The following is a 141,788-nucleotide window of genomic DNA, read 5'->3' on the forward strand; positions in this document are numbered from 1 at the left end:
TGTGAGTAAAAACCCGCCGCCCCTCCTGGGTTTATTTACTGCACATTTCGCATCAGCGTGGAGACAAACAGATACTGATGGAGCAGCAGAGTAAAAGTAGGAGGCCTGACATTACACCATGCACCATCCAGGGACAGATTGACAGTTTGCTGGCTTATTTTTTCAGCGTAAACAGGGAGTGATGGTGTGGTGCAACAGCCGTGGTTGTGTGCACACATTAATTTACGCAGTGTCTACCTCTCTCTTTCTCTCTCTCCCTCCCTCTCTCTCTCTGTCTCTGTCTCATGCGTGTCTTCCAACAGCTCCATAAACGACAGACCGCTAGTTGGTCATTTTCCAGCTCTGAGTTACGTTTCATTTCGTCATGGTGCAGGTTTGACACTACCTTTCTCTCCTCTCTCTCTCCTCTCTCTCTCTCTCTCTCTCTCTCTCTCTCTCTCTCTCTCTTTCCGTCCAGGCTCCTCTCCGGTGTGTGGGCGTGGACATGCGCGTGTTTGTATGTGTGTGTGTGCTGTCACATTTTGTTCTGCATGTTCAGCCTAGTCCCAGCACTGCTCAGGAAGACGGTTTCAGCACTTTAGTGAGCGTTATTGCGCAATCTTGCACACGTTCAGCAGTGTCCCACTTTGTGTCCCCAGCATGGAGAGCGAAGACAGGTTCTGGTTACTGAAAACATCATGTTTCTCTGTCACAAAGGGGGGTGTGTGTGTGTGTGTGGCACCTGTTTCACAACAAATCTGCCCTTAAATTCACAGTCACGTGTTCAATACTTCCTCTCCCACCTGCTCTGTCCTCAGAGGAAAGACTTATCTTACACATCTTCCTTTTTTTCTTCCTTATTTTACTCCAAATTCCTCTCTCCATCTCTCCTCTGTGTCCCAGGAGAGGCCTCAACCCTCCTCACAGAGTCAAGTCTATCTCCATGACAACCTTCTCCCAACAGGAAGTGGAATTCCTCCAGAACCATGGCAACGAGGTGAGTGACGTCCCACCTGGGGCTCCAGGTGGAGGTGGGACTTTGCAAAGACTTCTGTGGCTATTCACACTTGTGAGGTCATCCAAGGTCACGAAGCGAACGCAGCAGCTCATGAGTTTTGTGTTTTTTTGGTCCGAGTTCAGTTTTAAAAACCAAAACTTTGTGGTTGTGATATGGAATATGAAACGTCCCTTGTGGCGAGCAGTTGAACCAGCCTTTGTGGTCGAGCTTTTTTCTTGGGAAGAATGCTACTGCTGGGCTCACACAGTGCCAAGAAACAAAAGGACCAGCAGTTTGTCCCACCCAAACCACGATCTATTTCCTTTCTGTCTGTGTTTGTGAGTGTTTGTGTGTGTTTGCGTGTGTGTGTGTGTGTGTGTGTCTGTGTTTAGACCAGTGGTTCCCAAATTTTGTTTTTAAACCAGGGCACCCCTTCATAGAGATTTTTTCTCACTCACTTCATATTTTGGCAAAACTTCTTTAGCAAAAAATATAATTTAAAGGATTGTTATCAAAAATGTTGATGCCCAGAGTGACGTCTTCAGATCCCTTTTTTTTGTCAATAAACATAACATTCAGTTTACTGCCACAAAAAACCCTCACAACTAAGAAGCCAAAATCAATAAATGAATGATATTGATCAAAATCAATATCAGAATTTTTTTCAGCTCTATGGCAGATATATCACAGACACATTTTTTTAATGGCCGAATATCGATATCAGCCTCACTAAAATCCTGTATCAATCAAGCTAACCATGCGTTACTATGACAACCAGCAACCTTGAGCTGTCATGTGACCATGTGGTATATTCAACGGCCTTTGTACTATGCAAATTTTTGATATTTATTGCGTATCTCTTCTGTTTGAAAACTTAAATGTGGAGCGTAGTGTAAGTGTAAATCTAACTTCCTGTTTTAAGGTGGTGAAATTATATATATGTAAACATGTGCAATAAAAGAAATGAAAATGAGGCGGCCCGTAGCCCCCACCCTGGGAACAACTGGTGTGGGCAGCACTCACGCCTAGGCTTATATCACACAGGTAAAAGGTGAAGCGTTTCAGGCTGTCGAGATGAGTGCTGTCTGTTTTTATCTGCTCGCTGTTGGCCAGGATGTGTGTGCGCGTGTTTTTGTGTGTGTGTGTGCGTGTGTGTGCGTGTGTGTGTGTGTGTGTCAAATATAATGTGAGGAGAGGCAGAGGTGTGCATCATCCAGCTTTGACTCCTCATCGTCCTCTGATGAGTGATCATCACAGGCAGTAATATTTGCCGCACTCTGAGATGAATCACTGATGAGAGCCTGTTTGTGTTTGTGAGAGACTCGCTGAGACTAAATGTCAAACAAAAACAGCAATTGTGGTTTGATTTTTATGCTCCAGCAATTAGACACAGAACCCCCCCCCCTCCCTTTCTGATGCTGCATAACTCTCCAAGGCCACATGATTTTTAAGTGTTTTCCTGCAAAATGTGTGTGTTCAGGTCGGGAGGAGGACTTGGCTGTGTGTGTTTGACCCAAAGACGGACGGCTGCTCCGACATGAAGGACTCTCAGAAGTTCAAAGAGTTCCTCCAGGACAAATACGAGAAGAAGAAATGGTGAGGATTTTTCATCTGCAGTAATGACATGCTGATGTAACCAGGCAGGAGCGCTGGCTCAGAGGTGAATAGGCAACTGCAACTGGTGGTTATTTTAAAATATTGATCAATCTGCTGATTATTTTCTACATGAACCGATTCAAAAACTTTCCTAAAAAATATTCAGTTTACTGAAATATAAGATGAAGAAAAACAGCAACATATTTTCAAGGATAGCAGCTTTAATCCAGAGTGAAATATTTACTACAGACATTTACGGTGAATGAATCCTCAGGACTTTTTCCTCCTGTGCCGCCATGAGATTGACGTTTTTGTGTGAAATGTGTTGACAGGTGTTGGATGAATTACCACGAAAGAGAAAAACTGTTCACGTCAGCCTCTGACTTGTAATACCGAGTCAGAGATATCTGGAATTTAAATAATCTCTCCCACTTGGTGAAAATGTCAACAAACTGTCAGGCAGAATGTCTGCGAATGCTCCACCGCTGGCAGTTAACGCCGCATCAAAATAAAATCCAATATTAACACTATTACAGTTCAGCTGATTTTATAGGAGCTGTGCACTGTTTACTTGTATCTGGACTCACTTGGTAACAAGCTGCTACAAATATGTGTCGCATCAAAAGTAACTAATTTAGGCTGCACAAAGTTAGCATCAAAGCTAAAGTGCGAACACTCCAAAGGTGGAATAAGAGCTGTTTTTCCTCTTCTTTCCATTATGCTGACTTTGCATGAACACAACATTATACGTGCTAAACATCAGCGTGTTAGCATTGTCACTGTTGCATCTAAAATGAAATCTAGCATTAATACTATTCTTGCTGTGAGCATGTTAGCATGCTTCAGTGTTACAGAACTGCTAGCATGGCTTTAGACTCTCAGTCTTGTTTTGGCATTTTTGCTTGGAAAAAAAAAAAGATGACTCAATTATAAAACATTTCATGGATTCATTCTTTGTCCATGGGCTAATCGATAAATAGACCACATGTAATTTTTTCAGCTGTAGAAGGGAAAGGGTGAAACAGGGCAAAATTAGATCCAAACAACCACCAATGATCTTTGTTCCAAAATTAGACATTCACAGTTTGAAATGGAGGCTCCTACTCAAGAAAATTAGCCCAAGGATAATAGCTGCTTTCAGTGTGTGAAAAAAACAGTTCCTGTTTTGGTTTAGCTTCGAGCCCTAGACATATTCTTAGTCGTGAAGTTTGATGAACAGAGCATTAATTGTGCTTTTTTTATGAGGTTTGTTAGTGACAAAGACTCACTTTATCTCCCAATCTTTTTGCAGGCATTTTTCCAAAAGTAAGAACCGGAGAGATGTTGAGGGTCCTTGGAGCCCCGGGGTCCAGGCTGTGCCCCCTTCCCATGGTCCCTTAGCGAGCCAGGCCCCGACTCATAACCTGCCCCCCAACGCCAGAGCCACAAGGCCACTGGTAAGAGGCGTAATGTGTCCTGATTGTGCATGTGATGGCCTGAGAGAGTGATGGAGATAAAGTGAGGGGGGTGAATGTACAAGGATGAGGATTCAAGAAAGAGAGTGAGCGGGAGGGTGTGGTAGAAAAAGAGGAAGTGAAAGAGACAAGTAGTTCAAAGAGAGCCAGAAAAGCAAACGAGAATAGAAGGTGAAGAAACGACCTGATTTCGCTTCCACGCTGCAGCAAAGAGACAGGGACTGATGGGTTGGACAGTAAGAGGGCCAGGTAACCTCGACATCAAAGCCCCTGCGTATGAATTATTGAGAAAGCATGAAACACGCTCATTTCTTCAGCCTTTGTGTCTCTCTTTCTACCTCCCATCTGCTTCTTTCTCTTTTTCCCTGTCTCTCCTCCTCTAGTCTCAGTCCCAGCTGCCATCATGGGATCGAGCGCCTGCGATCTCGCCTGCCGACATGCGGACCGACGTGTTCACCGCTAGGCCATCACGCTCCCAAAGCTTCAGAGACCCCCCTCTGAAAGGTCAGGGGTTGATCTTTAGTGGAGGGTTAGATATTTTTGGACTATATCTAATCGATTCCCTCACTTGTTTGTCCTCTTATTCTATCTGTTGTCTCTCTGCGATACAGATCCCACCCTGTGCGGGATAGAAAGACAGCGGCCAGGCTCCCTGTCGTCAGCGCTGGGAGCTCAGAGCCACGCCCCCTCCTTCCCTGCTCTCCCACGACCATCAGGTGTGTCCCCCCACTGGACGCTTTGTTTTCTTCCTTCTCTCAATATAACTGTAAAGTGTAATTTTGAAATATTCTTATTGTGTTTTCAGAATATACTCCTTCATGCATCCACACAAACCCGTAAATAACATTTAATGAATAATATAGTATGAATACACACTGATGGAAATTCATCCAGAAATCTGTCCAAAAATTGTTGCTAAATCTTATACAGCTCTGTGGTTTTTGGTTTGGGTGGTGTGCTTGATTTTCAAACAAGCATTTATGAGATGGTAATGTAGTCCCTTCCCATTTTAGGAGAATCAGTCACTGTGCAGGCAAAACATAGAGAAGGCTGCAGCCTCAGCCGTGATCGGGGTTTTGGATATGTTGTTTTGAAATATCAGAAATCAATAATCAGGACTGTTTTATTGCTATATTTGATTTAATATGATTTTTGCAGAGATGTGCCTTGATTGTCAGGTATTTAATTTGCTGGATTAGCCAAAACAGACATTCCTTTCTGGTTATTTTAACCTTAAAGCCACTCTCATGTCTGTAGAGTAAACATTAAGGCACAGCCAGCAGCTTGTTAGCTTAGCTTAGCATAAAGGCTGGAAACAGGGGGAAACAGCCAGCCTACAACACCGTTCTGTTGCTGTAAATTCTCATTAGAGCACCAAATGTGTATTATCCCGCCACTGAAAATAGTCCCCCAAAAATAGCACTGTTTCTTATTGTTAGAGTAATGACTGCTAAAAAAACCCAGTGCACAGCTGTTTAAGGAAATGAAAATGAAACCACAGATCAGTGGCCCGTTTTTAAAGATTTACATCTTCAGTAGGAACCAATGGGGTTGGTGCTGAGTGGCACAGACGTACTGAGACCAACACGTTGTTGGTATTGATTTTTCTATGGGATTTGTTAATGATAACAGAAATACAGAATGATGCCAGCCTTACCCTTTAAGCAGCTTTCATCTATTCATGGAAAGAGATTTGCCTGTTTACTACCAGTTCGATGAGGCCTAAACGGTAGTAGCCTGTGTCTGATGCATGTTAATGATGAATGCACTAAACCAACTGCTAACCTCCACGATGTTTGTTATATTTGTGAACCCAGTTCCTCTTTCCATTGCACCTTGATGTGATCTAAGAAAGGCGATGAGGCCGCATGGATTGTCTCATAAAAGTGGATGCTATTCTGTTCTGTGAGCCTCCAGCTTGGAAATTTGGCAGTGTATAGTGCCAGTGTATTGTGTCAGTTGAATATTTTCATTGATTCTCACTGATGATGCTGTCCACTCATGGCTGTTGGCTCCAAGTGTCACTTTGGGAAGGATAAAGAGAGGAGAGGGAGTCATCATTTTCAGCTTTTTCACCATTGTGTGGGTTTACAATGGGTCCATGTCATCATCTTAACATACTGGGTTGTCTTTCGTGAAAAGCAAAATTCAATAGACTGCTTAGCTGGCCCGCAGATGACAGCAGGGACGGCAGTTTCATATGACATTAAGTGACACTTTCTCCTCTCTTTTCTCCTCTCCTCCCTCTGTTTAACCCCTGTGTCTATCTTATGCCACTCTCCTCTCCTCCCCAACCTCGTAGCCAGTAGCTCTTTCAAAAACCACTTCACTTTAGGTAAGACACGGCACCAACCCATGCATCTGAGTGTGTGCTGAATGGCTGCGATCAATAAGCTTCTTCACGCTGTATCATTCATAATAGATGGCCAATCTGTGGGCCGTGGTGGTGCTGACCATGCCTCACATGCATGTGAATTTGACTTGATTTTCGAGCAGTTTGAGAGAAGACAAAGCACTCTACACTCTATATTAATTTAGCCACTCGAGTCAGGGCTGGCCAGTGTCACATGCTGCAACCGGAGTCGATATTTTTCTTCATCAGTCAGCTTTCCCACTTTAAAGCTCAGATCTGAGGGCTGAGCGGGTCAAGGAGACGCACACACACGCACTGTTCCCTCAGAGGAAGAAGAACAAGTTTAAAGTAATGTTATTTTTAGGCCATAGCTGCTCCTGCCCTCGTCTGCGGAGGGCTGCTGATATTTCCCTCCACGTTGGTCTTGAAGTACTTAAAAACTATGTAGGACACAGCTGTAATCCCACAACACACATTAACATCACAAACAAGTATTGTAGGAAGCTGAGGTGTGTTCGCAAAGTTAGGCTGTATCTCTAAACTCTCCTGGAATGTATGATCATATCCCAAAAACATGCAGCTTGACTCTTGCATGCTTTATATCTTCAGATAATCTGTATCAGGTCCAGTATAGTCTGGTCTGTGTCTCTGACTCGTCATCTGACAGAGGAAAACACGCTGTGTTTTTATTTGAATCCCCAAGCTAACATTATCCTAGCATGCTGTTTGTGGAAAGCTTGCTACATGGAAAGATGTTAATCGTAATTTCCTGCCTTTGTTACCGGCTAACAGTTTTTTTTTGTTTGGTGCTTTGAAAACTCTCCAAGAACTTGTTGGCTTGCTGCTCTGCCGCTTGACTTTTTGTTAATGCTTAACCATGATAGCGGTACATTCTACGTGATATGTCAAACTAACCCTGCCTTTGACAAGCCTCAGCATGGAAATGTTAATGTAGCATGAGATGAATTGCCTTATTCTAGGTTGTTTTATGTTGTCTGATGTCTGATTCACTTTTTATTGATTGTGCACATATAAATAATCATATATTTTTTATTTTAGTTTATAACAATAATTGCTAGCATAAAATCAAACTAATGTCCATGAACTGATCTGGATTTAACATGATAACAAACCAAATTTCTTCAGTAATATTCCTGAATTGATCTCTATTTTTTTGATGAAAAAAAAATCGACATTTAGTAGCTGCTCTATAGCTTTTGATCACATCACATGAACTTCCTCAGCACATGAAGTTTGCTCAGTGGATGGTCAAATTTACTTTTTTTCAGAGCACCTTCAGGACCTCTTGACCATGTTGGTGTAAAAGCTGAAGTGATCAGAGGCCCCAGGACAGTTACTAAATAAACCTTGTTGTGGGATTGTATTGTCAACTGTTGTTTCCAAGTCAAGAGTGAACGTTCAACCTCAGATTTTATGTTAAATGGACGAGTGTTCCAAAAAATGTAAAACTGAACCTCTACAAATTCAACAACTAGGAGCATTCGGGAAAAGTCCATATACTGATGGAGACTATGTGATTTAAGAGCTACTAAATGGACCTTGTAGGGAGATTTTCTTTCTCCTCACAAAGTCCTTTTGAGGTTCAAAGTTCATTCTTAACCTTGAAAGCAGCAACTGAGAAAACAATTACACTTGGGGTGAGATTGTAGGTCCATTTAGTATTTATTCTGGGGCTTTTGACCATACCGTATTTTTGACCATACCCATGATCATCTTCAGCAGATGGAGTTTCCCAGTACTCAGAAAAAATTTAGTTTAGCATATAGAAAACTCTATCTACTGATGATTGAACGTTACAGAAACAGTCACTATATGGGCTTTCATTTTATATTTGCCTCTGCATTGGTTTCAAAAGTAATGCAGTCAAAAGTGACATGATATTCTTAAATTTTTCACAATTTTATTAAACTATGAATATAATTAAATATTATTGAATTTTTGCTCAGCCCTTTAATCACTTTGAGGATTTGTAATCCTACTGTTTTTTTTTAACTTGTAGAATGTGAGAAAGAATAAGATGACTTTGGCTCTGCAGATTTAAGCTTCATATTGTGAATTACATCAGTAGAGCCTCTCAGCTTTTATCTGCTGCCTTTGCACTGAGTCTCAGTCTTGTTCTCTCGCTCTCAGGTCGTACAGTATCAGCCTCTGGGGCCACGGGGCCCTTTAGGGCCTTCCCCAAGTCTCTCAGCGTGGACTTTGGAGGTATGAGCCATCCTCAGCCACAGCCCCTGCCCCAGTCTCTGTCCCAGCAGCAGCAGCAGCAGCCTGCCAGTGTTGGCCAGACAACACCCCCGGTGGGCAGCTCGAACCCCCAGGACAGGTACGCTGCCGTGTCACAGCTGGACAGCGTCTTCTCTGAAACGACCACAGGTGGGAAAATGTCTGAATTTGTGACTTTTAATGTTCATGTTACCACTAGACTAAACTACCAAACTGTATGTTAAGTATTTAAAAGTACCTCCACCTCACCCGCCTACAACAGTAACATGCTACATACGCATTTGATGATCTGCATCAACAATTTAATAATGTATTAACTAGCATTAGATCAGTCACAAGGGCCATTGTTCTGCAGCTACTCTTACTTACTGTAAGTAGGATTTTGATTGCAGGGCTGTTACTTATAATATAATATAATAATTTTTACATTGTTTACATTGTTTTATTGCTACTTTTACTTAACTGAAGGAGCTGAGTATTCCTTCCACCACTGTGCAATAGATAGATACAGAGGCAGAGGGAGTGTTTAAGTGTGTGCATGTGATATAGATTGTCAAGGCTGGCTCAACTATGTTGCATAACATCCTTACTCCAAATACCAAGGCTTTTAGCAGTTGAATTATACTCGTTGTATTTGCTCCAGATCATGCACAGCCTGACTCAAGGCACCTTCTTGATTTGTTTTCAAAATCAGCTGTATTTGTCTAATGACCAAGATGCAAAGGATTCATTTGAGAAGCCCTCAAGCTTTTCTACAAGAAGCTTTGTTGTTTTCCACCTTCATCACATCCTCCCTTGCCTGGCAGAGTAAGGAGGTTATTGATTTTCTGCCCCAGCTCACTTTGATTCATATCAAGCTGAACACAGAGACCATATTTTATTCCGTGTATTTGTAATGCTTTTGTTCTTTGATGACTTACATGCTTAAGATCAACTGTTTGAGCTCATTGCGAGATTTTTACCAACAATTCAAAATAGTAGCAGCACTTGATTTCTTGAATTAGCGCTCATTAGAGCCCTGAGGTTATGATGTGGTCAGTGTGAAATGCTTGTTTGCAGCTCCACCTGGCGGTCCTCCGCAGTACAGCGCCATCTTTGGCAGCAGACTTTCATCCAGTTCGACTCCTGCCAGGTAGGAAAAAAATAAAAATAAAATAAAATCTTGTCAAATCAGCTTTTGTTTAACATGGCAGATCTTTAAATTTCCTGTGTGTGGAGCCCTTTAAAGGTCATACTCTGATTGATCCTCCGTTTTTCTACTTTTCCCCAGTTCCCCCGGTGTCGATACACACTCCAGCTCCCAAACCTTTGCGAGTAGGTACCGAGCACGAGCTGCATTGATCCTTCCTGCTAACCTGCACTGTATTTACACTCAGCTCCATCATCTTTGGAGCCACCCAACACCCCTAATTAGGATGCATCTGTGTGACTCAGAGCAGCGTTGGTTTGAATAGGCAGGAATGTACCCTGTTAACCCCACACACTGTGAATTATCTCCCCCCTGTGTGTCTCAGATTTCCCCAACCCATTCAGTTCCAGCTCCAGCTCTGCTTCCCAGCAGCCTGTTGCCCTCTCCCCCAGTAACCCCTTCAGCAATGCCTCAGGAGGTGAGACTCATGTCCATGGCCCTTCATTTATCTCTGTTTTCTGAAGGTTTTTAAGACGGTAAAACATCAATACTTGTTTTCTTTAAGGCTTTTAATCATGTTATACATACTCGTGGATGTGATGATTCATGTAGACCGGTGAGATTCAAACTCCAATTAACAGAGAGAATGCAAGATTGCTTAATGAGATACATCTGTGAGAAGAGGGAGGTGCCGGACAGTTAGACTAAAAGAACAAATACCGCTACTACAGAGATTCGTGTTAATACTTCATACTTTTCATGATGTATGCACCTTCGTATGCCCTCAATAGAGAAAAGGATTTTGACTTTGAGAATAATTAGACATGAACTGTCAATAAAGCGCTCATAGGGTTTGAATATTTTAACTGTATCATCAAAACCTGTGATCGTGTGTCATTATTTTGACAGTTTTCAGTTTTATTGACAAACTCCAGATGTTGTATGGAGAACGTCTTTCCTTGTTATTCTTAAAATACTGATTAATCTTTGCACAAAATACTTTATCTGTCCCACAAGGAGCAACTTAAGAGGCAAAAAAATAGGTTTGTATAAATATGGAAAGAGAGAAAAGATAGAAGATATAATGGCAGCTGATTGTTAGTGTCCTATCCAACCATTTGAATTATTCAACCATACTATGTGTTGATGTATTCAGTTTACATCCGACTGGTCAGATAGCTCATTACTGCTTCATGCGGCCTGCGGGCTCTGCAGTATATACAAGACACGCTTCTCCGTCGGTTGCCTTTTCATTTGATACCAGCTGACAACTGTTGAATTAATTATGTGTTGCCTGATCTCACGATATGTGGGCGTCTTTCTTCTCCCCAGGTGACTCCAGCGCGTTTGTCACCTCGCCCACCTCTGTGTTCCCTCCGTCTGCCTCTTTCCCAGCGCCTGCCACCCAGAATGCATTTCCTCATGAGTCAGCCAGTAACCAGGAAGCCAATGGTAACTTTTGTTACATTATTATTATATCTGTCATAGTCTGATATCTTATGTGGGTGTTGTTTTGTCACTTATGATGATTTAATTTCAATAGCACAGCTTTTGTGCGTACATACGTTCGTGTAAATTTTAACTCTATGTGATAAATCTCAGGGCAGAGAAGAATGTAGCACTGGTAGTAGTGGTGGTTTATTGTGTCACACAATTTCCCAGCAAATACGAGACACTAAAAACATTGTTGCGGCGCAGAACCGTTTGTCCAGCATGAACACAACTTCTTACATTTAACAGCGCATCGCTAACGAAGAGCTTTGTCCTCTTTCCCAAGCTCTGCAAATTAAGTCTGCCACAAAGACACTCCACTCCGAGAACACAGCTGTAATCATCCAACCGCAAGAAGTTACCAGAGATTTTCATTAAAAAAATATAAGCCTTAAATCATCATACGATCAGAAATAAACCCGTATCACATAACAAACAAAGCCTTTAATCTTCTAGGAGAACATTACAGTAAATCGAATGGTGTACCTGAACACAACACAGAGGTCTGATAGAGATCTTTTAATCCTTTTACACATTAAGTTCCACACTGTAATTATTTTTTAATGAGAAAACATGTTCATAATTTAGATGTGCACTATTAATCAACAAACCATCTTTCCTGACATTGTGCATAAGGAACAGGTTGAGCTGAGGCTCACAAACATTGCTCTGTAACCTGCTCAGGAAGATGAGAAATAAAAATCACAGCAAACATGAGTAAATGACAGGCTTACACCCTCTCATATACATTTAAGGTAAAAACGAGAACCTGCAAACACACTGCAGCACTGGCTGCCTGGGTGACACCTACTATATGTGCACCGCCTGCAGATCAAACACTGGGAAGCTGTGAAGCTGCAAATGTTTCATTATTTCAACAGTGACCCACAGCAACAGTCCAAGAATACCAATTCGCACATCCAGTACGGAGCTGCTGCTGCTGCTGCTTCACCTTCTTATCTGCGGTTTCTGGTTTCAGTGCTGTGTTCACACCACGTGTTATTTTCTGTCATGTTATGCGTGCATCATGTTGCAGGTTTTGCCTCCTTCCCTGCGTCAGACTCTCAGCCCAAAGTCCCTCGGCCGATGTCGGTGAACCCGTTTACTGTGAGTACGCGTTCACTGCCTGGCAAACAAGTGCACTTCAGGGGGATAAAAGAAAGTGTGTGTGTGTGTGTGTGTGTGTGTTGGGGGGGGGCTAATTGGTATTTTTTGCAAGTTCTTCTTTTCCTGCAAACTACAGGAAGTATAGTAAAGGCCTGCCTGCTCATTCTCACCATGCCTCTCTTGTCTCTTAGGGGAATGTTTACCCCAGTCGAGGGACGTCGCGAAATCCTTTCATCTGACCCCCCCACCACCCCACCCCCCCTCTCCTTACTTCACCCACCCATCCATCTCTGGGAACTGAGGGAGAAGTGAACTTGAGGAGTCGCTGCCATTTCAAAGCCTCTGGAGTATTTTCACCCTCTGAGGGAGGGTGTGACGTCCATGCAGACCACCCCCCCCCCCCCCCCCCCCCCCCCCCCCCCCCCTCCCCTTTCTGTCCGTGTTTACGTGTTTGTGGAGGAAAAAAAAAAAAAGTGTGTGAATGTAATTATGAAATTCGTGTGTGTGTGAGAGGGTTGGCTTGCTGTCTTTGTAACACAAGACAAACGTCAGAAGGTGTTTGTGTGCCAGTAGACGCCACCTCAGGGCTCTGTGGGAGTCACGAGTAAACGACGCCTCTATGATTTTTGCAGAAACACACTTTATATACACACACACACACACACACACACACACACACACATACATACATACATACATATATTACACACACACATGTCGCTGCTGCTGCTACTTTGCTTTCATCTCCTGCTAAAAAGTGCAAAAAAAACCCCCAGCCCGCCGGTGAACACCTCAGTGTTGTCTTCTGCTTTAAAAATGTTTGAGTCTCTCAGTCGTCCAAAGGAAAAGCCAGGTGAGACTCTGACCCTGCATCATGAGTTTCTACAGATGGTTACAACCGCCTTAACAGCCTCCTGATGCATGTGAATTAGCGTCGAAAGATAAGACGGGCTTTCCTCTGTAATGGGTGTATGGAACATGTCTGCATTCGTCACTGTTTTTTGTCAGGTTTCCTTTGAAGGATAATCTATGTTTTCCACTCTCAGGCTGCATGCGCTTAGAGGGCTAAAAGGAGATGCTACTGAATGTAAAAGCAATTTCAGAATAACTTGCGTAAATGTGTATGATGACTTCATCGCTTCATGTACCGGACCAAAATGTTCTCTGGCTGTTTTTTCGGTTGACATTGGAAATTTAATTTCCCCTATTTTGCCAAAAACAAAAAAAAAAAACAAAAAAAAAAAAACAAGAAAAGAGATTCATGTAACAACGTCTTTGTAATGACAAGTATTCATGTTCATAAAATCAGTTTGTTGCTTCTTAAGTCAGTTTGGCTGTGTGTTTCTTTTTGTGTGTTTTCTGGCTCATTTATATGTAAACGTGTTGAAATAATCGCATAAACAAAAATACAAGCATGAATATGAAACTGAGAATATTCTTCGTGTGACAGAAACTTGTCTTTAAAGGCTGTAATGTTCCCTTCAAACAGGAGGGGGCGCACGGTATCCACTTTTCTCTGACCTCATGCACAAGGTTACTTTTGGATGCATATTGCATAACAACATACATACTGCATAAGCATACAGTACAAAGATAGAAACCCTTAAGAGCTATCAGAGTGGCTATTATTAGACCCATTTGAATTATTTATTGTGTTTTTAAATTCAGAGTCAAAGAATGCGTGTTAGTAAGCTGCTTTATATGCATTTTTTTGAGCTTCATCACAGTGAGAGATCGAGGTTTCACTTCTCAGCCTGTCAGTCTAGACGGATAAAAACACTGTGCGCACAGACAGTCTGAGTGGCACCAATAACACGCCTATAAATTTCTCATTTATCCAATTACAGCAGCTTAATCTTCTGTTTGTCAGACACTTATATGAATCAATAATCATAGGAGCAGCACCGTGTTTCAATAGGACTCAGTGAGTTCACTGTGACCTTTGATTTTTTAATATTTTTATACAACATCTCACAGTATTAATCACTCATATCATGTAGTAAATGATTGTGTTGCATAATGTGCAGGGTGTTGCAAAAAAAAAAAAAAGTGTGTTTATATGAGCGTATTAATACAGGACAGAAGGGGATTTTTACAATAAATAGAACAGGATGGACTCATGGAAGTGCCAACACTGAAATCTTACTCCACACACTGGAACTGTCGCTGCGTTCAAGTGCTGTGGGAAATCCAGATTGCTGGTTGAGTGAACCTCAGATAAACTCTCTAGGTGCAATAAAAATGCAACGAATATGAAAAATGACGTTATGACAGCACAGGAAACAGAACAAAGAAGGAAAAACAATCGTTTAAAATGAAATAAATGAAACAAAAAATTAAAGGAATGAAACTGAAAACACTACTTAGTATACAGTACACTTTGCTTACACCACATTGTGTGCATGAATTGTACAAATAATGTGTGTAAAAATAATCTTTCTAGTAGTGTAACTCTAAAAGCTTTATTACTGTAAACATGAATAGAGCAGAAACAAGAAAAAGACAGAGTTTTATTTGGCACCAAAGCTGCTACAGGGAGTAATTAAATGATAACATTTATTATTGGATGCGACTGTTTGATATTCAGATTTATGATGTTAGCTTGATGTTAGCTTTAAAATCCACTGTATATAGAGACTATATTACACAAAGGTTTATTGTGTGTTATTACTCACAATAACTAAGAAGAAACAGAGACAGTTCAGTTGTTTTGGGAAGAGTTCCTGAAATTAAAACACCACTTACAAACATGTAAAGAGTTATTCCCAATAATCTATGCAATTAAAATGGCATATGTAATATTAATATAATACAGTACATTGCTAGAGTTGTAGTAATGTACAGATTATGACCAGGGGCTGTCGCTGTATATATTTGTGAGTAAAGCTTCTGGTTTTTAGTTTTAGTTCAGTTTCTGGTTAAGATTCTAGTGATTTAAGTTTCTATGATCTTATTTTCATGTTTTGTTTTATTTTGTTTTTTACTTGACTGCCGCAATGTTCCGCCCGTATCAATAAATTTCTCTATCACTACAAGCAAGCGGAGGAATGCACAAAAAAATGTTGACTCGCAGGCTGGGAGCTCTGCTGTCCGAGCTCGGGCTGTGTCAGTGAACGCGCCGTGTTCCAGAGTACTAGTACAGCGGTGAGTGACAGTCCTGCTCCACGGTAGCTGCTCCGCTGCTCTCCACACCACGGCAACAAGACCAGAGCCGAGCAGGGCAGGGGTGGGGGGACAGACAGCCTGAGAGACAGCGGCAGTGTGCGGCAGGACGGGCTCTGCACTCTGTGATGTGCAGTAAATGGGATTAAACCGCTCAGACAGCGCTTGGAAACACTGGCAGCAGCGGCGGCGGCAGTAGTAGTAGTAGTAGTGGAGAGTAGGGGGAGCTCCGCGCCGAGCTTCGCCGCATGTGCTCGTCCGTGTGCGCCTGGAAAACTTGCGCTGGGTCGGTCCGCAGGAGAGAAAGAAGAAAAACAACCGAAAGAAGAGGGACACCGACTATAGCTGCAGCCGCACATTAAACCCTGCTTCAGGTTTGACCTCCGGGGACTCGCAGTCGCAGCAACCCAAACCGACCTCTGCCTCCCCTCTCACATGCCTGCGTTGATGTGGGAGAGAGGGAGGGGAGCGGAGCCGGGGGATGTTTGAATTACCTCGCTAAACTTGCAGAAATACTACAAGAGAAATAAAAAGTTGCGTTTGTTTTTTGTTTTTTTTGTGGGAATTAAAGGACATAGTGGGTGTCATGGACAACCAAGCGGGCGAGCAGTTCAGCTGCGAGGACGTGCGGAAGAGCGGCTACCTCCGCAAGCAGAAGTCCATGCACCGGCGGTACTTCGTGCTCCGCGCCGCCTCGGAGCGCGGCCCGGCCCGCCTGGAGTACTACGAGAGCGAGAAGAAATTCCGCGGCAAGGCCCCCGTCCCGAAGAAAGCGGTGGCGCTGGAGACCTGCTTCAACATCAACAAGCGGGCCGACTCCAAGAACAAGCACATGATCGTGCTCTACACCCGGGCCGAGAGTTTCGCCATCGCCGCGGAGAACGAGGCGGACCAGGACGAGTGGTACCAGGCCATGGTGGACCTGCAGTGCAAAAGTAAGCAAAAGTCCAAACACACTCACACGAACACACACATGCACATGCTCGCTCTCATGCATGCATACACACACTCAAAAGTGCATGAGGCTCTGCTTGAGAGGAGAAACGTGGCAGCGTCTGCAGAGCAGCAGAAACGCACGGGACATGCTTCATTCCAGTGTTTCTGACAGTATGCAGGAATTACTGAAAAACCATCACAGCTTGCCAAGACAAGTTTACATAGTTTGTGTCTGTGGCGTGGTTGCACTTGGAAATGATGAGGACTTCAGGCGGGGTCGTGTCCATTTTTCTTTTTACACTTTTTAAAACGGGTTGGGATTGTTTACAAACGTCCTCTGACAGGAGTGTGTGTAAACATGCGCCTTTAAGCTGCACAGTGGAGCTCGTCCTCCCCAGCAGTCCTTATCATGCTGGTGTCAGGCTCGATATTTGCTCCCAGTTGCCCTCCAGACTCGTTGTGTTCTTCTGTGTGGGGGCCTCAAGCTGTTGTGTGCCTCTTCTTTCCCAAGTCAACTGCTCAAACACACCCTGCCCTCTTGTTTACTTTGCCTGCTCTGCTTTTCTGCTGACACTGCAATATTACATCAGGCGTTGATCCCAGAAGAGGAGGAAAACAAAAATGTCCCAAAACTAGTCAGAGGAGAATAGACGTTCATCTGCACCTGACCGCTCAGTCAAGCTTCTTCTGCAGAGGATTTGTCAGATGTTGCCTTCACGTGCAAATGGCCTCAACTCCCCCCCCCCCCCAAAAAAAAATCACCCTTGTAGATTTTTTTTTCTCAGATGGTGTCTATCAGCCTCTGTGTAAACACAGCTGTCAGAGCAATAGTGGTGAGCACAGCAACATCAAATCACCTGCTCAGGCCTTCTACCTCCCCACGACCACACACACACAAACACACACACACGCACACACACTGGGAGAGACCAGACAGGCCACAAGGGACACATGACGCAATCTTGGCAAACGAAGGCTCGAGTTCAAGGTGCTTCTCTTACACATGACCTGCTGCTCTGTTACATAAAGCAGCCTGGAGGGTGATGGTGGGGGGTGGGGGGTAAAACACCTGAGGAGAGAGAATGAGGCCAGCCCGCACTGATCCTGATATATCTTCTTTAATATTCCAGTTTTCACTTGGAACCACAGAGAGCAAGTTGTTTCAACAAATCAGTCTGGTTTATAAGCTCCAAAGAAGCTGCAGGCTGCCAGTAGGTGCATTAGGGGAATCTAGTGTAACCCCTGCAGATTTGAAGTTGGTGTCAACATCGTGCCCCCCCCTGTTGCTTTAGCACAACTGTGGCTGTGTGTTTGTGTGTGTACAAGCCCACTCTTCCCAAGTATTTGACGAGCTTCCGCGAGACGGGAAAGTGAATAGACAGATGTTGGAGCGGAGATGCGAGCCCGGGGAGTTGTGAGAGGCTGACTCTGCAACCTTTTTCTATGCACACTTTTTTTTTTTTGTTTTTTTTTGTTTTACATCTCCAAAGTGTGCAAATAGTCCGATCTACAGTTGCTAAGTGCTCGTGCTCAAAGGGCAGACGTACAGAAATCCTGGTTTTACAGGCAGCAGCTCAGCGGGTGAAGAGCCTCTGCCTTCCAAGGGGAACCAGACGAGCAGCCCGGCGTCCACCACCTTCATCAGGCCGTCGCTGTCATGAGTTGCCTTTTTGAAATTACAGATCCGGTGTGCAGAGCCGAGCGCACTTTGGGGCTTCTCGTCTCCTCTCCCTTTGTTGCCTCAAGTGTTGGGTTTCTCCTGTAAATCACTCGCTGACAATGACAAAAAAGGGCTGCGGCTGTGCTGCTGTGTAAACTCGCACGCTGGCAGGCATTTTCTTGTGGTATGTGCTGCAGCTCACACACACTTTCTGTTTGTACAAGAAGGAAAGAAAGAAAAAAAAAAAAAAAAAAAAAAAAAAAGAAGGCCACACAAACAGACTCAGACACACACACATGATCCAGCCTTGGATCATTGGGGGGGGTGCCTAAACCTGCATGTGTGAAAATAGCTTAAACACACACTCATGTTGGACACTGTCAGGATTCCTGCCTGTAATAACCCTCCTCTGGTATGTGCAGCTCGTACACAGTTTCAAGTCTTCAGTGCCTGTATGTTGATTGAACACCCCCCCACCCTCCACCCTCCACCCTCCACCCGCTGTCTTTCGTGCCTCATCTACACACAGTGCCACTCCTCTGCTACTGCCAGCACAGTGAAGTATGTGTCCTCCACTTGTCCCTGCGGACCGAGAACAGGGCAGAGCCTGAGGGGGCACAGAGCCAAGAGATGCTGCACTGTCTGTCTCACATAGTTTCCACAGGACCACTCCCTCCATTTGATACCTGTGTAGCCGCTCGCTTCGCCTCTCTCGGGCTCTGCCGGTTGCCGCGGGCGCTGAGGTTCTCAGCAGCGCGCCTCAGCTGGAGGTGGAATCAAAGTTTTTTCAGGATGAAGTTTGGAATAATTTGAGCGTGCACAGCCAGAGACTCCTCAGCTTGCAGGATGGTGCGCATGCATAAAGTGGAAGCATAATAATTACAGTGGATGCTATATAGTGAAGCTCCATCCATACTGTGCTCCATGCCTGGGAAACTCACCTAAAGCAGCCCAGGACCGGTCCGCTATCACACAGCCTCCCCCTGGAGCCGGCGGTAATTACACAAACACGAGCCAGCTGCCGTGCAGGGCGATATTAGGATCCCAGTTATTTATTCAGCTGAGTCCAGTAAGACCCTTTCGGGCAGCGAGTACAGTATCAGGCTTGAGGGCAGCTATTTGCTCAACTATTAGGAGTCAGTGGAGTGTGTAAAGGCTTAACCTCGACGAAACGGGCGGAGGTGCGGCCCACAATCGTTGTTTGCCAGGAAAACTGTCTCGCGGCTCAGGCACCACCTCAGGACTTGTTGTTGACCTCAATAAAACAACATGGCAGAGTCAAACTTTGGACAAAGCGGCACCAAACAAGAGAGACACACTATCTACAAACACACCCACCCACACACACACACACACACACACACACACACACACGCACACGCAGATAGGCTCGATGTAGCAAAATAAAGACACAATCAAGAACCAGATAAAGTCAGACAGACCAGTGGAGTGAAAATAATCAGCTGATTAAAAACGTTCATGTTTGTTTTAAAGGGACTGTTCATCCAAAAACATAATAACATAACACTTTTACTCTGACAGAACAAATCTTAACTCAAGGTCCACTTACTAGCTTTTTCTGAGCAAACTTCCGCCACTGATGAAGACCTTAAAATGTGGTTAAAAGCTCCAGGAAAAAAGCTGGTAAATGGACTTCGAGATAAGATTTTTTTTTTTTTTTGGCAAACTATTATTCCAAGGAGTAGAATGAATTTTCAGGCTCAAATTGTTTTTATTTTTCATCCAGCGTCGAGCTGAAAGAAGAAGTCAACCAATTGATAACTTCCAATTATTTTCTTGATTAATCGATTATCCGTTTAGTCAATGTCAAAGCAGATTCAAACTTCTCACAGCCCGGTGTGATTTGTCTGTCCATCAGTCCAAAACTGAAGCATCTTATTTGACAAAGACGGGCAGCAAATTCTCACATTTGAGAATTTTAAACCAGCAAATGTTTGATTTTAGCTTGAAAAGTGTCTGAAGCGATGAACGCTGCTTTGTTTCTCTCTCATTTATAATCACAGCTCAATGTCTTTGGGTTGTGGATAGTTGGTGGGACATATTGTAAGCCGCTGGGCTCTGGGATAAAGATAACAACAATGACTATTTCTATTTCTTGACTGTTTCGAGGAAGGTTGTGTTGTGATCTTTAGAGGGTTGCTGACTTCAGTGCAGTACAGTAAAGCTGCGTGGAATTCAGTTTTCTGTGTTCAAAAAAGAAAAGAAAAGAAAAGACATTTGAAACACTGAGAAGCAACATCTGTTTCAAGATTTAATGATATGGTTATTCATGCTAATCCACAGACCTCGATGTGAACAGATTTTCCTTCGAAGTAAATCTGTTTTCAGTTGGGTCTGTGGATTATCGTGATGTTAATTTTGACACTTAAAGTACCACAGAACAGAGTCATGATTGAGGGCGATGTGTCACAGTAAGCTGCTGCTAATATTTCCAGATCTCAGCAAATCGGTTTGAAGAGAAGTTATTGTTTTTTTTTGTTTTGTTTTTTGTTTTTTTTTGCGTGAACTGGTCCTTTAATGATGTGTGTCAGAGTATGAACTAGGACGACTCTGTCAGAGTGGCTGCTGCAGCCAATGAGATGTGGATCTCACCAGCAGCTCGCTGAGCTGGCCGATTAAACGCTAAGCTGTGCTTAAGCACTGCTCATCTCCCTAATTAGGCAGTAATTGTTGTCTCGAGGGTCAGCCGCCGGTGGCACAGTAGAGGCTGTGTGCTAATGAAGTGAAAGAGGAGAGGGTACAGGGGTGGACACTGTCGTCGTCTTGAAATGTAAAGTTTAAAAAGCTCGTGAGTGACTCCTTTGTTGTTGCCACTCTGTCCATCTCTTCTCCTGTTTTGTCCCCTGCAGTGGAGCAAGCGCAGAGCTCCAATCCAAACTGAAGAGCGGTGAGCTGCCACAGGGTATTTCCTCTGCATAAATAGTTTGCGCACGTTAACACCCTGTAATTTCATTTAACACGACAAGCTGGGCAGCCAGGCTTCAGCACGGCCAGCTCTGGCTTGTTGCGTCACAGTTACAGTAAAACACAGTGGGCAGGGCGCGAGTCAGAAATGGCCTCAGCTCCCTTCTTCATGTCTCTGCCGCCTGTGCACCGGGGTTCGGCCCCACCGCTGAGGCAGACTGTCAGTTAAGTGCACCGGGTTTGATCGACAGCAGAGGCAAGGCCAGGGGCAACATGATCCATTTAGTCAATGAGCAGCCATATGCTGAGCCCAATAGAGCTGCGGGGCTTTAAATGCAGAGTAACCTTTTATTGTGGGCTGTATTGATCACTGCTGGTTGATACTAGCACATTACCGCTGTCATAGTGGAGGTCAGGAAGTTCATGAGTTGGGATTTATCAGCCTTACAGTCAGCGCATTGGAAACGTGGCGAGAAATTAGCCAAAAACCTTCCACATTAACTGGTGTGCTGCTCCTCAGGGGGATGCAACACAGGAAGCTGCATTGATTGGATGTAGTATTGACATATATCCTATTTATACTGTTCAATCTTTCAAAAAAAAAAACAACAAATGTTAAAAGCATACTCATAAAGAATGTAAAAAGAACCTTCATCCGTCGCTTTTGGGAATGAAATAAAATCCAGGAGCTCTGGAGCAAAATTAGGTGAGAGAGGGATAAAATATCTGGTTGTTCTCTACATCTTGGCTCACACACGAGTAAACTGGAGGATCCTGGAGAATTAAAGAGTTTCCTATTTTCTTTGGACATCCTCTTCTTTCAGAAATGCACCTATACAGAACCTTTACATTAACAGTATGTTGTGAGTGTGGCGATCTGTAAAAGCCTCTTCTCCAGCATAAACGGCTTAAGTATATGGTTGTATACTGGTGCATGGGCATGAAGTATGTTTGTAGATGAATAGACACAGTAAACGCATCATATACTGTTTAACAGGTTTTCAAACATATTGCACACAAGTAAACATTAACTTTAACATCATGTGCTGCACTTTTTTAATGTGAATTCATTTGTTCAGCTACATGAATGTTGTTGATGTCAGTTAATCTTATTTGTTTTTTTTTTTTTTTTTTTTTTTTTTCTTTTTCCATTTCATGCTCTGTATTAGCGGTAAAACTACCTAAATGAATACTTACCGTAAAAACAAAAAACTTGGAGTGAGAACTTGCATGGTTGGCCAGAACGAATTCCTGAATGGTTCAATCCCAAAATTGAATTTATCCGCTTTGGAACATTTGCACAAGAAGTTCATATTGAGAAAGGTTTTATTTTGTTAAAAAACTCAGTATTTTGGACGTTAAAGCCTTGAAATGACGCTGAACTGTGATAATAATACGTAGTATTGTTCATATTTACAGTTAACTTTGGGTGACTCTCCAAATCCTTCCCGTCCGACTTGATATTACAGAGACCGTATGTTTACTAACTGCGAGCCAGACTAACCCGCAAAGTCCAAGATGGCTGCCAGTTTTTTGAGGGCGTCTGAGGTGGTTTTTGCGAGATCTTCAACTCACTTCTGCAGAGCCTTTTTTTGCGTGTCTTGTCAAGGGACAACAAGCCTTGGATGCGTCACCAGTAATTTCATGCGCTTATGTGTACGTGTGTGTGTCTGTGTGTGTGTGTGTGTGTCTGTGTGTGTGTGTGTGTGCTCTTCTGGCTAACACAAACCACATGTGAAATTAACCTTAGGCAGATGCTGGTGTTGGGGAAGCATTGTGTCCCTGAGTGTGGGCCCAGATAGGGGGATTTCAGAGGGTAGAGATGGATGAAGAGATAGGAAGCGGAGGAGTTGAAAAAGAGGAAAATGGGCACACATGGCAGCCAGAGATTAGACTAGAACTGTTTTCACTGCTGGGCGGCCCACTCTTCTGTCTCTCCCAGATACATGCTAGGACAAAAAGTACACAGCTGTCTCCTATCTGTCCACGCTGGTAACCTGGTACAGCGGAGGGGGTGGTATAGGGGCACAGTAGCTGGGGTAGTGTGTAGAAAATGGGGCTTAGCCCTCAGAAGTTTCTGTAGCAGTGTTTTGCGGTATTATGGCGCAGCACAGCATGCTGGGGCAATGAGGTCAGAAACTTGAAACAGAACCTAGTGAGAGCCAGCAGGTTCATTGCCAGAGTAGTTTTCCCTGATTTACAGGCTGCATTAGCTAACTAAGACAGGGGATTTTATTCTGATGTTGCTATAAATTTCAATCTTTTAGTTCTTTTTTTTATTTATTTATTTATTTTATTTTTTTGGTTTTCACAGAAAATGCATTACATAAAGGTTGCTGCTTGACTGACACTGAAAGGTGCCAAGGGGAGGGGAAGATTGCTGTATGTGTGTGTGTGTGTGTGTGTTGAATGTGAATACATTTTAAACAAACCAGAATCCCAGCCTGTGTCATCGTGCTTCAATAACAGCCCCCCCCCCATCTACCCTGTTCTGGCTCAAGACCCCTATGGAAGACCTACTTCCTGAGTAATGTAATAACCATAACAATAATCAGCCTGTCACTCAGGGAAGAGCTGTCAGTGTCCCAGCAGGCATCTGGCAGCCCTGGGGGTAAATATCGCACCCCTATACCCCTCCTTCCACCCCCACAGCCCCCCACCCCCCTAAACACACACTCCCTTATAGCACCAAGGCAATAAGACGGCAAAGGAGACGCAGCGCCGTCTCAACGCCGGTCACTCAACTCGTATTTAAAATCCCGGTTTGAGAAAATTGGGTTAGATTATGTCGTCCTTATGTACAGTCTATGATCTCGAGGGAGACAGCTCGAGCATAGCAAATAAATCGGCATGAATAGACGGCAGTGTTGCCCGCGTAGGTCGAGTTCTCCAGCCACACGTTAAGACTGTGAGTTTCATGTGTGGTCGTGGCAGAAATGAAGTAAACAGCCGAGGCGTCAATAAGCCAGTGTAGGTTGTTTTCGGGTTGCTGAAATACTACGCTGCTACTTAGAGATAAATCTGGTCACCTCGTGTGAACTCTTTTGACCCGATATACCCGCACACCCTGTCAAGGTTGCACCAAGGTTGGCTGAATGTTGCTTGGCACGCATTGCCCTTATTCAGCCAGCAAGCTTAATGCAGATGCTTCATTACCTCCAGGTGTATTTTGCTTTCATGTGCATCCGCCTTTAGTCCTGAGATTCATCTCCTGCTAAGGGCCATTCTGTGTGCATGTTTTTCTGAGGGTTCATTATGTGGTATAGGGGTGGCGTTGTGCTGCACGGAAGCTGACCGACTGATAACCTCTCTATGCAAAGTGGGGGGAAAAAAAAACCCCCCTCAGCCATCTCTGCTGAGCACCACACTACCGTGAAGGTTCCCCCAGAGGAAAGCCAGGGAGGATCTATAATTCATTCACCTCCGTTTAGAGTCAACCCCAACTTAATGTAACCACGGAGAAAGGTCCGTGATGTTGGATAGGAGTAGATCTCTCTGCGCCTCTGCAGGATTCTGACAAAGCCCCTTAAAGGTTTTCAGTGCTTTTAAAAGTTGTCGATAAGAGTACGCAGCTGGAGTGGCCCTGAGATCAAGGGTGTGTGTGTGTGTGTGAGTGTGTAAGTGCTGTTGAGGGCACAGCTGAGGTTTAAGGCTGCACTGTACTCAAAACAAACAACACACTTGTGCTCTCCTCAAGACACGTTTAAATGGGCTCTTGAAACGGGAACCGATACTCTTCGAGGAATATGCTGCACAGCAATGTGAGTCAAGCAGCAGCGGAATGAAAAGTTTAATTTTAGAATAAATAAAGCCTGTAATTAGATTTTTTTTTTAATCCAAGCAATCTGAAAATAACCCTTCTTTTCATCCTTAAAGACTCTTTTAAAAGGCCCTTATTTCCTTCCATAATGGCTCTCTGATATCTCTGTGCAATCTCTTGCCGTCCCTCATTCCCTCAGTCTCTGCTGAAAAATCCCCAAAACCACCCCTTCCTGTTGTAAATCTAAATCGAGGAGGCAAACAGGGCTTCTTGCGCACAGCTCCTCGCACACGGGGAGAAAAGCAGTACATGAAACAGCCATGCATGGCCTTGAATGAGTCATCTAATGCAGGGGGAGTGCCTCCACACACACACACAGCCACTAAGCCACAGCCTCCATAGCTTTCAACAAAACATCTATTCTAAGTCTCTTTCAAGTTCGGAGCGATCCTCCAATTTTAGGGGAGCGAACTGGAAGAGGACGCAGCAAGACACGTCAGACTTCTCCTTTTGCAATCACGAGTTTAAAAAAAAAAAAAAACTTTTTGGGGAAGAGGATCTGGGGAAATATTTGTCATAACGGGAGCTCGGTTAACATGGCGTCCACCGTGCATGCCGGGCCTTCGTGTCTACATATGGTTGTCATTGTAGGATTTGCAGGAGCAGGCATGGGAAGAGAAGAACAAACACATGCAGACATACAATCATATATCTGTGGTCGGGATGCACTGTGTTTAGCCGAAATCACTGCTTAAAGTAGAATACCACACAAGCTTAGGGGAAATTTGATCTTTCACTCAGTTTTTTACTTGTCAAAGAAATCACTTTTCACATCAATACTTCAGCGCGCCAGATGTGGACGGCTAATAAGGCAGGTGCTCGAGTTCGCCATTTCTGTACAAAGAACATCCTGTTCCTGTAAAGCGAACAGGGTGAGTGTCTTCGTGGAGGTTTGTTCCTTCGGTGTTGTCATGAAGTTGATTGACTCTGCGTCGTAGACCGGTAGCCGTCCCGCTCAGGTGTATCCCACCAGGCAGTTCAACAGAGAAAACGAAGAAATGTGGTACATGCGAGAAGGGGGGGGGGGTAGAACAAGAATCCACCCCCAAAACATGAGTCACATCGTGGTGTCCCTATAGTCCTGGGCTTCGTAGTCCACAGACGTGAGGTCTCTTGTGGCTGGAAGAAAATCTGTGATATATTCAGAGGCTGTCTTTAATACCTGCTGACAATGAATTGCACAGCATGATAGAATTAAGGTAATTTTCTGGGGTAATGGGCGCATTTCCCACTTCAGATCTGTGAACAATGCAGTGACTTCAACACCAAACAGGTGGCCAAATACTGTTAAGTGCTTAAGTAAGTCCCCTGTCTTTTGTATGGGCCCATACCAGCTCAAATCTCACCAAGAGCTTTCTCTCCTGCGTTTCATCGCCTCAGTAATTCCTCACTGTCTGAATACAAAACACTTAACACAAAGGGTGAATGGACTGCCTGTACTCCTGCTAAAAGACACTAGGTTTTATTAGTTTACAAAGCCACTTTATTGTCATGAAAGCAGCTCCAGAAAAAGGCTCTTGAGGCTCGAGTCTACTAGCATTGTTTGCTTTGGTTTTGGAGAAGATTCACTAGTTAAGCATTTTCCAGGTGGGTTCACTTATGTTTTTTCCACAACAGTTGCTTTCCTTTCATAGTCATCATTCTTGTGCAGGGCTTCAGTTGTCAACCGTTTCATTTTTTTTCCACTGGTGTGTGTGTGTGTGTGTGTGTGTGTGTGTGTGTGTCAGGATGTCTGTGTGTGCTTGACAAATGAGACCCCAGTGTATGGAGCCTGCAGGTACAGTGAGCCGGTCTCACGAGCTGCTGCATGCTCAGTTTGAACCCAGATCTGGTTTAAAAATCAGTAAAAAGTCCAATATCAGCACAGCTTGCATAATAAAGGCACCTTGCCCTCTGCTAACAGGTAAATAGTGGTACTTTCACCCGGTGTTCCCTTTGTTCACAGATGCATGAAGGTCATGGCAGTGCTTCATTGCAGCAGTTAGTGTTCTTCATAAATCCTCCTCTGTAACACTTTAATTACCTCTCCCAATTTTTCCAGTCGCAGCCTCCTCTGTTTTTCTTTTCTTTTTCACTCCAGCACCCCTTAAATCTTCTGTCTCTTTCCTGTCCCCGAAGGTAAGAACCCCACTGACAGCGGGGCTGCGGGGGACTACGGCGTTCCCAATCCAGGGCCGGCGTTCAAAGAGGTGTGGCAGGTGAAGGTGTGGCCCAAAGGCCTGGGTCAGGCCAAGAACTTGGTTGGCATCTACCGGCTTTGTCTGACTGACAAGACGGTCAACTTTGTCAAGCTCAACTCTGATGCCGCTGCCGTGGTGCTGCAGCTGATGAATGTCCGACGCTGCGGCCATTCAGAAAACTTCTTCTTCGTGGAGGTGGGACGCTCTGCCGTGACAGGCCCGGGCGAGTTCTGGATGCAGGTGAGCCTGTAATCTGCAACCCCCTTTATGTTGACAGTTTCACCCTCCAATCCCTCGTAAATGTAAAGAGCCTGTAATCAACAGAGTGAAAGAAACTGCAGTTTTCAAGTTACCCAATGTTAAGGTTGGTGTTCATGTAACCCTACATTATGGTCCAATTCAGGTTTTGCAAATGTATTTAAATTAATCCTAGAAGTCAGTCACTGATTTAAAGATACATCTTAAATACAAATTTAATTGAAAAATCAAAAATTGAACTGTCTAAAGAATAGCCAGTTAAATTCTCTTCATTCTCTCTTTGATTTTTAATTTTTTATCTTAGAATCAGAGTTTAGTGTTTGAGAGGGTTTTTGTGTCACATCTTAGGTGGATGATTCAGTGGTGGCCCAGAACATGCATGAAACCTTACTCGAGGCCATGAAGGCACTGAGCGAGGAGTTTCGCCAACGCAGCAAATCTCAGTCGAACTCCGGCCCTGGGGGAGGTGCTACTGCCTCTAATCCCATCAGCGTTCCCTCGCGCCGCCACCACCCAAACCCTCCTCCCAGCCAGGTGGGCTTCACCCGCCGTCCCCGAACTGAACCTCCTGGAGGCTCTAACGGTGCAGCAGGAGGCAGCAGTGCCAATGCTTCTCCCACCCCGCGGCATAGCTTCCCAAGGTCTCGCACTGCCAGTGATGGGGGGAAAGGTGACGATGGGATAGCAGGGACCACACCGCTCCAAGGGCCGAGCTCCAGCCCCTCCACCAATGGCTCCTGCTCCACCACCCCAATCCTCAGGTCAAAGTCAGTCCGTTCCGCCCCCACCACAGCTGCTAAAACTCCCCTTGGGTTGATGCGCTCCATCTCCACCCCAGCGCCTTCCCCAGCCCCAAGCCTCTCCTCTAGCTCTGGGCATGGCTCTGAGTTTGGAGGTGTAACATCTTCCACTGGTGCTGGTCCGGGGTCTGGTGCCTACAGTCGTGTCCCCGCGCATCGCGCCTCTGTCTCAGGCTCTCCCAGTGACTACGGCTCTTCAGACGAGTATGGCTCTAGTCCTGGGGATCACACGCTCCTTCCATCCCCAAGCCTCCCTGGAAGCTCTGTTGGTAGCGTCAGCAGCCAGTCTCTTGGCGATGAGGGGGCCAACTACATCCTGATGGGCCAGCGCAGTAGTAGTGGTGGTGGCAGTAATCAGGGAAGCTTGACGTCCAGCTCCCTGCCTGCACCAGGAACACCAGCCTGCGGCTCCCAGCCCCAGACCAGGAGAGTGCTGCGCCGCTCCTCCAGCCGTGAATGTGAAGCTGAACGTAGGCTGCTGAGCAAGCGGGCCTCTTTACCTCCTATGACCCTGGAGAGACTGGCCCCACGCCAGCGTAGAGCTGAGGAACCGGCAGATGAAGATTCAGCTGATTACGCGATCATGTCCAGGAGCACCAGCCGCGAGTCCTTTACTTCCATCTCCTCTTCCATGCAGAGGGAATCTGTCATGGGTGCTGGGTCAGCAGGAGGAGGAGGAGGATACTTGGATGTGGCAGGGGAGTTCAAAAGTGAAGGGAGTGGAGGGGCGGGTGGTAGTGTAGATTTAGGTGTGGACAATGGGTATATGTCCATGCTGCCTGGCGTCACTCAGCCTCCAGTATCCCTGTCCCAGTCATTGGCTGTCTCTGTCCCAGACTCAGATTCTAAACCTACTGATGATTACATGGCCATGACCCCCAACAACAGCGTGTCCCCTCCACAGCAGATCCGGCCACCGCCAACTTCTGACGGCTATATGATAATGTCCCCCAATAGCAGCTGCTCCCCTGACCAGCGTGGGGGTCTCTCTGGAGGGGCTTGGGTGGGCAGTGGCAGTGCAGACAGCAGGGCAGGAAGTGACTATATGAACATGTCCCCAATCAGCGCACGTTCTGTAAATGGCAGCCCCCCACCTCCTGACCACACCGGTCATTTGGAGACCAGCTCCCAACAGCAAGCCCCCAAGATGGTGTATTCTTACTACTCCCTTCCCCGGTCATACAAACATAACCCCTCTGCTGGACACTTTGACGATGGGCCCGGGCGAGGCAGAAGGCCCAATGGGAATTGTAGTAGGGGAATGGGTGGAGGTAGGACTATGGGAGGGCGTCAGGAGCAGCAAGCAGCAGGAAACTCAGTGGTTGGACGCCACCTGTCACTCTCCTCTTCCTCATACTCCTCCAGCTCGGCCAGCAGTGAGAGCCTTGGGGAGAGCGAGGAGCGGGCTACCCAGGCAGTGAGCACCACAGCTGGGGGAGCTAAGTCCAAAGATGGGAGTAAGCTCCAGCAGAGACGGGGCTCTGCAGGGTTGTCCAAGCAAGGTAGCCATAGTAGAAGCAGACCAGTGAGCCTGTTTGTTGATGTATCCAAGGCTAATACCCTTCCCAGAGTCCGTGAGAACCCGCTGCCCCCAGAACCTAAGAGTCCTGGGGAGTACGTAAGCATTGAGTTTAAAGGGGAGAAGTGCAGCCAGACTATGGTTGGAGGAGGGCGTGGCAGGGGTCTCAGGCATGGCTTATCACTGCCTCATTGCTCAAGCAGCCAGCATCCTCAACACAGGCCAACTTCTTGCTTAGGTAACTTTGTCCCTCTCTCCCGTAGCCCCTCTGCCCCCATCACTCCCCCAGCTGCCTCCGAGTATGTCAACATGGACCTGGGCCCTTCTCCTTCACCCTCACCACTCTCTCTTACCCCACTAGTTTTCCCATCTTTCCACACCCCTCCCACGCCTCCAACTCTTGCTCATGCCCCTAAAGCCTGTGATGAGGGTACTACTGGCCCTCGTGAAGAGGGGGCCGAAGTGGCTAATGCCCCACTTAGGAAAAGCAGAGAAAGTGCTCCATCGGTGACTGAGTCCGAGTCTCCTACGTCCTGTGGAGACTACACAGAGATGGCCTTCAGCTTGAATAACAACACCGTCCCTAGGTCATCATCCAGTGTCTCCCCCAAAGCCCCTTCCCCCACCAGGACTGATCCTTCTGTTCCAGTACTGTCACGAGGTCTAGACTTTCCCCTTGCCAAACCAGGACTCAACCCAGACCACGGGGCTAAAGTTATCCGGGCCGACCCTCAAGGACGCAGACGGCATTGCTCGGAAACCTTCCTGGCCTCGCCTTCCCTCCCCACCTCTAACTCTACTTCCTCTTCCTCCACTGCCTCCCTATTTCCAGAACATGCCCAAGCTGTGGCCCGCCGGCTGGGCTTTGAAAACATGTTGTGGGGGAATGGTGCTGTGACTGATACCCCCACTCAGTGCCCCCTCCCTGGACAGCAGTCCCTTCCCTCAAACACTCAGACTTCCTCCACAGAGCAAGGTCTTAACTACATTGACTTGGACTTGGTCAACAAAGAGAGTCCTCATTTGGGGCTGGATGGACCCTCAGGTAGCCAGGCCCCTTCTCGCCTCTTCTCCGTACTGGGTGGAGGTTCTGGGATTGGGGGAGTGGGCGCAGCAGTCAGCAGCAGCAGCAGCTCCAGCCTCAACACTTACGCCAGCATCGACTTCTACAAATCAGAGGAGCTGCGGACACATCAGAACGGAAGCAAGGAGGGAACAGGTAAGAGCTGTTCTTTTTTTTCTTTTAAAACAGAAACACACTCACACTGTGATCTGCCTATTCCCACTTTTTTTTGTGTGTGTGTCGTCCTTCCTCTTTCTCTTCCTACTTCTGCTCTGTCGCATTATCCAGGTAGAAAAAACGCACTTTCAAGATAATCCAATGGAGCACAACCTCGCTCTCCATCCATGTTGGTAATCAAACTTCACCTGGCGCCATATTAGGACGTAGACACTGGTCTGAATTATATACGACTGTCCACATAATCCATAATATGAGATGTAGATCAGCTGCAGCGACAATTTGGAAATTGATTTCAGTGCACAGTTTTTACATTGATGTGATTATGTAAGGTGTTGGAGGCCAGACAACCTATTGGAATATCAATGCATATCGATATTCTGGAAATGACTATTGATTCTCTTGAGGCATCTTGAATGCTGTGTCAGCATTCCCAGTGCTGCACCTCCTCAGTTCAGGTTTTCTTTCCAGTGTTTGGGTGCAGTTTGGTTTATGTATATGCCAAGAAGCAGAATCCCACTGCTCTCACTGGTTCACCTGTTGTTTTCCATCGCACTGCGGTGGTAACTCTCAGCAAACCAAGACGTTCTACTCCAAGTTCAATAAAGCTGAACTTTGACCCTGTTATTCGTTGACCTGTCAAATTGAGATCCTTCGGTGTGACATGAGCCAGAGAAACCAGCGGGGGAGAAAAATGATTCACATTAAATTTTTTATTTAATGTTACTTTAGGAGTTTTCCAGAACTTTAAGATTGTAATGATGTTATGAAGGAAAGTGTGCAAGCATTCAAATGGTGTTGCTAGGTTTGTTGATTTGTCTGTGCGAATATTGTTTACTATAAATTTTATAAATAATACATTATGAAATCCAAGCAATTTTTTAATGTTCCCCACCACAGTGTTATGATTATGTAGATTATATAGAAACTAGAATTTAGTTTAGGTGATGATATGCATAACCCTAGTGAGATGTATTTGCATGTACATATATACAGTACATATATAATTTACATAATACTATGTATCTGCAGTGCTGTAACTGCAGAGTTGTCAGACCTTTTTTTTTTTGTTAGTAAGAGAGGTCAGTGAGGGCAGATGATAAATTTTCATTGTATTTACATTTTTTCCTACTGTGGGGGGCAATTTTCTGGCTGTGGGGCACCACCACAGCTAAACAATGCCTCAACTAGGTCACTGTGAGACGTTTCCTCATAGAAAAACATTCTCTTTGAGCCACTGTCTGCACTAAATTGGCCCGTTAAGAAATAGACGCCTGCAGTTTAAGCAGATAGAGCAGCATTTAAATGGAGATGTGGATTTATATGCATCAGTAAAACACTCAGTAGTCTTACTTAACCTTCCACAGTGGGGTTGTTGTGATGAATGCATCCTGCCAAGCTTTGCTGTTAGCCTCCACATGATTTGTACTGCAGGTTGTGTTAAACTTAAAGCTCCTGGGTTTCTGTGGTAAACATTTCGTAGCTCTGCTCCACAGTTGGATTTAATGAAGAATTTAAGGCATTAACAAAAAATTCATCATGGGATCTTGCGGCGAGTGCGGCGCAGCTGAGCTCAACAGTCGGTTTTTTCATAGATTCCACAGATGGAAATGAACCATCAGGCTGCATCCATACGTCGCCGTGTTGGTTTTATTGGGAGGTTGGAGGGCGTGTTGGTGGAAGCAGGCGGCGTTGTCGGCTGTCTTTTAAATAGAAATGTTAGCAGGCTACCACAGTGGGACCATATGGGCTCTGGCTGCTGAGTACGTCAGCGGGGCAGCGTGGGGGAGAATGTTACACATTGGCTGTGAATGTTGAGATGGGGCCAGTGCTTCACTCACACAGCTCTCAAATGCCTCTGTACAGTGTTCCCCCTCCTTTCATCCCTCCATCCCGCCTCCCCCTCTTTCCTCCCTCAATAAATGATCCTTTTGTTTGAGAGTTTTTTACCGCGGTGGGCTGGCGGGCCTCAGCAGGGCCAGGCCCCAGGACTACTGGACTCTCCTGAAGCTGTTTTCCCTTGCAGTTTACAATTTGTGTATGTTGCTTTCTTTATTCTGTCGTACCTTATTCTCCTCTACACTGCCTGTCTTTGTATCCATGTTTTTCTATTTGAGTAAGTGTCCTCGCATTCATTCATTCTTCCCAATCTTTATCCTCATCCGACATCTAGGCAGATGGATATTTGAAATTCCTTCCCTCCCTTCTGTTCACGACACATACTATTGTTCAAGTTTTTTTTTTTTTTCACCAAAAACCTCTCTTGTCTTTACGCCTTTCGCCCTCCTCCCTTTGCACATTGTGTTTCCCTCTGTCCTTTAAATGCTTGCAGAGGCACGTAAAAATAGCTTTTAGTATTGCGCTGAGACGTTATGCTTTTGCTGTAGAGCAGTCAGAAACCAGGGAGAAAGGGACAGGCAAAAACCAAAATGGAAAGTGACTATACAAAGATGGTACATGACGACTAATCTACCCATTACTACGAACAAAAATACAGTTTGGAAACGATTAATTATCTTGTCTGCGTGGATCCTGTGTGCTTTTATTTTTTAAAGAGTTCTGATCTGTTAATTACAGGGGATTTTTTCCCCCAACAGGCTCCAGCTTGTATAAGAGGAGAGTGTGTGTATGTCTCAGGGGTATGTTCTTTTGGCACAGGGAGGGGGCAAAGGCTAAAACTGAACATCAGTAGTGGGACATGTGCCAAAAACAATCCTGTTGGACAGTGGTTATGTATTATGTAATGTGCAAAAATAACCTGTCATTATTTAGATAATGAGGGAAAGCGGGGTGAGCTGTTTCACTCTTTTAGAAGCAGAATCAAGTCAAAATGAATCGACTACAACAGATGTAACGCGTGTGTTTTTTGCCTTGCAGCACACACTTCAACACTGTGAGTGTTTATGTAGCAAATGCAAGTGCTTTTTATGAGCACCAAGTTCAAGCAAATCGTAAGAGACAGTGACCGAAATGTGTATATTTCAGTTTACTGTGCATATCTGTGTGTGTGTGTGTGTGTTTCCCTCATAGTGGAGGAGTGTCATGACCTTCAGCAGAACGGAGTGATTCTTTCCTTTATGAAGTGGAGAGGATTTTTAGGACAAAATGTTAATTTAAATTAAATCAGCCACCACTCCCACAATCTCCCCCCAAAGAAAACCACGTGAGAGAATTTTATTATCGCTCTTCCAGCTGTCCCTTCCCTGTCAATTATGTACTACTTTCCCCATAAGGAGATCCATGCATACGTGTCTGTCGTATAGAATTCAGCCTAGTCGCATGGTAAAATATAAAGTCGGTAAAAGAAACACTGACACAGAGCCGGACTTTGATTGAGTCTGTGATTATTATAGTCATGATGCAGTGAAATCTGAATGAGGCTGTGTTTTGTCGTCCTTCAATCCTGAATCACATGAACATTGTTGTTTTTGTTTTCGACAGTTCACAGAAGCGAGGCTGTTTACATTTGTTTACTGTTGCCTAATTGGGCAAAACTCATGCATAACTGACCAATTGGATCAGTATCTACTGTGTGTGTGTGTGTGTGTGCGTGTGCGTGTGCGTACTGTTGCCTTGTGTCTAGACTCTTATCACAGATAAATGTTACAGATTTTATGGATTCTCTCTTTCGTTTGTGCAGTTGTGAGGAAATAAGTGTCAATAAATTGGATATTGTTGAGCTATGTAGATAAAATCGTCTATCATGTGTAGTAATTTATATATGATAATAATTTCCTGTAACATTTATTTCGTTTAATGGCTAATAAAGCTGTCAAATCAAGATATTTAAGTTAATTGATGAAAAAATACAAAAAAAATTATGAATTTATAATATTCCAATAACAAAACATAAGAAAAACGTAAAATTTAGTTATCATTTTCTACCAAAAGTAAACTTAAACTGCATGAAAGTAAACCACATTTAAAAAAAAAACAACAAAACTCTCTTGACTCTGACGCTCCCAGCAGCGCGTCGTTTTATTGGTAACACTGTTGGGTTTCTCGGCCTCGTTGGCAGCTTGTTGGCACATTCCCACTTCCTCAGAGTTCCAGGTTATGTCGACCAGGAAGAGGTAAACATACTTAAAGTCAGCCAGCGAAGCGAGCAGGAACACACACACACACACACACACACACACATACACACACACACACACACACACACATGAATTCTTTTAGCAACCAAATGCATCGACATTCTCTCCCCGTCTTGTGTGCGAACATAGTTGGTAATGAGAGTCCCCGCCCTCGATCTGAGCTGGATTCCGGTTTATTGGGTCTTCGTTTTGCTTTGGTGATCGTTTCTTTCTCTCATGATAAGCGACGGGACGAGAAGCATGAGCTGTCAGCTGATCGGACAAACTGCAAAGAAGCCAACGCCTTATCTGTGCCTCTTTATTTGGAGGTAAAACAGAGAGCGCGTGCATTGCAGATATCATATCATTGCACAGGAAAGTTATGATAAGTGTGGTGGGCCAAAGTTAAAGCAGGAGGACGGACTGTAAACTGTGATGGATGTTTACAACAGACAGAATTTTATCCTTCACCGCAGTCTCTCTCTCTCTGCTCCAGATAAGTTTGGCTGAACTGGGAGTTTGTTTAAAACTGCTTGTGCTTGTGCTTCCAAGTTTTAATAAATCTGAATTATCCTTAAGTATTTCATCATTAACTCATTAAATTGACTGACGGTGAGCATTTAATGAGTCCCCCGTTGTAACAAACAGCCCATACACTCACTCACTCACTCTGCGCACTACGCACGGCCTTCCTGACGGCAGGCGCGACTTGCTGGGTGTGTAATCCAGGCCAGCGCTACGTGAGACTAACAGCACTAGTAGTGTTATGTAAAACACAACCACGTGGATGGGACATGACCCCCTCCCCCTCCCCCCCAAAGAGGGTGAGGCTCAGGGCACAGTGTGTGTGTGTGTGTGTGTGTGTGTGTGTTTGTGTGTGTTGTTTATCTGTTGTGCTTTTTTAACCTCGTTTGTGCGGCGTGCTGCAGACGGGCTGAGCTCCGTAGAGTCACAGTGACACACAGCTCCGCTCACATTTCTCTGCAGAGTGTAAACGCACACAGATGTGGAGCCAAAACAGCAGGAGCTGAACATGTGGCGCACAAAAGCAAGGTTGATATTTAACTTTTTAAAGGTCCTGCATTTCACGCGGTTATTAAGAAGCCGAGTCTTATTTTGATATTTTCAGCCGCTTTTAGCTTTTATTTATCTAGTGTGACCGTTTTAATATTGAGGGAGACGAAGCTAAAAGACCAACAGCGACGCGTTTAGCTCCAGCAATTTCACAATATCAGATTTTTATCTACTAATTTTCCTCCCGGACTTTTCGGCTCTTCTGCATCCGACTGCCGTATAATCAGCTGTATGAATATGAAAAACAGGACGAGGTGGGAGGTAAACCCCTGCATCTTATGATTGCGTAATATTAAGCTGGAAATTAGCTCAAATTTCTCTGCAGTGCAAACTCAACTTTCCTTCATTAGCCTAATTACAGCATTACACAACTGATTTGCCCCCATGGGAAGATGCGCAGCAACCGGAGGACAGGCAGAGAGGCCTGCATCCATTTCCTCTTCAGCTCGAATAAACAAAAGCCATATTTCTGCGTTTATCTAATATTTTCAAACACATTTTGATGTGTTTCTTTGTATAATATCAATATCGTAAAATGGAATGGAGGAGGTCAGAAAGCACAGCCATCAAGGATTTTTTTTTTCTTTGGGGTGGGTTTGTTTTGGTTAAAATCAAGGACGTTTAGTTCTGTGAAGTCCAGTTTGCTTTGTTTGGGTGGTCTGTTCAAGGAGTCACCGAGCTCACACCGCACATAGCAACAACTCTCCTCTGTTTGGGTTTTCTTGAAGGTTGTGTGTCCGTCCCACCACATGTGTGTACAATATATTAGAGGGCTCAAACACTGAGGCGTTCTTTCCCTCCGTTCGCTTCAAGCACAGACCGTGTGAGGAGGAGGAGGAGGTCATCTGCCTGCACCACGGCAGCAGCATCGTCTCATTACAGCCCCTCGCCTTTTGTCCAATTAGGCGAATCAGAGGGTTAGAGGAGTAATCCGAGTTGAACACACACACACACACACAGACACACACACACATTTACAGCTTTGTGACGGATGATCAAGCCGTCACACACACTGCTGCTCGCCATGCTGTGTGGCCAGCAGCAGTACGAGTTCAACAATACAAACCTCGACAAGTACAGAGCAGCTGTATTCTGCCATCAGCTGTACGTATAGTGAATGTCTGTCGTGTAAGAACAGAGGACAGTAACGGCCTGCACAGGCTTTGCAGCCGCATCACAAATCTCTTCTTTTTTCTTTTTTTTTTGGAGCTACATCTGGCGTCATCATGGAGATCCACTGAGTTTTGCAGCGTCCGAATAATGTGCTAAATATATAACAGCCACCGAACAACAGCGCTGACACCTGGAGAACAGGTGCTGCAGGGGGGTGGGGGTGGGGGTGAGGTGGGGGAGTTTGGGTCAGGCAGGGACGTTACAGGTCAAAATGTGACTGCAGAGCATTTGAGTTCAGAAGTTGGTTCGTTTGCTTCTAATATTTTGCAGGTGCCTCTCTGGAGCACAAAAGCCTTTTCTCCTGACTGTGATATTGTATCAGATGTCCGAGGGCGGTTTTTCATACGTTCTCACTTTGACCTGGTGTTACAGGCAGCTGTAAACTGATAAGTCAACTTAGTTAAAATGTAATTTTCACTCCCCTCTCTGGTTGAAAGTTTCAAGAGCACAGCCAGTATCACGGCTGGGTGTGGCCAGAAATGTTTGACTTTTTTCGAAGGACATGTACGAGGAATCGGTTGATACAACAGCACATAATTTAAATGATATAAGATGTAAGAAGATACATTTTTTTTTAAAGAAAAATAATAAAAAATAACACAGGGGTACATAAATAAATACACAAATAATGAATTATTCAGTCTCAGGTAACAGGGTGGTCAGAAATGTCACACCGGTAGCCACACCCACCGTGATGTCACGGCGTACTGCCGCACCCCGGAGTGCACTTCTACGTCGCTGCAGTAAAGCGAGAAGCGAAAAAAACCACAGGAAAAGATTTTCAGCTGGTGTTACGTTGCTCTTTAAACGGCTCATATGGAAAACACGCGACCGCTTGTAGCTGCGTTGCTGCTTCAGATGTCGGTGGAACGGTTCATGTAACACATCCGTGAATCTGAGGGCAGAAACCAGAACACTCTGTTTTTACAGCTCTGGAATTACGCCGCCAATCATTTTATCCCTTGTCTCAACGACCGGCAGGTGAAGAGAAGAAAATATGGCCCTCACCTCACAATGTGACCCACCTGGAATGAGCGTTTGTCACGAAATATGTCACTTAAATATGACATTCAGTGATGGATGATACAGCCTCAGCCTTCGGCACAAAATCAATCAGTTGTGTCTTTGGGGAATATCAGTTTCCCGACATAAGACGGACCAGCTTCGCGTTTAGTGACACAATGGGCAGCTCGCTGTGGCTGAGGTCCACCGCTGCACTTCTCTGCTCTGTTTAAAAAAAACAATCTAATTTATCTTCTTGATAGCTCATTGATTAGTGGGATTTAATGGTCTCATTTAAAGAAAAATGAGTTACAGACTTTTGCTTTCAGAGGAAAGCAGAGGATAGGACCTGCCATTTTGTGTGTGTGTGTGTGTGTGTGTGTGTGTGTGTTGTTTCAGATGTTGCCTGAGGTCGTCTCTGCCACAGACTAATCTTCCATTGACTACAGAGTCGGGGAGAAGAGGAAATGGGTGGATTTGGTTCTGCAGGATGAATAGAGACTAAATCTCTCCCGTGTGTGTGTGTGTGTGTGTGTGTGTGTGTGTGTGTGTGTGTGTGTGTGTGTGCGTGTGTTTGGATGTTGTGGGTGTCTGTCACCAAGCAGTCTCTCCGAGCACTTGTTGCACCTCCACACACCCTTCTCCTTCATCAGTATTATAACACTGATACGGTCTAAATCCTGTATTTGTCACAACCGCGAATTGGAATGGAAATTTTTCTGTGTCTGCCGATTGCACATGTGCCTTCGTGCTATTTACCATCACTCCGACATATTTGCTTTCACGCTATTACTATTTGCCCCATCTGACAGACATCAAAAGGCCTTTTCATTAAGCGCTGTTGACTCTCAGACATTGAAGCCGGACACGCCGGCAAGCGCGGAGAATGGATGAGGATGCTTTTCACAGCTCTTTCTCCAGCAGAGCGGGAGAGAGGGGAGATGGATGTTGAAGAAGAAAAGAGCAAAAAGAGGGTGTGGAAGGTGAAGAAAGTAAAGCATTAGGGCTGGAGGAAGAAAGAGAGAAGTGATGATTGATAGGACCGGAGCGAAGAGGTGATGCGCATTTACAGAAAGGAGATGAAATACTCATAGTTTGAGGAAATGTCCCTTTCATTTTCTGCATAGACAACTGCAGGTGACGTTTAACTCTCCCAGTTGTATCATTAGATCAAAAGCTTTAGAAAATACTCGCTCCTTTTTTAATGAAAAAGTGTTTTTGGTTGCAGCTTCTCCTGTGAGAATGTTTGCTGTTTTTCGTTCCCCTACGATTGTGAAATTGATCGAGAAAATAATGAAGGTTTAATACTGTCATAGATTCAGCTGCTGGAATCGCTTCGGCTTCGTATTCTGCTTCGGTTTTGGATGAATTCAACAACAGTATCACCAACAGAACCTTCTGAGAACTGCTGCAGTTCTGATTTCCGCCTCTGAACCGGCTTCCTCTTGGTGGCCGAGGCTCATGGGTATCGCAGCATTTAGAAGCGTCCACCGTACCAAACTAGGTTGGTAAGTTGCAACTGGTGACTTCGACATAAACCTGTTGTGTTATTCAACTATCCAGAGGACTCCCGTGTTTCTGTGTTAGGAAACATCGAGGAAGTCGTCGAAGGAAAACCTTAAAACGCACACGATGTGTTTTTCTGAGGTATGCAGGGGATTGAATGTCGAATGGTTTTTTCTGTTATGAAGTGATGATTGTTATGAAAAATCACTATTAAAAGAGTGAACAGAGGCAAGTGTGGTTCATGGGCTTGTTGCCTTGGTGATTACCAGTGAAGAAAACGCATTCATTCGTCGACTCTGACGTCTCTTCGCTCTTTTTCATTCCCTCTCTCTCCCCTCGCTGAGCTTCTCTCCCACCCTGATATCTCCCGCCTCGTTTTGTTTTCAGTCACTCATCTTCCCAAGACCTTGACCAGGCTCCGCTTCTCATCTCCCACCACATGCTATTTTTTAAAATACACACACACACACACACACGCACACACACATACTTGGATCTTTCTGCTCAATATGATCTTGCTGATAGTGGCAGCAAAGTTGTGTGTGTGTGTGTGTGTGTGTGTGTGTGTGTGTGTGACTTTAACAAAGTGTTTACGAGGTCAGGGCGAGAGCACCAGACCTGAGTGGCTTCATTCTTGTGCTCATCACAGGAACCCTGAAGGGGGACAGATCGGCTGATAGGACAAGGTGTGTGTGTGTGTGTGTGTGTGTGAGAGTGTGTGTGTGTGTGTGTGTGTGTGTGTGTGTGAGAAAGACAGAGACGTGTTTGTGTATAATTCCAGTAATTCCACACACCCGCGGGGGTCAGATCTCGTTTCCAGGCCTTAATGTTACAGACACATCCTTTGCTTTACTTCTCAGCAGCGGCGTGCCATCGAGACCAGCAAGGAAAACAGTGTTTCACCAGTTAAAGGTAAAAACAGACGTGAATTAGAACGATACCGAAGTGGAAACCGAATGTCCAGGGAGAGTGTGGCGAGATACGGGAGAGAGACTTTAAGCACGCTAACTTGCGTACACACACACACGCACACACACACACACACACGTACACACCTCGCTTATCGATTAATTCCTTCTCACTCGCTGTATCCAAGCTAAAAGTTAAACACACATGTACACAATACCTGTGAAGTTACAGCTCAACCTGCAAAGCAAATATAGGTTAATTCAATAAGGGTAACCCTTGACGATAAGGTGTTCAGGAAGTCTTCGCACTCAAAATAGAGAAAATGGAGTTACTCAGAAGGAATGTGGTGACCACGACTCTAAAGATACCATATCAGTATTAGCTGCACCGAGAACAATATCAGCGTTCGAGAGATTGATGTGGTGTTTTTTTTTTTTACACAGCGATATATTTTAAACGCTAGTCTTCACTGGAAAATGAATCAGTAGTGACAACTGTCAAAGCAGCACAAATACAAATCTGTCCTTTTCATTGTTGTGATGATTTGTTTGTAAATGAACACGAGGACAAACGGAGCAAACGCCCACCTCGTTGAGGGGATAGCGCTCTGTACCAGCAGCCGTTACAACAAGTTGTTCTCCCGTAACATTTTCTGTAGGAGAGTACATGCCCGTTACAGAACTTTGAATCTTATTGGTCCGACAGAAAAGAATGGAAAATACCTCTTTGAGTCTTTTCTTACAGGCATGTCGCAATATGACATATATGTGATTCTTATTGGGGGTTAAACACCTTGCTCAAGGGCTCCTCGACAGGAATTCAGTTGGAGTCCTTTCTCCTTTTTTTGGTGTGTGTGTGTGTGTGTGTGTGTGTGTGTGTGTGTGTGTGTGTGTGTGTGTGTGTTTTCTGGTGAGGTGCCCAGCTGGGCGAATGTTAATTAGGTAGTAAAACCTCGGCTAATGGTTCAGTACTCTAGTCATGTTTTGACTGACTAGTGCCTTATTCACATGCATTTGGAGCGCGCACACACACTCAAACACACAAACACACACACACACACACACACAAACACGGCGGCAGGGGAATGAATTGTATTGGCAGCTTGGTCAGTCAAAGAGGCGCCGCAGGACAGACTATGTGTGTGTGTGTGTGTGTGTGTGTGTGTGTGTGTGTGTGTGTGTGTGTGTGTGTGTGTGCATATTGTGGACTTGTCATTTGATGTGACAGAAAAGCTTTTGAAATGCCACACCTGTACATGCTTGCTTTTCAATTCACAGCTCTTTAGATACATTGCAAAGTCGTGATTTGTTTGGTTTACACACACACACACACGCACGCACACACACACACACACACACACACACACGAATTAGACTGAGACACACACATGTCTGAACTGAACTGTTGCTCTTAATAGGAAAAGCTGAGACAGATCATCCAAGCCAATCACCTCTCAGGAAGCAGGGATCAGCCAAAAGCTCCTCAGCTAATGGCCAAAGTAACCTTCACTGACCTGCCCCTGGTCTACCCCAACTCCAACCACACACACACACACACACACACAAACACGCACACACGCACACTCACACACTCACACACTCACACACACGCACACTCACACACACACCTCCTGTCTCTTTTGTCAATACTGTTTTGCTCATTCTGTTTTGAACAAAGCCTCTGTGCCCCACCATGCCTCCTTCCTCCACTCTCCAGACCTCCATTTCTTCCCCTCCTCTTCCTGTTTTTTCTTCTTTTTCCCTGTGGACTCTTTGTTTGCTCTCTTCTATTTTTTTTTTAAATTATTATTATTTTCACATCAGGCTTTTTTTTTTTTTCTTTCTCATAATCATGTTCCGCAGATTAAGGAGCTTTCAGCTGGGGCATGTGAGAGATGTTTGTGCTTGAATGAATGAATTAATGCACCTCTTGTACTGTGCATTTGGGAGCGTGGCCATCCATCAGATAGAATATACACTAGATGATTTGATTTACTTAGATCGGAGGAAAGATTGCAGAAACTTGCAGAGCATGTCTGCATTAAGAAGTCGCTGCCAAACAGCCTGTTTTTTTTTGTTGTTTTTTTTAAGTTGGCGCCTTCACTGGCCAAGTTAAGGTGAGGCACCTGCTGAAGCAGATTGTGTTTGTGTGAATGTCTGAATATAACTCTTATTAATATTACTGCAATATGTTACGTAATACGTACTTGATATGCATGGCTCATGTTTGCATGCTTGTTCAAGTGCATTTGGGTGCTGAAGCTGGAGCCAGCAACTAGTTAGCTTAGCTTAGCATAAAGACTGGAAACAGGTGGAAAGAGCTAGCCTGGCTCTGTCCAAATGAAACAGAATCTGCCTACCAGCACCTCTAAAGCTCACTGATTAACATATCTTCTTGTGTTTTCCATTAAAACAACAAAAAACAAACCTGGCTCCACTGGGTGTTACACCAGACAGTTCCCTTGGCTGGCTAGCTGTTGTCAGTCTTTATGCTAAGCTAAGCTAACTAGTTGCTGGCTCCAGCTTCATGTTGAGCAGACAAACGGAGGAGAAGTGATCTGCTCATCTATCTCTCGGCAGGAAAGCGAATTTACCAAAATGTTGCACTATTCTTTAAAGATCAGTCAATGAATTGATCATTTCAAAACAAATGTACAATTTTGTCAAGGGATTTCATCTTTTAATACATTTAAAAGGAAAGAAATGACAATTTCCGCTTCAATCTCTGCTGCTTTTCTCTAGTTTTTAGTTTCTAGTCTGTCGTTTCTTTTTTTTTTGCAAACAAAATCCCCTTTCCTGCACCCCTCGATATTTTGGGTTTGGGACTGGTGTAATAAAACAAGCCGCTTGAAAATGTTACACAGAGCTGTGGCAAATTCTTATAGATTCTTCTTCTTTATTTTTTTTTTTTACTATTTTCTGATATTATAGACTGGAGAATCAAACAAGCAACAGAAATACTTCTTAGTTGAAACCGGTCTTTGAGGTTTTTTAAGGTTACATTGACATGTGTGTTCCTTTACTCTGAGTGTCCTCTGTGTATGTACATGCCTTTGAGTGTGTATGTATGTGTGTGTGTGTGTGTCTGTGTCTGTGTTTGCTTGGCAGCGTGCCAGCTCCCTGTATGAGCGTGATCCTGGCTACAGAGCGCTGATTGTGCGCTGTGGTATGGGATGTATGCCGGGCCCAGAGAGCGTCGGGTGCTGCCTAAAAGAACGGAGCAGCCACCCACCAACCCACTGGGGTTACTGAGTGCACAGGAGGAGGAGGAGGAGGAGGAGAAGGAGGGAGTGTTTCCCTCCTTTCACACACACACACACACACACACACACACACACACACACACACACTCCTTATTATTTGTCTCCCTCCCTTCTCACACTCTCTCCCAGGAAAACGTTTGAGCTTCTCTTTCTGCCGAGTTTTCTGCGTTCTTCTCACTCTGAGTCTCTTTTTTTCCCTCTGTCTGTCTCCTCCTGCCATATAAATTTCTTTTTTTCCCTACACGCACAAACACACCAACACACACACACAGACACACACACACACACACACCAACACACACATACACACACATACACACACATACACACACGTCTCTCCTCTGTCTCAGGTGATTGTCTTGATGTCAGCACCGCCACAGTGTTTCTCCCCATGTCTCCACCATGATGTGTGTGTGTGTTGGTGTGTGTGTGTTGGTGTGTGTGTGTTGGTGTGTGTGTGTGTGTATGTGTGTGTGTGTGTGTGTGTGTATGTGTGTGTGTCTCATTGGATCCAGGGCCATGGCATCACTCGGCTCCTTCTCTAACTGGGTTCGTCTGTAAAGAGCTTAGTGCCGGTGGGCGTTGGAGAGCACTAAGCTGATTACCGACTACTAACGAGACACTTCTCACATGGAGTCCGTGTGTGTGTGTGTGTGTGTGTGTGTGTGTGTGTGTGTATATACTTCTGTCTGGCTGTATTATTGTTTGTTTATGTGGCCGTGTGTGGTTTTGGCACATGTGGGTGTGTGTGTGTGTGTGTGTGTGTTGCGTCCTGAGCTGTGCCGAGGCTGGGTGGATCAGGTGGAGGAGGCTCAGGGGATGAGAGGAGGTCAGAGTTGATCTCGGGGTCAGCTGAAGTGCTGACGGTGACAACAGGGTGAGAATCCAGTTAAGACTCCTGCAGCGGGGGTCAAGTTATTCTCAGAGGAGCCGCCGCTCGGGTTTTGCCGGTGAAGCCTTGATCTGACCAGACTGTTTGAATTGGGCCCAATTAAGCCACTTTTGACCAGACGACTGTTGAGAGTAACTGCTGACTGAGAGGTGGTCACATGCTGCTTGAATATTTTATTCAAATACTTTCATGTAACTGCCCATGAACTTTATTTAGTTATGTGCTGTTTTTATTATTATGGTATTATTAGTATGTTGTTCATGGCTTCTGGCCCATTACACTGCAGCTGTGTGCGCCTGCAGAGCTCCCCCACACTGATCTCCCTCAACAGCCAACTTTCACATTTGACCTAAAACACCCACATTTTGGTGTCATTTATAATCCTCTGTGATGTGGAAACATCAGATTTGCACACAGTCAAAGTTATCTGTCACAGGTTATAATTTAGTAATAAGATTTTAGCTGCGTTTTCAGTGTTGATTCATCTTTTGTAATTCTACTGCTCACAGTTATTCATTTACAAGGCTTTTATGTGCCAGTACATAAGGTTTATTTCTTAAAGATAAAGTTGTCAAGATGCCAGTTAACACTGGGCCTGCTGTGGGGGAAATTGTATGTAAGAGTATCTAAAGAAAATTGGACCAATTTAACCCACGATGAACAAGCCAAATACTGAAAGGACCTGCACACCACCACAGGTGTTTTCAATAACTCCCTGATTAGAATTGTGTAATGTCACCAAACTCTATAGACGAATAAGAATGATGAGAGTGAAAGTCGTCCCGCCCCTAACGAGTGTAACAAAACTGAAGGTGAGGGTGATGTCAGTCAAGCACAGTTTGCACCCGCCCACACTGTCCTGGGACGACGTCTCATCAGGCAACAGGTGAAAACACCTGAATGGGCGGAGCATGACTGCGTTTAAACATAATCACCTGTCAGTAATAACCGCACATTATTCAGTGATAACAGTGATAACTGCGCCCAGAAAGAGACTCTGTCCTTCAGCCGCTTGAGCCAAGGTTCGCATCGAGCATTTCAGAACATTAAAGGTTCGGGTTTCATTTTAAAAACAGTGATTTAAGATTTATTTTTTTTTAAAACTGCTCATATCTGCCATTTGTTGGTCATTAACACTCCAGAACCAGCTAGCTAGCCGCTAATAGCTTCTGAACACGATGCGTTTGCTGACACTGACGCGGCACTGAGTTGGTCTCTTTGAACCGTAAATACGCAGGATAATGTCTCATGTTGTTTCTCTCAAGTTTATCTTTGACTGCAACTAATGAATGCAGCTTGGAAGACAGCAGAGCTCCATTTTAACTTTACTGTTAATTAATGTTAACGAGCTACAGGTGATTACATTTGCTGCAAATTCAGCTCGCAAAATCCAGCTTAAACCTCAAGACCTTGTTAAGATGACAGTAAAAAAAAAAAAAAAAAAATATCCAGGTTTTCAAAACAGCTGACTTTTACTGAGAGTGAAACCAGAGGGGGTTTGCTTGCAGATGTTCATAATTACCTGTCATGGTGGTTGAAGGTCAGAGAGGTTGAAGGTTTTATGACGGCAATAACCTAGAGTCAAAATGCAGTTCCTTCATGCTTTAAAACAAATATCAAGTGCGAGGGGAAGATGCAAATTGTTTTTATTATTTGTAGCCTCATCCGGTCGATCCTGCAGTGTAGAGTCTGGGAGGTTTTGCAGAAACCGAGTTTGGAAATTGGGTGTTTCGAATTACTAACAAAGAGCGGAGGATCATGGGACCAGTCAGGCCATCTTTCAACTTCGTACAGATTGCTCAACTCCTTCTGCCCGGAGGGAAACTATAGGCTAAACACACACACACAGCCCGCATTTCAGTTACCTAATCCTGACGCACAGATCAGGGTTCACGTTCTCTGCAGGCCTGTTCACATTGGTGAAGAGTCAAAAATCAGATTTAATCTCAGAGAATCAAAAGAACATTTTCCAATCTGGACACATGGACAGAGAGCTTTTAGATTGTTCCCCTAACACACACACACACACACACACACACACACACACACACACACACACACACACACACACAAACACACACTTCCTCTGGCCATCTACATGCAACTATGAACCAAACTCAACATGCACCCACCGACCCAGCCCCCCCAACCCCGAACATTTTCCCCGCTCAAGATCATTGAAATCGTCTATAAGGTGATTGAGAGAAAGAACAAACAGTCCCTCAACCCGCCTTATGTAACTCATCAGTGCAGATCGAATGAAGGAGTGTTTGCTCACCGCTGCCATTATTGGCCGGAGAACGGTCGTTAACCTTTAGAGTGCTGCCTCACCTCCACGTCACCTCGGCGTCAGCACCGTAACCGGGACTCAGTGGTAGAACTAACAGCTTCCTGCGCTCTGCACAGTTTTATTTATTAAATTACACAAATTGCCGTGGGGACACACGTGTGCGTGTGTGTGTGTGTGTGTGTGTGTGTGTGTGCGCGTGTGTGTGTGTAAGCACATGGGTTTTCTGACTGGACATAGTGTTCTTGAGATGTTGAAGTTAAAATGATTTCCTGCACAGGGAGACAAGTCTGTGTTTTGCAGTGCAGAACCATGTAATCAGTAGTTACTTGATTAACATATTATCATAAGTTATTAAGAATTTAAGTAATATATCAAGAGCAAATTTAGTTTGCTGCTTCAAATATGAGATTATTGAGTATATCTTTTGTTTTTTGACTGTTGGTTGGAAAAAGCGAGAAATTCCTAACAAATCTGTGCTGATGTTTTTTAACAGCGCTGACTAAAGACTGAATAAATACTCCAAAAAATGACTGACTAATTCATTACAGTTGCTTTTCATTCTAACGTGGCATATTTGCAATTTACAGTAATGACAGTAGCAGGTTTATCAGGTAGGGTGTCTCATGCCGTGCACAGCGTTTACACCTCGTAATGATTGCTAAGGTAGGATTGGACAGGTTTCAGTTGGCAGTGAGAGCTTTTTCTTGGACTTGGATCGTGCATGAAATCCAATAATCATTTATTGGTGTAAATGCAGGAGTTGTGTCTCACCAGAATCTTCTCATCTGTTCTGACTTTGGCAGGAATTTCAGCAATTAAATTCAACAATACATCATCAGCATGTATGTCCATATAGAACAGACAAAACAAACAGAAACAAATTATAGCGTGAACCTGGGTCTCATGAGTTAATGGTGGGATGAGATGGATGCGCACGCTCCACTTGGTCTTGCTGCAAACATGAAGCAGGAACTGAGTGCCGCAGCAGAGATTAGCATTGCATCCTGATCAGCTGGTGATCAAACCCTTTGCAGGTAGTGCAGGTGAACCTGTGGTGACGCTCGTAGTGGAGGACGAGTTGTAGTAAAGACACACAGAACGGGTAAATACCAGTAAAGAGTAAAGCATATTTATGCTTTGTCACTGGTTATATTAAGTCATCATTAAGGCCCGGTTTGAATTCCATCTCAGGATAACTTTCAGGTGCTGGTGCCAAGAAAACACATTTTCATTTGCCAAAGTCATCATGTTTGCCAGAACTTGTTTTCTTGCCACTCTGCGGACATGTTCCATGTGCCTTCTCGTGTGCCAAATGTTAACGATTTGGAAACCACATCGGGAAACAAACGGCACCCCTAAGGTTCCTAAGGGTTACTGTCTGCACGTATGCTCATATTTGTCAGCCACGTGTTTACAGGTGTGTTTTGGAGAGTGCAGCGTAGTGTGCGTTCGTCTGCAGTGTGGACTCTTGTCGAAGTATGTGCTGCTGGCTGTGTTTGCCTATGTGGTGTTCGTGTGCATCTAAAACGTCTGTATCTTTTCATGCCTCACAGAAACTCGGTGTTCTGTTTCTGTTTCCCAGACAGACACCATCTCGGGAATCTACAATTAAACCCCCCCCCCCCCCCCACACACACACCCCCACACCCCCCGCCTCCTCCCACCCCACTACACCTCTTCACAGCTGCTAACACAATGTTCTTCTCCGCTTCAGGCGTCATGGCTCCAGCCGGTACATTAAAAGCCTCGAATCGGCAGCAGAGAGGAAATGACATGTGCTCAACTCGCCTGTTTACTCATTAGTCATACCTGGTCAAGAACAAACAAGTAGAAATTGCATGTGGATGAGACGGAGGGTCGGGAGGGTGTTAGGAAAGTGGATGAGCGAGGGATGATTGAGAGGTGGCACACGCTCTCTATGTTTACTGTTTATGTTCCTGCTGAATTTCATTTGCCATTAATGAAATTGTTTTTTATTCATGACCAGTTGTCATCCAGGGGGAGCTGAAAGAAACGTGACATGAGTTTTGTGCTTGCGCATGCACGACCGGGCGATTTGCGTCCGTAGTGTGTGTAAGCCCGGCCGTCATCAGCACGTGTGTCCGGGCGGCGTGGTGACAGCGTGTTCCTTTCCGCTGCGAGCTGGTGATGGTGGAGCTGAAGGCTGTTCGGAGTCCAGCAGAATCTGAATATGAATCATGAGCTCCTGTCGACAACAACACACTGACACAGACACAGACACACACACACACACACACACACACACACAGGGAGAGAGCTAGTGGTCGGGCGTGCGTCATCACGCTGCTCATTTATATGATGTGGGGACTTCATGTCCGCAGGGATATTATTGATACGTGTGTGTGTGAGAGAAAGAGGATGGTTATGGTTAAAAAAAATATCACCTTGCTGTACTTAAGGTGTCTTTTGTATAATGTGTGTGTTTGGACAAGAAACACACACACACACGCACACACACACACACACACTCACACACACACACACCCACACAGAGCAGATGAACAGTCATAAGCTGTAGTAATATGCTTGTGCAACCTTGGCCCAGCCAGCCACCATTGTCGCCTTGCTGCCCAGCTCTCACACACACACACACACACACACACACACACACACACACACAAATACTCATTTCCAAACTGCTTGCGGTTCATTGACTCATACATTACACACATGACCAGCGTGCCCTGCAGTACTGCCGTGTTACACAGGCATCCATGTCTCCATTTATGTTGCTTTAACTGCTGTTTCTTTTCTTTTCTTCTCTTGTTTCCAGTCGTCTCTATTCTCGTCCAGCTAAAACTAACCACATGAACAAAGGACCACACCAGTAGTTTGGCCTTTTTTTTTTTTTTTTTTTTTTTTGCCTATTTACTACAAATTTAACTTGCATCACTGCTAACCGACGGTGCGAACCATGCTTGTGTGTTTTAGGTATTTGGATCTTTCTTCACGCCATTCCAGGCATCCACTGATTTCCACTCATTTCCATACAAGAGGAAAATCTATTAGCCAACAATCCAATTTAATCCAATGTCCAAGTTACATAATCTTTGAACTCCAGATTGATTTGAAACATCTGCACTGCATTACTATGCTGCGATATCACAAGTTTGACTTTTGTACTGTCTGGGATTGAATGGAAACCAATGGCTACCTGAAACAGTAGGAAAATTGGCTCCATGCTCCACATTGGATCTGAAATGAAATGACTAAGAGGGTTTTGTGGGGACTTTCAGGTTTAATTTTAGGGTGTTTATATCCATTTTGGTTTAACAGTGTAGCAGTGTAGAAGCCCTGTCATTTTCTTGCTGCGATGTTCAAATATGGCACAAACAGTACCTACAGCGCACCGTCCATCTGAAGTGCTGCAGACGTGAACTCCCTCAAACAAGCATTAAGGTTGCACTAATTGATTTCTTTGGCTACCCGGGGGATTAGGGAATCCAAAGCAAGCTAATAAACGCACAGTACTGTCATATTATCACATTATAAATTTCTTTTAGGCAAACAGTTGCCTGTTTACACGTCCAGCAGACATAGTGTGTCGTGTTTCTGCACATCTAATGTATTAAAGTCCAACATTCACTCTCCTCTAAGCTCGTATTTGCTGGATGTAGAGTTTCTCTCTGACCCTGTCACATAACATCGAGTCTGTGTTGATACAAAAATATTGATTAACATAGTTTTAAAAGTCGAAGTCGTAGTTATTTCAATTCACATCCAATCTGCTGGAGCAGAAAATGTGTCATTGTCCAAATTCTTTTCGAATGGCATCGCTGGTTCAGAAAGTCCTGTATTAACAAGTGCAAAGCAAACATCAAACTAAAAGTGCTAAACGCTGTGGACAGAGGAGCGATAGAGCGGGGCGAGGAGCCTAAAAGCAGCAAGAAAAGAAAAGATTCTTTTACTTTTTTTTTTTTTCCTCCTGTGCAGACGAGGAGAAGGCGAGAAGCGTTGCTAGCGGAGCCTCTAGAAGGTCCGTAAATAAATATTTGCGGTGCATGCTGGCCAAGTCTGGCTGTCTACCCACAGTCAGACACACACCGACTCCTGTGCGCGCACATACAGACACTCATCCACACCTACACTGGCGTGTGTCGGTCACAGTGTTTGCACACATACACCTATACAATCATTCTGGTTATTCCCCCTATACGCAGACGAGCCCCGCTGCCCTTAATAAAATAGCATGTAGAAACTTAATTCCAGTGGGGTAGTTTTTTCTGTGTGTGTGTGTGTGTGTGTTTGCGCTGTTGCGGTGTGAAGGGGCAGGGGTATCTCTATTAATAATTACACAATTCATCATCATACTGGAGCAGAGGCCATGAGCTGGCACGTGGACACACACACACAGACGCTGTGAAACACAGATCGACATCGGTTTCCAAACACACAGGACAGGATCCACAACGCAATCCAGATTCCACTCTGTCAGCCCCCCGTCGTCGTTTTAATGATCCAAAGGTTTGTCAGTTGTTGTCGGTGCTGTCTGACGCTGCAGAACGCTGGGAGACAGTGAAACTCAGGCTGAATTTGGTTTAGTAGATGAGTGAGGTGAACAGCAGGAAAAGGAAGCTTTGAATTGGTCTTTTTTAATGAGTATTATTAACTGAGCTGATGTAAGCATGAAGCAGGTCTGACTGTGGCGGCTTCAATCTGTGTGGAGCTCTGTAATGTTGTAGATCAACTGTGGATGTGATAGTGGTTCATTTGTTCTAGTTTTTTTCCCCCATATCTAATTGGATTACATGGTTTGGTTCACTTTTGATTAAAAACTAACAAAATGAGTCATTAAACCTGCATTGACAGATCTCTACTCGGGACCAGTGCAAACACCACACTGACATATTATCATATTATAAGTCCAGACATAAAGCAACAGGAGCATTTGTTTGTATTCATTTATTGGCAGCCTGATGAATGTGAATGTTCAATGTTCACACTCCTTTTAGCTCTGGTTTGGTTTCCTCCAACTCTTCTGGGAAATATCTGGCCTGTCGGTACCTGTGTCTGTTTGCGGTTTGATGCTGGACAGGTAGCGCAAAGTGTGTTGTCGCCTGCAGGCTGGAAACCAGTTTGAGTAGAGCAGTGAGCTAAAGCATCAAAGCTGCGGCGTCGGAAAATCAAAACGATGAGCTGAAAATCAGCAGGTTTTGGCGACACCTTTCATGGTACGCGTACTAATCTGATTCATCCGTTGATATAAAAATATTGATTATTGAAGCTTTAAGGTTTTCTTTATGTGTGAAAACTTCTGTGTGATGTAATGTATAGCAGTTCATTTCCTCAAATATCAATTGCTGGTTTTATATGTAATTTTTCATGCATTTGCTCTATTGTAATATATATTAATGTCTAAAAAATATTGCATTCTAATAATAATTATTGCCAGACATATTTAGTATTAAACAAGGGGGGGGGGGGGGGTATCAGGAATTTTCCAAGAGGGAAACCATGCATCACATTTCAATCCCAGAAAACTGGGCAGCAGCTGAACCAACTGAGAATCATGTCAGTCTCACCTTCTGTTGGGAAACGTTTACCTTCCCCTTTAAAAGCTTCGACTTTCAGAAGGTCTGATAAGATACCTGACTGGAGTGATGCACACAAAACAAGGCAATTATCCTGCTGACTGCTATCTGAATTATGCCGGTCTGACACAGCGCCGAGTGAAGCAAGACGAGACACAAATGTCTCAACAGCAGCTCCGTCGCTGCCTTTTCTTAAAGATGGTGCAACAGCGTCTTGTGTTTCACTTCAGTTGTCGGCCCACGTCAGAGAGCCGGAGCAAGCTGGCCACTGACATGCTGGGAAAAGCCATACTAAGAAGTGAGGAGCCCACCTGCTTTTGCGATCACTCCATATATCACTCAAGATGCCGCCTCCAAGATTGTGTGTTTGTGTGTGTGTGTGTGTGTGTGTGTGTGTGTGTTTGGGGGGGGGGGCGTTCACATTGGCAGAAAGTGGCAGAACTGGTGGAGTGACACGACGCACACAGAGACGGAGAGAAACTGGTGGTCCGAGTCAGCAAACAGTGAAAATGTGAGCGAGTGTTGAGGGAGAGACGGAGAGTGAATGAGATAACACTCCCCAAAACCCTTTAGTCCCGTTGGCTTTCGCTCCGTGTGTTCTGTCCAGGGACAGGACGTCCCATGTCAGATTTCAGCTCAGATGCCAGTTTCTGTTACACAAGGACAACCACATTTTAAATGCTGCGTTTACAGCCACTGAAGGAAGTTTCTGCTCGAATAAGGTTCAACTTTTACAGGATTGAGTGTTTGCTCCAAAATGAAAATATCTCTTCTCTTCCATTGAAGTACATGTTTGAATTTTGGACTTAAGAGTTGAATCGTTTACACCGGATTTTTGCCGCAGGTTTTCTCAGCAGTTTAAAACAAATTTTAACTGACACAGTCTCTATTTTGGATTAAACTGTCACTGAAGAGACACACAAGGATATAAAAAGTAAAGCTGCAGCTAACAATGGTTTCCGTTACTGATTAATTTGCAGCTAACTTTTCATTAAGACTATAAAATGACAGAAAGCAGTTAAAAATAGACCGACATAGTTTCCCAGAACCCAAGCTGACATGTTCAAATGTCTTGTTTTGTCCAACCAACAGTCGGACCAGAGAAAAACAGCAAATACTCAAGCTTTGACAAGCTGAAACCTGAGAATGTTCTGTGTTTCTGCTTGATGAATAGTAAGCACTTAAATTTACGATGATCAACTTACCGACTGATGATAGAAACTGTTGGAACAATACATGCAGACGGCACAAATTTGCTCTGAACTTGACTGCACTCTGTAAACTGCCCATATTGCAAGAGTGGGAACATTTTCTAAAGCATTCAGGTGCGCGCGCACACACACACACACACACACACACACACACACACACACACACACACACTGTAGAGTTCAGCCAACTCAAGCAGAGCCACCAAGCTCAAGCTTCTTTTAATATTTTTCTAAATTGCAAAAGTCTTTGTCTTCTGTCAATTACAACCCGTTGACAGTCAAATATAAAGGCCAACATGGTTGCCCAGGGTCCTGGCAGGATAATGTCTGCAAAGTGGAAGTTCAGATATTGTTCAAGGATGATCTAAATAAGCTGCACATGGGGCAGCGAATGTGGTTCTCCCACCACAAATGTGCTCTCCCCCCCCTTTTTTTTTCCCCCACTCAGCACTGCTGCTCTGTCTCTGTCTGTCTCTTCCTGTCCCCACACATTCCAGCTCTTCTGTGTGCCATAACACACCCACTCAGTCTCTCCCACTGTGTCGCTGCATAATGAAAAACTCGCCTCGAGCCCTCATGCCTTGTTTTTTTTTTCATTTGAATCTTTACAGAATCGCGTCAAAAAAAAAAAAAAATCTAACACAACACATAGAAAATACAGCATTTAAAGAGTTAAAACCATTTAATATGTCATGTAAAAATTGCGTTTGGCCTTTCTCACTCACTTTCTCCACCTCTCTCTCTTCAGATTTCATAACACCTTATCAAAGGCATTTACATATACGTTACACACACACACACACACCTGGATAAATAGATTGTTACATAGCTACATAACTGTTGTTACTGCTGTGGGTGTGATTGTCAGCAGCAGAGTTAAAAGCAGTATCGTGTGTGTGTGTGTGTGTGTGTGTGTGTGTGTGTGTGTGTGTGTGAGAGTGAAAGTGCATTAACAGCACACACAGCACTCGTCTTTCAACACACACCCTGCTCTCTACTGCCAACTGCACAGTGTAACCTATGGAAATTTACAGCTGAACATAAGGGGAAAATGTGCTGCGTTCACTGTTCTCATAACAGGGTGTTTTAAAACAATCAAAAGCTTCCAGTGGGATTATTGATCGCTCATGTTTAGGTATTTTGTCGTGTGGTTAGCGCCTTCATTTCCAATAAAAGACAACATTATTAAAGTGGTCGTATTCATAAACTGCACACCTGTCAGTCAAGCGTGGGAGGCTTTACTGTAACGCCGTCTTCCTCGGGTTTCCTTGATGTGTGTTTAGCCTTGGTGGAGATCAATGCTGAGCTCTCCTTGTATTTATTACAAACAAAGCGCTGCTGGTGTTTCTGCAGACACAAAAGCCTTCCTGCGTCCCAGAAGACTTTTCCAGGGAAAGACGTGTCCGCTCTGCACCCGTGAAGGCAGCATATGTAGAAAATGTTAAAGCTTTCTTTAACTAATTATAGGTTGGGGCAACATTTGCATAGGCATTGGAGAAGCAAAAACACATGAGGAACGTTTTGCGAGTTTGTCTCTTATCATTACTCCTCCTTAGTCGTCCTCCTTCATGTATGCTCTAGGCTACTCAAACTGCAGCTCATGCATTCTCAATGTGAGAAACCCAAGTGTGAATTAAACTTCTTACCATGGCAGTATTTGTATCACTGTGTAAACACAGAGGGACACTCAAACCAAACTAGTTGAACGCTTTCTCTCAGTCGGTGTCCTTGACGGTCAAAATCGGTGTGAGCACTCGACCCAGATTCTATCATATTTTCCCCCACAGACTTAAAGTGGCTATTGTTTTCCCCGTCGCTCAACATGGTTCCTTGCCGGAAGCTGGTGGTGGTGATTGTCGGTCAACAAGAGCTTCGGCCTACGTCTTCAGGGCGGATTGGAGGCTAAAGTGAGTCGCTATCGGAAAGTGACCAGACGTGATCACACGTGATTCTCTTAATGGGTCGGTATGCCTTTAACCAAAGTGCTTGTTGAATGGTTGAACCGTGTATGAAACTCTCCTCTTGGAAGAGTTGGAAGGTCTATCCCACAATTTGCATAACTTTCCGAAGCCGACAATCCAGCAATTATGTCCATTTTACTCATCGGTTGGCACGGTATACAAAGGCGACAAAGTAAGAGTGGCTTAAACATCTTACTTGGGCTCTCATATTCATTTTTAATTCAATTACTTATTTCATTTTTGTGCGTATAACTCAGTGAAACACCATGAAAGCATTTGAGGAAAGACTCTGTGCCGCATTATCCCCATTTGAACGATTGTCATGTCTTGACCCTTCACGTGTGGCCTGTGAGCTCGGCTTGATACTTCCCACCAGTGGAACAGTCGTTGATTTTTGGGCAAATGAAAGCGCACGCTTGCTCACAAGCGTAAGGATGAATGCCACAGGACTCCCCTGCGTGGACTACAGCTGCAATTTCCACAGTCTTTACAATCACCTTTGAAGCCAACAGGACGAAAGTGTTTAATACTCACAGATAGGTTTTGGGTGGGGTACCACTCCAACCGAATTGTCATCCAAAGATGTGCCAGGTTCGTGACTAACAAATAAGAACTGTGAAATCGGACACAAACTCTGTGGTCAGACTGCGAACATTATATCTTCATAACTGGCAGACTTTCTGGCGTCATTGGAAGAAATTAAATGAGGTGACACAGGAGCTATCCTGCTGCCTCCATCTGCCAGTGTTCATTCCTTGTACTTGCAGCTGTCTTGACGCTGGATCCCGGCTCATGTTGCGCTGTTCTACCTCTTACCCACTTGCCCACTCGCAGGAAAGATGATTTAATGGAAGTATAATAACAGTACTGGGGGATTGCAAGAGCTAAGGTCGCTGGCACCAGAAATTGCTGCCATTGTGGAAAAACAGTTTGAGTGGGATTGTGGGGATTTTCACATCCTTATATTAATGTAATTCCTTAATGATTTCCAGGAGAAAGTTCTTTGCTTCCCTCAGGGTGTAGGTCAAAGGTCGGGGGTTGGCTACACTGTTGAGTTGGAAGGAATTTGGTATCTTGCACAAAGATATCTCCGCAGGTTGGATGCTTGCTGACATGGCGCTGGAACCTAAGTCCTGCATGTGGAGATAAATCCTGCAAACCACAGGATTTTTTTTATTTATTTATTTATTTTTTTGCCTGAATCCAGAGCACAGATTGACATATCCAAGGAGTCGCCCTGAGGCTTATGAGATGCTTGTAAAAAGATGAGATGCAGTGATAAACCCAATGGGGATTTCCAGTGATTCTCATTCATCTTTTCAAATGTGAAGTTCATAGAACCTACCATAGGCTCATGCTTGTTGCCCTCATGCTGTTTGGCATCCAATAAATCCAACATTGCTGGTGTTTTTCTGCTGTTTTGTACTCTTTTCTTTTCCTTTCTTCAACTTCTGTTTTCATTTATTGTAACCATATGATGGTCTCTAACAGCTCTAATGTAGATCCGAGCACTTTCCTTATATATAAAACGTGATTTAACCCAAACCGACTGAGTGACCAGTGAACTCAGTGACTCACATCACGTTGCATAGACCGGCTCCGTGTCTTGTGGGAGCTGGGGCAGCATGAAAATGACAGACTGACACACTCGATTTACGACCAGAGAACAGGGTGTCTTTCAATTTTAGGCAGCCCTCGATTGAGACATCACATAGACCCAGACTCTCCTAATTACACACACACACACACATGCACACACACATGCACACACACACACACACACACACACGCACACACGCACACACACACACAGGCGGCTAGAGAACAGTTATTGGCTAGACACGGACTGCGGAGGCAGATAGCCTTGTCTAACCTCTTGATTTAAACAGTCTGGGAGAGGAAGGGGAAGAGAAACACACATACACTCACACATTCGCTACCACAGTCATTATTAGATCGATTTTCCCACAGATGGAGAAACGATGCAGGGAAATGAATGAGATCAATAGACAAACCGCCAAGGGAGAGTCAAACCAATGGATGGGGAAGCTCAGGGAAAATAAGAAGGGGCAATATTTGATTTGTGTGACCAGAAGAGGAAACGTTTCCTGTGTAGCTGCATATAAGCGTGTGCATGTGAGTCTGTGTTTCAGGATGAGGCAGTGTACAGTTGTTAGGCATGTTTCTGTGTATAATTTTCCATGTCTGTGTTTGGAGAAAGGTCATCATTAAGTGAATGTCATCCACATTATTATGGTACCTTCCTCTGAATTGCTTCGTGCGCCCGGTTTCATGAGAGTTTGCATGTGTGTGTTCATGGCAGTGCACCAGTGCGTGTCCAGCCTGTCTCCTCCGGTCCCTTTGGTTGGCTGGTTTGATTGTTTGTGTTGCTGTTTTCGAGCTGGATGCCTGAATGAGGGGAGCTGCTCCTCTCCGCTCTTCTCCGCTCTGCTCTGCTTTAGGCCGCCATGGCTTGGCTGGCTGGCGGGCACCGTCTGTGCTGAGGGGGACTAAATATAGCTCACTGCACCAGGAAGAAGACAAACTAGAGAGAGAGGGAGGGGCGTAAATGTAGAGTACCCTCGTGCAATTAGAGAGTCAAGCACTGCTGGGAAATTTTAGGGAAAGAGACAGAGGGAACTCTCTCTGAGGCTGTTCTCTTTACGAGCTTTGTGGATTTGTTATTTTGGCTGACGGCTGCTTGAGTGCCTTTGTTGTGAGTCATCACATTTGACAGAAAGTAACCCAGTTTAAAGGGCACTGACTAATCTTTATAGTAGTTATGAGCCTGCTTTCATTGCGAACTCAACCACCCACTATTAAGCATTTTCCATTCACTCTTTAGTTAGAACATTGTTACATACGTGACCTCCACATGTGTGACAAAGCAATTATGCTGCACGCATTCAACAATACTCATTCAACAATACCTCAATCTGAACAGCAGCATAAGATCGTCATTGGTTTAACACACTATGTGATGACTGCAGTCTTGTAGGTTAATTGCATGCCACACTGGTTTAGACTGGTCTAATAAAATCTGTGTCAGACTGTAGGACAGCACTTTGAGGCATGTCAGATTTGCACAGTGTCAGATCAGCCCATGTTTTTATGCATCATTTCATTTCATATTCTGATGAGAATTTGTCCCGGATCAGATTAACTGATCATAGAGAACAAATTCTTGATTTTGACGAGAGACATGTCACACTACAGACAAAATTGTCCCTCCTTCTTCATTCATCTTATGTTTACTGTTGTGTGCAGGTAGATGGGCCTCATGGAGCACGTCATAGATGTTGTTAAACTATGTGAGAGAAGGAAAATAAAATGGTACACACTAGACATTTTGTTGAGACATTGTGTAGCTGCTGATATTAGCTTATGGCAGATATATCATTCATTACCAAAGAGCACTGCCATGTTTATTTTTCAACTGCAAAATATCCTGTTCAGGCACCAACATATAGGGGCCTTAAAACAAACAGATGGCTGCACGGCCGCCATGTGATTCCTCTCTACTCTGGAGCAGAGTTATCATCAAGTCTGCATTCCTGCTAATCCTTTCAACTGTGCAAACAAGGCCGGGACAGAGTCATATGTGTTGGTCAGATGTGACATTTTGAAGCATTACGGTAGTGACATTTTCCTGACGATGCGTACCTGTGTGCTCACGTGTCCAGTGTGATGCGAAGGGCTGAAATTGCCAGAAAAACCTGACATGTTTTCTGGATCTCTGGTTTTCCATCACGCTGGCGCACGCACACTCACACACGCGCACGCACACACACACACACACACACACACACACACACACACACACACATGATTCTGTGCCTGCAGCAATAGGTGTCCTCGCTTTCTCTTTCCCCACTGTTCTTTTCATCACTTTCATCCTGAAAGTCTTTCAGGCATGTTTGACTGTATTGTATATTCCTTTTGTTCGCTGTAGGGTCACTGTGTTCCAGGGCTGATAAGCAGACACTGATATCTTACATTAGATATTATAATTAACCTGATAAGCAACAGACACTGTACATACATGTCATAATATTTATTTCTTCTTCATATCTGAGTTATCATTTACTCTGTATCTAACCAAACCATTTCCCCTTTCTTTGTGTGTGTGTCTCTTTTTTTCTTCCAGAGTGCTGATGTCAGTGCGTCGTCCTTTGGGAAACTGAATCTGAATCTGGTACCGCTCAGAGCGCTTCAAAGCCCCGCCTGTTCCTTTTGTGACAACCAATCACATCAAGAGAGCAGCTGCATCGGACACGCCCCTGAAGCACTTTCACAGAGACTGATGGAAAATGGTTCTTTCCTTTTTTTTTTTTCTTTTTCTTTTTTTTTCTTCCACTTTCATCTTGTTGGTTGTGGAAACCAACGGGGATGTGTGCCAAATGACATTCTTGAAAAGATATTTGCTGCTCTCATTCCTTGAGTGAAAGCCAATCAGAGAAGGGTACAAAAAATGGAGAATGGTGTTTCTTTTTTGTTTTCTTCCAAGTGAAAAACTCTAATCATAAAGAGTACAATGGTGGCTGACTTTTAAGTGTATGAAAAAGAAAATATATAGAACTATATATCTGCTCAAAAAGTGCCTCATTTTCAGACTGTAGCTGTTTTACAAAGAACTTCAACTTAGCCTCGACTAACTGAAGCTTTGGGTTCTTTTTTTTCGTGCTTAATTTGATGTAGTTACAAAAAAAATGCAGCAGAGGATATTGATAAATGTGGGTAGCACTGGTGTGAGCTTTTGCCGCGTTCAGGTCATATCAGATGGACGGCAGAGATTGGACAGAGTGCTGTGCTAACGACTTGCAAGCGACGAGTTGGTCGTGCGAGGGTTATGCATGGTCAGTATAACACTAGCCATTAAATTTGGGTTTATTTAACTTGAATGAAGGACTTTGGCTGATGTGAGGTATCTCTTTTCTAGATTATAGGTACTTCTAAGTGCCTGTAAAATCTTAAATTTCCCCATTAACAATTGAAACTTACAAGTTGATGCAAATGATATCATGATAAACGATAAATCTGTTATGACATGAACGCGGCATTTTTGCTAACTTAAATGATGATAATGGTACTAGCAATCTGCTGGCCTTCTTGTCTACTGTGAGAAATATTAGCATAGCTGCTGTTGACTTACTGCTCGTTATAACTTGCGGATGTCGCTTTTATTCTGTCAATTTCCCTTTTCTTTCCCTCCTAACTTTTAAACAGAGCCATACACCGAAAGTATTAAACACACAAGCCTGAAACAAAAGGCACTTACAGCAGGGGATACAGTAGCTTGCTAGCTAGCTAAAGCCGGCTAGGTCAGATTAACATATTAGCATTATGCCAGGACGTAAATTCACTGTCCTGCTGACCACAGCTCAGGATGAGACCCCTGATATAGAGCCAAGCAATCCCATTAGTGCTATTAGCTCCAGACACTCACTTAATCCCCTTCATCTCAGGATGCTAAATAACATATGGTACATACAGCTAAGGATAGAGACCCTATCAATAGCCATGCTAATGCTAGCTTTGTAGCGGTCAGCACACTGCTTCTAGCGCTGGAAAGGGGGTCAGTTGTTATTTCAATTCTGTCAGTATGAAAACTGCTAATTTGTCCTCACTTATTTTATACATTAAGGTACCGAACATTTTAAGAGGAAAGTTTTTACACTTTTTGATTTTTAAACTGGTTGAATTGAAAGTGCTTTGACCCTAAATCCTTATTTAAGACTCTCTGTTTCTATCTCCTTCCCTCCCTCCTCTATCTCTTTTGCTTAGCTCTTACTTTAATCTCCGCTATGCATCAGCACTTAAGTGCCTGTCTGTCCTATTTGCCTGTCTGTCTCTCTGCCCCGTCTTAGCAGCTAGCACTAATAGGGCTGTCCTAGCAGAATATATCAAGTCTATTTTTGTCTCTATTTTTGTCTCTATTTTTGTCTCTTTTGGCTGTACAGTGAAATTACTTGTTCCTGTTTGTTCGGTGTGACAATGATCTATCAGATGACTTGACTGACAGCCATGGCCCTAATCGGAGGAGTTTTGGACTGTTTCACTTTGTCGGTAACAGAGGACTTTATCATTGCAGGGCCTTCAGTGCCAAATCACAACAACAAGAAAAAAAAAAAAAGGACTAAGCTGTTGTCCTCTCCGACAGCACCTCAAGAAGCAACCTTTTAGCTCTCAAGTCCGGACGTATTGCTTTGTTTTGTTTTAATTATGTAACCTTTTGTGTTCCGCCGTTGTTTTCTTTTGCAGCGGGGGGAGGAACTGTGACATATCTCGCCTCGCAGTCTGCTGATGTGACTCTTGGAGATAAAGGTCATTGTGAAGACTTGCGTATGCTTTAACCTTGAATTTTCCTCTGACTTTGATCCGAGCATTATGAAGAAATGCATGAAGAGAAAGAAAAGGCCACCATGAAAAACAGCAACAACAAAATGTCTAAATGTCTGAATACATGTGCATCTACGTAGCTCCAGATTGTACTCATGTGTTTGCCTGCCTGCCGGCCTGCTTTGGGAAGTTCATGAACTTTCTCACTCTGGTCACATGACTGTCGGGGGGCCTAGAGCATAACAATGCAGCTTTATTACGAGCAGATTGGGATCTGTGGTTGGAATTGCCCCTAATAGCAGTTAGAAATGCAGAAGTGGAAAAAAAACAACAATTGGACTTCAAACCATGTTCACCACATAAAGCCAAAACGTTTGCTTTCAAGCAGGCAAACACATGATGACGAGTTGAAATGTTTCTAATGTATTTTGGAGATGTTCTTGTATTGAGACTGAGCAGTTTTCCGCCAAAGCAGATATGCTTGAAGGTACTTGTAGTTTAGAAAGAAAGCGCACAGACTTGCTTTCAGTCCTGACTAGCAGACATTATTATCCTGCCATTTAGAGCTCCCTTCCAGCCCTGAGCGTCTCATGAACTTTTCAGTGAACCACGTTTTTACTGTCAAACTGCCTACAGTCTGGAAATTTTCTTTTTTGCATTGACTGCCCGTAGCGAGGTTCTCGATAGTCACAGCCACATATCGTGAATAAAGTTCCTTCGGGAGAGCTCAGACGAATGGGGGTTCAACAGTTTAAGTGGCTGCATGATTTCATTCATTGCGTTGTTGAGTGTAGAGATATTCATAAAATGTGCAGGAAAAGTGCTGCTGCTGATCTAAATTGTTTTATCCCTTCCTCCTGTTCCCCTGAGGGATGGTACTGAATGGGAATATTGTGAGATTTGCCATTGATGTAGGCAGTTTTACTTCTGTTGCTTGAGAAAAAAAAAAATCTGACTAAAAGGAAAAAAGTCAAACAACAAAAGGACTTGTGGTTTCTTTTGTTTCTGTGACCGGCTGCTAAGTTTCCTTTTGAGTGATGTAATAGGGACAATTGTTCAAAAGTGACAGGCCTAAGACACAAAAACAACAGTGCTACTGATCTACGGGGGGGAGAAGAAGAGTGGAAGACGCTACAATTTACTGGCTGAGGCAAGTGTGAACATCTGCATGAAATGCCACAGACACAGGCCGGCTCATGCCCCTCACACACTCCCCGCCTTTGACTCACACACAGTCGCTCGTAGAGGCTGCGACCACAGCGCAGATGTCACACTTTATTGTGGAAAAAAAACCAGCCTGATTGTTAATCCACAAAGCCTTTTTAGCCGTGTTAGTCACATTCACCATTCCCATTGATAAGATCATTTGCACTCAAGGTTGGCGGGTTGCCAGTGGACTTAATCACTCGTCTTACCGGTAATTTGACCAACATGGTGTTTAGTGGGTGAGCTCTCAGACCTCCTTCTCTCTCTTATTTGATACTGCCATCTCACTCAACACTCAGTTTAATTAAATAAGCTTTTTTTAGGCATGATAAATCTGTGCCTCTTTCTCTTGTTATTGTTAACATGCATGGGATCTCGTATCGTCCTTGTCCACAGATGGCCAAGTAATTCAACCCCAGCTGGGTGTAATTGTGCTCTGACTGAGGCTCTGCAGGAATTAATAGAAATGAGAACACACACACACACACACACACACACACACACACACAGATCAGGCTCGCACCTGCAAAATCTCTCACTTTCCTTACTGAGTAAAAATAAGGTTAGACAATAAGAAGCCAGGCAGCACCTTTTATGAGAGAAGAAGAAGCAGAAGCCCCTCGCACCCACGTCTAAAATATTCCTGACACTGACACTGTAGTCTGTCTGTCCCATTAGTTCTCTTTACAGCTCGTGTTCCCTCTTGTTCACTTATATCTTAAACAGTAAGTCCCAAAGTGGATGTCATCCCTACCTCAGATTTGTTAGTCTCAGCAGAGACATCTCCCTTTTCTCATGATATACTTGCACAAGCATTGCCTCTATATTCAGTATTCAGTTTTTACCATTAGCAAGAATGTTCCTCGTGATATTTTTTCTCAAGAAAAAGTCAAGGTTTTATGAATGAATGAACACTTTTCCTTGTGATGCGCCCTCAGGCAGTGGAAAGCCTAAGGGTGCATCAGTCTGAGAAAGCTTGCTCTCTCCCTTGGTTAACACTAAACTTTAATTCTCGGGTTGATAAGAGAAATCAGATAAGCTCAGATCTGACCCACATTCTTACTGGCAGTGACTGACAAACGGAGCAATACGGAAATGTAGAGCACTATCAGCACTGCTCTCAGATAAGAAGAGAATGGAGGAGCAGAGGCGGACAAATGGGCACAGCTGCCATCTGGTTGTCGTGGCGACAGCCAGTGTCAATGCCTCCCTCCACTATGGTGGCAACATCTCTGGTCAAGACAAGAGAGGAGGAGGAGGTGGAGGGATACTGGATGGGAGCCAAGTGAAGAGGACACCGAGTTCAATCACAGAGAGGTGCTCTGGCCAGAGGCCAGCAGGTAGACCTGTTGAGTCTGAGTGGGCGGTGTATCATCTCCTCATTGTGTGGGTGTGTGTGTGTGTGTGATGTTTGCGATAGTGTATCCTTGTGTTCCAGCTCAGCTTACAGTTACATTAGATGTACCTATGGGCACACAGCAGCAGAAATAGACTCAATAACCGCACTTGTTTACGCACTGCACGGTGGACAGAGGAATATTTGTACAGCGTCATGTGAACTCATCTCATACAAAAACCACAAGATCTGTTTAGTCGATGTTCTGGAGCTTTCAATCGTATCACATGGAAGAGGGCAAGCTATCTGTTGATGAAGGTTGTTTGATATGACTGAAAGCTCCAGGACGGCTGCTAAATGGATAAACTCATTTTTAAGACCCTCTCATTCAACTCAGTGAAAATGTTTGAAGCAATAATTAGCTGTGAAGTGGAGATGTAGTTAAGAAAGAAAATATATTTCTGTTATACATAATTATGTTTATGTTAACATCCATTTCTCAAATCTTTGCTTCTGTTCTTGTGAAATAGTCGACACTGATCCCTGCTGGCCTCTTAACACCCGTCAAACTACACAATCTGAGAAGTAACCTCAATAGTTGAACTGCTCAAAACTCATGTCCAGTCCATCCAGACTCAGGACATCCTACACGGTTCTCCTGAGGCTGTTTTAGCATAAGTGGCCCGCCGCCCCGATCCTGAGCAATAGTCACACTCATTAAAAATGTCCCAATTTCTATGTGAAGTAGGTCTTTGTGCTTTTTCTCAGACAGTGTTACATTTTATTTCAAGTGTATTAATTTTTAAAGACCGTACAGAAATGTAGTAGTAGTGTAGTGAGGGAGGGCTGGACGATTTGTTGTTATTGTCTTTTTGATGTAACCACATATGTAGCGATGAGCTACAGTATATTGCGAGAGCAGGCTGAAATATAAATTTAGGATGAGAAATTAAATAAGAAACCCTCCTTCCTCTTCTCTACAAAAAAGTCTGACCTCCTCTCCCCCTTAATGATTTTCCTGCAGTCCCTAAGTGGAGGTGGTCTGCTTCTGCTAAAAGTCACTCTGAGGAAACCCTGGCATAACCTGTGAAGACGAGGGGTCTCAAGTCATGATTGCTTCATTAAAAGGAGTCAGAAGCCAAAAAGTTTAGGACCAGCTGTCCTTCAATATTATACAACAGCTCCAACAACTTTTGCCCTCAAAACTGATAAAAATTGAGCAATAAAGAGGTGACGGGAGACACTGATCGGGATTGAAAATGTGTTTCTGTTTAGCCATTGTGTGTTTATTTAGTATTACAATACATGAGACAAAGCTGCATGAGGTTGCAGCATTCAAATTTGTGATTTCATAAAAACACCTCAGCTTCAGATCCACTTTAGAGCCTTTATACTTCTGCTCAGCCCGGTCTCAAAGCTGTGAAGAGCTCTGCTATAGAGGAGGGGTATAAATCTCCAGTCAGATGTATGTCTTGGCCTCTTTAATGGGGCTGAGATTGATATTTTTATGGTGTTTACATCATGGGTCCCTGGCCTCGCGGATCATGTACAGTCCATACTGCTGCAAGTTGGCAACAATACAGGAAGTCTTCCTGTCTTTATGACTTCCTCCACAGCGCAGTGCCACAGGAAGCTCGCTGGATGCAGGACACGGAAATAGCTTTTGCTCCCAAATGTGGGAATGTTCATGTCAGCGCTGCTCCATGCTCCCAAAGTGCTTCCTCCTTCCCATCATTCACACGAATTCAAAAATAAAGTAGAGGTGTTTCTGCAGATGTATGTAGTGCCAAATTATGCATTTTTGAAAACCATTTCCCTCATGCAAGTAGCCAAAATAAACCACATACAGTATGTAATGCTGCAGGTGTTTTATCTTAGGTAAACCTACTGTATATATGTTGACCCAGCCAATAAAGCCCTGGATTAGAGTCAGTATACTGCAAGCTGCTTCTGCTAATCCCCCCCGCCCCCCCTCCCCAACTTTCCTCTCCCCTCTTTCCTACATATAGTTTTCAGGGCAAAGTTAATCACTGTAGACTCAATAAAATTAGTTTACACACACAGCCATGGTCAAACTAAGTGGCTCCGACGGCCGGGTCCATCCGCTGCATGGCATGTGAGGTAATGTGATCCACAAATGCCACAGCCGACGCAACCATTTTCTAATGTATTTCCAGCTCTCTTTTCCTCACCGCCCCCTCTTTCACATAGTGTACTTAGCCAAACAAAAAGCCTTTCTCTGTCTTTCTCTCCCTCCCCTTCCCCTTCCTCCTCCCCACCACCAACTACCGCTCACCCTCACCCTCTCTCTCTCTCTCTCTCGCCTCATGAGAGAATGTTTGCCATGATTATGGATTTGTCTTTATTACAGGCTGCATAAGAAATTAGCTCTGTCACCCTGTCGCTGCTGGCTGGTCTGAGAAAAAGGGAGGTTGAATCTTTTAAAAAAAAAAAAAAAGAAAAGTGCACATGGAGCGAGAGGTGAGTGAGGGAAAACGGAAGGGGAAGAAAGAGGAGGCGTTTTGGGGGGGGGTGCTGCTGGTGGTAGGTGGTGGGGGGTGACTGTGAGGCTCTGTGCTATATTTTCCTTGAAAGCTCCTGAAAACACAAAGACACATGGTACAGAATTCCCCTCACAGTAGGAGGGGGGAGGAGGGGAGGGGGGGGAAGGAAGGGGAGGGGACGGGGGCAGCTTTTGCAAGAGAACACCACACTGTCTGTGATATCAACGCACACACACACACACACACACACACACACACACACACACACACACACACAGGGACTTTTATACGTGAGTACACACACTAGGAAGAGAAGGGAGTGTGTGAACCAGATCCACAAACACTCGGCTGCAACAAAAGGCAGCACAGAAAGAGGGGCGGACTTTGAAGATGCCGGCAGGCCAACGCCTTGACATGCCAGCACACGGAAACCTCCAAACATCATATCACCTTAATACCTCTCAGTGCTGTGGGAAAGTGGAAGGCCCCACTTTCCACGGGTATTGGTAGGGTGGTGGTGGTGGGTAGTGGGTGGTGAGTTGGAGGGGGGGGTGGGTGGTGGGGGATGGCGCGTTAATCCAATGTACAATGTGTTTAACTTTGACTGGCAGATCCCACCGGCCCCTCCACCCTCTCCTCACTGTGGGGCCCCCTCCTAGCTGCAGATTGAGGACAAGTGTAGAGCTGGTATTTAGGTGGAGCTGGCTGACTGGAAAAAGGTGAAGGGTCAGGTTGGTGTGAATGGACCTGTTAGGAGCTGTGATCTTGGCTTAGCGCGGACCCAGTGCCCTTGAAAACTGAACACCCGGTTGGTTGATTGATAAAGATGAAAGCAAAAACATCGATTTTGCTCTTAACTGTAAGTTTTTTTATTTTAAGCTTAGAAAAACCAGAATCCATAACAATAATTGTGCGATTTATCTCGTCCTCTGGAGCTTGTTTTGTAAATTCCTCTTGATTTAAAGTTGTGTTGGATCCCAACAGGGCACCACAGCATGAGGACTGCAACATCCTATACTTTAGGTCACAAGTGGGATGATAAAATGAGTGAGCGTCGCCATCTAGTGGAACATCTGAAACCTCCTTTTGCTGTAAAAACACAATCAGGTCACCATGGATGTGCTAATCCATAGCTTCAAGTCAATGCAGTTAGTGTTAACGATATAGATAAGATTACATAAACATGTTCTTGTAATAGCAGCCTAATCTATCTATCTAAATCTATAGGAACAAATAACATGATGACCTGTTTTCTTCACTCACTCTTTATATTAATGGCTTGGCAGAGTAAGAGAAAGACCCTCTCACTGAGGGGAGGATCAAGTTTTTCCATCTCGTAGCATGTTAAACAAGTTGTTAGAGACCAGCATGCTGAAACCCTTCCTCTGAGCTGAGATGGAAAATCTGTGTCAGCAGCACAGTGAGTAGCCGCTTGCCTGCCTGGGAATGAGGACACAGGGAATGGGAATACAATCAATTTATAAAAAGCCTCACGAATGACCTTCCTTCACTTTCCCTCTTCATACTTGACATCACATTATGCAAAACATTTGCCAAATGAGTCAAAAGTTACGCTCATGAAGCCACGTTTTGACCTCTGTGTTTTCAAATAATTCCCAGCATTCCTTGTAATCAGTTAGTCATGCCAGATGAGTGGTTTTTACCACAGTGATTGAAGCAGCGGGCTGGAGAGCTGAGGCAATATCAGGAAAGAATTTGAAAAGCCACTTCATTTTCACTAATAAGTAGGGGCCTTGGTGATTGGTGATGGTTAGCATGGACTACAGATCTGCAGCTAATAAGTATTTTCATCATCAAATCGATCGATTACTTAGTTTCTCCCCTGCTGAGCAACAGGACGTTGTGACTCAGGCTGTGTCATGCTGTTAATGGTGCTGTGCAGCAGTAGTTTTTGTAGGTACATTTCACCCATTAGGTAAACTTTACATCAACTTTTTTAATAAAACAAGGCACATCATCAAACTATGTTCTGTTGTTACCTTGTTTTATGTCTTTTTTTTTAAAATCGTGTTTGTTCTTATTGTAAAGAAACACAATGTTGTTCTCTTGTGTATCGTTTAAGGAGAGAATGACAGTAAATCCTACCTTGTATAAATATTAGAAAATAGTGATGAATAAATATAGTTGACAGTTGCCAGTGAACCAGTCCAAAATGTTGAACTATTCGAAATGATCTACTAATATAATGTATAATGTAGATTATAATGACACTAATTTGAACTTTGTCACAAAACATAGTAGCTCAGACTAAAGATAATTTTCCCCAAGAACAGAATCACAAGTGCTTTTATTGGGATTGTTCCTGTCACACATAATTCATCATCATTTCTCAGTATAAGACAGTTTCATTGACTTGAAGGAGATGTTCCCGGTTGATATTCGTAAGTAATCTAGCTCTAACAAATCTTCACCGAGTCCCTGACTCTCTGTGGTATCAGTTGACAAAACATCAGACAGATTAAAAACCCCACTTCCACTTTCTTCATTATCCAAGAAAGCATCAAATGTTTTCATTCCACCTTCATATTCTCTGCTTTTCAAACCCAACTTATTTTCCTCAGCACTGCTGAAATCCTCTACCTCATCTTTGGCATTTGCTTCAGGACTTCTGCTCGTGTTTTCCCTGCTCTGCACTCCACCATCCGGGTTTAAGGTCCAATAACCCACCTCTTCTTCCTGCTTGGTCACGGCTGTAGTATTTGGAAAATAAACCTCATCAGCCGGTGTGGTCGGTGTCTGGGGTGTAGCTCTGACACTGCTGAATGAAGCGCTTCCAAGAATATCAGCATATGTGACAGCTTTGACCCTGGCAGGGCGCGTGGGCAGCCTGACAATGGCCACATTTAGAGTATCATTGGTCAGAGAAGCAGACTCGTTGAGCTTTTTGCTGTTAATGTGTTTTCCTTTCACACGTTTCCCTCTCACCGTGCTGCTGGTGGAACTGTTGAGCAGACTCGCCTTCATTGCAACGGGTTTGGATTTGTTGGGCGTTCTTGGCGCAGATGCTTGGCTGGATTCAACTCTGAGGCCTCCTGCTGATCTGAAATGAGCTGAGGAGACTCTGTGGGTTGGCGATGCTGCAGTTGGATTTTGCTCAGTGTATTTCCAGTGTGTTTCCTTAGGCGCATTTCCAACTCTGTTTTGAACAGACTGAAATCCCAGGAAAGTGTAGATTTTCTGGTTCTTTTTGTATTTGTCTGGTGTAAATCTGCTGTGCTCGACTGGTTCAGTGCTCCCTGCAGTCTTTAGAAGTGGTTTAAAGTCTTCATTGCTTTGCTCATTCAGCTCATTTTGCCTCTGAATGGATATATTGCTGCTTTCTGCTTCTGTTTCACCTGTTTGATTGTACCATCTGCTGCTTTTGGGTTGCCAGATCTGCGAGCTTCCAGGTTCAAAACTTTGCTGGAGTGAGGCAGACTTGTCTGGTTTTCTGACTAAAGCTTTGGCTCCCTCAAGTGGTCGAGGGCCAAAACCTCTGAGACCATACATTCTTTTGTAGAGTCTGACTTGTCTGTGATCTCGATTGTTGTCCATACCGGCATCACTTTCAGGCAGCGGAGGCTGGACGGCCTTAAAACCGGATGTGAACGCCCTTGAAGTAGAAACAGTTGTGGTTTGGATTAGATCTAAAGAAGGTGGTGAATAATCTGTGGGTGTCCTCTCATGCTTTGCTGGTGTATGAATCAGAATAGATGCTCTTCTTTGGCCAAAGCTATACTTTGGCAACAAAGAGGGATGGATATTTGCAATTTTAAACTTATAGTCCTTTCCTTTGTCGAAGCTGTGTCGTCTAGAGTTGGTCCTTTCACTGGAGGGGGGATTAGATTGCACCTTCGCAGCTGACCACGGGGGATTTTCAAACCCTCTGATACCGTAGATGCTTTTCGAGGATTGTGCCGGTTTGTAGCCATTCACTGACCCTCCTGCAGTTGTAATAACTGGGCTTCCTGCAACAGATTTCTCACTGCTAGCGGCGTAGTTATCCTGGGGAGCTGCATGAGAAATGGGGACAAAACTTTTTATAGTCTTGCCTTTCCCTGAAGCAGGATGCAAAGAGAGTTGAGCGGGAGGATACATGCTCGAGATGAGTTGATATCTGATAGAGTTGTCTGTCTGACCACCATACCGGGCCACACTGCTGTTAAGATACAGTGGATTGGCATCATCTTCCTTGGTTGGAACTTTTCTGTCTAATTGTTGAAAATTTGAAGCAAATCTGCTGTAAACTTGTGCATCAGAGGGACTTTGCTTTTGTGGCATTGTGGTAAAACCCCTCAGGCCACTTGAAGCTTGTTGCCCACCTGTGACTGTATTACCTGTGTTAAATGAGGTCTGGGAGTCCTTGAAGAGGTAAGACTGGACCTTTTTGTGTCTGAGTGTCTCACTGCTGGTCACTGAGCTCAGCCCCTGGGAGAAATCTGTGATGGATGATGTCAGTTTTTCTGGGCTGGGGTTGCGTTTAATAACAGAGGCGTCCAAGCCGCTGCTGATTGATGGCGCATGAGAGACAGTTTGACTTGCGAAGCCGAGAAATTTGCTTGATTGAATCCCACCAGATGGACTGTGCGCTCTAACCGCAGAGAGCTCATTTGTCTCTTTATAGCCAGTGTAATGCCCTCTTAGAGTTGGCAGTGTACTCCAGTATTCACCAGCCTTTAATGGCCACGCTGTTTTATCTGTAGCCAACTTTGGAGAGACATTGCTAGGAGCTTGTCCTTGGCTGTGGGATTTCTGAGCATCTTTGTGGTACCAGACTTGTGAAGAAGTAGAGCTCTGATGAAAGGGGCTGCCAGCTTCTTTTTGAGACGATTTTCTAATGATCAGTGGGTATGAATTTAATCTGGATTGTGGCCTCTCAAAGCTCTGTCCCCCTCGCTGAGAGTGACTGGTAAAAGTGCTGCTCGCTGGCCTCACCCCTCCTGCGCCGCGACCTCTCTGCATTCCCGCTCGGGCCTGCCTGTTATCTGGGGTGTTTTGATTGTAACTAAAGCCACCTCCTGTAAACCATACAGGGCTTGACTGATGGTCAATGATTGACAGTGCTTTTCTAGAATTCCCTGTCATCTCATTAGTTGCGGGTTGGAGTCCAGTTTCAGTTGGCAGGATACCAGCAGAGAGGGAGTGATGTTGGCTGTATGGACTAAACACTGATCTCAGGATATTGGGCTTCACTCCAGTATCCACTTGGGTTGCGATGGGACTGGCTACAGGTGGAAAAGAATGGGAAAATAAGAAATAATGTTTTCTTCCTTATAATGCTGGTAAATAAATCAATAGACAGTGTTGGCTACTATGAAGACACCAAAACAAAAATCTAGCATCAGGTTAAAGTTCAAGTTTAAATCTTTGCAGTTGTTACTTTATGAAATGTTCTTTTATTTAGCACATTCCTTTGATATTACACCCTTGTTTTCTTTAGTTTTATTTAACTTTAAATTACCCTACCACAAAATCGGTTGGATTTACAAATTTGTTTACGCAAGTTCATATGATTTCCCCTTAACTAACAAATGTATCTCTGCATTTTTGTGTCATTGCTGGTGGGGAAGTATAAACTCAGGCAGTATATGTTCAAGGCATGCCAGAGAAAATCCCTCATTCTGCCATCATTAAAAAAAAAAAAAAATCAACTGCGGTTTTATAGAAACAAACATATCAGTCTCCATCTAACCCCAGTCAGCCAACATGTGCCTCATGACACTGTTCAGAGTCATTAAGATGAACATTAGCCCACTGAAACGGCATAATCTGCAGTGTCGGCCTTGCACATACTGGCCTGTTTACACTTACCTCTTGCAGCATCTGAACACATGATAAACAACATGACAGCTACACAGACGGGCAGGGAGACAAACACAAGTCTGCAGAGAAAAGAAAAAAAAAGCACTCAAAGGAGTATTGTTGTAATTTATGAAAATCCTGTTTCTTGTTTGTGCAAAAGTTCTGCAGTTTACCTTGAGTAAAGAGCGATATTGTCTGACATGGTGGACAGCTTCTTCCCAGGTTTGGATGAGAGTCAAAAGAAGATCAGAAAATAAGATGAACTAGTGTTGTCAATCTGTGTGTTTTACTTGTCAAACAAATGAGGCACTGAGGAGTTTTGCTGCTCTGTTGCTGGTTCTGTCTGATTGGAGGCAATGCTGTTCACCTGGTTTCAGGTAACCCACTTCCTGGAGCAGTCTGTGAAGGGTAGTTTCCCTATTTTAGCCCATTTCATGCAGTACACTTCATAGTTTCTATAAATATTTGATATCTTTTCCTCCGTTGTATGTATTCATCCTTACTTCTCTTTGAACATGAGGATCATTTTTGCCTCTAACTTGAATTTTATTTTCTAAAGTCTGCTGTTGTTTAGGTTGGACTGAGTTGTGTAATGTGTTACTTTCATTGTACTTGCACGAACAAAGGCCAAACCTGGACTAGCGTATTTTCATTTTAACGATACACACACTGACTCACCCAAATTCCCATCCAAAACTCAGCATGCAGACACAAGTCAATTGAAACCAGAACTCATTTATTTTTCCTTAAATATGTAACAAATATGTCAAAAAATAAATACATTCATTAAAAGAATAAATATCAAATACATTTGTGCATTAATGTAGCCCTGAAATGGGCCCCTCTGACAACTCACAGACTTTCCTTTTTTTTCCCTCATTTGAGCAAAACAGCTACACAGTGATCCTCAGTTAAACAAGTGGTCAGAAAGCTGGAAAGACAGCAAATCATCTTGCTCATTGTCATTGTGTCTTCTCAGCAAGGTTACATCATCATCAGCAGCAGCAGCAGCAGCAGCAGCAGCAGCAGCAGCAGTAGTAGTCCTTGTGAAGAACTATTGTCACATTGCCCAGGGTATCTGAGGCTGTAGACAGCTCAAAACATGTAGCAGGACATCATGGCGAAGTTCCTCAGGTCATCACTGGTGATCCAGTTTCCTGAAGGAAAAGAGGACACATTAGAAAAAAAAAATTGAAATCACTATTTCTTTTTCAATAAAACTTTCTGTTGAGTTTTGTACTCTGCTCTAAACTCTTTAAGAAATCAACAACATGGATGATTTGGTGAAATGTGGTTCAGTTTACACATGAACTAAGCCTGAAGTCCTAAACTTTGAACTATATCACGTTATTTCTAGCCTGCTCTGTCAACTTTAAGGCGCTAAATAAAAATAAAAGTCTGTATTTACTACCTGCTGTTACTATGGTCACCATTACCAAACCCCGTTGTCAAGTGGCTCCCTTTAAAAACACCTTTGTGTTGTGCTCCACGCACGCCCTCGTTGTTTGTTTAGCCAACAACATGACAACTTGTAAAACTAGTTATTAACATTTCTCATGAACAATCACCCGGTATCTACTTACTTTCTCGACGACTCTGCCGTGAGCTTTTCCCGCTAATCTTCCTCCAAACTTTCTTCCAAGACCGCCGGACCCTCCCACCTCCGGAGCCCGCGGCGGAGTCGCTCTCTTCGGCAGGAATCTCGGGAAGCGACGCTAACTCGTCATAGCAGCCGTCTTGAACTTGGCTGTCCAGTTCTACCCCCGGGTGGACATCCTCTTCCTCCTCTAGGTCGAGGACCCCCGCGGCCAGCAGCCACTCCAGGACGGACTCATCCACCCTGAGCTCGGTCCTCATCTCCCCCTCACTGGAGATGGATGTGGTTTGTCGGCACAGCGGGCAGACGATGAACCGGTCATCTCCTGGATGTGCCTCGGCGACTCCCGGGGTTCGGGACAGAGCCAGGAGGCAGCTCTCACAGAAGCTGTGCTTACAGTGGAGCTCCCGGGGACACCGACGACCCGCATTGTAGGTCCGGTAACAAATTCCGCACTCAAGCTCTGAATACATACTACTTTATTATTTTGTGATGTGCTGTGAGCCTTAACTCACTGATTGACCTCAGGGCTGCCCTGACTTATATCACTGGGTGTGAGGAAGTGCGTAGGAGGAGGAGGGACTCTCAAGTTTGAAACGTCAGATTTGAGCCAAATAAACACGACCTATGACTCACCACGCTCAAAATACACGTAGCTACTGCCATGAAACCAAAGGGACACACACACACACACACACACACACACACACACACACATAAACAGACAAACACTTCCACATAACTTTAAACGTGGTGTTGGTTTTCATTTCTGAATCATCACACGCACACAAACCCACAGTCAGGTGGAAGCTGATTGAAGACATTAAACTTATTCTATTGGTTAATCAGTAAGTGTAGGATTGAGAATTGAGTTAAAAGTTTTATGTAAAGTTAAGGTAATAAGTGTTTCAGGTTGTTCCTTCTCAATATTCCCCTTAATATATCTGATTTGTCCTTATCTCAGAGGTGACATGTCCAGTGTGTGTGTGTGGGTGACGCTGTGATGTCCCTCCCCCATGGTAATCCCCAAACAACCCACCTCCTAGCAGTTGTTCCAGCCTGTATTCCTTTCATGGTCATTTCCGCTGAAAACTTGGCCAACAATCAAAACTCTCTCTCCCTGTCTGTGCTTTGTGCTTGTGAGTTTCTGTGTTTGTGTATTTTACAGCCTTTTGTTAACTGCTGCCTTCCCGCTTTTTGCCTCCTTCTGTTTACTGTAATGCTTGGTCATGCAAAACACAATTTTTTAACCTGAATTACAGTAAAAGGAAACTTTTTTTTCCCAAAAAGTGAGGAGAAAATTCAAAGAGAAATGTGTACAGCTCGAGTGAAACCTTGAAGATATTATTAACTTAGCTCTTTCTCAAGACCAGGTTTATGTGATTTGATTTAAAGTACATGCCATACACTTGTTCTTTAAGTTACAGCAGGATGTTCTGTTATTGACGACTTATTCATTTATTCAGCCACAGTACATGTGGTGAAAGGTTGTTTTATCTTGGCGCTATATGATGAATTAAATGCAGTATGTGTGATTTACTCTCTAGCAACAGAAGTGACAGCTTTTATGCTACAACAGATCTCTGAATTCATTGTGTGTGTCACAACAGCGCACAACATGCCATCATCACTCATAAAGTTAGTGCTGTAGGACGAGATAAAATCCAGAGTTCATGACACCACTTTCGGTGTTTTCCACCAGCTTTAATGCCTCTAAGCCATTTCATTGCCAGTAAATCAGTGATTAGTTATCCATAATAATTTAATAGGTTTAAAAACAAGTGTATTGGCAGATTATTTTTTCTAACCTTTCGGGGGAGTGTTATGTCTTGCCAGCAAGCTTTTTCAAACAAGATATTCTGACATGTTAGAGCAGGAAAATTGCAGCTGTAAATAAAACTTGCTCGCACATTGCTCACTGAGACACTTAAATAGAACAGACTTTAATGTTATTACATGTGCTTTTTCTACGATGTCAAGTCCAAATTAATCTGTCAATTACTTGCTTTCCTGTGACACCTGTCCAAAATGTCCAACTTTCCACGAGCTAAGAAAAGCTGCCTGTCTTTTTGTCTTCGTAGCTTTTAGCTCATATTTTGGGTTTTCAGCCGTACAAGCTAGTGGTGTCGCACTAAAGAATGAGCCCAGACTGAAAGATCTCATCAGCTATTGATGTGATTGTTGTGAAATGTTTCACAGACATTCATGGTCCCCAGAGGATGAATAGTACTTTTCTTCTGGCACCACCAGCACGTCAAAGGTTTCATTTACGCAATGAAATATCTCAACATTTACAGGATGATGTTGCTACAAAAGTTGATCCCCTGATTTTAAAACTGTCTCAACATGTACAGGGCCACATAATTCATCAATTCGGGTCTATTCTTTTATATCTTGTTGCTGAAAACTTAAAAATCTGTATTCATCAGAGCATGACAACATAAACCACAGAGGAACTCAAGGTAAGCGCATTGCCTCCTCCAGATATTAATCAATTTGAATCTCCCTTCAGTCAGTCTGATAGTGTAACAAATTATTATGTTGAAAAGAGCTGAGTAGGCATCTAGCAAGTCTGCACAGGCCCGGCTGGTTACAAAGAAATCACTCAGAGTGCAGCACTGACTCATGTAACTTTATTTATCTGTCAATAATTCCCCTGTTACCATTGCAGCAGAACATTCACTCTGTTCTGAAAACACATGCATGAACTATTCTGTCCCTGCAACTTATTTGCTGACACCCACTAGAATTAAAAATGTGCACTAGTGATCATTTGTGTTCTGTAAAAAAATAAATGTCTTTTTTTTTTAATATTATTAACAAAAAACTTCATTTTAAACATATAGCAAACGATTAATAATTATACCCTAGTCCATATTTTGCTGTTTTAAAGCTCCAACATGCTGACTGTGCTTATAACATAATATATAAGCAGAGTAGGCTTTACAGGAATAGAAACGACTATCTGTCTTTTTCTGTCTAGTATGCCCTGGTTACCTTCACATCACCAAGGGGTTTAATTACTGCTCAGCAAACCACAGAGAAACCTCAGGGGAGACCCGACAGAGAGACGAGGACGAGTAAAATCAGGTGAGACGGAGCGAAAACAGGAGGTTACCGGTGAGCCAAGCTTAGACACGCAGCTAGAGAATATTAAGACAGATATTTAAGTGGTTAATGTGCACACAGAAGAGGGAGGAAGACGCTCTGCCGGGACGAGATCTGTACCAACACGTGAAGAAGTATGAATTGTGTGAGCGGAAGAACCGGGGTCGGAGGAGGGCATCAGAGTGTGCTCTGATCAAAGGGGTTTGAGTGCTGGGTAAGTGGCTCTCTTGTCTGCTTCTTAATGTGTAATGATGGAGCACTGCCAGTTTCCCACTGTACAATCACAGTGAAACTGGTGGCTGACATAGATACAAGAGGGTCCATTTATTTATACAGAGCAGCCATTCAGTGCTGGCTCAAGCGTTTCTCTTTCACAGCTTGTTTGTCATTAGATGTCATTATGTTTTTTTTTTTTTTTTTGTGAAACAAAACACTTATTGTTGCTGTAAATCATACTTGAACCACTGAACCACTATTCAGCTCCAATTGCATGAATATGTAGTTTACTACTAAGGTTTCAGGCAATGTGTTGCCATGGATCAATTCAAAGGAGACCCCATTTGCTAAGCAACAATCCCCCCATGAGGTAGCATGGGTTGCCTTGTAGTCGTCCCATGTGAGCAACAAACAGCTACAAATAAGTATCAGTAAATAAAAGCAAAATCAAATGCTTTGTTCGATAGCATAACTGGATCTGATCAGAGGACTAAATCATTTACAGAAATGTTCCTCTTGTCAAATACACTCGTGCTTTCTTGCTAAGAGTCAGATGAGAAGATTGATACCACTGTCATATTTGCCCCCTCAGTATGATGCTGGAGCCAGCAGCCACTTGGCTAAACTTACCATTAAGACTGAAGAGAGGGAGAAACAGCTAGGTAAACGCCGCCCATCCAAAAACTGCAACTTGTTGTTTTACACTTTGGTTTTTGTATGTTTCAAACAACTGAGATATAACGGGTAATTGGTGAGCTTTTGAGGTGGTGGTAGGTGGATTTGTTACTTTCGGAGAGAGAGCCACGCTAGCTGGTTCCCGCTGTTTCAACTCTTAATGCTAAGCTAAGCTATGACATGCTAATTGGCTAAGCTAGGTTTGTATTGAATGGTCAGATATGACAGTGGTATCAATCCTCGAAAAACTGTCCTGCTTAGAAAAACGATGAAATCAGTCGTTCCAGCAAATGCCCTAAAGCAACATGTTTAAATACGGTGACAGCGCCCCCTGGTGCCCCTAGGAATTATGACTGTTGTCAACCAGGAGCAAAGGAGGAAATAGTGACAAAGCTCCTCTGACCTTAACCAAGTACTTATTTTAACCTAAACCATGCACTTTAACCAAATTGTTTTTGTGCCTAAACCTAACCGACCAAACCTTAATGATAGTGTTGTCATATTATAAAAGAGATTTATTTTGTCGTTACGGGCGTCAATTCAGAAAACGCTTGTAGACATTGTGGCTGATTATTGTATTTTGTTGTTTGATTTGGCATAGGCTACTTGTTGTGATGAGAGACACAACTAGGAAGAAAATATGGATATTGTCTCAAAAAATGTGGAACTATTCCTTTAACTAAACATTTATTTGACTCTGACACAGCAGTTTACGTTCATTCAACGTACGTGGGCCCTGTTGGTGTTGTGTCATTTCAAATGTTCCTTATTGTTGAATTACTGACGTGAAACAAATGTAGGCTTAAATGATGAAAACAGAGTCATGTTGACACACATATGCAGAGAGTATTCGTGCTGTGACTTATTACTTCCTTTCACAGATCCTTTGTTGCTTTGCTTGTTCTTTATTTCCCAACTTCCTGGACACGCTCTGAGTGTCTTGCAAGCCAGCACACACAATATGGAGAAGGGGTGATTGTGAGTTCAGGGTGGGGGGTGGTTAGATGGTGGATGTCTGAGTGGTTAAATGGATGAATGCTATGACTCATGGGCTGTGGAATCTGTTCATAAAACTCAGACGAAACAAAGCAGCATCCCTGGGGGAGCAGATGTTGATGTTTAAATGCCACATAACCTTCTGGAGTTCTCGTCGTCTCACAGACTCGAAGTTGATCTTGTTTTCTCTCTACAGATTTTTACCATCTTCTGTTGAAGATTCATCTATAATTTGCATCTTGCCATCACTGAGCTCCCAGGCCTGTCTCCCTCCCCCCATGACAGAGGATGTTGTACCAGCTCCCCAGCAGGGGGACCCAGCTGCTGCAGCACCCACCCCTGGGGAGCCAGGGGTGGGTGTGGATGTGGAGTGTCCCATCTGCTACCAGGAGTACGACCAGTACAACAAATGCCCCCGGATGCTGGAGTGCCTCCACGTTTTTTGCACAGAGTGCCTCCAGAAGATTCAACTCTGTCGCTGCGAGCCCCCCGACCCCCACAGCCCACCAGCCATCCCCTGCCCCCTGTGCCGCCACCTCACCCCCTTAGAAACAGGAAATGCCCTCTCCTTACCCTGCAACTCCCGCATCCTGGCCAGGCTGCCCCCCGTGGCCTTCCGCCTGCCTGTGACCATGGCGACCCGCCTGGCCACGGTCACCCAGAGGGTAGTACTCTCCCTGGAGGGCGACAACAGGGACACCCGCTTCATCATCCTGCCCACCGTCAGCCTGAGGGTGCAGCAGATGCACCCGGACAGACCGTACGGCACGGCGCCAGGCCTTGTGGGTGAAGAGGAAGTCATACAGCAGAGCAAGAAGACGCTGTTCTGTGTGCAGCTGCTGGCTGTCATCTTCTGGGTGCTGTTTGTGATCACCTGCGTGGTCGGGGTGGTGTTTGGGCCACATTTCTTGAACAGACAACTTTGAGAGGAAACTGGTTTTATCTCATTTTGTAGCAGATGTAGTTCTTGATATGAAGTCATGTAAAAAAAAAAACATAGTTGACACATGAAGGTTTAGAGCACATAAAACACAAATTGTTTTTCAATTATATTTTGATGAATATATTGTTGACCACTGTGGTTGCTATTCACCCTGTAGTTATGGGACCTACTCATATTCTATTTTTTTTTTAACTAGAATACCATCATGTATACCAATCCTTCCTTACTGTACTGCATAGCTGCCTCTCTTTCATTAATAGATTGATGAAGAGTTCCCTCTAGTGGTTTATATGGAAATGGATGAACTGAGCTCACATCCATAATATTTATTATTTTTGAATACTCTGAGGTGCTGTCATTTATCATTCACATCAATGTTTGCAGTTTTTCCCTGTCAGCTGATGATTGTACTGCTAATGAAAAAAATTGAATAAAGCTGGTGTACATAACACATTTGCACTGTGTCAGGTGTGTATTTAGAAAATTACAGAAAAACTGGGCAGGTAAATAATAGCGTCTGTGTGTGTGTGTGTATGTGTGTGTGTGTTTGTTTGTGTGCTGCCCCTTTGTGGTGTAAAATACAGTAAAAATATTGTGATGATGAACCTGCCTAAGAGGTCCCAACAGGCCAGATTAAATACTTAAGGACTATTATCTTTAATGATGGCATTAAATAATGTAACAATGCAAAGTGATTGTAAGATGGATGTGTTTTCCGCTGTGTGTATGTTTGTGTGCATTTTTCTGTATGGGGCTGTGTGGATCTTTTTTGTATTTGATAATGCTGATGGTTCATGAGTTTATTAGATTAGATCATTCATTAGATCTTTTTGGGAGACCATAGTGAATTTGATTCAGAATGAAAATATTAACATTACTGAACAAATGTAGGCCTATATAAGCACAACTGTACCGGTCCCTCTTGAGTGCTTGTTTAATTTTAATTTTAATTTGGTGAAACACATTCTTTTTTTGGGGAATATGCCTGATGTAAGTTTTGATACATACATTTGACATTAACCAAGACAGTTAAGACAGGTCCGTCATTACTACCTGAATTTTATTATGTCAGTTAAAATCATGATTTAGTAGTGTATATCCCCAAATAAATGCTCAGTTCATTAAAGTAGCCAACTGCAACTCCAACCAACTCACAATGCCTTTGGGGTCTTGAAGGGTCTGGGGACCCAGGGACAGTTGCTCGCCTTGCCTGGTTGGATCCATCCATGTAGTTTAGTAGTATTTAAGGGATTCATACTTGTACCTACAATCACATTCACATTCATTCACAGTAAAACAGTGAAAACTGTTTAAAAAGGAGTAAAAGAAGCAATAAAACAACAGCGCAGAAAACGTGGTGTATGAATGTGAATTAGTTGTGGGTGTTCTGTTGGTTAAAAACAAATATAAGTATTTTTCAATACTTCTCAGTAATAATAATAACGTTGGGGGTTCGGGGCGGGGGTGCATGGCTGGGAGAGAACGTAAAAGAAAGGGGGGGTGCGTGTTTACGTCACACGCCGCGTTGGCTCGCATAAAGTGGAGAAAAGTTTTTAGACCCCCTCCCCTGTATGTTTTTGTTGGGGGAAAAGTTGTTGGTAGGTAGGTCGTGTGAATGTAGCGTGTCCGTCGTTTTTTCGCCCCTCGGTAACAGGGGGAATGCGAGTTTTTAGTTGTGCAAAGTCGGAGTACGAGTTTTTGAGCAGGGTTTTAACGCTTTACGTCCTCTGGCTCGGACTGAAAATCTCAGTGGCCATCATCGTTTCACCTCTGCCGTCTCGTTAGCCACCTAGCTAACTCCGCTGCTAGCTAACTACCCAACAAAGTTAACGCTACCTCGCCTCTTAGTGTGTGTTTCTTGTGGTAACTTCCAGCTTGGGGAAAAAAACCAACCGCAGAGATGGCGGAAACCAAAATAATTTATCATATCGACGAAGAGGAGACGCCGTATTTGGTGAAGATACCCATTGCTGCCGAAAATATCACTTTGCTGGATTTTAAACAGGTCTTGAACAAGCCGAACTACAAATTCTTCTTCAAGTCTATGGACCAGGACTTCGGGTGAGCTGCAGTGATTTTTTTCCTTTAGCAGAGAAGAGCTGTGTGTTTTGCATGCTAAATGAAGGGTGATAAAAGCTGATACACATTTAGTAAACACCTCATGCAAGGTAAATGTGACAAAAGGTGGAAAACAATCCTTTCATGTGCCATTATTTTCTGAGTGGAAGAGCGTTAACATATCTTAAGTTAACACTTACAATGCTTGTTAATTTGAAAAAAGCAATGAAATGCATGCTTGTTTGCGTGTCAAAAAGTCATGCAATCTTATCTTGTGACCGGCTGTCGCATATTTCCCAACACAGGGAATAATTAAAGGTATAGACAGGGTGAACTTGAATAAAGCCAGCCAGCCAGTCAGGGCACCATTCAACCAACACATCCCTAATCTGAAACTGCAGAGTAATAATGACTGCTGATGAATATCTAAGTGCTTCTATAAATACTAAGGGTATGTAGGCAGGGACATTTCTCAGAAAACATCATCATTACAATGGGAGGCATTCCCTGTCCCTGCTGCTTTTCTTTACCATAATCCTCATCCCTCCCTCCCTCCTTCAGTCCATCATCTTGTGAAATCCTCGCCTTTTCTTTCTTTCAGGACTGAAGCCAGGGTTTTGTCTCCCCTCTTTAACACTTTGGCCTGCCAGCCATCCTTTCATTCCCTGGCTTCCTCCCGTCCTCTCCCCTTTCTCCCAGCCCACTCCTCCAGAAAGAGCTGTCTCCTCTCCTCTATCAATTAATCTTTTTTTTCTGTGTGGCTGCTGTGCATTTTCCTGCAGAGGAATGCATGTTTGTGGTTTATTCACCCAGTGAGACCCTTAGGGCTTCTGTTAAATGCATTGTAGTCTTGGATGAGCGTTAAGGCTGGGCTATTTGCCTCTTTTCCTCTTTGGATGGCACCACCACAGCATGTGCCAAGGCGAGCTGTAATATCAACTCCAGCAACAAGATGAAATGGATGAGATGCCTTTTCATTAGGCCTTGCGCGAGCTGAATATTAATAGCAGCAACATCAATAACTGGCTATTAGAGATTTGTTTCAGCAAATCTGTGGTAAGTGCCTTTAAAAATATCTAACATCTGGCTTTGCGTCATTGAAATGATTAATTTAAATGTGTCGACAACTATTTTGATAATTTTAGTTATTTATCAAGTAAAAATGCAGTTTCCCAAATGAGGTGAGCTGCATTATTATAAATGATGCTTGGTCAGACTAGTGAGCAATGTTGCAACATCACTTTTGGCTCTGCGAACTTGTGTTTGGCATCTGTCATAGTTCTGGCAAATTACAGACTCAGTTATTCACAATTTCATTACAAAAATAGACAATAGATAGTGAAAGTAATCCTTTGTAGCCTACACACAGTTTTTAGTAAACTTTTTGCCAAAGTTCCTGTGTAAATAAATAAAATTCAGCGTGTGTCTTCTGTGATTGCACAGAAATATGGTTTAGGGCCGTACCTCATGATATTATTATTATTATTATTGTTATTAAATACAAATTATTTTCTCAATTAATTTTTGGTTTCTTATAATTTCAGTTTGTTGTGGAAATATCCATTTCAAATTCCCAGAGACCACAATGACATTTTCACATAACTTGTTTTGTTCAATCAACAATGGAAAACTTAAAGATATTAAGATCATTTTCAAACCATTACTTATCAAAAACAATTGCAGAATAATTTTCTGTTCAATATTGTTTCAATAAATAACCAATGCCTACCCCATTTAGACGAATGAGGGCAGATTAAGTAACAGTACAAATCAACAGCATCACAAAACCTCCAAAATAACCATAAACTTGAATCAACACCTCTTTAAAAGTGTTTCAACAAGAACTGAACATTATTACCATCATGATTTACTGCAGGACTGTTGTATTAGACGGCATTAGTTTTAGCTAGATGTACCTAATAAACTGACAATTACATGTTCACCTAATGACTGTGTGAAGCTATTATCTGCAATTGTCATGGGCATTCTAATGATCTCAATTATTTTAACTTGACTGGCCTTACCACAATCCTCAGGGTAATTTCCAAGTTAGCCGTCAAATTAGGAGCTTGTCCCTTCGTAACTGGACAGGACATTATTAAGTTTAGGCCCTGTATGCTTGAAAGTGAGCACACAATGTTAGTGATTTTCCAAAGGCAAAATGTCCTCATCTCAAAAGAACCGCCCACGCCAGACTTTGTCCACAGAGCAAGGAAAGTCTTTCAAAGAGAAAATGGCAGAAAAATTCCCTGTTCTTAAGTTTAAATTGCGCAGCCTGGCGTCACATACTCTCATTTGAATATCTCCAACTGAGTTCAGATGAAAAATTTCAAACATAGCTCTGAGTCAGCTGTCCAATCAAAGCAGGGACGTTTTTTCCCCCCTCTCCGACCCAGGAGAGGAGTGTGTAATAGTGTGTGTTTTCATTTGCCCTGGTACGAGGCCAGCTGTCGACCAGAGCTGTGTGTGTGGCAGTGGGGGAGATCCGTGGAGCAGAGCAGGCCAGGGCCGGTGCTGGGAACCTGGGGCTGGACGGAGGCCATTTGCTGGGTTTCTGGGGTTGTCCACAGGGAGAAGGAAGGGGAGAAAGAGTGGGGTGGTGTTCACTCAGAGTTATTGGATATTCTGCTGTGTTTGTGTGCTGTAAAGGGGATCAGGGAGCTGTTTCAGTAAGATTCATTGTTAGAAAAGAGATGCTGTGTTGGGTGTGAGGAATTTAATGGGAGCAAGGGACTGGGGGGAAAAAAGGGAAGTGGGGGGTGAAAAACTTAGGTTTTAGTAAATCCAACTGGACTCAACATATTCAGGGCTGTCTGTGCATTATTTGAGGTATTGTAGAGTGTGTGTGAAATGGCTCGACTGGTCACTTGTTTGTTTGGAGGGTAGAGGAATGAAGACAATTACATTCTCTGGAGAAGAATGTTGCATCAGCTCATCTGCCGTCGTAGATGCACTTTCTCGCAGCAGGAAATATTTGTTAACTAACATTCAGTAGCCATACACACGGCTCTCCAAAGCTAAGGCTTCCTGCAACAGCTCCCCACCAGTGCCCACAACAATCTGGCCGTATGCTAACACTCACCCACAAAACCAGCTCTCAACAGCTGCTTACGAAAGCCCAGTGGAGCCTGACCAAGTCTCACACACATAAGAGGAGGCACACTGGCGGATGAAGCTGGAAAAAGAAAACTTTTGAAGGGGTTTGGAGCAGTCAAGTGTCCTCTGTGTGGCACTTGCACCCGGCCCCTATCCCGGCCAACTTCTGTAATAATGTAGTGGCAGTCTGCTGGGGGGAAATTACACAGTTGAAGCTGAATGTTTGCCTTTCTGACAATCATGGAGGAAGATCACTGAGGAGGGAGCCAGGCGGATGTGTTGCCTTTAAGGATTTTGGCCATGTGGAGGCTGGGCTCTGGAGGTAGCTGTTTCTGAGAGGTTACTGTTGTTATGTTTGCATGCATATTTAGTGACCAGGTTGTGTAATTTGCAAGGAGGCACAAAAGCAGTAAGAGTGTGTGTTTAACTCATCACTGTGACAGAAGAAATTCCACAGCGTCTCACTTGCTGGAGGAAGCAAATTAGTTTCATTTGTTCTTTTCTTTGATATCTGCTGTGCTGAGTCATGACTTCAGACTTGGTTGTATTTTGGTAATAATATTAGATCTGAGCAGAATCCCAGTGATATTATTACTAGTGGATTACTAGTGGATTTTGTTTTGATGTTACAGATTGATGGTCAGTGAGGGAATGATTGCTTTTATTGGTTAGTTAAACCACTGATAACAATGCAAAGTGACATTAGTATAAGATAATGTCATAAGGAGTAAAAATCCCTTTGAGCCAAAAAGGTGAATTTCCTCAATTTAACACCAAAAAGATAAGAAAATAATGTAAGGGGAAATGGAGACAAGTGTTCAAAAGCCAGCAGTTGGATTTATGTGTCAGAGATTTTGTCATACTGTATATTACCCAGTGTTTTGGGTCATTGGCAAAGTTGCAAATCAGTGAGCAGGATGTCTTTATGGCATTGTTTGACTTTTATTTGAATTAAAGTACTTTTAATTTGTCAAGTATTTAATTTACCAGATAAACAAAAACAAACAATTTTATCTTTAAACTTTTCCTCAAATTATTTCCAGAAGATTGTATATTCTTATTGTGAACTAAAGCTTCATATATTGTGATGGAGGAATTTGTCCATATTGTCCATCCCTCGCTAGGACTCAAGTGTACAAACACTTCAAAATCAACCATACTTTTTAAATGTCACTTTAACATTACAGTTTCAGCTGTTTTGTGTCATATGTGATGTAAGCTGAAGTACTACTCTACAAGAGCCATTGTAGACAGTTGTGTCAGCCACAAACTGATACATAAGACACCTGGTACCACATGTAAAAGGAATAAGGCAAATAATCCTGGTATATGATTTAGTTCAGCCATGTTGTTATTGTAGCCTAATAATTTTTATGTAATGTGTCAGTAATGTAAACCATTGCCTCCTGTTTCACTTTTTTCTTTATGACTAGACTAAAGCCTTGGCAAAGCTTTTCCTCCACTCTACTGTACCATCCACATACCACATACCATGCCATAATGTTACGAGAGCTGAACAATTTATACCTCCTAATGCTCACTCTGTCTCTCTTCTTCAGGGTGGTGAAAGAAGAGATTTCCGATGACAGTGCCAAGTTGCCATGTTTCAACGGCAGAGTGGTGTCATGGGTAAGAAATAATAAACCTGCTGTATATTTCTAATAAAAATCAAAGTGGGAGCCATCCGGATGTCACTGGTAACCATTGTTCGAAATTTTTAAGTGACCTAATTTCAACAATTTCCCAATGAGGTTTGTCTGAAAATGTCAAGACTCGGCTTTTGTCTGAAAAGTCAGCCAAGATTATCAGCCAGCGGCTGTTTTCAGAAACCACTTTTCCTTTTCCTGTGCATTCCCCCAGACCTCCCTCAGACTAATGATCTTGTCTAACAAGCAGCACTAAAATGGAGTAATTAAAGTTCAGATTTCAGTCATTAAATTTGAGTAATAGTATATCATATTGCCACATCACGCTCTTTTGTTGTTTAGGCTTATGTTTGGGAGAGCGTTTGGTAAAAAATATCTTGGGAATAATCTTTTGGAAAGAGTGGGAAGCCTGAAACAGACTAACTGTTTCGTCAGGTTAAACAGGAGGAAAGAGACTAGAGAAGAGATCCATGTGAAAAATGTTCTTGGAGCTTTAGCCACAGTCTGAGTCACTGTAGCCAACAGTGTGCACTGTAAGTTTAGCAAGACTATAAAAATGTTCATCTCAGCCTCAGTTAAATCAGTTGCCCTTCCTTTTAGTTTTCTATGATTCCATTGCAACAAAGAATTTTCTTAAATCAAGTATGATTATTATTTTTTATTATTTTAATAGTATTGAAAGATAATGCACAAAAGATAGGAAAATAAAAAATCAACAAAGCATGAGGGCCAAGTGGGGTACACATTTATATTCTTTGTTGTTTGCAATGAAGCTGATCCATTTTCTCACAAGGTTCTCCCCAACACAGTTATTTCCAGCATTATGTCTATACATTTCTTAAAGCCTTGGAGGTTGCTTTTCATACCACTTTTGGGTTATTGCATCTTTGCAGGCAACCAGCTGTGACATTTCTAGGATTAAAATTCCTACATGAAGTAAAAATAACTGGAAAGACAAAACGCAGTCAGTGGCCAGTTTATTAGGTACACGTGTACGATTGAACAAATAAGACAGTGCCGCCATAAAATCTACTTTTATGCCTAAAATGTTCTGTCATTTTTGACACTGTCAGAGGTTTTAATTGAATTATTGAATGACTGCATTATACAGTATTCAGAAGTTTTTCTAATATTCTCATGTGTGCAAATATGGAGGATGAAAATTTGAAACACTGTCTAGTACCACACAGCTACACACAATTCACACAATTGTGGCAATGCAAACAAAAACTAGACATTATAAACTTGGTAAAAGTAGAATTTATGGCAGAGCTGTTGTATTGAGTTGCAATACGTTGGACAGTTGTTCCCAATAAAGTGGCCACTGAGTTTTTATACTTGATGTAAAAATCAGAACAGATACATGACACAATGCAATAAATCAGCACATTACAATGATCATTTGAAGATGCAACATATGGAGTCAAAGCGGCTTTTCCGTTTGATGAGCAAATCATGAGGAAGGCAAATGTTTCTCTCATTGTGTTAATGGATATTAAAGCTTGTGAGTTACAAGCAGCGCAGCTTGTTACCAGTTAGAGAACAGTGCCAGGTACAGTTTCCATACTTTCCATTTCTCCAGCAGAAGGCCCAGTTGTTATACCCCACCCAGCAGGTTACATTTGAATACAGACAAAACATGGGGACTTGGCCCAGATAAGCAGGTTTGAGGCCTGAGCATCTGTTAAGTGCATAAGAACGAGGGAAGGCATTAAAAGAGAGGGGAACAAAGAGCAGAGACCAGAGGGACTGATATGTGATCTGCACGCCAAGATGGATTGAGGGATCCCAGAAGACGAGTGTTTCATAGTCACATAGCCATTAGTGGGGAGGGAAAAGCAGGGAGTGACTCAGTAAAGAGGTTGAACGTCAGCCTTTCGAGGCTGAGGGACTCCATTTGGTTAAATTGTTTTGATGGGGAATACTAAGCTTGTTTATCTGAACTCCATAAATGCATCAAACCTCAAACGGTGTCTATGCAGGCAAGTTCTCTGCAGTGATTTGGTGTTGAAATTAATGGATTTTGAATATTTTCAGTAATAACAGGCAATATTCTTCTTATATTTTAGCATATTTTTTGGTCAACTGGTCTTAACTACATTTTATTCCCTTCTGTAATTGGACGCTGAATGACATTCATCCTGTGTGTGTGTGTATGTGTATGTGTGTGTGTGTGTGTGTGTGTGTGTGTGTGTGTGTGTGTGGACTTTTGTAGTATAAATGAAGAGAGACAGGTTAAGTGTAGGATAACATTTCAGTATGCCCTTGAGACGCCCAACTGAAAAGAGTACAGTGTTTGTGTCAGAGTAATTGACATCTTACCCATTTTCCCTCCCTTTACTCTCTACCTCCTTCCTACTCCTCCTTTCATTCCTCTCATGTTCTCACCCTTTCTTCTCTCTGCCCTCTCTCAATTTGTACTATGTGTTTTATGCCAATTTCTCTCCACTCCACATATTTCCTTTCTTTTTTTTGCACCACTTTTCATCCTGTTTCTCTTTACCTTGGATACTTTCTTCTGCTTGTCTCTCTGAATATTTCTTTTTTTTTTCCCCTTTCTTTTTCAGTTGGTATCTTCAGACACTCCAGCAGCAGAACCTCCAGTGGCAGTCGTTCCTCCCGTGGAAACGACCACCCAGCCTTCGCCCCCTCCTCCGCCCCTGCCACCCCCACCCGCAGAGAGGACAGGGGGTATCGGGGACTCCAGACCGCCCTCCTTTCAGTAAGCAAAGCACACACATTCATTAGAAACACTACACTGTATATTTACCTGGAGAGGGGCATCACACGCCCAAAAACCTTCTCAAAACCAGCATATTTCACCTGGGCCTCCAAACATATACATTAGTGTGTCTCACATAGCTGTAATGATGATACTGTATTTTTCCTGAATATCTCACACACTCCCAGTCTCAGGTTACAACAAGAATAGCAAGAACAGTACAGCTCATTTGAACCAGACCTTAGCTGAGGCTGCTCTTGTTATTAACGCGACCAGCTCTTTGAATACACTGAACCCAAACAATCTGATTTTAAAAGGTTCTTACTTTTTTAATATAGTTTAAACAGTGTACTGTTGGTATACGGTGTACTGTATAAAAAATATCAGAGCCCATGCATATTGATGTTTCATTAACCAAGGTTTAAGTCAGCTTTGGTTTTGTTTTAAAATGTCATTAAACCGGTAATAATTGATTTTTTTGGCCACTTGGAGGTCATTGCAACGAGCTGCATACACAACACTTATGTATTTATCACCTTATGAAGTTCATATGGAGAATGTGTTGGCAAACAGTTGCCTCTTTACACATCCAGCAGGCACAGAGCTATTAGCATTCATTTAGTGCTGTATTTCTGTTCATGTGATAAATGTAGGTCTGATATTCACTCTGTTTCGATTTCCATCATCTGCTGAAGGACATATCCTTGTCTTTAGCTGATAAATGCTCCACAATGTTTACTGGTCAGAAGCGAAGTTTGTCTGTCCACCGTTAATGTGTTGGGCACTTTATAAGAGCTTTTGCATTGAAATTCAAAATGACAGTGATGAGAGCAGTGAAGTTGTGGGCTGTAAAACCAAGACAATCGGTTGAAGGATGCTGAAACGCTCCGTGGAGCTGAGGGGAACTACAGACTCGTATGATAATTCTGTGGGTTTGTTAATTAGAGCAACTCCTTTCAGATTACACAGTTTAATTTTAATAACTTTTTTTTTAATGAGATCTTAGCTCTTCAAGAAGTCTGATGTCTGGAGCACTTTAAGTTTGGTTGAGGGGTCAAATAGAGTTCAGACCCAGCATTGTAACCTCCCATTACAGCTGCAGTGCACTCATTCATCTCTTATGTTTGGACCTCGTCCTGTCTGTCTCCTTTGGCTTCAGGACGGTGGCCTGATGGTTTTTGAATCCAATTTCAAATTAAACAATTTCTTTTTAACTTCACTAAATGTGCGGTTTGCAGGCGGTGGAGGATTAACCGCGTCAGTTTTTTCTTTCCATGCTGTGTTTGGAGCTGGATCAACACCATTGCTCATACTGGAAAATGAAATGTAATTTTTCATGTTGTGGGTTCACTGTGACTGTCTGATGAAGAAAAGTTTCATTCTTTTCAGCCTGCTGTCATCATGAACCAGCACTTTCTTTGTCTATGTGTGTAATCGGCACATCTGTTGGTACGAGCATGATACTGAAGTCTGGTGTACCTGTGTACGTCTTTATGCCTCTGTGCTGGAGACACCCAGAGCTGGAGGCATTATGTTTTCACGTTGTCTGTCCATCTGAACGCGTTATCTCAAATTTGGTGCAAACATTAATTTGAACTCAAGGATCAACTGATTAGACTTTGTTGGTCAAACGTCAATATCACAGTGACCTCACAAAACACGGTTTGGGCATTGTGAACCCAATATCTTGGGAACTCAATGGAATCCCTTCAAATTCGACACACATTTGTAGCCAAATTCTGATTTATTGGTTGCTTTGTAGCCGTATGGTTATCGGTTTATTTCTATTCTAATTGGTTTGTTGGTTTGCAGCTCTGTTCTGATTGGTTTATTTGTAGACGTATTCTGATTGGTTAGTTGAAATCGATCTTCCTAGTCATCTTAAGAAGCCATGCTAACGCTTGACAGATCCCCTGTAATCTGATCTGTTCAGTGCAGATTTAAGTACAACCACAGTATAACTAATTCCAACTGTGCTCCTGCTTCTTCTGTTACAGTCCCAATGCCACAGGCAGTGTGGAGACGTTGGACGACCAGACTGAAACAGAGTCTGTAGTTTCTTTCAGGAGAGAGAGACCTCGTCACAGAGAGAGCATCGAGCAACACGGTGAGAAACACAAGATCACAGTGCTGATGAAACATGCTCCTTTTGGATGGTGTGCCATCAAGACCTGGCATGCTTCCAGCATCCAAACAGTGACTAGGTCGTGATATAATCAAGGAATGTTGAGAAGTGAGGAATGTTTGTGATCTATAGAAAAAAAACTGACTTGAGCAAACATGAAAATTCACGGCGAGTATCTGCCTTTTCGGTGTCGCAGGGCCTCGTATGAATGGCCAGAGTCGTCTGGAGCGCCACCTGGCAGGATATGAGAGCTCCAGTACAGTGATGAGCAGCGAGCTAGAAACGACCAGCTTCTGTGACTCTGAGGACGACGACACCATGAGCAGGTGAGAGATTGATGAAAGAGGAGGGTTAACTGAGAAAGAAGAGAGCGGGATCAGTCTTCTCCTGAAAGTGTATGTGTGCCTTTTTAAATTTAATAGGTGTAATGGGAAAGGTATCAAAACACAAAATGGAAAAAATTGCAACAATTGAGAGACGGTAATGTTAAACATAAATGAGATAAATGACAATGGAAAATAATATTTTTGCTCAAGAATACCTAATTAGCTTGCTTAATATCTTGGTGGGTTTCAGACACAAAGTGTCACAAAAGGGAAGACGAGTACAAGCCTATTAAAAGTTTATGTCTGACCTTTCACCTCCTGTTGACCCTTGCACTTGTAGGTTCAGCAGTGCAACAGAGCAGAGCACAGCCTCCAGGCTTCTGAAACGGCACCGTCGACGCAGGAAACAGCGCCCTCCACGTCTGGAGAGGGTATGCGGAGACCCCTTTGTCAACTAATTTTCTCATGGTTTTTTCGCTTACTCCGTATGCATTTGCACGATTGCCCTCTGCTGTTATATGTTGAATCAGGACTTTATGGCAGGGAGCCACATCTGCATATCAATGAATTTGTAAGCAAATCTCATACTTGAATTTTGTGGTTTTCAACTCCAGGCCTCGTCCTTCAGCAGTGTGACAGACTCCACAATGTCCCTGAACATCATCACCGTCACTCTCAACATGGGTTTGTAAAGTCTCTGTCTTTGAACTTCAGTGTTTCTGGGAAGTTCTAGGGAAACTTTAAAATCAGTACCACAGTGTAAACTTGCAAAACAAGTACTGCACTACACTTTTTTTTTTTTTTTTTTTTTTTGAAGAAGAAGAATGTGTGAGCAATGTTAACTGTATTCTGATTTCTCAATAATGCAGAGAAGTACAACTTTTTGGGCATCAGCATTGTGGGTCAGAGCAATGAAAGGGGTGATGGAGGCATCTACATCGGCTCCATCATGAAGGGAGGAGCTGTGGCTGCAGACGGACGCATTGAACCTGGTGACATGCTGCTGCAGGTGAGCAGGGATTATGGCTTAATCCTGAACAAAGGGTTAGGGTAGAACGTCTTTGGTTATGAGACACTGAGGCTCATTTCAGGATCTTGATTTTGATTTAGTTGACATGTCTCTGTTTTTAAACACAAAACATGAAGTTGGTGCTTTTGTGTCTGAATTAAAATCTTTCTCTCCTGCTTTGATATTCACCAAGGTGAACGACATCAACTTTGAGAACATGAGTAACGACGATGCAGTGCGGGTACTGAGGGAGATTGTACACAAGCCAGGGTGAGTTGCTGCTCTCATTTTGAATATTATCAGGCCCAGTTTGAATGTCTTTGCAATCGGATTTTGAATGATGCTGATTTCTTATTCTTTTGGTGTTTGCTAGGCCCATCATCCTCACAGTGGCCAAGTGCTGGGACCCTTCTCCTCAGGGCTACTTCACTCTGCCTCGCAGTGAGTGACCACACTGCCTCACACCCACTGACAAACCAGCTTTTCTGTCGTTGAGTTTTCTAATCTCTTTTCTATCTGTGTAGATGAACCGATCCGACCCATCGACCCAGCAGCATGGGTCAGCCACTCTGTGGCTATGACTGGGGCGTACCCTCCTTACCCCGGCAGCTCCTCCCTCAGCACCATCACCTCCTCCTCCTCCGTCACTGAGACCGAACGTGAGAGCCTGTTTCCATATCCATCTCACTTTCTGTGTGCTGTAACTGACCTCTCCTCTTTATTCTCAGCTCTTCCACATCCACACCATCTTCTCATAAAACTATTCCCACTCTTAAACTTTGCCCAGTTTCTTTGTCAGTCTGTCCATATTCTAGACATGAATGATGGTCATTATTGTAATGTATATTTTTCCTGTGACAGTTTCTGTCTGTCTTTCTCTTGTAATGACACTGGCACAGGAATCATCTTTCACATCTGTCTGTCTCCCTTTGCGTCCACTGCTGTTATATGATGTGATAAATGATGTCTACGGCTTTCCTGTCTTTGATCTCCTCTTCAAAGTTCCTCTCCTTGCCTTCTTGTTTTGACCCAGTTCTGATTTCATCTCAGTCATTCTTTCATTTATCCTTGCATGTCTACACTTCTTCCTCTTCAGATTTCCTAAAGTTCTCTTCTTTCTCTCTCTAGGTTTCGATGACTTCAACTTATCACTACACTCTGACATGGCATCAGTTGCCAAGGCCATGGCTTCACCGGAGTCTGGTCTGGAGGTCAGGGACCGTATGTGGCTTAAAATCACCATCCCCAACGCTTTCCTTGGTAAGACAAACAACAAGAGGACATTGGTTTCATGAACCTTCTGTGCCTCGCGGGATTTTACAGGGCAGCCATTATGTTCACAGAATTAAAACCGTGTGACTTGTGAGAGGGGAAAAAAAAACGTTAGAGTACTAATGTGAGCGCCTGTTTTGACTGGAAACATCTGTTTAATTGGAATCACCTGCAACAGAATCACAAGGAGTAATTACATAAACTACATGCTTTCTCATTTTGTACTTTTTTTGTACGTTTTTGGCTGTATGCAATTTCTGATTTCACTTATTTTTTATCTGACTTGAATTTTCATTCTTAATATAGTAAAAATCCAGCAGGCGATCATGCTGGCAGACTCCATTTTGGTGAAGCTCTTGTTTGAGCGTGTCAGAGGTGCTAATTCATCTTGGTCAGTTTTAGGCTTTAGTTTGTTATGTCTTTTAAATGGTAATGCTGCTAAATTCTCCTTTTAAAGATGTTGGTTACAGACAGTGTCCTGCCACTGGCTGCATAGAAATAACACTATTTCTTTAGGAAACTTTCATCGTGTAATCCTAGATTTTTAAACCCAAATCTGATTTGCACTGCTCCTTATTGATGAAATACTCCATATTAAGTCCTGCTTACCACAAACCATTAACAGTGTTTGGAACAACTAATGCATTTATGCCCTTGGATGTTGCTCTCTGCTGTTGTAATTGTGCTGTAGAGGATTTATTTCTCCTAATTCTGATCTAATGTATCCTCCAAACTCAAATCTACTGCTGTTCATTCCTGTTGCTACTGTTTGCTACTGCGTTCACACTCTATATTTCTGTGCCCGTAATATGCAAGTACAGGTTGTCCTTGCTTATGATATATAAAAAAGTAACTTATATCCTGCACTTTTATTAATATTTAGTTTTGTACATCCCTGTGTTTTATGTGTGTGTGTGTGTGTGTATATTTTCACCCTTTTTATTTAATTATACTATGTATGTGTAATGCTGATGCATGTTTTAACTTTATTTTATTATGTATACTGGGCGTCTGTTTTGCTGAAATCTCCTTTGGCATAAATAAAGTTCTCTTTTAGCTTATCTTCCTTGTCTCTGCCTCCGACACCAGGCTCGGACGTAGTGGAGTGGCTGTTCCACCACATCGAGGGATTCCAGGACCGCCGTGAAGCCAGAAAGTACGCCAGCAACCTGCTGAAGGCCGGCTTCATTCGACACACCGTCAACAAGATCACCTTCTCCGAACAGTGCTACTACGTATTCGGAGACTTAAGCGACTGTGAGAACTGTGAGTTACTGGAAGAACACTGACATTAAAGAATGACTGACTGTGGATCTGCTTTAATCTGCTGAATGTTATAATCATATTTTGCACACAGGCCTTTTGTGGACTCACTGACTGTATCAGTTATGGAAGGATTTCTTTAATGTCCTGCCACCGCTAAACTTAGAACCTATAAAAAGAACTTTTGATAACTGGCAGGCAAAAACAAAGTGTTCACAAGATGCAGCCATGACATGTGCTCATGTATTTAATAGTCACGTTAAAAGGTAATATGATACAAAAATTAATATGATAAAGATATGTAATAAGTCAATCTTTAAAGGAGCATTTTGTGTAACATGTTCAGATTTTTCAATTGTTCACCTCCTTTTTATCTCCCACCCAGACATGGCCAATCTGTCCTTGAATGACAATGACGGCTCCAGCGGGGCCTCAGACCAGGACACCTTGGCTCCTCTGCCACTCCCCGGGGCCTCGCCATGGCCCATGATGCACACCTTCCCTTATCAGCCCTACCCTACACATCCCTACTCCAGCCAGCCACCTCCGTACCACGAGCTCACCAGCTACAGCTACGCCCCCGGCAGCACCGGCAGCCAGCACAGTGAAGGTGAGCACAGTCAGTGAGCATACCATACGTTTATGGATCGATTTCTTTAATTACTTACTTATAGTTACTGTAGTAGCTGTTTTTAAAGGGTCATCTCATGAAGTTCAGTGTACAGTTGTTAACAGTTGTATAATGTCATCTGTGGCTCTGGATGATGGCATCAGATTTATTAATAAAAGACTGTTGTGCTGCTTTATGGAAATTATATTATCAAGTGGTTTTGGATACAAACTAGGAACTAACAGTCAGGATATCCCGGCTTCTGTTGCTTTGATTTTGAAAAATCTGTCCTCCAACTTTATGGACATGCGATATTAATTTGCTAGTGTAGTCTTTTAAAGAAGCTCAGACATCTGAGATTTGAGAGTCAGCTGCGAAGAGTGTTGCATTCACAAACCCTGTTGTTGGAACATCAAATGCAGAAGAAAAACAATAAACAACCATGGATCTAATGTATAGTATTTGACTTTTTGCTGTTGAGCATCCATCTAAAAGTAGAGTCTTTACACTTCTACAGTTGCAGCTGTCTGGAAAGTAGAGACAGTCTAAAAAGCACTTTCTTTCTGACCACAGGGAGCCGAAGCAGTGGATCGACGAGAAGCGAGGGTGAGCGACGTCGCAGCAGTAAAGGTCCCGGGAGCACCGTGGGTGGAGGGGAGAAATCCCCCTCTGGCGGGGGTGGAGAAGGTGGCGGGGCTGACTCGCGCTCCGGCAGCGGCAGTGAATCAGAATACTCCACCCGCAGCAGCCTGCGGCGCGGCCACGGTTCTGCTGCCCCCAGTGAGCACAGCCACGCCTCCTCCCAGCGCTCACATCATCACCGCATACCCCAACCACCCCACATGTCTCCCTACCCGCCAGGTATCCTGCCCTACAACCCCATGATGGTGATGATGGTGCCCCAGCACCCACACCCGGCCATGGCAGCTGCTCACGCTCTTCCTCACACACAGCAGCTGGCCACAGCCCCCATGCACCCGGCTTTACCTCCACCCCCCTCCTCCACTCCAGGGGGACCTCCTGGCGCCCCGCCCACCCGTGACCTGGGCTCGGTACCCCCAGAGCTGACTGCATCACGCCAGTCGTTCCATCTGGCCATGGGCAACCCCAGCGAGTTCTTTGTGGATGTCATGTAGTTTCCCGGCCTTGGTGTTGAGTGACCATTCATGTGAAGTTAGTGTACGGTTCCCACTTGTTTTGACGAGAATCTGGTGGTAGCTTGTTGAGCTCACAAGTGCCTATTGGATTGAGGGCACTTGTTACAAATTTGGTGAGAACAGGGTTTAACATTGACAAAGAAAATATGACAAAAGTAAAACAATTAATGTGGGATATGGTCTGACTAGATGTGTCCACAAAGTCTAGATTCTTTCATTCAAAATTATTAAATAACACTCATTTTCAAGCCTAAATTCTTATCTCTGCAGTGGACATGTTTGTTTTTCTCAAAAAGCAAACTCTCAGTAAAATTTCTGAGTGCCTATCAGAGCTACTCAGCACTCTGGTTTTAGCCATTTTCAAAACAGAAAGATGATATTTTATGAAGGGAAGCACCTTCCCTAATCAGCCATTTATCTCAGAGCTGCCCATCCAGGAAGCGCACAGACCACAGTTTAACACTAGAGGGTGCCAGGTACACTGTGTACTTGAAAAGGATACAATCCTGTACATATATCTGGATCATCATGCCAGATTCATTGGTGGCACAGGAGTATATCAAGTGCCTTACTCGTTGCATTTTTAGAGACATTTTCACACTCCAAGTACGTAAAATAACTCATCTTGTTCCAGCATTGTTTGACAATGAACTTTTCTGTATATATCTACTATTCCTATGTAAATGCAATAATACAGAACAGCAAGCTCTAATGTGAAAAGAAAATAGGTCCAAATATGTCAGGTGAACTTGTGTTTAGTAATCACTGTCTAGGCCTAGTCGTCACACAAACTCTTATTGTGAGGAGTACCATGGTTGTTGGTATGGGACTGTAGAGGCTGAACGGTACTAGTCGGTGGAAATAAGATACTGAAAGCGGTACTTTTTGATTACATGCAGTGTATATCTTAAGTAACTGTGATCCAAACAGCTCCCCATGCTTATTTTTATGTTACTGACTCGCATTATTCACCTATTTCATTTTTGTATGAGTGACTATATAAATCATGTGTAACCCAACTGTTAAGGTGCTAAATGAAGAGTCAACATTTCAAAAAGAATGACATTGACAGTGTCACATTGTTTGATTTCATATTGCCACCTTTGTTTGTGTACTTGAGAATAAATTTGATACTTACATACTGTGCAGACTTAATTATTTTAGTCTGGAATTTAAAGTAAGTCATTTTGTGAATATGAACTTTCTCATACAACCAGATAAATTGAAAGACTGATGTGTTACCAGTCATGACAAAACCCAACTCCCCTCGTCCCCCATCCACCACCCCACACACAAGATTAATTTGTCCAGCATATCATCTGGCTGCCCTGGATACCTAGAACTGGTATGTTATTATTTGACATCATTTTCCTCGGGGTCACATGTAGTAACAAACTGTTAAACAAAAGGAATTTTGTCATCCTCTGGTGAAAAGAAAAAACCAACACTGTCAATATAAGAACAAAGTAACTAATTTTCCTTAAGAATTAAATTGGTTGATTTTAAAACCCTTAACAGTATTGTAATCACCAGGGTTAAATTACAATGTAATGTACATTTTGGAAGAAACATACTGAAACTGAAGAACATACACATTACTGCTCCTGTTCTACATCCCAAAGGTGTAGAACAGGAGAGCCTGTTGGTAACTGGAAAGGACACTGAACTCTGTCACATTCTTGAAACCAGTTTGAGACGACTTTTGTTTTGTGACATGGTGCGTTATAATGTTGAAAGTAGCCTTTAGAAGATGGATAACTTTGAGCGTAAAGAGATGCACATGGTGAGCAACAATACTCGGATAAACTGTGGCATTCAGACCATGATTGATTGGTATTAAGAGCTCAAAGTGTGCCAAGAAAATATTCCCCACACCATCACACTGCCAGCGGCCTGGAATGTTGATACAGGGCGGGGCTGGTCCATGGATTCATACTGGTGAAGCTTGACTGGCTTTTCCAGTCTTCAGATGTCTGGTTTTGGTGAGCCTGTGTCCACTGCAGCCTCAAGATTTCTGTTCTTCTACATCACCAAAGCCTGGGAAAGATTACATAGCTGGTTGACCACCAAAAATGTTATTTCAGAATTTCATTATGGTAATTTCAAAAAGTTAGGGTTCTTCATGCAGGGCAATAGTTTTGAGTTGTCTCTTTATGTAATAAAAATGTGATAATAGCAGAATTCTATATACATAAATGTAGCTATGTAGAGGTTTGTCTATTCAAAAAATAATTTGTGACTTTACTATAAATCTCAGAATTTGCGAACAGATGGAAGTCTACAGTATATTATATAGCACAACTTCCACTTATTTATTTAGTATTTTTAGTATTTTTATTTTTTGAATACGTTTGCTCTAATTTTATTCTTCTGTTGTTTTTAAAATGTGTTTCTTTTTAATCAAATTACATTTTTTCAGTTGCATTTCTTGTATTCAATTCAGTTCTGCTGTTTGGAGAAGTCTCTCGGGCCACCCCGATACTGTAAAACTGCGTATCCCATGAAGCACCGCGGTTAGAAAGACAACAGAAGAGGAAAAATCAGGTCAGTAGGGGACCAGTCAGTCGGCTTCTGCCCGGTCGTTGGGGACGTGATATAACATAACTTGTACAGGTCTGTGATTAATAACTGGTGTCTTTGGTTTTCGGTAGAAGGAATATAAATGTTTTAACGCGCCACTGCTGTTTTATTTTTCTACGAAGAAGTAAAACACCGAATCAAAAGTGGTCAAGTTACAAAACGTTACGTAGCATAGCTGCCTGCTGCCCGCTATTTTCACCGTTAGCTAGCCGCCCTCGTTTCATAACTTGTCTGTGTTATTTAGCTAATCACGGTGAATTCTGTTTCTTTTCCACTTTAGAACAAAATATAATCATGCTGCTTCGCAAAGTGACTCAGTCTTCCGCGTTGTGTGGCACCATTCTCAGGATTCCTCCCGTTGTGTCCGGGTAAGTCATTTTTAGAGCTATTACTGAACCTATTGGCTGTCGACGAAAATGAAATGCTTTAATAATAACGAAATTGCTAACAATGTTCAAAATGACCTATGTATCCTTGTCTGGGCTACAGAGGTCAGCGGCAGACCAGGGCTGTGGTTGGTGTGCAAACCTCCCGTCTTTACGCAAGCCAAGCTGCACAGGTACAATAACATTAGCCTTCAATATGATTCATATTCCGACTGATCTGGATTTTGTCAGATATGTTTTGTAGCATTCAGTGTTTCAGAATATGCTCGGATTGTTGTTCAGTGGCTGGATGACATAACGTTGGCATCCCCTCCCGCTGGAAGTGGGTGAAAGTTCACTGATCACGTGACTCCTTGATAAAGGTGACACCATGAATGTGGGTGACACTGCAGTTGTCCAGGACAGGGTTCAGGACAGACAGTTGTCGGAAGATGTTAAACAGTGCTGCATATCGACCTGACAATAATCGATTGAACAAAATGTATTTCCTCTATTATGTATTACTTATTTATTAATTTATTATTTATTAGCTTATACTTACTTTTTATTACTTGTTTTAAATTCGTTTGAGCCAACTTACAATACCTGCAGTCATATCACATGGGAGCATGAGCTGGATGTCATCCAAAAGTGGGAGTTTATATTTTTTGCTTTTTGAACAAAACGATTAAAAGCCTGTTCAGTGCCACAGCACAAGTGCTGAGACATGACTTTTTCATTTAAAGAAATAAGACACAAGAAAGTGCTGGTAAGGGTGTCTGAAATGAAATCAGAAAAGATTGTGTCTTTTCTTATAAGTTGCAGCAGATTCTTGTATTTCAGAAGTGGAGTGTATATTCTTCAGAAGCCACATTTATAATTCAGTATGGTTAAGCCAACATTTTTCTTGTTTTACAAGCAGGAAAAATGTGACATATTTGCAGTTCATTTACATCTGGTAATGGATGACTTGTGGCTGTAATTAAGGTGTAATAAAATAATATTGCTTCTAAATTTCTCTGATCGTGAAATTTAAATGTCAACAAAGCCGATTTCACAGCACAGCTGCTTTCATTAACCTGTATTTTTGTTTATTTTGTCTGAAAGTGTCAAGATCTTAAAATAATGATTTTACCTGCAGCTCAGCAGCTTGGTAATGATGTGTGTTCAACATAGTATATATTCAGTTTTCATTCATTCAGTTTTCATAATCATTCTATCCTATAATCACCTTAAACATAGTGAACAGTCCCCTTCTCTCTCACTAACTACAAACATGAAAAAGCAGTGAATTGGTTTTGCCAGTACATATAGAGGCATTTATAAATTTTACATTTTAAATAAATTTTAATAAATTTAAGTCAAACTGCTTTGCTCTAACTATGACTGAATTATTGCAAGATGTACTTTTACTTTATCTATTATTATTGATTTTTGCACCAAATGTGTTTGGAGCTTCATTTTCTTACAGTTTATAATAAAATTCCTTTGTCCTTTTTTTTTTTTTTTTTTTTTTTTGTGAACTGATGAACTGTTTTTAAGTTATTCTCTGTGTCTTGTGTCTGTTCCTCTTCAGGCGGTGCTGGAGAAGCCAGCAGCAGTCGGCAGTGAAGCTGCCACTAAAGTGGAAAAGAAGACAGTTGCTGATGTATGTAAATCCATTATTATATTTATATCATCATTCTGTTTTGTAAATGGCTTCTAAACAGTATTTTTCAGAGCGGTTAAGATTTACCACCATTGCTGCACATCACTGTATGAAATGTCTGCAGAATTAAAGGTCCCCCATCGAACTTCTGACCTCCTGTAGCACTATGGAGAGGTTTTTAATGAATTTTGTTTGGAGGCATGTCCATATACTTGTGGTTATACAGTCCCACCAATAGCTTCACGCTATTTGGTGGTGATGGTGATGTGCCAACAAAGGCAGCAGAAAAGAAGTTAGTTAGCTAGTAAACATAAATAATAATAAAATATGCAGGTAGCAAAATGTTTTTGAAAATCAGCTTTTCAAATCTTTTATGAGGAAGAAAATGCATTTAACAGACTTGTTGAACCTCAGGGATACACAACAGATACACAGCCAGTTGACAGCTAAGGACACCTTCAACTCTGTTGGATATTCTGTTTGTGTTTGCACAAGCTTGACTATGTTTGACTTAATTTCCCACAGGAATCCAAATCATTTGCTGTCAACATTTTCAAGGGGCAGATTGCGACTCCCCAAGTGTTTCCCTTCCCCTCAGGTAAATCAGAGGACATTCCTGTTAATATCTGTTTTAAAAGATGCCAACATTTCTTTAAATATCTTTGTGGAACTTGGAAAGAAAGGTAGCAGTGTAATCACTCTTCTCTGTCCTGTAGCCCTCAATGAGGAGCAGGAGCAGTTCCTCCGAGAGCTTGTGGGGCCTGTCGGCAAATTTTTTGAGGTAATTTGAAACCTCTTGGAGCTCATGGATAAATTTGTCTGATTTCATGGTGATAGCCTCTTTACAACTCTGTTAGTCACCCCTCACCTTCCGTGTTTCTGCTTCCTGCGAACAGGAGGTGAATGATCCCGCCAAGAACGATGCCTTGGAGAAGGTGGAGGATCACACCATGGAGGGCCTGAAGGAGATGGGTGCCTTTGGCCTACAGGTGCCAGCTGACCTTGGCGGCCTCGGCCTCTCAAACACACAGGTCCGTCTGCTTGATTAGATTTACTCTCTAATACACACACAATAGTAAATATTATCTAGCTGCTGCTTGGGTCAGACAGCTCTGTAAACATGTGGGTGCTGTGAGTTTAATGTGACAATATCCGTCCATCTTGCAGTATGCCCGGTTGGTCGAGATCGTTGGCAGCCATGATCTGGGCGTTGGCATCACTCTGGGAGCGCATCAGTCAATTGGCTTCAAGGGGATCCTGCTTTTTGGAAATCCAGCTCAGAAGGAGAAGTACCTGCCTAAGCTTGCTACAGGTATAATGACCAGCTTTTGACGTTGCATTGTCAGTATCTCGATTTAGATGCATATTTAGTTGTACACTGCTTGACTCAAACATGCTCATGATAGGATAAGGCTGGTGATATTCTGTGTTTTTATTAGTGTTAGCAAATCAACTCCAAACCCAAGACACTTAATGACTCCCTCTTCATTTTTTAAAAAGCAAATAATTTGCTAAAATAGCTGCGCACTTTATTTTCAAGGAGAGGTTTCTCACAAAGGAGTAAATAGTGCATTTGTTGGGGACTATTTCTAGATGTGGATTTGGTGGATTTCCGATTTTAGTTTTGACAGCTGATGATTTATGTAGGATTGACTTAGAATAAACTTCAATGTCTGTAGTTTTCCTCATAATAATGGAACATGTCACAAAACATTTCAAGTAGTTCCAAAAAGGTGAGTTTTGAGAACTCAAAATTGTATTGCTATTGTCATACAGTATATGTCAGCCAAAGATATGTTGTGAAACAGTGTCACCATTCTATAGTTTGTCCACCAGAGAGCAGTGTGTTTATTTTTCAACTGTAAAATGATCTGCTCAAAACAGATTCATGGGAACCTAATCGAAATGTTAATTCATGTCAGGGGTTGTATAAAGAAAATTTATTTAAACTCTCAAATATCAACATTGGTCACAAAAGTCCAGCATCAGTCGTGCTGTGAGAGGTAGATTTGGAAATAAGGGAGAAAGAGGCGGTGGGCACCACGCAACAAAGGTCCTCAGCTGAACTTGAACCAGGGACGTTGGTTGTTTTTTACCTCTGAGCCATTTTCCTCTTCAATTATGCATTTTTAAAGGTGGCATTTTGTCTTTTCACTGGATTCGGTGACAGTAACAGTATTGTTTATCTCTTCAACCAAGAGTTTTCATTGTATTGAGAAGTAACATGATGACTTATTTAATATTTCTGTTGTGCGTGTACTTTATGTGTTTGTCGCTGCAGGTGAGCATATAGCCGCCTTCTGTCTGACTGAACCAGCCAGCGGCTCTGATGCCGCCTCCATCAAGACCACAGCTGTTCAGTCCCCCTGCGGACAATATTTCACTCTCAGTGGAAGTAAGATCTGGATCAGGTGAGGACACAGCACAAGTATCCAGAAAATGTTCCTTTCTTTTGCTACTGTCACCACAAGGAGGCAGCACTGTATAATATGTCCAGTAATACAGTGTAATGACAAAAAGCTGCTTGTGTTCTCCCATGATCTGATGACCTCTTTCTCATGTCAGCAATGGAGGCCTGGCTGAGATCTTCACTGTCTTTGCCAAGACACCCATGAAGGATCCCAAGACTGGGGAGATGAAAGACAAGATCACAGCCTTCGTCGTGGAGAGGAGCTTTGGAGGAGTGACACAGTGAGAACCCTTCCCTTTACTGTCTGTGTCACCAAATAGTAATAAACTTTCTCAGCTATGATTAAGTGTTTTTTGTGTAAATGACTCAGGGGCCGTTTCATGTTGAAATCCCTCTTTTTATTCATACGCCCTAAATCTCTCTTGTCCCGTATTCTTCCTTGCAGTGGCCCTCCAGAGAAGAAGATGGGCATCAAGGCGTCCAACACGGCCGAGGTCTACTTTGATAATGTTCGCGTGCCAGCCGACTGTGTGCTGGGCGAGGTGGGTGGAGGTTTCAAGGTCGCCATGAACATCCTGAACAATGGGCGTTTTGGCATGGCGGCCGCCCTTTCTGGAACCATGAAGGGAGTCATCACCAAAGCTGTGAGTAAACTACCTACTGGATGATAAATGTAGACAGCAAAGGAAATAGTGTCAAGGATGACAGCAGGCGATGAGCTCTTCTCATGAATTAGACATTTATCTTTAGCTCACAGCTTCAAGTCTTTGTACGTGCTGTTGTGTTTCCCATCTGCTGCATGGACCCTTATCTGTGTCGTCTCTGTTACACCCCCTCTCTCAGTGTTGTATTTCCTTCGTTGTGGGTTTGTGGGAAATTCCCCATCTTCTAGCTTGGTAGGGCCTGTTTCTGCTATGCAACTTCCTGCTTAGGTTAGAGAAACTGAAGATTCAAATGTGCTCTGGTCATGTGTGTTGTTTTTCTCAAGCCTTATTCTGGGTTGAGCATGTGACCAGATACTGCATGTGTGTTCTAATGTTTTTTATAACAAGCGTATAAAGAGAGAGAGAAGTGTCTTAAATGTGATCATTTTGAGCTCTTCGTGTACTGATACTGTTGCACAGGCAGTAGCTTAATGTACCAAAGAAACAATAGACTCATTCTTGAAACTTAATTCAGCCTGTTTGGTAGTTGCATCATCTTTCTGACACTGGAAACGTGTGACTAATTTTACCGCAGATCAATCACTCATGTTATATGATTACAAAGTGGTTAATGCAGTGGCCATTGTTGCACTGTAAAGATTTCAGCACATTTTATGGTTCAAAAAAGTTTGAAAATGATTAATCAATGGTCAATAATGTGTTCATGTCACTGAAATGCTATCTCAAACTAAAACAATCCTTTCTGTGTTGAAGAGCACAGAAAGTAAAGTTGCATTGATAAATTTGATTATCGGTGCGCGGACATTGCTTCAGTGCAAATGATCCTTTTTGTTGAGTCTGTTATAAGTAGAAAAATTGGAAAATGCTGTGGCTGACTGTTTCAGATCTCTCGTCTCATTTGACCAACAATATGAAATCAAACAAAAATATTCAGTGTTCATTAAAGTAAAACACAGAGAAGCAGCAAATTCTAACATTTGAGAAGCTGCAACCATCAAATAATGGGGATTTTTTTTTCTAACAGAAAGTTAAACACTACGAATTATTAAAATGAATCATTACTGCCTTACTGTCCTACTGTTGCTGTCAGATGCTGCTCCACTCACAGTGAACAGGATTCTTTTCTCTCTATACAAAGTTAAGCTTATACATTCTTTAATGGCTTATATGCATATAACTTTGCTGTAGACTGTAAAATCCATCCGACTTGATTACAAAAAGCACCTTATATTTATTTTGCTGTTTGTGCTTTTATGAGATTCCATAGAACAGAGAAAAGCATAGAAACCTTTAAAGAGGTTCAAATTGGAAATTCCCTGTCCTCAATATTTTATAAGCTGAGTTGGAGACACATGTGTATGGGGGACAAAATCTGTGTGTTCTCATGTGCTATTGTAAGAAGAATGACGTGTTTAGTCAGTGAAGACACTGCCTGTAACTATGAATTAAAGATTGACAGTGAAGGTGATTTCCTCTTTTCATCAGGTGGATCACGCAGCCAACAGAACCCAGTTTGGGAGCAAGATCCACAACTACGGGGCCATCCAGGAGAAGATGGCGCGCATGGCGATGCTGCACTACGTCACTGAGGTCAGACTACCTAACAGTGGATTCTTTACCTGTACTCCAGTCTGATTCTCATGTTTCTCAGCTATATTGAAACTGCGATGTTTAATGAAGGCGGTATTGTACCAAATATTGCCATTGTCTCTCAACATCAAGTGTCATTTCCTGTTTTACCCACAAACTTCGCTGTGCACAGCATAATCAGATTCTGTTGTTGTGGCATGTTGCTGGTTTATGCTTACTGTAAAGCATGTGTCTTAAAAGAAATACAATTTTCATTTGCTTAGCAAAGATGTTTTCAGCACGAATTCTCGTTAAATTAAATCACTTTCACACTTGTATAGTCACAGTGTGTAATCTTTGTATTATTTTTTACTGTTGCAGAAAATATGTTGTAAAAAAATGTTATAAATCCACTCTGACATTGCATTCTCTGTGTCTTCTTACAGTCAATGGCCTACATGATCAGCGGCAACATGGACAGTGGAGCGACTGAGTTCCAGATAGAAGCTGCCATCAGCAAAATCTTTGCCTCTGTAAGAACTCAACAGTTTCATTGGTTTAACAGGCATACCAGAGGTGCTAATAGTTCCCATAGTGCCTGGCTGATTGTGATAATTGCTTTTAAAACCATCTCTCATGGAAACCAGGGAGGTTTTTAGAAAATTTCGCATTAGTCCGATTTTATACTTTGTATGTATGTTAATAACTTCTTACACAAGCTAGGGTGCCGATAAACACGGCACGTCTTTCATAACATTTATAAGGTTCCTTATTCTGTGGAAAACTGAAGACATATGGTGGTAGGGGAAGTAGATGTCTCGAGACTTGTTTACTGAATTAACTGTGTGTGTGTGTGTGTGTGTGTGTGTGTGTGTGTGTGTGTGTTTTTGTTTGTTTGTTTCCCCCAATTGTGACAGGAAGCGGCGTGGACCGTGACTGATGAGTGTATACAGGTTATGGGCGGCATGGGTTTCATGAAGGTGAGTGCTCAGTCCACATCGTGTTACATACAAAAGACGATGAAGCTGAAGCCACATAAGTACAAAAATACATGCCAGCAGTTTGTGTTGTCACCAGTTATTGAATTTTAGCATTTGTGTACATATAGAGTACGCAAAAAGCAAACACAACAAGTTAATCGAACAACTATTTCACAAGGTCGATGATCAGTGTTACAGTCGCTTTAGCTGGCTGACTATATGTATAAGCAGGGATGAGTAAGTCTTAGCCCAAAGTTTTAGCCCAAAAACCCAGGACTTTCTTTTTTTTTAAGAACTCCCTCCTCTGAGAATAGTAGAGCCAGTTTTCACCCCAAGAACTTTTCCAAGAACTCAGATAGCATTTAAACTGATGAGCCGGAGTCTTAATAGGTCTGGGATTTACTAGTGTTTTTACCACAATATGCACAAAGCAGGAACTTTTCCAGACCCAGTTTAGAAACATAGCAACTTAACTAGCATTTCCTGTGCCAGAGTTGCTGACTGCAGCTGAAGTCTGTGCTCTGGGGACAGGATTTTTGCCAACCCTGGAGCTATTAGGGAATAGTTTTCAGTGCTGCTACAACTTGTGGACAACATTCATTCACACAATCATCAAGCATTAGGACGATGGGTGGACTTGAATTTTTATGAACCCTAAACTTATTAGGGAGCAGAAATCACGAGTGAACAAGTAACCAAGAGACACAAAACATTGCCAGTTGTAATAATGCAGTTATGTACTAACGCAGAAATAAAGATCTCTGATACTTCGCCAACAGTCATTCTTGGGTTTTCAGTCGTGTGTCTCCTTTGAAACTTCAAACGTTACGGGAATCGGTTAACTACAAACAACATGACAATGTCTCTATTGTCTCAAACAAAGCTTTTCATTTCTTAATCTGTTATCCATCTATTTGCGTAGTCTTCTTGCTTCTTCACATACAGTGGAAAATCAAACAGGAATGTGACCTTTAGTTCCCAGTTTCCTGATGCTCCTCAGTTCCTGCTACTATTGATTGTAGAAGGAACTCTTTCCTGCTTCACCACATCACCGTGTACTGATCCGACAATATTAGCATATCGCTGATTCTGTATTTGCAGTGATTTCTCAACTTATTTATTTAACATCGTATTTCTATACTCAACTCATTAGTGATGACATCAGCCAGCAATAAGAGTGCAAAGTTTGCTGCTCTAAATGTAATCGTGTAGATACAGCTTTATTTCTATGAAAACACTTATATATATAGTATATATTATATGGCCACATATACTCTGTCATACTAGTGTAGTATTGAGTCACATGCAACTCGCTGACTCTCAGAGAATAAAAACCACACTGATGGTTTCCTCAAGTTAAAAAAAACAAAACAAGAATAGACCGGCATAAGCTAGTTGAAAATATGGGGGCGACGTAAAGTTGTGTCAACAATATTGTTGCTGTTCTTAAAATAAACCAAACGATCCAGGAGGCCGCCTCTCGAACACACGTGTTGCTTTGCCTCAATACAGTGGAAAGTCTGCCCAGACACTTTGAAGAACCAACTGCAGAGGTGGCAAATCAGACTGTGATCTGTAAGTACTTACATGGGGTGGGAAAAATAACCTGCACAATTTAAAGCAATTTAGCTTAACAACAGAACAATTTACACTAAAAACGTTGACAGAAATTGAGCATATTAAGCTTAAGAAATGTACTTATTATAGGCTGTTCTGTTGTGTTGATACACTGCAGATGTTTTTGTTATTTGTCCACTTCCTTCATGTTTCTGCACGTTGACTGTGAAATTAGTTGTTGGGCATGAGCTATCGAAAAGGAAGAGGGGGAAAAACACTGATACAGCAGGCTTTGATTAGTTCTGCTCACTGAGTGCATTTTGACTGTGTGTTTCATTTCACTAAGGAAGTTAAGTCAGAAGTGTGCCCTGAACATTTTCATTTCTGCTCTTCTGGATAGAATGTATCATCTGCGCTGACTAAGATACCTACAGTGTCTTGTACTTTGGCTTTAAAATGAACAGTGGTTGTCTTTATTAGTGTTCGCACCTGGAGTTATCACCACCTTATTTTAACTTGTGTGGGAAACTGATATCAAAGTGTTTTGTATGATGAATATCGCAGCTCAGTATTCTCAAAGAAAGTTACAGTCAGTTCATTCTTAGTGGTAAATTATGTGTTATATGTGATTTTTGCAGCTTAATTCTGCACACGATTTGGTGCAAAGAGGTGAGAGTTCCTCATTTTCCTGTATCTGTTTCCTCAGGACTCTGGAGTGGAGAGAGTAATGAGGGATCTGAGGATTTTCCGAATTTTCGAGGGCACCAATGACATCCTGAGGCTCTTTGTGGCCCTCAATGGTTTCCAGGTAACACAAAACCCCTGTGTTGTATTGTTTTTCCTAGAATCAGCGATGGTGATCTGATAGTGTCTGTGGAAAAGTACAGATGCTCTTTGGGGAGGAAGTGATCTTTGCTTGCTGTCTAAAACTCTTAACAGTACTTCCTATGCAACTTACAAGATACTACTACAGCTTGAAGCTTTTGATGGGTTATCAAGTACCAACTTCCTTATTCTTATTTTACACTAAGGATCTGTGTTGGGCATGTGTTTCCTAACACTTGTCAGTCTCTGTTTCTTAAAGTAAAGACTCATCTCTGTAATTGACTGCTATTTGGAAGAGAGGAGGAACCAGTTCATTAGAATAATAATGATAACTTTAAATTATCCACCCTGATGAAGCAAAAAGTAGCTCAAATTACCACAAGCCTCTCCAAACCATTTCACCCACCTGCTCAAATAAAAAGTAGCCTAATAGGTTGGTGGGAAACCGCACAATCTACCAACACTGATGAACACTGGGATTTTTATTTTTGATGTCTTGGTCCTTTAAAAATAAAAGGCAGAGAGACTGAAAAAGCAGTTGATGGTGTTTCATTGCTGTGGTCTGGATTCCTCCACCTCAATATATAGGAAGTAGACTTTGAGAAAGTTTAAACTAAGGGTGGAGAGAACTGCATTTTTTTTAATGAAATCCTGCCGTGTTAGGCCGCACTTCTCATGCCTCCCATCGTTGGGTCAAAGATTTTGAGGTAAAGATTACAGCATGTTTTATAAATAAACCATGTAACGTCTTATCCTAGAGCTGTTGTGAGTTGTGAGTCTGATGCAAGTCAAGGCATGAAAGGGGGCATTACTTGTTCTGTTAGTGTATTTTGTAAAATATATTTTAACGCTCCTGACAAGTTGGCTTCAAATTTGTTTCTACAACTTCAGATATTTGTGACTAGATAAGCCACAGTCAGTTAAAAAAAAACAAAAAAAACATCTACAGGAAGAAAGCGTGTGTGTGTGTGTGTGTGTGTGCGCGTGTGTGTGTGTGCTCGTGCGTGCGTGTGTGTGGTTTTTTCACATATTAGTAACAGTGACCGAACAACCCACCGGCTGTCAGCAGATTCTGATTCTGATTCAAATGCTGAATTGTTCATGTAGGATCCCATCACTAAAAATAAGGAGAGAAAATATGTTTTCAGCGCCTTAAATCAGTCGTCTTCATCATTGATATCTCATGCGCGCCTCTCTCTGCCTCCCTCCAGAATGCTGGTAACCAGTTGAAGGGTTTACAGAAAGCCCTGAAGAACCCGATCGGCAACGCTGGGCTGCTTGCTGGAGAAATCACCAAGAGAGCCAAAAGGTTGCAAAACAACACACACACACACACACACACACACACACACACACACACACACACACACACACACACACACACACACACATAGAGGATTGCTTATGTGCAGAAAAACTGCCACTGGCCTCATTCAGTCTGTAGTCTTACATGTACAGCTCTCTTACAGTCCCTGACAAAAGTCTTGTCACTTATCCATTTTGTAGAAACAACAGCTTATAACCTAACTTTTAATTAATCCATTGGTTTTAGAAATAGCTCATATGAAAGCTAAAACCCTCCCAAATTATGTTTAATATACTAAAATAAATTTGCTTGACTGAAGAACGATTGATCATTTAATGAACACAGAAAGGTCAGATTTTGGCAAGACAAAAGTTTTGTCGCCTACAGAGAGTAATGTGAAAATTGAACAAATAATTTACTTCAAATACAAAAATATGTTGCATAACATCAGTGAATTAAGTAGTGGTGCTTTGAGATCCATATTTAATATCTTGTATGACTTCCATGAGCTTGAAGGACTGCATCCATGCGGTTCGACAATGATTCATACAATTTATTGATGAAGTCATCAGGAATAGCAAAGAAAGCAGTCTTACATGCCTCCCAGAGTTCATCAGGATTCTTTGGTTTCGTCTTCCATGCTTCCTCTTTCATTCTACCTCAGACATGCTCAATGATGTTCATGTCTGGTGACTGGGCTGGCCAGTCCTGGAGCACCTTGATCTTTTCGCCTTGAGGAACTTTGATGTAGAGATGGAAGTATGCGATGGAGCACCATCCTGCTGCAAAATTTGACCCCTTTTATGGTTGGGAATGTAAGAGGTAGCTAATACTTCTTGATATTTTAGGCTATTGATATTGCCTTCCACCCTGCAAATCTCTCGCACACCCCCATACTGGATGTAACCCCAGACCATGATTCTTCCGCCACCAAACTTAACTGTCCAGGCCTGGTGGAGCCTTGCTGTAGTGGAAAAGGGGCTGGCCTTGGATTTTCGACCCAACAAACGGTCCTCCCGAGCAGTTGTCTTGCGGGGTCTGCCGGACATGGGCTTGTCAAAAACATCTCCAGTCTCTTCAGATCTTTTTCTTATTTTTTGTACTTGACGCTAAGACACATTGAAGGTGTCAGCCACCTCAGCAGTGGATCTGGTCTTCAGCCTCTTGATAATCAACGCTTTGGTCAGAGGTCAAATTGCAGTTGATGTGAAGGTCTGGTGTGCTGGGGTTCTTTTTATACACACCCACTAATTGATTGATCAATTATTGATCACAGGTGAGGCTGTAATCTAGGATTGGGTGCATCATATGACAAGGCGACAAGACTTTTGTCTTTGCAAAAACTGACTCAGTGGGCTTTACCAAGCTGTGAACGTTAGAATGCTTTAAAACAGTTTCATTTGGTACCAAAACATTATTTCAAAAGCTGTTGGGATTGAAATTAGCCATTTCTTGTAAAAAAAAAAAAAAATTATTACAAATATATTTGAGGGGCGCTTAAGGTCAACTTGTACCCAAGCGACAAGACTTTTGTCACGGACTGTATGTGTTCACACTGTCCTGTGGTGCAGATTACAACAACTTATCTTCTCACACAAACTTTCTCAGTATCCGGCATGCTCACACACTTCACACTGCGATTGGCCAGACCTGCGACACTACGAATGAGACTGATGGAAAATGTGCGATGTTGTTACCTTATGTAACGAGAACTGCACCTCACCCCTCTCTGGCTTTTCACCCTGCCTTTGATTGTGGTCAGATCAGGTATAAACACCTGTGGTTGAACAGCATGTCATACCCGGCCCTTACACGCACTTTGCACAGGACAAGCCGCATGTTTCAGTCATCAATCTGACGATCTAATAAATTAGATGCGTAATTGCTCATGTTTCACTTGCACTTGATAAGTGCATAGGCTGTAAGTGACTTTTCTTTGTAGTTGAGTCGTGCATCACTGTCTGTTGCCTTGTGAACAGCAGCACTTTGGCTGAACAGATTCAGCATAGAAGCTAATGGAGGACTAATTGGTATTGAACTGTTTTTGAACTGTTTATTTGTACTTCCTCAGCCATGTTGATATAACTGTCTTCTGTTGTTGACTCTGTAGGAAGGCAGGTTTGGGCACAGGCCTGACACTGCAGGGAACCGTACATCCTGAGCTGGCACAGAGCGGGGACCTGGTATGTTACTGTCTAAGGCATTTATGTAGGGGGCTTCCCCAAAGCAATTTGCCTTGAGTGAGTGGGTGTCCAATGACAGTATGACAGCACATGATATAGAATTTTCCTGCTTTGTTGCCTCTAATTACTGATGTACACTTTAGTCTTTGTGTCATGTTTGTTTCTCTCTGACCATTGTGTGTGTGTTTTATTTTTTATTATTTTTTTGCTTTTTAGACAGTTAAAGCCATCGAACAGTTCGGAGCCGTCGTTGAGGAACTGCTTATAAAACATGGCAAGAAGATCATTGGTAAGTGAGAGCGTGTGCATGTGTGAAGGTGAGAAAAACTCTTGTAGGTGCTGAATTTAAAAAAAAAAAAAAAAAAAACGTAGAGAAAACCCCGAACTGTCTGCAGGTATGTTTCTTTTGTGATAGTGTAATACGTTTGTGATAAGTCATCTGAACAAGCACTGTCCTGTTTCAGATGAACAGTTTGTGCTGAAGAGAGTCGCGGACTGTGCCATTGACCTGTACGCCATGGTGGTCGTCCTGTCCCGGTACGCAAACATTCAAATTCAAAACTCAGTCAGCTTTTTTTTTTTTTCTTCTTCTTTTTTTTTTCTTCCTCACGACCTTTAACTCTGTCCCCTTTTTACTCCTTCACTCTTCTTCTCATGCTGTGCACTCCAACTCATTTTCTTTATGGCCTTTGTTTCCACACGAACACTCCTACGCCACAGAGAGAGACGTTTCTCATGTGTTTTTCCTCTCCTCTGCAGGGCTTCACGCTCTCTGAGTCAGGGCCATGCCTCAGCTCAGCACGAAAAGATGCTGTGTGAGAGCTGGTGTATGGAGGTAAGACACACGCTGACACAAATGCCCGAAATTATTATAATCCTAAATTTTGATGACTTGTTTAGATGAGTCTGTGTGATTCTGAAAACATTACAATAGTTTTAACCTGGATAATATTGACAGTAGGAGGCCACAGCTATTCACTCATTGACTCCCGAACCAGCTGATAATAGATTACTACACAGCTCCGGTTCACGTGCAAATGCCACTTCTCCAAGAAATCAAGTTCAAACTCACGTATCATTACTTATCAGTCAGTAAACCCAGTAAGCCCATCTTTTATCCATCATTTTCCATCTAGTCTTGAATCCAAAAAGCTCTCACACTTCTTAAATGGTTTGGCGTCGTGAATGAAACATTTGAACTCGCTTTAATGCTCCCTTCATCCCTCAGGCCTATGAGAGGGTCACACGCGACATCAAGACTCTGCACTCCAGCGACTCCAGGCGGCTCTTCAAGAACCTGCGCTCCATCTCTACAGCCATGGTGGAGAACGGAGGAGTGGTTTCTCCTCACCCCCTGGGTTTCTAAACGCACCACACTCCCCTTTTTTTTTTTTTTTAATCTTCATTTCCCTCCATCTCTCACCAGATTCTGGGTCATCCGCACCAAATTCCCTCAGACTTGATCAACTTTTATTGCTCCATCACACATCAGTGGTAAATGGTAAAATGGCTGCATTTTTAAAGCGCTCACTCACTCACTCACTCACACACACACTGGTGGCAGCGAGCTATCATGCAAAAGGGGGTGATCTGACTATCAGGAGCAATTTGGGGTTCAGTGTCTCGCCTCCCAAAGATGGTGTGACATGTGGACGACCCACTCTGCCTCCTGAGCAATTCAATCCGTTCTCTATAGCCCCTTTTACACTGGACAGAAAATCCGCCAACACCCACTAACATCTGGCTTTTGTCGTCACCGTGAAAAGGGTACAATCGGCATTCAGTCCCGGGTCAAATGACTCTGCAGTGGTCACGGCCAATTATCGGCTCCAGCTCTGATCGGCAGTGATGTAAAAATGACACCTCGGTGAACACGCTCACATGGGCACCCCTTTTCTGCACTGTGGCGCCTTTTCGGAGCTTTAAGATTAAGCATTCTTGTAGTGATCTGCGTTTGCAACCTAGGGCTGATATGATTCATATCTTTTACCAAGGAATCACAATTTGAAACTTATGGGTTCGTTATAATGCGTTATCTTGATTATTATCAGCTTTGGTCTCTTTGCGAACCTGTATTTCTGTCATTTATTTATTTTATTCCAACTAATAACCTCTAGAAATTGGGCTGGAGGTCTTAATTTTAGCTGAAGTTTTTATCAATATGACGTAGAAATCGGACAATAGGTACAAAAAATCCACAGATTTTTCAACCCTACTACCTGAAGTTAACCATTGATGACAGAATGTCTCGAATGTGTGCATGGAGCTTTTAAATGCACCATTTACTTTATCTCTTCGCCTTCATAACTGCAACTGATTGAAAGGTTTCATCATTTATTCTGCTGAAACAGTAAAGCTGTTATTTTTGTCTGATGACTAAACGTAAGAACAACAACAACAACAACAATGCAACTTAAAGAGGCCAGTGAATAGTATTGAACTAATGTGTTTTAAGCAGTTTAATTTATATACAAAGGTATTTTAAAGGACAGATTTTGCCTTTGAATTTGTACACTTATCTACATTGTGTTCAGATGTACAGTATATATAATGGTGTGGTGTTTATGTGCTTTAATGCCTTTCTGCATGTTGATTAAGCTCACTTGGTGCTCATCACAGACGCATTAAATATCAGGAGCAAAGCCTTTGCCTTACAAACCGGTCCACAGATGCTGTTTGAAGTTCCTGCTATGACTTGAGTCAAGCACAAGATGTGCAGGTCTCATTCTCTACTCTTTACTAATGCCCGTCACATTAGTTTCGAAAGACGGAGTGTTTGTTTTCTCAGCTAAAGGTAGCGGGCATCATTAACTGTAAATAGTTGCTCAGACTTAGGGTTTATGACTGACTGTACAGCTTCCATTAAACTTAAGATATCTGCAAGTTTGTATTGTGACAAGGAGTGCTGCTGTTACATATGATGATTGTCTCAGCTGTTTTGTTGGAGTTGCAATGTTTGTGCAGATTTGCTTTGAGCTTTTTGGTTTTAACAACACAGTTCTATTGGGAATAACAAATAAAGAACCTATTGATCTGGCTGTCTATCTGTTTATCTGATACTTTTTGTCATTTGTCAGGGCTCTGCCTGACCAGAGTTGACTTTCTTCAGTTTTTTTCTTGAACAACTTTTTTTTAACTGGTAAAAACCGATTAAATATTGAAGTGCAGCAGAAAAGGAAAAGAAAAAAAAATCCTATTAAAGAAATGTTTTCACTCCCTTCCTGCCACACTTCCTATTTCTGTTGTATTCATTATAATCTGCAACTTTGCTTTCACTTCTGCAGCCCAGACTCTTCCAGGGTAACAACACTTTACAGGAATGGCAGTAAGCGCTTTGCCACCACATGTATTCCGGGGCAGAGATGCCGTTGTACAATACAAACAGGAACCCCTTCCTGCCCTTATATGCAGACTTGTCAAGTGTAACTTCTGTGGGGGTTAGTCTAGAGATGATGAGGGCTGCGGTGCAGCTTCATGAGCCATGTGGTTAAAACGTTGAGAATTTCCCTGGTGTGTGGCCCCGACTTGTCTGACTAAAAAAAATACCTGACAGACTCAAGTGCAACCGTGCCACAAGTCAACCAAGATGGCAGTCTTTGCTTGCCTGTAGATGCTATAAGGTCTTTTTTCTGTGGTAAATCTTGAAAGTGAGGAAGCATTCAAACAAACAAAGATTAAAACAAAAGTCAGCTTTGCTTTGAGAAAGTTTTTAGATTTTCAATTCATTCTCCATAAGAGCCATTACCTAGCTCAATATAGTGTTAAACTAAAGCTATTTTGTATTTAAAGTGAAGTTAAGTTTCGATGGTTAGTGGATTAATATATTGACAAAATATGAATTGTCATTTTTCAGGCAAAAATGCTGAATATTCTTTGGTTGCAGTTTCTCAAATGTGAGGATCTCTTGCTTTGCTCCGTTGCGGATCATTGTGAATTGAATATCTTGGTTTGAAAAAAAGACATTTTGAAAATGTCATTTTGGAGCTCTGGGAACTTATAACAGGCATTTTTTTATCACTCATTTGAGGCATAATGTAGACAACAAGTGAGTAATTAAGAAAATAATTACAAGTTGCACCCCTGAACATTTTGAGAAATATGTAAATTCACTTTCATGCCGATAGTTATCTACAGATGAGAAGCTGGATCATGGTATCGATGTAATGGGTGTCCTTTACATGTGAAACTAAAGCCTGGACACAGTTAGCTTAGCTTAGCATAAAGACGGGAAACAGCTAGCCTGGCTCTGTCTGAACTAAACAAACTCATCCGTCAGTACCTCTAAAGCCTCTGAACAAATTCTGCTGTTTGTTAAATCCGTACTAAACAAGTTTTTTTAAACAACTTTTTATGATAATTTTCTCTTTTTTCATGTGAGGCACTTGGTGCTTGTGATTTCTCAGCTGTAAAGCACTTTGAGCTGAATTTCTTGTATGAAAGGTGCTATACAATTAATGTTTATTATTATTATTATAGTTATTTTTTAAAATGACATTTTATGAGATGTAACTTGTTAATTTGTGAGCTTTTACAGGCGCTAGGAAGCGATGTTTGGATGCTTACTTAATTTAAGTATCTCCTGGTTGTAGGAACCGGTCGGTTTTGGTCGATACCAAGTAGGATCAACAATATCAATACCGATATTGATACTGTTTTATTATTAAAAGCAGCTAATAATAATATCATGCAGGGGAGATTAATATGTAACGATTTATGAAGTGAATGTATTATTAATTAGTATACTACTTCTGAATATCTGAATAATTTGACAAAGTTCGACATTTCTTGTTACTTTTCTCTGTCAACTACGTAATCACATAGATGTGAAAAAAATCTTTTAATGATAAATAACAAATGTGTATGCATCCACACAACAGCAGCAGAGTGACTGAAAAAACTTTGTAATATCAATACATTAATCGATCAATCTGCCTGCACCTATCGAGAGTGGTATTGATCTTCTCATCTAACTTTACAGGAAAGTGAATAAGCATTTTTCCAAAAATATTTACCTGTTTCTAAATGTTATCAAATGATTTTGATAAAGATGTAATATCAACCATGAGATGTCTTCATGTATTTGTTAGTATTTACTTCCATGTTGAATGTATGTGACCGTTTCCCTCTTCTGGTTTCAGGGTGATGGAAATATTCAAGCGGATCAAGGCCATTAAACTTACAACTTTTAATGTCCACAAGGTTAAGAACACATGGAAACAACATTCACCAGACGACATGTGAGATCACATCCTCCATCCCAGTCATTTTTAATCCCACGTGATGCAGGCCTGTTTGCAGTCCCGAGGTCAGAGAAGTTGTGTTTGTGACCTGAAGACTTGAATCTTACATCTCTGGACCAGCCTGAGAAATCTACAGTAAGAGAACTGTCCGCCGCCTCTGCAACCACACTCTGCTGGTCACTGATCCGCTCCACTGTGAACCCGCATGTCTGAGACAAGTGGTCAAAAATAGAGCACAACATAAACATGCTGATGTCCCGAGTCGCTCGCTGCGCATCCTGGTCTAAATCTCCTGACCGACCGGGGGGGTTTATGAAGTCCCGGGAGATCCCTTTAGTTCCTTTCAGGCCTGAGCTGAGAAAAAAACCAGCCATGTATCCAAATGTTCCTGTGCCAGTCGACATCCTGACCCGCTGTTTCCCCCATCAGGCATTGCTCGTATCACCTTGACATGAGAGTGAGTCATGTGAGCAACTCCTAGTTTCCTCCTCCTGCGCTGGGACTTGCGAAACTTCTAGGGAGATGATGGTCTGGGCCGTCAGCGTTCGCTCCCTGAAGGGAAGAAGACAGTGAATAGAAGTTAAAATTACACCAGAGCTTCAGGAATTAACTCGTGCCCTTTCTGTGGTGTTTCTGTGGCGAGATGTCACACCTCCAAAACACTTAAAAGGGAAGTATTTTATATCCAGATGAGGTTACTGTCCATTTTAACTTCACTTTTAGTCATAGTAGTAGCAGTAGTCACAATAATAGTAAAGCTTATATGCAAATGAATTGTTTTACACGTTTCTTTCGATTAAGTGACATTTTCTTGTTATTAATCATCCTAAAGAATTCCACTCTAAAGAGGGAAGATTTTTAGATTTTAACACTTGATTCAGTTTCTTGTCATCAAATATTTATAAATACATAGGTTTCTTGTGACCCCTTAACCGTTTAAGAAACAGTTAGTCATTTTAATAAATAATTATTTGCTTTTTCGCAAAGGGTTAGTTGAGAAGATCAACTCTCATGTCTGTGTTCAAGGTTTACTTTTCAGGAAATAATGCAAAATGCATTGATTAAACAAACAAGGTATAATGTTTAAGTTACTGAGCCTTAGAAGTGCCAGTGGGCGGAGATGGTTACCTTCAGGCTAGCTATTTTGTTCTTTATGCTAAGCTAACATAAGTGAATAATAGTGGACAGAAGAAGAAAGTGAAGGTGCCCACCACCTGCTGTGCACAGGGTGAATAAATCTATCTACACCCCTGCTATTCATCTACTCCATGTGGCTTATTGCTAAAAAAAAAAAAAAGCTGTAAACCACAAGTGTGTTTTGAATGAGTTGGCTGTTTTTCCAATCTAGGCCGACATTTCATGTGACTTCATGTGACAGTGTTTTCTTTGGATGTGGAAATTTCAATTAACAGATATTTCCCCCCACACTTCTGATTTTTTTCCATATTCAAATGTCCACATATTAGAAAAATGTTTTTGTTAAATTAAGTGGTTTTACTTCATCCATTCTGACACCACTTTCTGATGAAGTTGTAACTAATGTCTTATTTAATTGTTAAAAAAAAAAGTAATTAACAGGTGTTTTGTTGATCAGGTGTGAACTAAGTTTGGATTGCCAGGTTGTGAAATCTCCTCCTGGTGCTTTCCCTCCTCCAACAGACACTTGCTTTGTGTTTTTTTTAGCTGTGATCTCCTGGAAGAACTGCAATCCATTTAAAAACCAGTCTTCAGTCTTTTCAACTGTAAACTTGATTCATTATTGTAAAAGTCGTTCATCAGTGATTTAGCAACATATTGGTCATGACTTCCAAACTATTGCTATCGCCCATTATGGTAGATGACACACTTGTGAAGACCAAATGTGACTGTGGAGCTGCTTTTACAGTTAATGACTCACCACCAACAAAGATCACAACCTGGCAACCCCAAAGTTACTAATTTAACGCTTATAATGATGTGTTCATCATTAATAGTCTTTAGTTGGAAGTTACAGAAGTTACTCTTTCTTGTGAGAAAGAGGCGCCCTGATGTCTGTGGGGAAGGACCACATGTAGATGAACGCAGCCGGTGGGACATACCTTGCTCTGTGATGAGGGTGTTGCCAGCTGGCTCGCACAGTCCAGCCGAGGACACTCTTCAAGTATCTGGAGCAGCAGGGGAACCTGTGACTCAGCTGCTCCATTAGTTCCTCTTTGCGCAAACCGTAAATAACTGGCGCAACACACTGCGCCAAACTGAAGAAAGCAAAGATAACCACGGCGGACAGCTCTTTGGTCTCTGTCTGAATGAACTTTCGTTCGTACAGAGTCGTCAGCACGAAGCTCACGAAGTTGGGGAGGATGTAAACGGCCAGCTGGGTGCCGTGCAGGGCGATCGTCCTACACCCGGCCCGGTTGCGCCGATTGAGCACCCCTAACCGCCTCCCCTCCACCAGTATCCTCACATAGCTGTACAGTATGAGCACCGTGCACAAACCAATGAACACCACCTTCTGCAGTCCGCCTTTCCTCAGCTTCTCCTGGCCGCACTCCCCGTGATAATCGTCTCTGCTGGCCTGGGAGTCCGGCTGGAGGAGCAGAGTGAGCGGGATGACCAAAGCCAGCATCCAGGTGAGCACACCCAGCAGCCAGGGCCAGTGCCCCACGGTGCAGGAGGCGCTGTAGCGCATCGGGTGGCACACGGCGCAGTAGCGGTCCAGAGCCATCACCGTGAGCGTCAGGAGGATGTTGGAGGCGCTGCTGATCAGAACAATGATCATGACCAGGCAGGCGCTGCGCCCCGGCCGCGCGCCCAGGTGGATCTGGTAGTAGAAGACGCTGCTCATGCCCAGGTGAACCAGCGCGGACACCAGCAGGTGGAACACCAGCACGAAGCGGGCATGACGCCGGAGCCGCTCCTCGCGAACTATCGACCAGTTGATGATGAGGTTGAAGAAGAGAAGCACCGAGAAGGACACGGTAGACACGTAAAAGCGCACGCAAGTGTAGTCGCTCACCTGTGTCGTCCCCGTGGTGTTGTTCCCTGACATTATTCCTCAGCTGGGCTTGGTTGGATTTATGGGATAATGATGATGGTGATGAGAATGAAGGCGATGATGAGAATGGAGCTGATGGGAAAGAAGGCTTATCCGCCGCATGATCCTCTCTCACTGCTGTCTCACTGAAAAATGACTCAGTGACACCACAGCTCACGTTTCCCTCTGTCTCTCTCAGTCTCTCTCAGTCTCTCTCTTTCTCTCTCTCTGTCTATCACACACACACACACACACACACACACACACACACTTGTCAATCTATACTTGTGAGGACCCTCGGTGACATGACAATGGTGACAATGTATTTCCTATAGCCTCTAACCCCAACCATTATAAATAAATAAAAATATTTCTTTAGTTTGTCTTTAAAATTAAGAAGTAATTGGATTTTAAATGGAAAGGCAAATTTTTATAAAAGCTTTTGACACATTTTGATATTCCATTTACTACCTGTCATATTAAGTGTTATGGCTGACTTGTCCTCTGCTTTAAAATGTTATTGCAGAGCAGTGACATGATGTCAGATGGCTGTGAGCTCAGCAGCTGGCCGGCCAGAGGTGCTGTTGCTGCTCTTCACTAGAAGTGGATGAGAAGCAGAGCAAAGTTTCATTAACACTCGTGCCAATGTGACCAAACTTGACTGAAACCTGAGTGATGACTGATAATATACAACACAGCCTGAGCTGTCAGTGTGCAGATCCGCCCATGGGGCAAATAATGAGATAATAGGTCCCTGGAAAGAGATGCATAGAAAGCCCCTGAACCTTCTCACTGCCTGTCACCTCACTCAGATCATAAAGTGAAGCACACACAGCCGTATCATGGTGTGTGTAGTGTTACTGTATCTGATGCACAATAATGTCTTGCAGATAAAAGAGGCAGTAAAAGTACAGTAGCTCGGATGTGCTAATCTCAGTAGTGGAAATTATGAAATTGCAGCTCCTCTGCAAAGATTTCATCATCTTGTGATCAACCCTCAAACACACTCATACATGTTTTCACTTAATCTGGTTGATTAGACCTCTGCTCAGGTTGGGGGTGGGGGGTATATATATACAAGAGTCACTTCATGTTGCAGAGGCAGAATTGCTGCTGTAATTTCTCTCCATTTATAAACATTTTTGTTTAATTCCACTTATCTCACCATATAGATCACCAGTAGACTGTAAAAAATAGATAATCCTTTATTAGATGATCAATACATAATGAGTGCTGTAGCTGTATATGATGAGATATTCTGTCTAAAAACACAGAAACCAACCCCCAACTCATTCCTGAGCTCATTACACCACCAAGTGCACAAAGCAGGTATTAAAACAAGTAAATACACATAATAACAGAAAAGAATGGCTCCACTGGTTTATGGCTTTTATGGTCTGTTCTAAAAAAAATGAAACAAAAGTCTACCAACAATAATGTAGATCTTCAATTAAATTAAAAAACTCTAATATTTGTCTAACTACTAAAATTAATGCAGAGTTATTAAGGTGCTCTATTCATCATGAAGATTAAAATCCGACAGTACGTGAACGCAGCATTATCATACAGTTTGTTTTACTTACATATTTTATTAGTCATAATACTAGTAAGTAAATTTACTTTTTACTGTTTAATGACCTGTTTGTAACGTCCCTGCTATGTTATACAGGGGGATAGTTTGCATCTACTAAATGAGTTTTAAGTTTTATTGTGATTTATCATTGTCACACGCCATTTAAACTTAAAGCCATATCTATATTTTAACTTTTGAGTGCACCAGTCTGCTGTTGTTTTACTTTGAATTTTCTTCAGCCTCCAGTTGGTCTATCTGAGGTTAACACATTTTGAACTGCGTTACCTTTTTTTGTTATCATTATTATTATTAACTTATCACTTACAAAGGGATTATTGTGAGTTAAAGTTATTCTGCTCATGTAAATTGTTAGTTCGCATTTTGACAACATGTTATAGTGTATAGCTTGATGTGACGAGTCGCGTGCACGGTGTGGGCACGAGAGCTGGTTTTCCTGAAACACACAAATGAGCTTTTATTTTTTTTTTCTCTCACAACAACTCCAGGTGAAGTGAAGCAGACACTGTTGGCGCTGCTCACGTTAACTGAACACGTCTCTCTAAAGTTTGTCAGAGAAAAGGTAAGAAAAGGTTTGTTTATTAGCATATATAGGACACGTGGTAGTCTTTGGCTGATGTGTGGCCTATAGGGAGTTTTTTAATAAGGTCATTTATTAGTTTATTGTCATGCACTTGATAGTTGCTGTAATTACAAGTTTGTCCTACTTTTCGGTTGGTTTGCTTGATATCATCAACGATTAGCGTGTTCTTTCATTTCATGTAGAAAAATAAATATAAAATCTGTACCTCTATGAAATCAACTACTTTCAATGCAGTGGGGTTATGACGTAACAGAATGTCCTATTTTATCTTTTCACCTCACTAAATTTGATTTTATTTGACAACATTTGAATATCTCTTCGTACATTCAGATATCTAGTAAGCTAACTCATTGCTGTGCTTGACGGAGCAAGTGAGCCATAACATTTACTGAAGCTAACGCTAACACTAACAATGATAGCTGCATATATCTTAGTGTGAACTGTCAGACTCAATGAATAATGGAAGATGTGATTAAGCACTGAAAATAAGTGATGGGCAATATGTATAAACTCCTCTATCTAGCTGTGTGTAATTTTATATCATATATCAGAAGTAACAAATCTTTTTTAAACTATTGGATAAATCCGTGAAAGACAGTTTGTCATTGTCCAGTCCATCAAGTTAAATGCATCACTTTGGTGCAGGAATAATGTAAACATTAAAAGTTGCCATAAGAGTATTACCCATATTGTCATATTATTTATACACACAAAGACATAAACAGGGTACAATGCAATAACTGCATACACGGTATGTAAAGACCTCATATGTTAGACATATTTTTATGGTTTCACAGTTCACATCCCACACCTACCAAATGTAATTGTTCGGCTGGTGTTGGGCAGTAAGGTCTGTGTCGTACTGGCTTTCTTGTTTATTCGAAAAGGTGCTGAATGTGGTTGAGATCAGAGGCATCTACATACATTTTGAAAAAGAGAGATGTGAAGAGATGTGAAAGAGATTAGCATTTGATATGAATGCATTGCAACATAAATTCTGACTACTGTTGATTTTCATGGGGAGTGTGAGTGGAGGTGCTGCAAGTCCCTAACAAGGATGGCTTTAGCACCAGCACAGTCCCAACGATTCTGTTTTAGGTTTGTCTTTATTATGGTTGCTCAGGAAGATGTAGTGATGAACACATAGTTGTAGCTTACATGGATGGCAAAACACTGCGTTACAGTACATGTTATACTGTTACACTGTGACAGTCTTTCTTCCTCCTGTGTATGGAGCCTTTCCCACACTTTCCCCCTTCATTTCTGCCCCGTATCCTCCAGGCATGGCCGTTTACCAGCAGCCAGCGCAGATGATGATGGTGACAACCACCACCACCCACACCAGTGGAGCATGGAGCACTGGCCTCTGTGATTGCTGCTCTGATATGGAAACCTGTAAGTCTACATAACTAAGAGCAATAAAGCAGTCATGTTGCTCACCAAATGCACCAATTATAACCATAGACCTGGTTTCCAGTCCACTGTATGGTACAGTGGTAGAGACATCTTCCCATAAGCAGAAACTCTTTCCTGAATAAACTAATAATCTCACCACTCTGTCCGTTCGGAAACTGATCATTTCACACTATCTACACCAGCAGATGGAGTTTGCCCAGTTGTCATGGAAATTCAGATGTTCAAATTTACATTTTGGCGTCCAAGTTGGCAGACAAGCTGTGGCTCAAAGTTCACTCTTGATCTGGGACGCAGCAAAAACAACAAAAACAAAAGACAAATACCAAGAAAAAACTGAGGCTGAAATTTCACATTCACAACATTTGAGTGTAACCAGATGAGACAGAAAATAAACACCTGAACATAACTGGAGCTGGATTTACAGTTGCTTAAACCAGTAAGCTGAATGAACAGCAGCCAGTGCTTGGCACATTTTTTTATGCCCTGACCTTTGACTCTCAGGCAGCATAAAGGCTGCCCCACTTTATTTGTTAAGGCTGAGCGCAAGAAAGGAACACCTGCTCATGGCTGGATAAAAGATTTGCGGCTTTATGTTTGTACTGAATGCTGATATTCTTCTAAAAAGATGCTAGAAGTGGCACAGTGCTCTTTGTAGGTAAGATACAAAGAAAAAGTATCAGGTATCTATGAAGGAAACAAAAAATTATTTAGGATTCATTTCTTACATATTGTTCTTGCGTTATTTTCTCAGACCTGCCAAAGCTCCTCTACAAAACAAGAGTTTACAGCTGTTGGCACAGGATTAGTAGCGCTCCTGACTCACGACCATCAAAACGACCTGTATGTATGAAAGCGGTGAAGTTCCTCTTGAAATACAGCTGAAGATCATAAATACCAGTTTCACTGGGTTGACTGCTGTATTCCGGGAAATATCAGTGTGAAATTTCTGTGACTTTATAGATGAGATTCATCACAGTTGTGTTTCATCCAAAACAAGCGAGAGATATATTTTTAACACCTTAAGGTGCAATCTTAATAACGTCAAAGTTCACATGTTCTATTCTCTCTCCTCTGCCCTGAAGGTTGCTGTGGTCTTTGGTGTTTTCCTTGCATGCAGTGTCAGACAGCCGCTTTGAATGGTTGGTGCTGCTGCATGCCATGCCTGGACTACTGCTGTGTGGTGTCCTGCTTACTCCGTGCCACCATTAGAGAACGCCACGGCATCCCTGTAAGGCCGGGTTTGGGAGGGAGGGTGTTATACATGGGGCTAGGGCTTTTTTTCCGATTAATAATTGTGCCTTTTCTCAGTGGATATGTGTGTGTTTGCTAAGCGTTGTGTGTAAGCTGTAGTTATAAATGACACAATAAGGGCTGCAAGATGAATCAAATATCTACATTGCCATCGCACATACGAGATTTTTTATTCTGAGAAACATGGCAAAAAGTGTTGTAATTTAATGTCTCTAGTTCAGCTATAAAAAACAACAAGTCTTTGCCCACAAGTGAGGAAGTGCCTGTGCAGGACAACCACTAACCAACATCCAGTAAAAGCTGTGCGTGCGGTTTGCTTTGGGACAGTTTCATTGTCATTGTCACCAGTGTCATTTTAAATGTGCAGATGTGAGATGCAACATTTCCTCAATTTTCACCACCCAAATATTACTACTAAGTACAATGTGCACATTGGTTCACACTCACACAAATGGTGTTGCAGACTTTTAGTCAAATTGGAGTCATTTTGAAAATGCTATATTCGAGAGATAAGTCTTTAAGGATGTACTTTTGTAGCACCTTTCATCAGTCGGTGATGAACATGAGTGGAAACGTTGTGGAAACGTTGCGAGAAATATTAACTCTTGTCTCAATCACTTCTTTTCTTCTACTGAAGTTAGCACGCTAACCAGCTAGCCCATCTCATCACTTTCCAACAGTGACTCGCTGTAGCCTCCAATCTGCCTTGAAGAAGTAGCGCTTCTCAGAGGGCGTATGTTAATCTCTTATTAATGCAGCGATGGCTGAAGCTCTTATCAAACCACAATCAGAAATCTCTACCCAGCAGTTCATACAGCCTTGCCCTGAGGCCCTCTTGGCTGATAAGAAATGAATTGTCCTTTTCATCATGCAACTAATTGCTTGTGATTGCTCAAAGTAACAGTTGTCTATTGAAAACAAAAGTTTGCTCCACAAACAGGGATATGTGTGTCACTAACTGACGACTGCAGGAGAGGAAACTCCGTCAGGGGATTTATCACTCAACTCTGCAGTTTCCCCTCAGTTCTACAGAGCAGTTTAGCATATTTAAGCTTAATGACATCTGCAGAGTCACTAAATATCCTGCTAAAGTGTAAAAAATCCACTTTTTATTGCATTATTTAAGTAGGTTTAGTAAATTTTTGTAAATAAGTCCGTACATCAGACTGCTGGATTAATCCCTTCTCTCTCTCTCTCTCTCTCTCTCTTCCTCTTCATCTTCCTCCTGCAGGGCTCATGCTGTGAAGACTGCTGTTTGTTGTTCTGGTGCTACGAATGCGTCTGGTGCCAGATGAATCGCGAGTTGAAGATCAGGCGCAGCATGCCCGTCAACGCTGCAGTGGTCACCACACAGGTCGTCAATATTTAGTGCGCTGCCATTTTAGTTAGAGGGAATGTGACATGTTTACTGTTGGTCTTAATAAGGAGTTATTTTTCTTTTGTAAGGTTCAAAACACGTTTTTTTCTGTTTGTTGTTTGAGCAGTATTATGAGGAAGACAGATGTAGACAAAAAAAATACCCTCAGCTTGATTTTATACTTTTGCACATAATATGTAGCAGCCAGCACTGAGCGTCATAAACATACTCAGTATAGTAGCGCGTTTCTGTTTGTAATGCCAAGAATTTAGAATTTAGCTGTTTTGTTTACTTAATGTTGCTGTTTAAAGCCATAGACTCACTGTTACAGCCAGTTTGAATGTCATGATATGAATGACGTTATGTCAGGTTCTTGTTTGGCCTTTGTTTCACTCTTGCCAATAACATACTGATGTTGCAGGCAGCAAGCTCACAGCTATCACAGTGTGATTTCTCACCTGAGATGAGTTTAACCTGTGTGAAAAGAAAAACAAACAGTATACACATATGATATATTATCTCAATATAGCAATAACCAATAATGTGTGTCCAGCCTTTAGAAACTTCAAATGTTCTTTTATTGACACAACAACACATCACAGCATCTTCGCCAAGTCACATTATTATGTTGAGCAGCTGAAACTCTCCTTTTCACCGAGTCCTCGTCACAAACGTTCCCCAGTTTCTCACCTCTGTCTTTATTCATGACGTTGAAAGTAAATAAAATGTTTTCTATACATACAAATTGAAAAGTTTGACTGCAATTCTTGATCAGTGAATCATGTCGAGGTTTGACTGATGCGATCAGACCACAGGACAGATAAGGAAACAGTTTAGTCTGTGTGCATACTGCTTTACATGTCAGGTCTACATGTCTGCACAAAATTAAGAACTTTAATGATCTTTTTTATCCACTGCAGAGTCAAAAAATGTGTAGTACTTACACACTCACTGAGCACTTTATTAGGAACACCACACTAATACTGGGCAGGGCCTCCCTTTGCTCCCAAAACAGCCTCAGTTCTTGGTGGCGCGGTTTCAACAAGATGTCGGAAAGACTGTTCAGCTCTTTCAGAAACACTCAAACTACCTGATCTGGCACCGGCAATCACGGTATGGTCAAAGTCACTGAGATCACATGTTTGATGTGAACATTACTTGAAGCTCCTGACCTATATCTGCAGGATTTTTTTGCTTTGCATGCTGCCACATGATTTGCTGATTGGAAAATTGCACGAAAAATGTGCGTGAGTGTACGTCACTGCTAATGAGGTGTGCTGATTTGAGGTTGTTGCATGACTATATGATTTAATTAATGAATTAATTTTGTCCCAAACCAGCTAAAAAAGGTAAAGGGCAACCACTCAGTTAAGGTAGTAGGTCAGAAATAGCCACACAGATAAAATATTTACTTTGTAGAGTTAAACATAGCACGTTTGAAACCCACATGGAAAAAGAGTTAAGTTTGTATTCAAAAACCCTTTGGTGTGTCATCAAGTAGTTTGCATGCTACTAAGAATTGCATATATATTTTAAGAGATCCTGGAAATTTGATATGATATATAATATTTCAAAGGGAACGGTATGAAACAAGAGTAAACTGCCAAACAGGAACAGCAGTCACAAGCTGGCACAGCCTGACAACGATGCAGCAATACAACAGGATTTTCACAATTATTGGGCGTGTTCCTTCATTTGAGCCACCTTTGTAGTAAGGTTTACAATGGGGATATTTTAACCTCAAAATTAAGAAAGTCTCTCTTTGTGAAGAAAAATGTTGATTTCTGGAAAGATTATCACACAGGAACAGATACAAATGTAGAATCTTGTGCCAGTTTGTCATAGATGATGAAGTGGTGACACTTAATGAAATAAAGTGCAGAAAACTTCTAGCTTACTTATTATTATTATTATTATTATTAAGCGTTATTAGAGGACAAAAAACAAGTTACTTTAAATCATGAGGCAAATTCTGTTGATGGTTTTAAGACAGCACCCCCCCCAAAATTTGATCAAAATGTAAAATGCAAATGCATGAAATTATTTAAGAAAAAAAAAAGAATCAGAGCAGAGGCAAGAACGTACTGTACAATCCTAATGAGGGGCCATGGCAGTCCTTCCAATAGCTGTCAAGATATTTCACTAAAAAGCAGAAATGACAACCTCATGGTGGCGCAAGAGGAAAAGTCAGAGGATCACCAGTCCGCTGTCCCTTGTTATGCCTTTTACACTGTCATAACATTTGCAGATGAACAGCATAGATTATTGTGAAAACAACCAACAAGTGCAAGAGTGAGGCAGAGCCAGGTAGACGCCACAGAGACCACATCCTGACCCAGAGCTACAAGTAAGATTCAGGAAGTCGAGGTGCTGTGGACATATTTCAGTGCCTACAGATATTGAAGCAGTGGGGGGGAAACAAGTCCCAGCATCAGGTTCTTTGTAGTCAGACACTGAAAAAGAGCTACAACTGCCTAATGAGAGAAACTGCTCACACTGCACCCAAGATACCAGCAAATCCACCTCCCACACACTTGAGTTGATGTGTGGGAGAAATATAACTGAGGGTGTGAAACGCAGTCATTCCTTTCTTGCACTGGGGCAAAATTTCTTTAATAGTTTTGCAACTTTAAAACAGTTTGCATATCTTTTTGGCAATAACAGGTTTACACAAGTTTACAATTTTCAAGTAATGTTTTTATGATGATTTAATTGTGGTTAGCGTTGATTGTTATACTTTATCTTGTTTACTGGCTTGTTTTTTACTCACGTTGGCTGATGTAACCACAATAGCAACATGATCAGTCCATCACTTTGGTCCAGACCAAAATATTTCAACTACTTTGGTGAATTTACATAATACAAAGAAAAAAGAGAAGCATTTCCTGTTTGCCAAATATCACAGATGGATGTAATGTGGTTGTGCACTCTGAAGCACTTCTGCTGCTTTAAATGGATTCTTCTGCACAAATTAGGGTTAAGCTTTACGGTTAATTACAATTCAGCTAAAAAAAAGAGGATCCGATCTTTTTAATGTCGATTTTTAAATATTAGATTGTGAACAGTCATTCTGGGCATGAAAAGAAATGGAAATGGAAATGTTTAAAACTGAAATACTGTGGCAGCTTTAACCACAGTATTCACACTACCAACGCCACATAGCTCTGCGGAGGAGTGCCCAGACGTGCTCTGACAGAGCTATTCATTTCGCAGTAACTTATTTTTGCAGGTATTTCTTTCATTGTATTCTGCTTAAATTGGCTGAAAGATGAATGGAGTTTGGTTCAGCCAGGGGTTACCAAAGCATTGAAACTTGTCAAGAACAAGCACTTCAGTTAAGTGTACATTTACAGGTTCAGTTATTAAGTTACTCACCACTACACTCAGGGTTGACGTGTAATTTTTCTTGTCCGTAATCTCCAAATAATCTCCATGAAGTTTCCTGGGGAGAGTGTGTAAGATTGATCAGACACAGTGTATGGTAGTCTTCAATGCAAAGCAGGTTAACTGATAATGAAACGTGTTAATAAGCAATTCAAAACATATGGAGAACAAAAATTCCAATAACAAACAAAAAAATAATGAATATTTCCTTGAGTTTAAATGGAGCAGCTCTTTCAGGGAATTTCCTATTTTCCTTATAATTAGAGTCAAATAAGGAATGCAGGAGGAGAAGCTACACACACACTTCCTGTGCTAGTCAGCATTAATAATAATGCATTTTAAAACTGATCAATAATATGGATGTTTTTATGCATCTTCACTTACTGTAGAACTGTAATGACTGAACTTGGGAATGCAGCGCCCCCCTTGGTAACAGTAGTGTTGCCTTCAAGTGCTCTCAAAAATATTGTCTTTCTAAACATGTACAAACTGGGAGGACTGGAAGTTTTTGTTATTTTCTGTTTAACTTTTTCTTATTGGGCCAGAGGGAAGGGAAACATAAAGGCAAAAGTGTGTGTGTTTTTAACTGAGTAAGATAGAAAAACCAATTAAAGACAAAACAGACTTTCAAACCTTTTTCAACACAAAAAAAGTTCTATTATATGTGAGGATATTCTGAAAATAAGACACGGTTGCTTTGTTTTCAAGAGTTTTAAAGTTTTACTGAGTAGTTTGTTACTGAGTATGTTGTATCTCAAGAGGTTTTTATTCTCTTTTAGCTCATTGTTTTTGATTTCTGGCCCTCAACATACTTTTCTAATTCATCCTCACAGCTCTCATCAGGGAGCTGTGTCCAGGAAATATAAACACACAGTATACCACCTGCCAGGCACCAGACTTCAGACGTGAACATGGTGGAGAATTTATCAGCTAATGAGCCAGATATTTCCCTCAGGAATCAGTGGAGACCAAAAAACAGAGGTAAAAGAGAGCGAATATGGCAGTTAAATTCATCAGGCAGATGCAGATAATGAATAATGTTGATCTGCAAAACAAGCAACTATTTGCTAAAATTCAGCACATCAACCTAAAAAGGTGATGATATGTAACTGTTGCATTTACAGATTGTTCCCACCCCAAGTGGCCACAAAGAAAGGTTTAAAGGAGGTTTAAAAGAGGTTTAAAGCGCCGGCCTAAAATTGAGTTACAAATATCTTCTGGTGCCTTTTCATGTTTGATCATATCGGTAATGTTTGTAAATGTAGAATTAAAATATTTGATTTATAATTAATGGAGAAACACTGAAATGCAGATTATTTATTTGTAACACATGGTCCCTCAACATATGAATAGACTGATTCATGTGTTTAAACACTAAAACAATCCTACAAAAACAATCTTCATTGCTCTCAAAAAAACAGCGTCAGAGCATAGAAATGGCTCTATGACAATACAAACCACAACTGGCAGTAGCAAAGTATTGCTACTATTGTTGAAATGCTGCTGCAGGAAATGTTTGAAAGCCTCAGGGGTTGAGTGGTTTTACATTCATCACGTCAGCAGCTACAGTTAGGGGACAAATCAAGAGCTGACACCCACCACAGCTTAGACAGCGAGGCAAAATACGTGAATGAAATAAGGTTGTATCAGCTCTTTTCCTGCAGAGGGCAGTGTTGGACTAATACAGTTCCTCTGCTCTTAGTGGTCACTCAGTCCTTTTATCTTTAACGGGAGAATAAACTCGTGCAGCTTTTTCCTAAATAAATGATTGGTTTGTTGGTTAATTCGTTGCCTGCTAATTTGATTTCCACATATTTCAACTGTATTATACGTGCAATTTATGCATGTTTTAAAATTGACTTTTATATGTTTATCACTAGATATCTTTACATTTTTATAACTTTTAAACTGGTACTGGCTTGCAAAATATACAAGATGATCACAATGTAGGCTCATATAGTCATATGGCAGCTAGTTAAAGAAACAATCATCATTTCAGTAACTGATGAAGGAATATTCAGTGGTGAAGATCGGAATAGTAAAATTAACACATTTACAGGAAGTGAAGTGCAACTGTGGGAAAGGATTAAACGTGCCAGTAGCGCACTTCACTCAGACAGGAAGTTGTGTTTTCCTCTTTTGTGCGTCCTTAGCAGAAAGAGGAAGTTTTCTTTCGCCAGCTGTCTGTGTTCACATGCTACGTCTCCAAAACCCTGACCTGCTCGGTGAGGAGAGGACCTGCGAGCTCTGATGGACATCTACCAGGAGGCTGTGCATTATCTGGAGACCCAACATGTACCAGGTGAGGGATGGAGACATTGTGTTTTGTTGTGGGAGGAGAAAGTTAATTTATAAAGCGTTATATGTTGTCTTTGGAGAAACCATTAGACTGTAGAATTCAGCATTTCATATTCCTACATAAAACTCAAAGTGTCCAATTTGAAAAGCATTGATGTTTGTTAAAATGCACTATATATACATACATATATACAGTATGTGCTATTTAAACTTCTTTAAAAACTACTATTTAATCCACCTCAGTTAAAGAGCAGGTATCTTTTTTTAAATTTGCGACCACAACTAATTTGTACACATTCCAAGAGGGGAAGTAGATATGGGAACTTAATTTTCCATAACAGCCATGTACTACCATATATTACATGTTTGTGTGTCAGTTGTAGTGGAAGCAGAGACTGATGTCTTGGAGGAGGATGTGTTCCAGGAGGAGGCAGCGTCCTGTATTTTCTCCCCTTTCCAAGCAGAGAGTTTAGACTTCCCCGACACCCCTGTGAGTTCACATTTCGTCCACATCACAAAATGTTTTTGCATCGCTCACTCGACTGTCTGTAGCTCCTCCATTATTCACTAGTTGGCAGTTCAATTCTTTCAGCACTTTTATTCTCATGATGGCAATAGGAAAACTGAAAGGGATCCAAGGCCACAAGCGGCATACATGTGGTCTGAGATGCAAATAAAGATGCATCCTAAAACCTTTCAATACTTTATAATAGTTATTGCCTTCTCCCACTTATTGGAAATCAATCTACCTACATTTTAGTGAATTTTACAGAATACCACATAATGCCAAAAATAATATTAAACTGAAAAAATGAATAAATTTAATATTGTTGTAACCTCGTTGGGATCCAACAGACTCACTGCTGTATGTGTAAGATACAGTCATTTTCTGTTCATGTTTATTAGTAGCCTAGTTAACATTGAAGTAATGAAATATTAGGCTGATTACGATAAACTGATCTGAGCTGTTAGAGACGGCCCAGGATTTATCTCATTAAAATAAATCTCACCTCAAAATCTTACTGTTATGACTGTTGCCATTTCAGATGTCTACTGTTGTATCAGATGTTACTATTGGAGTGTGACTGACTGAATTAATTGTCATGATACTGATTTGAGAGTGACTCTGATGAACATTTTGTTTGAATGTCTGATTCAGACGTCGTGCAGCCCGGAGGAAATGTTGGAGAGGAGGCTTGTGGTTCTAAAGGGCATCCTGGAGAGTGAGGAGGTTTATCTCAGAGAGCTGGAGGCACTGCTGATGGTAACATTAACAAAGACACACACACACACACACACACACACACACACACACACACACACACACACATACACACACACACACACACAGACAGACATGAAAATTAATTCTGATTTCTTACTTTTTTTATACTTTTTATATGTACAACACGAGCACAAACTCTACTCTTGTTATTCAACATTTGTTATTCCACAAGCGTAATCATATTGCAAAAGCAGAGAAAACCCCTGTTGATATGATTATCATCACGGTTAAACTTCCCCATTTCAATTCTACTCTCACAACACATGTCGTGAAATTAGACATGCTTTTTTTTAAACCATATATCACCCAGAATCACCCAGTAACTCTTTTTTTGTTCAATATTAACTCTTCAAATATGTTATTTTTAATTTACATGAACACACAGGAGGTCATTTTATTGTTTTGTATGTGTCGTTTACTATGTCTGAGTTGTTTTTTCTGCCTCTGGTTAACATTGGGTCATTAAAGATCATATACAGCCCTGATATCTAGCCTCATCATTGTTCAGCTTACTTGTCTGACCACAGGTGGATGGTTCTCCCTTAGAAATGGGGTTCCCCTTTTTTCTCAATTGAAACTTCTGTCATGTTTGCAGTTTATATGAAGCTACAGCAAGCAGACGGTTATCTTATCTTAACACAAAGACTGTAAACAAGGAGAAACACCTAGCCTGGCACTGTTCAAAGCTAATAAAAGTCCACGTACAGGCACCTTTAAAGCTCACTAATTAACACTTTACTTCTCATTTGTTCAAAAAGAAGTGTAAAAATGATAATCAGTTTATGTAGGATTAAATGAGCCTCTGCTGGTTGCCTGGCCAAGAAAGACTCTGGCATATACTTGTCTTTAAAAGAATCCTTGTTGTTGCTTTTAGCATTTCAGTCGCTAGTCAATGAGAGCAGAAGAATGTTTTTGCGGTTTGGGTTGATTTAGGAGGGGTTTCCTTGGACAATTTCTTATTTCTTTTTTCTGTGCTATTAATAGCAACGGCAACCCCCTGTTTCCTCATTCTCATTCAAGATGTGACTCATTTGACTTAAAAAACACTGAACATGAACATGAATCAGGTGTTTCAGATGTTCTTATTGCTGTTCTTTGTTTGTGCTGTTGTAGCTCATATGCATAAGCCATTGTGTGGGTGTTATTCATATTTTTCATGAAAATGTATTCTATATTTATTTAGCAGTGGTTTGAGAATATATGTACCAAAGCTGAGAGGGTACTGAAACACAAGTGAGTGAGGCTTGGTGGGCACTCGATTCAGTATGTTCACACAGTCTAATTTTCACCACAGCCACTTTATCTTTGTCCTCCATGTTCTTCTCACTTAAACTGTTGACCTTGCACCTCTCCCCTTGTACTGCTTTTTTTTTTGTATCTAGCCCATGAAGGCTCTGCGGGCCTCAGCCGGGACCTCCAAGCCAGTTCTGTCCAGTCGACAGGTCCAGACTGTTTTCTACCAGGTGCCCGAGCTCAGAGACATGCACCAAAGCTTCTACTCTGGCCTGAAGGCCCAGCTGAGTACTCACCGCCAGACAGATCCAAGCTCGGGTGAGGAAAGACAGATGAGCCACACAGGGTTTGAGCTGATAGTGGGGGACCTGTTTCTGAAAATGGTGAGTTTTCTGTTGAGTTAGAGCTTGTATCCTTTGTTTTTAGCAAAAAAGCTCTGTTAAACCCACTGTACACGACCTGGTCAAATGGCAGAAAGACAAAGTTAAAGACTAGCTGGTGAACTTAGTGAATCATTTAGCAGCTAAAGTCCCACATACTTTCCACAGGAGTTGGTGGAGACCAAAGCAAAGCTAAAGGAGAGTGAATATTCTTACTTTCATTCACCAGGTGGACACAAACATGACTTGAGATACTCTATTGAATCTGTTTTGTTTGTTTGGATTACATTTTTTTGTTTAGGTTTTTTGCACTTTATAAGTGCATGGATATTGTTTCATATGTAAAACCAAACCAAGTCTAAGTCAAATTGAGTCTTTTATCAGTTTTAGTCAGACAAGTCTCAAGTCCTCAAACTTGTCTGACTTGAGTCAAGTCATGTGAATCAAGTTCCCCACGTCACAACTGTGTTCAATCTCTGCTATGAAAAAAGCTCTAACTTTAGTCTTTCTATAAATTTTCCCTCTGGTCATATATGCCCCCCATGGGATGGCTCTGGTTCTCCCAGATTACCAACCACATTCAAAGGAAATGATGACATCATCTGCGAAAGTGTTAATTTTTCTGCATAATTGTAATATATTATTTTTGAGGAAATTTTGTTTAAAGTTTCATGTGGCAAATATCAAAAAGATATTCTACAGTTTTAAAATCTGTTATCAATGGATGTCCACACACCTAATCATCAAATATGTATCTCATCCGTTTTATTTTGCTCACACAGGTGAACCAGATTGGTCTGTATGGTGGTTTCATTGAAAACTATGAGGAAGCCGTTGAAGTTGTTCACAAGTGCACACAGTCAGACCCTCGCTTCCGAACTCTGGCCGAGGTACTAACAACTGTATTTCCAGAGGATTGGAAAGATACAAGAATACTCACCTACAGTAACAAGTTATATCATTATCCCTACCAGCCTCACTTTGTCTCTTGCTTTTTCAGAGCATGATGACTAACAACGGTGCAGACAAAGCTCGGACCAAATACACATTTGAAGGTACAAACTCTAAATGTGTTTTTATATAGAACGACTTGTTGGCTGCTTATGTCTGACTGCTGTCTGTCCCTTCACAGCTCTACTGTACAAGCCTTTGGACAGAGTGACCAAGACCACACTAGTGCTGCGTGTAAGAAAACCCTGGATAATTAATTTCATTAATTCTTCTTACTTTCACATTTAATATTTCATTTCAAATCCTAAACCTCCAATTTTACCTTCATAGCTGCTACTGTTTTCTCCAGGGACGTAATTGAAGCAGAGTACCTGCAGTAGGATCTTTTTCTACTCTTTTCCCCACCTGGCATTTTCTGACTGAGCAACCTTTCTATATCCTTGTAGGACCTCCTGCAGACGACACCAGTGGAGCATGCAGATTACGTCGCCTTACAGGAAGCTCTTCGATTGTCTCGTAGCTTCCTATCTGGTGTCAATGAAAGTTCACAATGCAAACGAGAGGTCATGCTCAGTCATGGCATGGTGAGGCTCGTCTGTACAAAATCTGTCTGATGAACATGCAAATGTGTTTAAATGCATTTTTACATGTGCACCCCCCCCCCCCCCACACACACACACACACACCTGACAGTGTACAGTAACTGCCCCCCAAGTACATAACGTGCCTTTGTGTGTGTTTGTATCGACCCCAGAGGCGTCAGCTGATGCGTGACGGCTTTGTGGTGGATGTGAGCGAGGGGGAACGCAGCCTGCGTCACCTCTTTCTTTACACCGACCTCCTGCTGTGCACCAGATTCAAACATGCAACCAGAGGGTGAGAACACCAGGGCTTGTGGGAAATGTGGTCTACATATTAAAAATGTAACGGTAGCAACACCTCATGTTGTATCTTGTTCTCAGCTGTTTGTCATAAAATGGTGTCATTTTGTTCAGTATCTAAGCTAATGTGAAAAAATACAAATTATGATTTCACTGAAAAAATATTTTCACATGTTGCATGAAAAGTACTTGCTACAAGCCAGCAAACAGAGAAGTTTAAGCAGATAAAAGAAGTGGATAATGGTTGAAATGGCTAAAAGCAATAAACTTTTCAAACAGCTCAAACAGTTAGCTAAAAGTAATGCATAAACAATTGAAACAGTTAGTTAAGGTAAAAGTATAAATTGATTACGTTAGCTTAAAGTGATAAATAATAAATAAGCGGCACAGATAGTTAGCTAAAAGTAATGGAAAACAGTGAATTAGCAAAAGATAATAGATACACATTAATAAAAATAAAACTAATTGTTAAATAGCAAAATTAATGGATAAAGAGTTAGCTTAGACTAGCTAAAAGTAATGGATAAAAAGTTAGTTTAATAGCACCTACCACTCAGTGGCAGTACTTTATACAGTATGTAAGATATGCATTGTCATCTATGAGACCTTATTTAGACAGGTGTGTGCCAAATCATGTCTAATCAATAGAATTGACCAAAGCTGGACTCTAATCAAGGTGTAGAAACAGGTGTAAATGTTTAAGTGTCATAGCAAAGGGTCTAATTATTTAACGTCAATGTGATGATTCAGTTTCTCCCTTTAAATACATTTGCAAAAATTTCTTTTAAAATTCTGTTTGTGTGTGTTTCCTCCAGGAAGCAGGATCAGTACAGGTTCTGCTGGTATCTGCCTCTCGCTGGTCTCAAACTACGCTGGGTTGCAGATCATGAGCGATCATCTGACACACACCTCCGCTTACACACCATAAGATCCAAGATGTTCATCCTCCGACAGCAGCTACAGCAACAAGTAGTATGTTTATGTGAAGGCGACACAAATACAGAAAGAAGAGTGTGACCAGTTTTTTTTTAAACACATGATTGAAATATAAAAATGTGTGTGTGTGTGTTTGTTAAGAAGGGAGTCAGAGGCATGAACTTGGGGGCTCGTAGCAGGAAGAAACTGGAGCAAATGGAGCTGTTGCTGCTCACACACTCTCCTGTTTATAGACTGGAGCTGCACAGCCCTAGTGGCAAGGTATACACACACACGCATACTAACACACACCCTAATATTTTCAAGAAAATGTATTAGCAATAGCATGATAAGAGCAATCTGTTTTGTCTCACTGCAGAGTCACACTCTCCTCTTCTCCTCGATGTATGAACTTGAAGAATGGAGAGAAGCCATTCATAAACTCACCGCAGATAGTAAGTTCCCATTACAGCAAAGCTGGAAGCCATTGCTAGAATTACTAGATTTCTTCATTCTGTTTACCAAATTTTAAAGACGATTGTTGGCCATCTATCAGTAGATCATTTCTGCTAACAGATGGCCGAACGCTAAAATACAGTCATCTGTGAAGGATCTTTATGTGGGTTGGGCGTTAACACCTATGCAGCTTCAACACCATCATGGTTTCCGTGGAGTGATAGCTAAATGGGAAAGACTTGTGAAAAGAGTAGCTGTGACTTGGTTAACAGTCTGCATAGGTGAGAAACTTGAAATGTCCAAAAAGATCAACTAAAGTGTGACAGTTTTCTTCATATGCCTGCTGCTGATACATATCAATTTTACATGATTGATGCTGGAACCAGCACCACTTTTTGATAGTCGATTAATCATAAATTTTTCATGCAAAAATGTCAAAGATTCTCAGGTTCAAGCTTCTTAAATATGAGGATTATCAGCTTTTTTGTCCCATGTGATGGAATATATCTGCTTTTGGTATCAAGTGTAATGTGATTTTGTTTTTTCGTTCTTTAGTCACTGTGTCAGCTGTTTGGTGCCTATTCTTGCCATGTGTTGTTTGTCAGACATAGAAACAGTCCCTCCAGACTTGCTCACTCTCACCAGTGCATGTGTGAAACTGAGAATGACCCAGCAACCACCACTACAAAGCTCCAACGCTGGTACAACCAACATTTCTCTTTATCTACCTCACTCACTCACACTGTTTTAATGTCCACCGAAACACGTCCTCAATCTGAAATAAAATACACTGACTCTGATCTCTTCATGCTGCCTACATCTCTCTCATCTTACTAAGTTTCAGATTAGTTCAGGTCGGTTAAATCCAGTGAGCTTTAGGGTATTTTTTTGTCCCTGTCTCCCACCAGTAGAGGACATGGAGTCGTTGTGTGGGACTCTGACTGTGGCGATTCACTCTGCCTGGGGCCTGCAACAACCAACCTGTATGTTTTGATATTTTACATCACACTAAGAAAAGTTTAATTGAATAGCTAAAATTCTTTGGGAGCAGGTCAATGATAAGGTCATATAATTTTTGGCACCTTTTCTTGCAGGTGTTTATATGTGTGTGGAAGTGGATGGCTATGAGTTTTATGATACAAAGGCCCAGACACACTCTTCAGTCCACAGCCTCAACCCACACTGGGACCAGGTCAGACTTTGGCACTTTAAAACAAAATTGTTCATCTTATTTTGGTCTGAAAACTTGAAACTTGAAACAGAAAAGTTATTTATGGAGTTAAAAACTCACACTGTGGTTGCCCGTCTTATGGTCTTGTAGATCTGATAGTTTGACACAGTTGGTAGATGATTTGTCAGGCAGTCCATGTTGCTGAATGACATCCTCATGTCTAGACAGCATCCGACGCGATGTCAGGCCTCAGTTGAACTTATAGGGGATTAAAAAGTCTGTAGTGTGGCCATGCTTTAAACATGATCAGTGGCAGTAAAACCTACTCTAAATCCAACTGGTAGCCAGGATTGAAAGGCTTACAGTGAGGCATGAATGCTCTTGTCGCAGCTTTAGGACACTGAAGTGTTTGGTGTCAGCGTTAACGACATCTTCTTTATTTCAAACAGGAGCTGTCTTTCCAGGTGGACGGGGCTCAGAACGTGAAGGTGCTCTGTGTGAGTCAGTCTGACAGACAGGATGACACTGTCC

General features: G+C 42.4%; 9 protein-coding genes across 13 annotated transcripts in view; 7 read left to right on the forward strand and 2 right to left on the reverse strand.

The window, feature by feature from the left end:
- LOC111233028 (arf-GAP domain and FG repeat-containing protein 1-like) overlaps positions 1 to 12,739 on the forward strand; it is a 15,073-nt gene extending 2,334 nt beyond the window's left edge. Inside the window, exons 2-15 of one of the 2 annotated variants that reach the window (XM_022760759.1) lie at position 1; positions 883 to 976; positions 2,457 to 2,572; positions 3,864 to 4,008; positions 4,410 to 4,530; positions 4,638 to 4,742; positions 6,329 to 6,361; positions 8,531 to 8,773; positions 9,683 to 9,755; positions 9,894 to 9,937; positions 10,138 to 10,230; positions 11,085 to 11,204; positions 12,280 to 12,350; positions 12,542 to 12,739. The exon at position 1 is cut by the window's left edge and continues 319 nt beyond it. In XM_022760759.1, the coding sequence (XP_022616480.1) occupies position 1; positions 883 to 976; positions 2,457 to 2,572; positions 3,864 to 4,008; positions 4,410 to 4,530; positions 4,638 to 4,742; positions 6,329 to 6,361; positions 8,531 to 8,773; positions 9,683 to 9,755; positions 9,894 to 9,937; positions 10,138 to 10,230; positions 11,085 to 11,204; positions 12,280 to 12,350; positions 12,542 to 12,589 (1,307 nt within the window). In that variant the 3' untranslated portion in view covers positions 12,590 to 12,739. The remainder of the gene's footprint in view (positions 2 to 882; positions 977 to 2,456; positions 2,573 to 3,863; positions 4,009 to 4,409; positions 4,531 to 4,637; positions 4,743 to 6,328; positions 6,362 to 8,530; positions 8,774 to 9,682; positions 9,756 to 9,893; positions 9,938 to 10,137; positions 10,231 to 11,084; positions 11,205 to 12,279; positions 12,351 to 12,541) is intronic. The other variant, XM_022760760.1, reaches the window with a different exon arrangement.
- Positions 12,740 to 15,571: 2,832 nt separating this feature from the next.
- Positions 15,572 to 63,354, forward strand: LOC111233019 (insulin receptor substrate 1-B-like). The gene is made up of 4 exons (XM_022760745.1): positions 15,572 to 16,447; positions 26,972 to 27,273; positions 27,640 to 30,829; positions 59,906 to 63,354. The coding sequence occupies exons 1-4, from the start codon at positions 16,099 to 16,101 to the stop codon at positions 59,911 to 59,913; spliced, it is 3,849 nt and encodes a 1,282-aa protein (XP_022616466.1). The 5' UTR covers positions 15,572 to 16,098; the 3' UTR covers positions 59,914 to 63,354.
- Positions 63,355 to 73,999: 10,645 nt separating this feature from the next.
- Positions 74,000 to 75,042, reverse strand: LOC111233048 (RING finger protein 223-like). The gene is made up of 2 exons (XM_022760782.1): positions 74,529 to 75,042; positions 74,000 to 74,102 (listed from the first exon to the last, which is right to left on the reverse strand). Exons 1-2 carry the CDS (start codon positions 75,013 to 75,015, stop codon positions 74,041 to 74,043), a joined length of 549 nt encoding a protein of 182 aa, XP_022616503.1. The 5' UTR covers positions 75,016 to 75,042; the 3' UTR covers positions 74,000 to 74,040.
- Positions 75,043 to 79,809: 4,767 nt separating this feature from the next.
- Positions 79,810 to 80,489, forward strand: LOC111233064 (E3 ubiquitin-protein ligase RNF152-like). Its single transcript, XM_022760810.1, has one exon. The coding sequence runs from the start codon at positions 79,816 to 79,818 to the stop codon at positions 80,461 to 80,463; it is 648 nt and encodes a 215-aa protein (XP_022616531.1). The 5' UTR covers positions 79,810 to 79,815; the 3' UTR covers positions 80,464 to 80,489.
- A 1,583-nt stretch (positions 80,490 to 82,072) lies between these two features.
- On the forward strand, positions 82,073 to 98,879 carry dvl2 (dishevelled segment polarity protein 2). Its single transcript, XM_022760725.1, has 15 exons — positions 82,073 to 82,541; positions 87,194 to 87,263; positions 89,848 to 90,002; positions 92,000 to 92,109; positions 92,324 to 92,453; positions 92,794 to 92,884; positions 93,068 to 93,137; positions 93,323 to 93,462; positions 93,656 to 93,732; positions 93,836 to 93,903; positions 93,987 to 94,121; positions 94,591 to 94,722; positions 95,824 to 96,000; positions 96,383 to 96,607; positions 97,181 to 98,879. Exons 1-15 carry the CDS (start codon positions 82,381 to 82,383, stop codon positions 97,741 to 97,743), a joined length of 2,304 nt encoding a protein of 767 aa, XP_022616446.1. The 5' UTR covers positions 82,073 to 82,380; the 3' UTR covers positions 97,744 to 98,879.
- Positions 98,880 to 100,288: 1,409 nt separating this feature from the next.
- Positions 100,289 to 116,894, forward strand: acadvl (acyl-CoA dehydrogenase very long chain). The gene is made up of 21 exons (XM_022760708.1): positions 100,289 to 100,377; positions 100,625 to 100,712; positions 100,834 to 100,903; positions 102,286 to 102,357; positions 102,883 to 102,955; positions 103,074 to 103,138; positions 103,254 to 103,388; positions 103,525 to 103,669; positions 104,639 to 104,768; positions 104,923 to 105,048; positions 105,213 to 105,411; positions 106,918 to 107,022; positions 107,448 to 107,534; positions 107,919 to 107,981; positions 110,245 to 110,346; positions 111,575 to 111,672; positions 113,780 to 113,852; positions 114,069 to 114,141; positions 114,317 to 114,389; positions 114,612 to 114,687; positions 115,081 to 116,894. The coding sequence occupies exons 2-21, from the start codon at positions 100,639 to 100,641 to the stop codon at positions 115,216 to 115,218; spliced, it is 1,977 nt and encodes a 658-aa protein (XP_022616429.1). The 5' UTR covers positions 100,289 to 100,377; positions 100,625 to 100,638; the 3' UTR covers positions 115,219 to 116,894.
- Positions 116,895 to 119,022: 2,128 nt separating this feature from the next.
- LOC111232993 (olfactory receptor 2AT4-like) lies at positions 119,023 to 122,253 on the reverse strand. The gene is made up of 2 exons (XM_022760709.1): positions 121,171 to 122,253; positions 119,023 to 119,644 (listed from the first exon to the last, which is right to left on the reverse strand). Exons 1-2 carry the CDS (start codon positions 122,118 to 122,120, stop codon positions 119,518 to 119,520), a joined length of 1,077 nt encoding a protein of 358 aa, XP_022616430.1. The 5' UTR covers positions 122,121 to 122,253; the 3' UTR covers positions 119,023 to 119,517.
- A 1,906-nt stretch (positions 122,254 to 124,159) lies between these two features.
- LOC111233044 (placenta-specific gene 8 protein-like) lies at positions 124,160 to 129,040 on the forward strand. The gene is made up of 4 exons (XM_022760776.1): positions 124,160 to 124,258; positions 125,561 to 125,674; positions 126,778 to 126,923; positions 128,178 to 129,040. Exons 2-4 carry the CDS (start codon positions 125,563 to 125,565, stop codon positions 128,313 to 128,315), a joined length of 396 nt encoding a protein of 131 aa, XP_022616497.1. The 5' UTR covers positions 124,160 to 124,258; positions 125,561 to 125,562; the 3' UTR covers positions 128,316 to 129,040.
- Positions 129,041 to 133,889: 4,849 nt separating this feature from the next.
- The window catches only part of LOC111233062 (active breakpoint cluster region-related protein-like), a 12,524-nt gene continuing 4,625 nt past the window's right edge, over positions 133,890 to 141,788 (forward strand). Inside the window, exons 1-16 of one of the 4 annotated variants that reach the window (XM_022760803.1) lie at positions 133,890 to 133,989; positions 134,363 to 134,475; positions 135,145 to 135,249; positions 136,653 to 136,886; positions 137,666 to 137,773; positions 137,884 to 137,938; positions 138,016 to 138,068; positions 138,281 to 138,418; positions 138,589 to 138,710; positions 139,531 to 139,687; positions 139,793 to 139,912; positions 140,010 to 140,085; positions 140,692 to 140,787; positions 140,995 to 141,069; positions 141,181 to 141,278; positions 141,707 to 141,788. The exon at positions 141,707 to 141,788 is cut by the window's right edge and continues 20 nt beyond it. In XM_022760803.1, coding sequence (XP_022616524.1) covers positions 133,938 to 133,989; positions 134,363 to 134,475; positions 135,145 to 135,249; positions 136,653 to 136,886; positions 137,666 to 137,773; positions 137,884 to 137,938; positions 138,016 to 138,068; positions 138,281 to 138,418; positions 138,589 to 138,710; positions 139,531 to 139,687; positions 139,793 to 139,912; positions 140,010 to 140,085; positions 140,692 to 140,787; positions 140,995 to 141,069; positions 141,181 to 141,278; positions 141,707 to 141,788 — 1,684 coding nt within the window. In that variant the 5' untranslated portion in view covers positions 133,890 to 133,937. The remainder of the gene's footprint in view (positions 133,990 to 134,362; positions 134,476 to 135,144; positions 135,250 to 136,652; positions 136,887 to 137,665; positions 137,774 to 137,883; positions 137,939 to 138,015; positions 138,069 to 138,280; positions 138,419 to 138,588; positions 138,711 to 139,530; positions 139,688 to 139,792; positions 139,913 to 140,009; positions 140,086 to 140,691; positions 140,788 to 140,994; positions 141,070 to 141,180; positions 141,279 to 141,706) is intronic. The other 3 variants (XM_022760804.1, XM_022760805.1, XM_022760806.1) reach the window with 3 other exon arrangements.

Source organism: Seriola dumerili, unplaced genomic scaffold (genome assembly GCF_002260705.1).
Source record: "Seriola dumerili isolate Sdu_G_001 unplaced genomic scaffold, Sdu_1.0 BDQW01000362.1, whole genome shotgun sequence".
Lineage (NCBI taxonomy): Eukaryota > Metazoa > Chordata > Actinopteri > Carangiformes > Carangidae > Seriola > Seriola dumerili.

Bases quoted from the DNA above. Each gene is read 5' to 3' on its own strand.
- LOC111233064 (XM_022760810.1), top strand. From the start codon at position 79,816: ATGACAGAGGATGTTGTACCAGCTCCCCAGCAGGGGGACCCAGCTGCT.
- LOC111233048 (XM_022760782.1), bottom strand. From the start codon at position 75,015: ATGTATTCAGAGCTTGAGTGCGGAATTTGTTACCGGACCTACAATGCG. The intron at 74,103-74,528 runs GTAAGTAGATAC...CTTTTCCTTCAG, and splicing joins ACGGCAGAGTCGTCGAGAAA to GAAACTGGATCACCAGTGAT.
- LOC111232993 (XM_022760709.1), bottom strand. From the start codon at position 122,120: ATGTCAGGGAACAACACCACGGGGACGACACAGGTGAGCGACTACACT. The intron at 119,645-121,170 runs GTATGTCCCACC...TCTTCCCTTCAG, and splicing joins CACCCTCATCACAGAGCAAG to GGAGCGAACGCTGACGGCCC.
- LOC111233044 (XM_022760776.1), top strand. From the start codon at position 125,563: ATGGCCGTTTACCAGCAGCCAGCGCAGATGATGATGGTGACAACCACC. The intron at 125,675-126,777 runs GTAAGTCTACAT...TCTGCCCTGAAG, and splicing joins CTGCTCTGATATGGAAACCT to GTTGCTGTGGTCTTTGGTGT. The intron at 126,924-128,177 runs GTAAGGCCGGGT...TTCCTCCTGCAG, and splicing joins GAGAACGCCACGGCATCCCT to GGCTCATGCTGTGAAGACTG.
- LOC111233019 (XM_022760745.1), top strand. From the start codon at position 16,099: ATGGACAACCAAGCGGGCGAGCAGTTCAGCTGCGAGGACGTGCGGAAG. The intron at 16,448-26,971 runs GTAAGCAAAAGT...CTGTCCCCGAAG, and splicing joins GGTGGACCTGCAGTGCAAAA to GTAAGAACCCCACTGACAGC. The intron at 27,274-27,639 runs GTGAGCCTGTAA...GTCACATCTTAG, and splicing joins CGGGCGAGTTCTGGATGCAG to GTGGATGATTCAGTGGTGGC.
- acadvl (XM_022760708.1), top strand. From the start codon at position 100,639: ATGCTGCTTCGCAAAGTGACTCAGTCTTCCGCGTTGTGTGGCACCATT. The intron at 107,535-107,918 runs GTAAGAACTCAA...CAATTGTGACAG, and splicing joins TCAGCAAAATCTTTGCCTCT to GAAGCGGCGTGGACCGTGAC. The intron at 107,982-110,244 runs GTGAGTGCTCAG...CTGTTTCCTCAG, and splicing joins GCGGCATGGGTTTCATGAAG to GACTCTGGAGTGGAGAGAGT.
- dvl2 (XM_022760725.1), top strand. From the start codon at position 82,381: ATGGCGGAAACCAAAATAATTTATCATATCGACGAAGAGGAGACGCCG. The intron at 92,110-92,323 runs GTGAGAAACACA...TCGGTGTCGCAG, and splicing joins AGAGAGCATCGAGCAACACG to GGCCTCGTATGAATGGCCAG. The intron at 94,723-95,823 runs GTAAGACAAACA...CTCCGACACCAG, and splicing joins CATCCCCAACGCTTTCCTTG to GCTCGGACGTAGTGGAGTGG.